This window comes from Pristis pectinata, chromosome 2 (genome assembly GCF_009764475.1).
Source record: "Pristis pectinata isolate sPriPec2 chromosome 2, sPriPec2.1.pri, whole genome shotgun sequence".
NCBI classification, from domain to species: Eukaryota; Metazoa; Chordata; class Chondrichthyes; order Rhinopristiformes; family Pristidae; genus Pristis; species Pristis pectinata.
The window spans coordinates 91765496-91909674 of NC_067406.1; the positions used below are offsets into that span (position 1 = coordinate 91765496).

Genomic DNA, 144179 nt, shown 5'->3' on the forward strand with positions numbered 1-144179 from the left:
CATAAAAAAGTTTCCTATTCCAGGTTCTCAGATCGTCCCAGTATTATATTTTTCCGGTTTATAAGCTAACAATGTTTTCGCAAATATCAGAAAGTATTTTACTTGCATCAAGATAGCAACCATTACATTTCATATTGATAACAGGCAAAGATAAATATTGACAATGATTAAAAAAATAATGCAGTTGCATAATCTGCTAAATTGGACTTGGCCTGCCTTTTAAACTTAAAACACACTAAAATAATTCTGCACCATATTGTCCTTGGAAGGAGTTAGATGTGGCAGTTGAACTTTATCCATGCAGGGCGTGTTCAGTCTGATAATATCCTGGCTGTGATTATTGTGAGTTTTAAAAGCGGAGCTGGAAAGGAGTTCCACACTTGCTGGAGGAATTCACCCTAAGTATAAAGATGACTTTCAATGGTACCTGGAAGGTTGAGAGAAATGAGAACTATGAAAAGTTTATGGAGCAGATGGGTAAGTGTTTATAGAGGTTATAGTCTATCCCTGCAGAAACAAGTACAAGTATCAATGCACTAAATTACAACTATTGTGAGCTGCAGAACATCTTATTTCATTACTAGAAATTTGACAGTGTCTGAAGAATGTTAAATTGCTAATTGCTGGAGTTCAAAACAAACTTAAATTTTAATAAGGCTAAAGGTGATCTTGGCTAAATTAGCATATTCATTATTACCTTACAAAGGAACTTTGTGAGAAACCAATATCCTTTGTATTGTACCTGAAGAAATTGTGATTCATAATATTTAATTCCATAATATAAAGTATTAACATGGTAATAATGAGATCATCTTTTGCATTTTCTATTTTTATTAGAAATAAACAATGTTTTTCTTCATGATTTACAAAATATTTTACACCATTTCTTCTCAATATAAATATTAATAACATGCATTATCATTCTTACAGGTGAGGAAGAAACTGTTCCAAAATGTATTTCAAGAATAATGTGTTTCTCATTCAATTAAATAACAATACAATTCTCACTTTAATTACCAGGGATAAATGTTATGAAAAGAAAACTTGCTCTCCATGATAACCTGAAGATTATAATTCACCAAGATGGAGATAAATTTAATGTTAAGGAGTCCAGTACCTTCCGCACAAAAGATATTGAGTTCACACTGGGAATGTCATTCGAATATTCCTTGGCAGATGGAACAGAACTTCAAGTAAAATGACAAAACAATTTATTTTCCTATATGCAGATTAATAAGATTCACTGTGTAATTAAGATATTATTCTGGGACAGGTGGTGAAAGTAATTTAATTTGGCCTTTTCTTTAAGTTCATCTTTCTTTTATCATAGTGTCTTGCCTTCACTCTGTGCATTCCTACAATGAATTTTTCTAATAAACAACAGACGTTCATTTTGGAACTAATGACAAGAGATGTTCATTTTGAAACTAATGGAAAGTATCTTTTTTGTGGTAGGGTTCATGGAACCTTGAGGGAGACAAACTTATTGGAAAGTTCACCAGAAAAGACAATAGCAAGGAACTCTTGGCATACAGGGAAATTACTGGCAATGAACTTGTTCAGGTAAATCCATTGCTGTTTGTCAGTTTTGCTAGAACAATCGATAAAAGTAAGCTGATATTTGACAGCACAGTGTTTGTATATGATCTCAAGTAATTAGGATTTCTTTTCAAATTCAGGTACAAAGAATTACCATTAACTTTAACATTGTTTTTTCCTATTCTAACTTTTTGTGAGCATTTTGTATAAGTATTTCAACTGTAAATCTATCCTTTATCAGCAGTGCTAAACACCCATTATATGAGAGGCTGAGTGGTGTATAGTCTGTTTAATAACCAGAATTGAAATGATAATCGGAAAAGGGAAACAAAAACACTCTCCACTATGGTGCATGTTTAACACCACCAACCAAAGACAAATTTCTAGCACATGTTTAAAACACATTCTCAGGATGTCCAAAACCACTTCCCTCGCATTAGGCCACTTTTGAAATGATCACTCTTGTTAGCGGAGGGAAGATCCACAATTACACATGGAAAGCTTATCCCAAATAGGAACGAAATAGTGATTAAATAATTTGTTGGTTAATGGTAGAAGACTGGGCAAGAAAATACTGCTCAATACCTTTATGTGTGCTTCAAAAGGCAGATGCCACCTCTGCCTAATCTGGGTGATCGCTGAGGTGCAGCTTTCCTTGGGTCCCGCATGGTAAGCTGGCCCAGAAAGGTGATCCAAGGTGAGCAAGCCAATTGGATACAAATTTGGCATGGTGGTAGGAATTTAAGGGTGGTAGTGGAGGGTTGTTTTTCAGATTGGAGGCCTGTTGTTTGTAATATATATTAACGATTTGGATGAGAATGTAGGTGGCATTAATTAGTAAATTTGCAGATTACACCAACATTGGTGGTGTTATGGACTGTGAAGTAGGTTTGTCTAAGGTTAGAACAGGATATGAATCAACTAGGAAAGTGGAGAAGGGAATGGCAGGTGGAATTTAACTCAGAAAATTGCAAGGTGATGCATTTTTGGAAGTTAAACCAAGGCAGGACATACACAGTGATTGACAGAGCCCTGGGGAGTGTTTAAAACAGAGAAACCCAAGGGTACAACTGCTCTTTTCTCTGAAAGTGGCAACACAAGTAGACAAGGTGGTGAAGAAGGTGTATGGCATGCTTGTCTACATCGTTTGGGGCAATGAGTACAAGAGTTGCGACGTCATGTTACAGCTGTACAAGACGTTGGTGAGGCCACTTCTGAAATATTGTGTGCAGTTCTAGTCACCATTCAGTAGGAAGGATGTGATTAAGCTAGAGAGGGTGCAGAAAAGATTCACAAGGATCTCGCCAGGACTGGAGGGCTTGAGTTTTAAGGAGGATTGGATAGGCTGGGACTGTTTTCCCTGGAGCAAAGCAGGCTGTTGGGTAACCTAATAGAGGATTATAAAATCATAGAACAAAACAGCACAATAGAGGCCCTTCGGCCCACCATGTTGTGCCGACCTTTAAACCTCGCCTAAGACTATCTAACCCCTTCCTACCACATATCCCTCTATTTTAAATTCCTCCATATGATTATCTAACAATCCCTTGAACTTGACCAGTGTACCTGCCTCCACCACTACCCTAGGCAGCGCATTCCATGCACCGACCACTCTCCGGGTGAAAAACCTCTCTCTGATATCTCCCTTGAACTTCCCACCCATTACCTTAAAGCCATGCCCTCTTGTATTAAGCATTGGTGCCCTGGGAAAGAGGCACTAGCTGTCTACTCTATCTATTCCTCTTAATATTTTGTACACCTCTATCATGTCTCCCCTCATCCTCCTTCTCTCCAAAGAGTAAAGCCCTAGCTCCCTTAGTCTCTCCTCATAATCCATACTCTCCAAACCAGGCAGCATCCTGGTAAATCTCCTCTGCACCCTTTCCAATGCTTCCACATCCTTCCTATAATGAGGCGACCAGAACTGGACACAGTACTCTACGTGTGGTCTAACCAGAGTTTTGTAGAGCTGCATCATTACCTCATGGCTCTTAAACTTGATCCCACGACTTATGAAAGCTAACATCCCGTAAGCTTTCTTAACTACCCTATCCACCTGTGAGGCAACTTTCAGGGATCTGTGGATATGAACCCCTAGATCGCTCTGCTCCTCCACGCTACCCAGAATCCTGCCATTAACCTTGTACTCCGCCTTGGAGTTTGTCCTTCCAAAGTGTACCACCTTGCACTTCTCCGGATTGAACTCCATCTGCCACTTCTCAGCCTAGCTCTGCATCCTATCAATATCCCTCTGCAATCTCCTACGGTCCTCCACACTCTCCACAACACCTCCGACCTTTGTGTCATCTGCAAACTTGCCAACCCACCCTTCTACCCCCTCATCCAAGTCATTAATAAATATCACAAAAAGTAGAGGTCCCAGAACCGACCCTTGTGGGACACCACTAGTCACAGCCCTCCAATCTGAATGCACCCCCTCCACCACAACCCTCTGCTTTCTACAGGCAAGCCAATTCTGAATCCACTCGCCCAAGCATCCCTGGATCTCTTGCCCTCTGACCTTCTGAAGAAGCCTACCATGTGGAGTCTTGTCCACATGGTAGAGATAAGATAGATAAGAACCTTAGGGAAGTCTACAATCAGAGGGCATAGGCTTAAGGTAAGAGGGCAAAGTTTTAAAGGGGATCAGAGGGGCAAGTTTTTCACACAGAGGGTGTTGGGTCTATGGAACAAGCTGACAGAGGAAGTGGAAGATGCAGGTACAATTACAATGCTTAAAAGACATTTCAACAGGTTCATGGATAGGAAAGTTTCAGAGGGATATTGACCAAATGTAGGCAAATGGGACTGGCTCAGAAAGACGCCTTGGTCAGCATGGACAAGTTGGGTCAAAGGACCTGTTTCCATGCTGTATAACTCTATGACTCTATGTTTCCATGACTCTACACTAACCTCATAATCCACTAATTTATTGTCCACAGATCAATGTACAATGTACAAAATTAAGTATTACTCTGAGTGTTGATATATGTAGCACGTACCTCCAGATCCCTCTCTAGTGGCATCCAATGAACCCTGTTTCCATGAGATAGATTGCATTTGATGCATTCTGCTGGCATGTAGTGAAGTATCAAGAGTCAGCTTACAGGCAGTGCCAAGATCGGAGCAGGGATCAGGGACAGCAGGTACTTGCAGACAGATCTGGGGTCTGGAGAGTGGGTGGGGTGTCTGGTCATAGCTGGGGTAAAGTTCAAGGTCAGCTTTGGGAACGCAGGGGATCAAGAAAATAGGCAGGACTGCAACGAGAGTTGGTGTGCAGTGGGAGGCAGGGTCAAGGTCAGGAACATCAGGCATCAGGAACGTCTATCGGTCTACATACAAGCCAAAAATGAAACTTAGAAGCTGAAACTTACCTAGACCAATGGAGGAGTTGACTTCTGCATGTCATTGCAGCCCTAGCGTTACTGCCATCAGCCTCAGAGATATTTGCATTTTTTTGGTTATCCATGGGAAGTCCTTGCACGATCCCTTGCAAATAATAAGGACTTAGTGTACTGCACAGAAGTATTACTTAAATTATGTGCCAAGTCTAGAATGCAACTTGAACCCATGATGTTAAGACTTACATGATTAAATCAAGCTGATAATTCAAAACTCAGTACAAACCAAACACTCTAAGCTTTATTAGACATGATAATTTCAGGTGACGAGTTTACATCACCAGAAATTCCACCCAAATTTGTTGTAATCTGGGGAGGGAGAGCAGTGGTGTGAGGCCTGGCCCTGCTAAATTCCTTTGACACCAACCCAAATGGGTTTCAGAAAGTCATAATGACTTGAGTGTCTTCAGTTGACACAAAGTGTGATTCTCATCTAAGCCACATCTCAGTGAAGTTACTGAGGTGGAGCATACTCAATTCCTCTACCTTAGGGACTTCCAAACCTAAATGTTGCAGCATATTTTAAAATATTATTTTCTATAACTTGAAACGCAGCATAATTTTGAATAAATAATAGACACTTTCCTCTATGCTGTCAATGGCATCAAAAAGTTCAGCACAATTTAAATTTATTGTTATGAAAAGCTCTTTGTGTTTAGAATTGATAAGATAACCTCTATTGAATTTCCTACAGACTTACTTATATGAAGGAGTTGAAGCGAAGAGATTCTTCAAGAAGGAATAGAGCCTATGGCATGGTCTCCCAAGAATGCAATGAATCACTGAAAACTCTAGTTGCAGTCTTCCAGTCCTCTCAGCTCTGCATCTGTTCTACACTGAATGAGTGGACTTTGATTGAATGATTAATTTTCATTCCTCATAATTTCACATAGTATCCCATGCAAAAGAAAACAGTTAATATCAAGAAATATAGTCATTTATGTCTGAAATTTGCAATGTGTCTCCATTAATTCACCTCATGAAAAGCTGTAAACATTTAATTGTTTGCTTTTAAATAACTGTGTTTATTTTCTAACTAGAAATAAATGTTTTCTACATTGGTGAAAGGCGATCAACATAAAATAATTTTCATCAATGTTGCTGACAATCCATGGAAAATTTATAAGTACACCAAGTTTAGTATGCCGCATTTCCAACTCACTTTATGGTTTCAATATCAATGCGTTCAAATTCAGAATGAATGGTCCCTATTGTTGAGCATGTTTGTTGACTGATGTTGAGCTATTATTGCTGGGCATCTTCACCCTCTGTCCCAATCTCACTCTGACCTTTCTGACCATGGCTTGTTCTAATAAAGCTCCAGGGAATCTCAAGATACATACCCTCACCCTTAAACACTTATAACTTTCAACACTGAGTCCTACAATTCCCTATATAAACAATTACTGCCACTTGTTCTAGGACAGGTGCTGGCCTGTGTATCTGGGCACTTGTCATACTCGTGGTGCTTAAAACATGTCATTGAGGGGCAGCGTGCAGAGGAGAAATGGAAATAGGGCCAAGGACGGGGAACTCCTAAGGTAACAGAGTGGGAGCAAGAGGAGGTGTTTGTTGAGATACCTGGGCTACTTCCCAATGTGCAGGAATGAAACCAGGTGAAAGCAGGCCCCACTCAGGTAGACAACGGAGGAGAGGCATTTGAAAGTGAGTATTGTCAAAGGCCCCAGAGATGTTCCAAAGCAAGAGGAGGGGTAGGTTTTCATTGTCATGGTCAGCTAAGATGTCATTTGTGACTTTGACGATAGCCTCATCAATCTTGCAACAGTACTGTGGCAAAATTGTTACAAAGACATAGGATGTGACAATGTGTTCGAGAATCTTGGAGGTAGCGTAGCGGTTAGCACGACGCTATTACAGCGCCAGCGATTGGGGTTCGATTCCCGCTGCTGTCTGTAAGGAGTTTGTACATTCTCCCGTGTCTGCGTGGGTTTCCTCTGGGTGCTCCGGTTTCCTCCCACATTGCAAAGATGTACAGGTAGGTTAATTGGGTTTAAAATGGGCGATGCGGACTCATTGAGCCGGAAGGGCCTGTTACCACGCTGCAAATAAAATTTAAAACAAAAACAGAAGGTGATATAAGTTCTCTGAACATAAGAAGCAGAATTCTGGATGAGCTTAATTTTGCAAAGGATACAGGGTAGAAGTCTAGCCATTGGAATAGTCAAATCCAAAGGAAGCAAGTGCAAAGTGAGCAAAAACATGACAAACAAATAAAACATTCTTGTTCTAAGTCCTCGACCAACCTGATTGTAATCTTTCAGGCGACAGTTCAGCCAAGGACATCCCGAATGTACGGTAAGTTCTAACGTTCAAAGAAGGAATACTGTCTTTGCACTTTTTGGCTGCCTCAGGCTGCATTTGCACTTCACTCTTATCTACCAATCCTAAAACATCACATCCTTCCAGCTCTGCATCAGCATTTACTTCAGAGACATAGCAGTGATTTTTCCCTGATACTTTAGGATTTTATACTGTAAAGGCAACTTGGCCTGCCTTTAGGAGACTTTGGGGGCGGGGGCAGGGGACTGGTTGTGCACAGTGTCACAGCAGGTAGTGCTGCTGTCTCACAGCTCCAGTATGGCTTTCCCTGATGTGCTCCAGTTTCCTCCAACATCCCAAAGATATGCTGACTAGTAAGTTAATTGGCTGATGTAAAACAACATAGATGGCAATAGGAGAATCATGCATCTGGTGAGAGAGAATGGCTTACAAGGTAAGTGTAACATTTTTAGCATTTTTATGGTAAGAACTGGTGTTAAATACCTTAAGCTCTTTTCAGTTTGTTCTGTTTATGATAAAAAGCTGCAAAGCAATGTTCTCCATAAAGGAGCAGGGAATCATTAACAGCTGTTTTGGATTTCCTATGAATGCAAATTCCGGACTTTGCTGTCAGATTTCCTCATTGAAATGATGATAGTTGTTAGGCTCACAGTTATTATCATGGCAAATTCCAGACAACCATTGTTGACTGTTTCACATCCCATCATGTCACTCGTTGTGATCTACATTATTTGTCATAACAATCAATGCTAAAGCAATTGATACTCCATACTGATCAAGAAATTGCATCAGCTCTGTACTTTCTTAGGTATCTGAGTAGATTCAGCTTGTCCACGAGGATTCTCTCAAACTTCTACAGCTGCGCTAAAGAAAGTATCCTGACAGGTTGCAGCTCAGCCTGGTATGGCACCTGCTCTGCTCTGAACCATCAGAACCTACAGAGAGTGATAAGCACAGCCCAGTCCATCACAGGCTCATCACTTCCTTCCATCCAGTTCAACTTCACGCTGAATTGCATCAGGAAAGCTAACAGTGACATCAAGGATGCCTGCCACCCTGGCCATTCCCTTTTTCTCTCTTCTACCTTCTAAGAGTAGATACAGGAGCTTGAAAGCCCAGATGACCAAACTCAAGAACAGCTTCTTCCCCACTGCTATCAGGCTTCTGAACCAATCAACTCTTTCATACCCCCTTCCCAATGGTGCTGCCTTAATTCTACCTCTTCAGTTATTGTCACTTTAGCATTTCTTTTTGCAGCACCTCAGTTTGCACTGCTGTGCTTTGCACCATTCTGTTGTTTTTGCATTGATCACTGTATTTATTGCTGCATTTATTATTACCATGGTTACTGTTTACTCTGTGAGCTTCACATGAGCGAAGAATTTCATTGCACCCTGGTGTATATAACAATAAATGAATCTGAATCTGAATTGTTCTTCCTTAAGTATGGAGTGTACAAAGAGAGATTCAGTTACACAAGTCTTACTGTATAGGTTCATCCTGTAGACTATGAAACTACTGTAAATTCTAACTGTGAAAATATCCCAGCAAAAACATTACCTTCTTTGTATTATACAAGAGACAAATCATGATGAGTAAACAGACCTTAATACAAAAATGTAGACTTGGAATTAGAAAATAATAAAAGGGAATTATCATCCAACAAAAAACAAGAGCTCTACAGTGCACATAAACATCACCAGATAAGAAAGGTATTCACAGCCCCTTGTTAAGGCATTGACTGTTCTGAGCCAAGACCTTGGGAATATCATAATGTAACTTTGGTAATTATGTTAACAGTGCACTCCTTTGTGTGTATTTATTTTTGTTTCATCTTTTTTCTTAATCACCTCAAGGACAATAATTATCTGGCATTGTGGCATATTTTTTATCGTCTTCCAACTTGACTAGAAGAACTATTTGTTCCTCACTCTTTTAATCAGAAGATAATAACCATGGTAATTTGGTAAACTGCTGTTGTTTGTTTATATTTTGTAAACAATAAGCAAACTGCACAGAAAAATATCTCTGACCATGTTGTCCTTGCAAATTAACCTATACCATCCAAAGACTCATTTACCTTTCCAGAATGTTTGAATGTGCTGTTGTTACTTAAACCCACACCCCTCCTTTCTGCAATTCTGAAGTCTTCAGCCTGGTTTCCATTCCAGCAGCAGCACTGAAACGGCCTCTATCAAAGTCACAAGTGACATTCTGTATGACTATGGCTGTGATGAACTCTCCTTCCTCATCCATTTGAACCTACCAGCAACTGAGTGCTGATGAAGGGTCTTGGCCCGAAATGTCCACTGTCCATTTCCCTCCATAGATGCTGCCTGACCTGCTGAGTTCCTCCAATATTTTGTGTGATTTCAACACCTGCCCTCTGCTATCCATCTGGATGGGACTACACTTGCACAGTACCATTCTCCTTCATCCAGCCATGGCTTCTCTTTCTGCTCCAGCACCATTACATCTGGAGACTCCCAAAGATTCATCCTGTTCCACTTCGTATTCCTCAATTTCATGCTCGCCCTTGGAGAAATCTGAAAATGCAACATCAGATACACTCTTGACAACTGCCAATTCTACATAACCACTGCCTCTCTCTAAGCCTCAGCTGCATTTGTTTAAGTCTATTAATGGATAAGCAAAAATTTCCTACAACTAAATGTTAGGTAGGTGACAGATATTGTCTTCTTCCACTGCCATAAACTCCATTTTCCAGGCTCCATCTCCATATGTCTGAACATGAACCAGACTGCTTGCTATGGTGTCATATTTGATGCTAAAATAAGCTACGGCCCACATTACTTTCAAGGACACATACTTGTATCTCAATTCTATCTCACAGTTCAGTACTGCCTCAACTCATCTAGTGCTAAAATCCTCATCCACATTTTACTGTTACCTCTAAACTTGACTATTTCTGTGTACTACTCCAGCCTTCCACCTATCTTCCAACTGTCGTAGACTTCTTATCCAAAAGTCAGCTGGCCATATTCTCATTTGCACCACCACGTCAATCGTCACCCCTGTACTCACTGATCTCCAGTGACTCCTGATCCAGCCATGGTTCAGTTTTAAAGTTCTTAATCTGAAGCTCAAATCTTTCCATGACTTTGTCCACTTTCTGTCTCCATAACCTTATGCAACTCTGCAATCATCTAAGTCTGTATTCCTCCAAATTCTGCACACTGCATTTCCTTTGTTTCAATTTTGTCAGCCACATCTTCCTGTTACTGGTCTCAAGGCTCTGGAATCCGCTCCCTAAACCTTCCAGATTTCTACTTTTTTTTAAACACATTTTCAAATCCTTTAACAAATTTTTAGTCATCCATCTTAACATATGTGGCATTTGTCTGTTAATTGCTCTTGGGGAGAACCTTGGGATATTTTGTAACATTATAGACACTATGTAAATACAAGTTGTTACAAAAAATGGAATTGTTGAAATTCTCAGCTGTTTCTTTTTAAATTATACAAAATCAGGTATTTTGATATTTAGGTATGACCATTTTAATCTCAGGATCCTTATGGTGTTTAGAGTGAAACATAGGTCCTTTTCACTATACTGGCATTTCATAAGGAACAATGGACAATTAGTCTAGTTAGATTTCAGACTTTTAATTCGATGGACTGCAAAATGTAGAAGTTCTTTTAAAATCTTGACGTCCACTCCATATTTCAACCCTTTAAGATTGTTAATTATGTTAATCAAATATTTATTCCTTTTCCCATGCATTGCTTTGGAGATGAATTTGTTCAGATCTGGCTTTGCTGTTGTGATTTAGATCTATGGCCCCGTTGATTATCTGTTTGTACATCATCACATAAAATAAATCAAATTGTGTAACAAAGTTTGAACATGTTACACCATTTTTGCTCCAAATGGTGAGGAAACATGGAACTCAAAGAGTTATTTAGAATCATGTCCATTCTTGAACTTTGAAGATTAAAATTTTAGATCTTTCTCCGTGCTTAGACTTCATTCTAAAAGCCCAAATTATAAATATTTAAAGTGATATCAAACAAAGACTGGTGAATTTGTAACTGCTTCTTTGCAACAAATTTCTTGCATATGAACTTGGAAGGTTGTTATTTTTGAAGCAATACATCAGATAGAGTATTTGGCAAAGATAACAGCTTTAAAATTAAAGGATTTATACACATCTCAGCTTGTAGAGGTTACAGTAGGGAAGCATATGTAGTAGAATACAGTACTCTTATCTAAAGTATGGATGGTGGAATCTTTTAGAACAGAGGTGCCCATATGGCCACGCCTGCCATAAATTAGGTTACAGTTAGATTACATAAACATGATAATATCAATACCATAACAGTTCTTTTCAATGTTTCAAATGAATAAATGAAGGGATAGGCAATCTTCTGTAGCATTGCTCATGATGAAGTCAAAATATTACAAAACTGAACACAGAAACATGGTTTAGGGATGGGGAGGACTGGCAGCTCAATATTCTGGGGTACAGATGCTATAGAGGTGGGGGTAAGAGAAGTGGGAGAATTACTTTTTTGATATTACTGGGGGAGCATGGAATTCAGAAATAAGAAGGGGGTGATCACTTTGATGGGATTTTACTATAGCCCTGCCCCCTCCCCCCCCCCCCCACCCCACAATAGTCAGCAGGAATTAGAGGAGAAAATATGTAGGGAGATTGCAGATAGCTGTAAGAGTAATAGGGTTGTAATAGTAGAGCTAAGGGCTTGGATGGGATGGAATTTATTAAGTGGGTCCAAGAAAGTTTTCTCAAGCAATATATAGAGGGCTTAATCCTGATGAAGGATTTCAACCCAAAATGTTAACTATTCATTTCCCCCCACAAGTGCTGCTCGACCTGCTGAGTTCCTCCAGCAGATTGTTTGTTGCTCCAGATTCCAGCATCTGCAGTCCCTTGCGTCTCTATAGATGGTCCTACTTGAGAGGGGACAACACTGGAACTCCTATTGGGAATGACACAGGGCAAGTGATTGAAGTGTCGATAGGGGAGACTTTGGGACCAGTGACCATGATTCTATTAGTTTTAAAATACTTATGGAAAAGGATAGGACTAGTCCACGTTAACATTGGGGCAAGGTTAATATGATTAGACAAGAATTAGCAAAGATTGATTGGGAGAGGCTGTTTGCAGGTAAAGGGATGTCTGGCAAGTGGGAGGCTTTTAAAAACAAGACAGGGAAGGTTCAGGCCCAGCATTTTCCTGTTAGAGTGAAGGGCAAGGCTGACAGGGTTAGGGAACTACGGTTGACAAGGGATATTATGGCTCTGGTCAGGAAAAAGGAGGCATATGTCAGGTATAGGCAGCTGGGATCAAGTGAATCCCTTGAGGGGTATAAGGGATAGAGTAGTACACTTAAGAGGGAAGTCAGGAGAGCAAAAAGAGGACATGAGATAGCTCTGGCAGATAAGGTAAAGGAGAATGCTGAGAGACGCTATAAGTCTACTAAGGGCTAAAGGATAACTACAGAGAGAATAGGGCCCCTTACGGATCAATGTGGTTGTCCACGTGTGGAGCCACAGGAAATGGGCGACGTCTTAAATGAATATTTCATATCTGTATTTACCGTGGAGAAGGTTATAGAAACTAGGGAATTCAGAGAAGAGAATAATGATGTCTTGGAACATATCCATATTACCAAAGAGGAAGTGCTGGTGGTCTTAAAGTGCATAAAGGTGGATAAATCCCCGGGGCCCAACCAAGTGTATCCTAGGACATTATGGGAAGGTAGAGAAAAAATTGCTGGGGCCATGGCAGAGATACTTATATCATCATTACACATGTGTGAGGTACAGGAAGACTGCAGGGTGGTTAAAGTTGTGTCTTTATTTAAGGAGGGCTGCAAAGTCAAGTCAGGGAAATACAGTCTGCTAAGCCTCACATCAGTGGTGGGAAAGTTACTGGAGGGACTTCTGAGAGGCAGGATCTACCTGCATTTGGAAAGGCAAGGATTGATTAGGGACAGTCAGCATGGCTTTGTGCATGGAAAATCATGTTTCATGAATTTGATTGAGTTTTTGAAAAGATAACCAAGAGGATTGATGATGGCAGGGCAGTAGACACTTTCTTCATGGTCTTTAGCAAGGCCTTTGACAAGGTCCTGCACAGTTAATGGTAGGTCCCTGGAGAGTGCTGCAGAACAGAGAGACCTAGGGCTACAAGTACATAGTTCCCTGAAAGTCGCAACACAGGTAGACAGGGTGTGAAGAAGGCATTTGACATGTTTGCCTTCATCAGTCTGGGCATTAAGTACAAGAATTGGATGTCATGTCATACTCATATAAGATGTTGGTGAGACCACACTTCGAATATTGTGTGCAGTTCTGGTTGCCACGCTACAGGAAGGATGTCATTAAGCTGAAAAGGGTGCAGAAAAGATTCGCAAGGATGCTACTGGCAGAGGAAGGTTTGAGTTATAAGGAGAAACTGGTAGGCTGGTGTTTTTTTTCCCTGAAGCAAAGGAAGCTGAGGGGTGACCTTATAGAGGTATACAAAATCATGAGGGGCATGGATAATGCAAATGGTCAAAGTTTTTTTCTCAGGTTAGTTGGAGTCTAAATCTAGGGGGCATAGATTTAAGATGAGCAGGGAAAGATTTAAAGGGACCTAAAAGGCTACTTTTTCACACACAGTGTGGTGGGGATGTGGAACAAGCTGCCAGAGGAAGTGGTAGAGGTGGATACAATTACGTTGTTCAAAAGATATTTAGACAGGTAAATGGATGGGAAGGTTTTGAAGGATATGCACCAAATGCAGGCAAGTGGGATGAGCTCAGGTAGGCAACTTGGTTGGCATGGAGAAGTTGAGCCAAATGGCCGCTTTCTGTGGTGTATAACTCTATGACTCTTTATAACATAATATTTTGCAGCAGAGGGAGTGTTGGTTGATTTCTTTTTCAATCAAGATCCAAAATTGTTCTCGCTAAAACCAACCTGACATCACTCTGGTCTCCCTCCAGTCACTATCCATTTTGGAAGTACAACCATTTTCAAACAGTTCAAGCAGTTTAGCTATTGGCATGTCAAAACCAGATTGACTATCTTCAACAGATGGTTATTGGTATTTTTTTTTCGCATAAAGTGTGCATTGACAGAATGGCATTGGCTTCCAGATGTAAAGAATACTCAACTGTGTGAACCTATTTGTAACTTCATAACTCAACTGACTTAGCTCAGCATAAACTCATCTGCTGCTTAAACCACCATGCCTTTGTTATTTCTAAAATTGCTGTCCACATCTTTTGTGTAGGTCGCTCTCATCGTATCTCTAGAACTCAGGTCTCTGGTCCATGTTTGGGCTAAGACTATGATAGCTTAGAGTGACATGGTGCTGGCAAAAACCAAAATGGACATAAGGCAGCAGGTTATTGGTGAGTGCTGCATGATGGCATTGTTGATGACTGAGAATAAATTGATGGTGTATTATTTAGCTAAATGGATTTGTCCTGCTTTTCGTGGAAAGGATGCACCTGGGCAATTATCCGCATTGATGTGTAGAAATTAGTCTTGAAATCATACTGGAACAGCTTGGTTAGAGGCACAGTTAGTTTAGCAGTACAGGTCTTCTGTATTGCAACTGGGATTTTGCCTGCTCCCATAGCTTCTTCTGTGTCCAGTGTTCTCAGCTATTTTTAGATATCATTTGGATTGAATCAAATTGGTAGAAGAGTGCCCTCTGTGATGGTGGGGGTCTCAGCAGCAAGCCAAGAAGCTTTAGTTGAGGGAATGACAGAACTGTATTTGATCACTAGGGGATTGGTGGTGCAGTGAATTGGGAGACCCTTTGTCACTGAAAAGTTGGCTACCATATAAATTCCAGCTCCCAAAATGAGTGCAGGTAGGGCACATCCATGGCTGTGTTGATCTTGGCTCCCTAAAATGTCTCTCTCATTTCCACCAAGCTATTTTAGAGCTTTGGGTTTGGCCCAGGAGGGTGATTACAGCAAAAAGGAATCAAAAATGTCCCACATCACTCATCACTCCCACCTACTTTTGCCTCAATATACTGCCTCATGTCCCCTTGCCCACAGATGAAGATGGCAATTTTTGGAAGGGATACTCAAGGGATCCAAACCCAGAGGGCATTGTGCAAAAGCATCTCAGCAGTCAGACAAGGCCATTGAGGAATATAAAGGAAGCAGAAAAGAACTTAAATTAGGAATTAGGAGGGCTTAAAGGAGCCATAAAATATCCTTGTCAAGTAGGATCAAGGAAAATCCCAAGGCATTTTATATTTACAGGTTGTTCCTGGGTAACAAACAGGTTCCACTTTTACAGACATCCTTAAGTTTATTTTGTCCATGTTGAAAAATCTCTTGATATGGCAACCATATCTCCACAGTAATATAATGAATGGCATCAAAAATGCACACTGATAAGAAAGGACAATTATTAAAAATGGAGAGAAACTAGTTGTCATTCATAGGAACAAATGTATGTATGCACATGGGACTTTTAAATTTAATAATATTATGGGAGCTCTTTCGAATGTGTGGGTGTCCTTAAGTCAGGCATTTGTAACTTGGGTAGTGAGGAAAAAGGACACTTAAGGATATTCAAGGACAAAGGAAGGAATCTATGCCTGGTGCCAAAAAGGGAGAGGGAAGTATTCACCAGGGGATGGTTGTGGATCTTGGTGAGATCAAGGAGGGGAATGTTGATATTCTAGGCCATGTTGATATTGAGGTGGTGGTGTTGGGTCTCTTGAAAAACATTAAGGTGGACAAGTCCACAGGTCCTGATGGAACCTATCCCAGGATACTGAGGGAGGCAGTCGAGGAAATTGCAGGGGTCTTTAGCCACAGGTGAGGTCCCAGAAGGCTGGAGAATAGCCAATATTCTTCCTTTGTTTAAAGGCAACAGGACAAACCAGGAAATGATTGGCCAGTGAGCCTTAAATCAGTGGTAGGGAAGTTACTAGAGAAGAATGTTAGGGACAGGTTTACTCGCATTTGGAAAGGCATGGATATTTGGGGAAATTAACATGGCTTTGTGTGAGGGAGATCCAGTTGACAAATTTGAGGTTTTTTTTTGAGGAAGTATCAAAGATGATTGATGAGGGTAGGCAGTGGATAGTGTCTACGTGGATTTCAGTAAAATATTTGACAAGGTCCCTTATGGCAGGCTGGTCCAGAAGATTAAATTACATGGGATACAGTGAGTTGGTAAGTTGGAGACAAAATTGGCTTGTTCTTAGACAGAGGGTAGTGTGTTTCTCTGACTGGAGATCTGTGACCAATGGTGTTCTGCAAGGATCAGTGCTGGGACTTCTGTTTGTAATATATAATGCAATAGTGGATATGACTGGAATGGTACAAATAATTACAATTTTATATAGTGAAATGAAGAAATTCAACATTGCAGTATTTTGTCAAAACACCCAGGGCATCGTCAAATTATAATTATTTTAACTTGCAGTCCCTATCCCTTCTTATGATGCATCCAATGTGACTTAGAATATAGAACAGCACAGCACAGCACAGGAACGGGCTCTTTGGCCCACCATGTCTGCATCAACAATGATGCCAATCCACTAATCCTCTCTGTCTGCACATTGTCTACATCCCTCTATTCCTTGACTTTGTGTGTCTGTCTAAATACCTCACCAATCTCCTTTGGCTCCAGGCATGAATTTCTTCCTTTATCCTAGAGTGATCTTACTCACTCCCTAGCTACCCTGTTTTAGTGTGTGTGTAAAATGCCTTTAAGATTTTCTTTAAGCCTACTTGCCAAGGACACTTCATGGCCCCTTTGGCCCTTCTAATACCCTGCTTGAGTTCTTTCCTGCTTTACATTCTTCTGATTTCGGCTTCCTAAACCTTGCAGACACTTGTTTGACTAAATTTACATCTTGTCATCCAAGATTCCTGAAACTTGACATCCTTGTCCTTCCTCCTTACTGGGACATGCTGGTCCTGAATTCTGATCAGCTGGTCTTTAAACAACTCTCACATGACAAATGTGGACTTGCCCAATAACAGCTGCTCCCAATCTCCATAGCTCCTGTATCATAATGATGCAAGTTGTCTTCTTCTACCCTCCCCATTTGAGCACCACCCCACTCACAGTCCAGACTTATAACTATCAGAAAACTTGAGTTATAATCACTACTCCCTAAATATTCTTCCACTGAAACACCAATCACCTGGCCAGGCTCATTTCAAGGTCTAGTAAGACCCCTAATCTAGTTGAACTATCTATATACTGTTCCAAGAAACCTTCTTGGATGCACACAACAATTTCTGCCCAGTCTAAGCCTCTTGCACTGCTGCTATGATAAAATGCAATTCTGCTTAAAAAGCCTTTGTGCTTCATCTTTCATTTCTGAAATTTCCTTCACCTTTCCGCTAATATCCACCACCACCCTCAACTCCCACATTCTTTGAGGAGAACACCCAGAGGTGCCTTCAGTTGCTTGTCTGTGAAACTGCCAACCTTTTGCTAAGTTCTTCTACATGCACATTCACTTTGTGCTTTGGTGTCAAGAAACTTCCGAATTAAAGGTAGGAATGGTAGCGGTTAGCGCGACGCTATTACAGCGCCAGCGATCAGGGCTCAATTCCCGTCGCTGTCTGTACGTTCCCCGTGTCTGCGTGGGTTTCCTCCCACATTGCAAAGATGTACAGGTAGGTTAATTTGGGTTTAAAATGGGTGGCGCGGACTCGTTGGGCCAGAAGGGCCTGTTTCCACGCTGTAAATAAAATTTAAAATATTTAATTTTAAAAGAATGTTTATGAATATCAGCCTGTTTGTGATATGAACACATCCTTATGTTGAGCCTTGACTGTGCATCACCACATGAAGTAAATATGCCTTGTGGATGAAGTTCACAGGATTTTATACCCATGACCTATTAAAATTATGTTTAATCAGAAACAATTGTGTACAAACAAGTATTTATTCATTCCACAACATATCCAAATAATAAAAATCAGTTTTACAAATATTCCCACTTTGTACATAGAAAAATAAATAGACACATTGTACAGGCCACAGTTTGGCCATATGTCCATTTTGGTCTTTTTTATTTAACTGTTCCATAGGCTGGATTAATCAAATGTTTGGAGTAGAGTTATTTTAACACTGTTTTTAAAACAGCAATACAAGTAATTAAGGTATATTTAGGATTGCATTGCTTTATCACAAATATCCTAAAATACTTAAGGCTTTCTTTTGATATATTTGTGCAAGATGAAACTGTTAAAATACATGTGCACAAAAGACATTTTTGAAACTAAGTTAACAGTTCAGTGCACAGCAATATTCAAGGTTGTTGAGAGATATTCAAATATCTTCACTTTTTTTTATTGGAGTCAAAATGGGTTTAGCCCAACAGATAAGTACACTTATAAAACAAACAATAAAAGGCACAGGAAAAGAGCATCTATTTTGATAATAAAAGTACATTTGAAGCACTTATTACATATGAGAATAATGTTATCAAATAATTAGTTTTTCCAGATTTAAAATATGCATTTTTCAAAACCACTAAGGAATTCAAACACCATAAATGTGTGCATAGTGACAGAAAAATGGAAGTGTACAGTTAATATAGTATTATTTAGATATTGTAAAGATAATACTTATGAGAAAGTTATTCTGGAAAATATGTACATGCAGATGTAATTAATATTTTAGCAATATCAGTAACAGTACCTTAAAACTCAGCCCACAGAAACTTTCCTCAATACATAACAATTCTTTTCTAAAAAACTTTACAGAATTTTGGCATTCATAGTTGGAGATCTCCATGTGACAAAAGGCCTCTCTACATCCAGTGGTACCTACACAATCAAATCTTAAGTCCTTTACTAGGTAACTTTCAAAACTGGAAACCCTAGTTAATTTGCACAGGAAATAGTTTTTAAAAATATCTAAATTGCCCATTCTTACAGAGGGACAACATTTGTTCAACTTGTTAATAAAATCTATAATTGCTCAATTCATAATTACAAATAAAGCTCATGACAGGGTAAAGAAATATTTTAACCAATTGCCTAGAGCTTAGAAGTAAAAAAAAAACTTGTTTTTAAGCTGGAGGTTCAAAAGCAGTGGTTAGGTTCAGTCCATTGGATTCTCTATTTGTTGGCTTGTAATGATTTACTCTTTTACATATAATAAACCATCTGTTTTGCTATTCTTGGGTTGTTGATAATGACATGGTTATTCAGACAACAGATGTGAAGTGTAACATTATTTGCAATCACTTCCTCATACAAATTGGAAACACTATTCTTAACAGCTGATTGTTTTCATTATAAAGCAAGTTGAAATCATTGAATTAGATCAGAACTACTTCTTCCAATTTGAAAACCATAAAAACTATTTTAGCATTCTCATCCTAGTTTTCAAATAGTCTTCATCTCAGACTTCCTTTAGCTTTAGAATTTCGAAATATCTGCTCCAACTTTGGTTTCCTGATTGTTCCCAAATCTTTAGCTACCACATTCAAATATACACATTCTAGCTGCTTTCCTCCTTTAAGACAATCCTTAAAGCCCACATCTTTGGACAAACTTTATTATCAGTTCTACCATCTCCTGGGGCTTGCTGCCAAATTTTGTTTGGTAATGTTCCTGTGAAGCAACTTGGGACATTTTAATATGTTAAAGTTACTCTGTAGATAAAACTTGCAAAATATTTTCATTTCTGCATAACTGTTTTCAAACATACACATTTAGGCATTAAAAATCATTTAATCCAAAATGTAATTTTGTCCAATTTTTACTTTCATTTTCTTGCTTTAATATTGCTGAATTCTGGTTTAAATAAAGCTAGGTGAACATTATTTGCTTTACTTTGCTCTGAAATTAGCAATCAAATTAATATTTTTTGGGCAAAGGACTTATAATCATTTCTAGAATGTATTTTATGTGAAATGTCAAAATCGTAGTTTATACCAAGGTATATTAATAAAAAAGGTTATGAAATGAAAATGTGCAAAATACAAATTTTTGATTGACATTTTGAAAATCTTTGCACCCCATTACACAAAGCACTTGAACCAGTACAACTGGGAAGCACTGAAAGTTTTTGACTATGTTCCATTATACAAATACATACCCTCCCCTGGTAATGAACAGTTCTGCTTTTTACAGGCATCCACAAGTAGATTTTATCCACAAGTCAGAAAATGCTCAATATGGTAATCATACCACCACATCAAAAAGCACATAGGACTGGTAAGAGAGAACAATTACCAAAAGTGGCGAGAGAAGGGAAACTATATGCATGTTGGACTTTTGAATTTAATATTATGGGGAGCTCACTCACATGTAGGGGTGTTAATAAATTGGGTATTCATTACCCTGGGACAGCCTGTAATAGCTTCCCTCTTCAGGACAATATCTGTAATTATTATTCTAATAACAATCTTGATTGAAGTCCTCTTTTGTACATCTTGTCCTTCAGTTATGAAACCCTTAAAGACAACTTGCAAGTGAATAAATTTAGGTTCCACGATAACTTTAGTGATTGCTTATCCCACTTATTGCTTTCTGGAATGTGATTAGATGCCTTTAACTTCATGTATGTTGAATGGCACTTGAGGGGGAAAATCTAGCCATAGCCTGGAAAAGTAAAATCAAGAATGAAAAAAATTCCTTTCCATATTGTTTAAACATGATAATACAAATATCACTTATTTAAATGAACCCTATTTACTTCATTTATTTACCAAACTCAGTTACTGCATACTACTTCAAGATTCTCAGGTTTTAAATTTCTTGCAGAATTTAATATAAAAAACTAGTTTTTTTAAGTTCAAGCAAATAGTTTCATAATAGATTTGAAGTTATAAATGTTTCTGACAGCAAGAATAGTAGATTCCATACAATAGAGATTGACAGCATTGTCACTGACAACAGTAATGGTTTCCGTGCCTAAGGTGCAGAACCCATAATTAACTCTGTTCTACAGTACTGAATCTACTGTTCCTAATTAACAGAAGCATAACTTTTGTTATGTTTGAATATTGAAATATTCAATATTTCTTCAATATTCAATATTGGATATTGAAGAAATGCTGCAATGCCATATTTTAACAATTAAGTGAAATAAGCTGCATGTACACTTGCAGCATCACATTTGAAAACTTAGAAAATTACTAAAATACTTAACAGCAACTTGCACATGCTGGCAACTGATTCAATCTGAAACAGGTTGTGAGCAACATCATCCCTCTATTTGATTTGGAGCTGAATTTCTGACCCCTCACCTTTTCAATACATACAGTCAACCTCTCCCTCTATCACCAGTGTCTGTCTCTAGCTTAAAACATACTGCTGAAACCTTCATCAATACCCTTATCACCTTCAGACTTGGCCATTGGAAAACAATCTTCCAGCTTCTTATTTGCCATCCTCCATAAATGAGTTCTTTTAAATTCTCATTAACTAATTCACAGTAGCTTCCTGTTCAACCTTTTTCCTTATACTTGCTAACATAGAATCCTATTCAACTTCCATTCCAGCTAGTACCATCGCAGAAGCAGCAAACTATGAACTTCCAGGCTAATAACATTGCCATAACAGGCACCAGAATGGTACCAATTTCTTATCTTTGACAACATCCGCTAATTTGTAAAGTCTTATGATTGACAGTTGTTCCAAATTGAAAGTTAGCCTAAAAAGGACATGTATTTTATTGCCAGACTTCCTTACTACCTCTGTAATGGCTGATACATTGAGGAATACAATGTTTAGTGAATCACAGGCATAAATATCTGCTCTACTACATTTTTAATGGAAGACTCCACAACAACATTGAAACAGAGCCCATACATACTCAAGGTCACAAGACAGACTTGGATAACATTGGTCCTTTATCCAGTCGTCTTGTGATCAGGAACTGATCTAATTTCTCACAATACCAATCTCAATGGCCAGATTTCTATGAATACATAATCAAATGCAAAGTCTTGAACTTATTTTACAATAGTGGACAGTATAAATGTCAGAATGCTGCCACAGGAATCCTCATGAAGTCCAGCAGCAGAGTTGAATCTTGCAGGAGATCTTCCAGCAATTACATTGGTAAAACTGGCCTGCTGTAGGATCCAAGACACCACTGATTTTAATCGGGATTTTAGGGCTGATGGGACAAGAGGAAGTGGGAAGACAAATTTCTTGAAATTTTTGGTTTTGCTTAAAGCATTTTATTATTTGCACATATTAAAATATTTTGGCTGAACGTATTTGTTTTAATTCCCTCCCAACTTTGACAAATCAGTACAGATGGGGCAGGGTTTTATCAGCTGAAGACTTAGGGAAATTTCAGGAAAGGAGACTCATTTAGTGCTGCTGCTCAGGACATGTCTAGATGCTTCAGGCTTGCAAGACATGTCCACCACATCCAAACATAAGGCAGCTATTTGTAGCAACTGTGGGTAATAGGCCTGGACCAAAGAGCTGGCCCACTGTTTTCCTATTGGTGCAGCCAGTTTTTTTATTAAGCCACAAGTCCAGACCTCAAACAGTTTTCTTGGCAAAACTATGGATCACGTGTTGAAAAATAAGCATTGCACGTCTCAACCATGTCCTTCTCTACCCCAAATTTCATTCATCAGCAGTGCCTTTTAACTATAGTAGAATGAACAGCAAATTACACAATACTAATTACTGTAAAATATCTGGATATATTTCACAGTACCAATGAGTGGGTGATTTTTCTAGAATTGAATCATGAGTATTCACCTGTATAAAAGAGCAGTTCAGAGAAAAGTAGAATGACATCCATCCAAATCATTTCAGTAAAATTGAAATAAAAATGTACATTTTATAAATTGCATATTTCTAAATTTCTAAAGGAAGATAATGAATTGTGATCCCTTGAGTCTATTCTGTCATTCAATTTAATAATGGCAGATTCATAACAAATTTTATGTGCCTTTGTCCTATACATCTTACTACTGTTGGTTAACATAGATCTATCAAATTGATGTTTAAAATTACAAACCAACCAGGCATCAACCACCTTCATGCAGGAGAGAAGCAAATTTCTACCAGTGAATGTGCAGAATTGTTTCCCATCATCACTCATGAAAAACCTGGCTCCAATTTTCAAGACTTGGCTCCCTAATCATTTTCTCTCAAAGCAGTGGTGACGTTTTTCTCTTTAAATCTTAAACTTCAACCAAATCCCTCCTTATTCTTTCAAATTCCAAGATGAATCAACTTTGAATAATATTTCCTCCAAATTAACTCCTTGGAGTCCAGAGACCATTCTGGCAAATCAACATTTCACTACCTCTGGGACTAACTGGTCACAGCACACCAAGCTCCATCAGGACTTTTCACTCCTCTAGCATAAATATTTGTTCCATCATCCTCCTGTTGGATGTCAGAGGCATGGCTCAGCTATCCATGACATTTAAATATTAAGGTACCTCCAAATTTCTTTAGACCTTTAGTGTTTTTTTTCCAGCTTTTCACCATTTAGGAAGAGCTCGTTTTTTAATTCAAAGTGCCTGCACTAAGAACTCCCTCCATGCTTCTGTCCCTGTATTTCTTTAAGATGATCCTCAAACCTTTTGTGACTTTGAATGGAATTGTTGCATTCAAGGTGCCAATGACTTCCCATAACAAAATCTTGACTTCTATACACAAACCTTTAAAAATCCTTTAAGACATGGACTTCCTTGCACCTTGATTGCCATATTTGAAATATGTTCCTTGAAGATAGTTTATTTACAATTAATGGATTTTGCAAAATTTATACCTCCTTGCAGTACTTCTAAGTAAATAATAGACAATCATTCAGATGGGAGGCACATTTTCACATGTCAACAATCAAGTTATGACAGGAAATAAAACATAGCACTGAGTGTTAACTGAAAGAATGTGTGCATTGACATGTCCTGCATAACTTTCAGCTGTTTATCTAGTTCCAATTCTCAAACTCAACTCACCTTGAAAAGAATCACCACTCTGCTGAGATTCATTAGCTTTTATATCTGCAAAGTAGAGTTTAGGTCTCTCGTGGTATTTTAGTCTGTAAGTATCGGTCATACAACCATCCACAGAAAAGTAAGTTGTTGGAGCAACATGCTTAGCTAATCCTACTGAAGCAGTATTAGTTTCAAGCTTTGCAGAATTGTCAGGTAAATTTGTAGCTCTATTATATGAGAACTCATGATCAGAGCTTCCTGCAGGTCTCAAAGCTTGCTCTTGATCAACATTTCGAGGCACCTCATTCAGAGACACAGTTGAATCATCTGTAAACCTGGATTTTACATTTGCAGTCACTTCAGTCAAAACGGGATTTTCTTTTTGCTCTTTTAATACATTTACCTGTCTGACATTTAAGGCATTGCTGTCTAAATTAGATTGGATTCTCCGATTATACCTCTTTGGAGGCAGAGGTGGTGGTGAGGACCTTATGTTATGTACAGTTTCCAGGACATTCTCTTTAGTTTCAAAACTATGATGTGAACTTAGTCCTCCGGACTGCATACCCCGATTGAATAGAGAATTTTCAGATACATTTTCCATTGGATGCAAATGTACTGGTGATCCAAGAGGTAATGCTGCTCTCTTTATTTCAATTTGCTGAGGACTGGAAGGCAGCACATGAGCTGTGGAATCCTGTGAGCCTTGCAAATTATTACAAGAACTTTCCCCATAAGAAACTAATGAAGCTTTCTTGAAGTCTTCAAATGGAAATACACAAGGATCCGGCAGCACAGATACAGACTGAATGTTGGAGTTCACTGAAAATTTGAGAGCCGTTTTGTCTGCGAAGGATTGTTTCAGTTGTGTCTGTGGATGATGTTCATTATCCTTACAGAGCTTGTAGTCCTGCAAGTTCATTCCAGGTGATTCCTGGCATCCAGGATTTTGCTTGGGGAAGAGAGCAGCTTTTCTGGCTCTTTCAAATGAAGGCGATGTTTGGCTTTTATCCAACTGTGATCTGAAAACAAGGTTACAAAGCAAACTGAATTTCTACCCAAGTATGTTCCTACTACGAAATGAACAGATCATTGAAAGTGTAAACAGATATTTAACACAAATTTACTGCTACACCAGTTACCTCTGCATATTAGGTCTATGAAAAGTCTTGTCCCTTGGCTTGTACTCATTTTCTTGAGGATCAGCTAAGACTGAAAGGGAACAAAGGTCATTTTGTCAGTCCACATCATTGCAAGTGGAAATAGCTTACTGTTCCTATGGTACAACAAGATATGAACTTTAATTCTTTCTGAAACACATTCTATAAACAAGTCAATAACGTTCCCTTTGAACTGATAAGAATTTGAGGGAATACAATTATAGCACATCACTTCAGAGACATGTTTATTAATATTATATACCCAAATTGGTATGAATGGATAATAAGTAATTTGTACAAAACAGAAATGACACTCCTCAGAAATTAAAGCAATTAATGACACACTCCAGATGGAAATAAAAATTTAAGTCAGTGGACTACTCTTCAAACTCTTTAACCTATGCTGAAACTAGGCTTGCTTAGGTGTTGTCTTTATCTAAAAATTTTCCTAGTCTCACTATAGACTAATGTTACTTTCCAACTTTGATCCAATTACTTTTTAAGGCCTTCATTTTTAAATTATATGCATTTTTGGATGGTTTAATAAATTTAGTAACCATTAGTACATGCCAAAGCACTTTCTATTTGCATGAAAATTCAAAAATTACAAGTCAGTGAGAGTTCAAGGCCAATGTATTCCTGTAAGGAGGAAAAAGGTAAGGCAGGCAAGTCCAGAGATATCACGGCCTTGATAAATAACAAGGAAGCTTATGGCATATGTATTGTTAGGTTGGGGTTGGGGGGGGGGGGGGGGGGGGGGGGGGGGGGGGGAGGAGGTGGTGGGGATAAATGGAACAGGATGGGATAGAAGGGACAAACTTAAAGAAATTGGAAGGGCAAAGAGGCGCCATGAAATATCATTACTGGCAGACAAGATTAAGGAAAATCCCAAGGTATTTTATGTTTATAACACGAGGATAACCAGGTAAAGAGCAAGACCTGTCTGGGATCAGAGGCAATCTGTGTGTGGAGGCATGGAGTAAGAAAATGTGGACGAGATCTTAAATGCATTCAATTGAGGAAGACACTGTAGTTGCACATTCCAGGGATGATGGGGATGGGGTATTCTGGAGCACATTAACAAAGGATTATTAGATGTCTTAGTGGGCATAAAGGTGGATAAAGGCCTGGTTCCTAATGAGATTGCTGGGGCCCTGATAGAGATTTTTAAATCTTCACTAGTCACAGGTGAGCTGCCAGATCCCTAGAGGATAGCAAACATCATACCTTTGTATAAGGAAGGCAGCAGGGATAAATCAGGTAACTACAGGCCAATCAGTCAAACTTCAAATGGTAGAGAACTTGGAAAGGCAGGGATAGTCTGCATGGATTTGTTGGTGGGAGATCCTGTCCAATTTGAGAGAGTATTTGAAGTAACAAAATATATTGATGAGGACAGTGTGATTGATGTAGTCTACATGGATTTTTAATAAGCCCTTTGACATTGTCCTACATGGAAGGCTGATCCAAAAGGTTAGAGCCCAAGGGATCCAAGGCAAGTTGGCAAATTAGATCCAAAGTTAGCTTGGCAATAGGAGACAGAAGGTGATTATGGAGGGATGCTTTTGTGACTGGAAGCCCATGACCAACAGCTTACTATAGGGATTGGTGCTGCGACTCTTACTGTTTCCAAATATACTAATGACTTGGATGTGAATGTAGGAGGCCTGATTATTAAGCATGCAAATGACAAATATTTATGATATTCTTAATTGTGATAATTTTAGGCTACAGAACAATATTGATCACCTGGGAAACTGGGCAGTGCAATGAGCAATGGCAGATGGAATTTAATCCTGATAAATGTAAGGGAGCATTTTGGGAGATCTATTAATCGCAGAACATACACCATGAATACCAGTACCCGGAGTTTAGAGGAACAGAGGGGCCATGGTATACAAGTCCACTGATCCTGAAAAGGAGGCAGCAAAGGTAGATAAGGTGAAAGATTTCATTCATTCATTGCGGCATAGAATACAAATGGCACGGAGGTCAAGGTACAGTTTTATAGAACTTTGATTAGCCGCAGTTGGAATACTGTGCAGAGTTCTGGTTGGCACACTAAATAAAAGACATTATTGTGCCAGGACGGTGCCTGGGAAGGAACACTTCAGTTTTCCTATCCAATTTTCTTTGGAGCTAAGAATGCATAGGAAGGGTAGATAGTAGGAAACTTTCTCCCCATAGCAGAGGTGTCTAATAACCAGGTGTAGGCTTAGGGTAAGGGGTAGGACATTTGAGGGGATCAGTGGAATAATATTTTTCACCCAATGGTTGGTGGGGGGCGGGGGGGGGGGAAGAAAGGGGGTTGGAATTGGAATATGGAGCACACTGCCCGAGTCTGTGTGGAGGCAGGTACACTCATAACATTTAAATATCTGGGCAAGCACTTGAATCATCAAGGCTATGGGTAAGGTATTGAAAAAAAATGGGATTAGTATAGATGCAAACTTGATAGACATGGATGTGGTGGGCCACAGAGCCTGCTTCTGTGCTGTATGACTGACATGAAACATTAACTGATTTTCTTTCCAGTCAAAGATCCTTCTGTAATTCCAGCACGCTTTTATTACCCATTTCTATAACTGCCTCATGAAAATACTTTATTAATCCTTCTAGGCATCCAGTGTTTATAACACACAACAATCTACCTATATAAAATCCATAGTCTTCTCTTAAACTGGCAAGCTTCAAAGGATTTTACAAAATACAAATTTTTACTCTAATTTGAGAAAAATGTTCTGGAAGGGTGCTAGGCACAACGTTGAATATTTCACCCACCCTTGTTGACTGGAATAGTGGTGGTGGATGTTGTTACAGACCAGGTGAATGTCCCTTTAAGATAGAGTTAGTGGTGTGTGTGTGTGTATGGCATGCTTACATCAACAGAAGATAAAGGACGTAATGACGTTGTTGAAGTAGTGTGAGAGGGAGAGCAAGCTGCTAGTTTCTCTATCGATGGATGAGAAACAATAACTGTGTCTGTCACTGCAATCCATGTATGGAAATTGGGAGTAATCCGGTGGAGTTCACTTTGTTGTTGACCTGTAGAAGGAAGCAGGTATTTGTGTGGATGGCCACGATTTGGATGACTTTCGGGGTGAGGAAGTCACTACCGAGTAAACACTGAGGTGTCATTTGGGTTCCATCATGGAACATTTGGATTTCATAATTACTATGTTCTCTACATCTAAATCTTATCTTCAGACAACGGTGGTTGTTGAAGAAGCCTTTGCTCATGTTTCACCTTATGGCTTGCTGAACTGAACTTTAAGAACCATTCCTGGACTTGGAGTTTGGGACTTTGCCACACACACGAAAAGTTTAGTTTTTGGGGTTAATGTTCAAGGTTTAACATTTTTACTTCTAACATACTAACATTTTCACTTTTATTTTTCTTATCATAAGTAGTGATTAATAAAATAGTTTTTAAACACCGAATCATGACTCAGTGTTTCATAACAATGTGGAGTAATGCAAATTGGAAGTGGACAGATCAATTGAAGCTTTAAACAAACTATGCAGTATAGAATATATAGAAAGTAGAGACTATACTTTTTTATTCATAGTCTGCTGTGTTTAAGATGGCTGCTGATCTCCTTAAGATGGCCGTTGGGCCTCCTTCTCCAGCTCGAGTGCGGGAAACATATAGCCCATTAAAGAAATAGTTAGTCCATTCCTAGGGAGACACTTTTGATTTAGTGTAGCTCATTAAACAGATGGTTAGCCCATTCTTAGGAAGACACTGTTGATCTATTGTGTAGCTAATGGTCGTTATGGCTAGTGCAACTAATGATTTTGTAGCAGTTCTGTAGCTGATAGTTTTTTTTAATAACTGATAAGTCAGGTGCCAGCAAGTCTCAGAACTCATAGGTTATAAGGGCATAATGTTTTATAACTGTTAGCCTTGTAGTTAATAAGCCTAGTATTGTTTTATAACTGATAGTTCTGTAGCCTAGTACCAGTACTCCTAATGCCCATAGATAATTGGGACACTCTGTGATTGAGTCAGGCAATGACTGTGGCGAAAGACAAATGGTTGTGAGCCAGGAGACAACTGTGAAAGGATGCAAATGGTGAAGGATGAAACTGAAGATAAGAGAGAACATGATGGATTGTTACAATGTAATTGAGCTATGGGAAAAAAAGGTATAAAAAAAGGCCCGCGAGCTTTGCTCAGGGGCAGTCAGAGAGAGTAGTAGTCAGAGGGTAACTGGTGACTGACTGTCTGGCTGTCACAACTTTTGTTTGCAAATAAAAGTTTAACTTCTTGAGGAGGCCCCTGCTTCTCCTGGTCATCTATTTATTGCGGGTAACCACAGCAAATCTGGCACTGCGAGCAGGGTCGGAAAGAGACCCATAAGAAAAGAACGACAAATCAAGGACACTTCCTAGTCCCTAGGGGACCCCCATGAGACCAGAGTAAAGGGTGACGACCCAGAAAAAAGATAAGCGTTTTCGCTGTTAATTCGGCCCAAAACTCTGTTGGGTGTGGGAAGTCTCTGGACGCAGAAGTGTCTCTAGAAAACCAGTTGAAAAGATGTCGAAGGGTCTCTCCGATCCAAAGAATCTCGCATAAACTGAAATTAAAGGAGACTCAGGGGACTGATCAAGAAAACTGCGCAGTGGGGTGAGTAGAAATAAGACGATAGAAATTGATTAAAGTAAAAATTCCATGTGATGTTGGTAAGTCCCTGTGGCTACCGCCTCGTAGGAGACGAGGGTCTGAATGGGCAGGGCCCCTGTGGATACTGCCTTGCAAGGAGCAAGGGTCTATATGGACAGGGCAGAAAAAGTCCTTGACGAGGTGTAATGGAAAGTTCTGCAGATACCGCCCTAGGAAGGGGTCTGCACAGGCAGAACAAAAGAGGCAAGAATCTTTTGATAAATTGGACAAGATTAAATAATACAAAAGCCAGCAAACTGGGCAGTAGAAGTTATAGAATTAGCTGTAGTCATCATAGTAGTGGTATAGGGAACAATAGCGCTAACAAGTGAGTTGTGAGATACTGAGAAACACCCTGTAAAACAACATGATGAGAAAAGGAACTGCAGTTGAAATATTAAGTAAAAATTTCCAGTACCTAAAAGTGATATCACAAAAATCTCAGAAAAATGGGAAAAGAGAACCAAAGATTTAGTTACGAAATGGCCAAAGGAGGGAAATTTTGACTTAAGTCTGTGTGAGGAAATGGAGGGGTTAATCAAAAACTACAAACCAAAAGACAAATCTGAAAAAAGAAACCAGAAGAGGGAGCAGAAGGCAGATACTAAAACTCTTTAGGACAGAAGGAGAAAGAGTAAGGAAAACATATCAGGCACCAGTAGTAACTCGACAGGGCGCCAAAGAGTTAGAAGAACAACTCCCTATAGAAGAGGAGGAAGGGTCGACTCTATAATCCAGATTTAAGAGGAGCAGAAAACCCCCCTCCCTATCCAGATGAAGGGAACCTGAAACAATGCCTGGTAGTGAGAGGACTGCTGGAGATAGAAGGGGGAAGAAAAATCTAGGGAGAGAACAAAAAGAGAAGTGAGGGAGAAAAGCAACCTTGGAAAGGCTGACGTGGCAGAAAATACAAATAGAGAGAATCAGAGAGTGGCGAGGAATCAGAGGATGAAATAGAAAGCCAGGGATCAGGAAGAGACAGAATGGGATTACACCCCCTACTGGTAAAAGGAGGACAGCCACAGTACATTCCTTGGGGTCCCAGGACCTGGAAGGGTTAAAAAATGCATTATCTAGCATATATGAAGGAGCGGGAAAATGGATTAGAGCCTTTGAGGACAAGACCACAGGACATTTACTGGCAATAGGTGAAGGTAGTGGGAACCTCAAAACTAAGAACTGATGATTTCAGCTGGCTTAACGAATGTGGCGGACAACCCAAAGGTTGATGGAAGCAGTTTTGACTGAGTGAGGCAGAGGGTATGGAGGGCCCTCAGAGACTGCTATCCACCTAAAGTGGACCCCAAAAGCTTTAAAAGGGGATCCACTGGGAGAGACTGAAAACCTGGCAGTGTACCTAGAAAACCAGTTGAAAAAGTGGAGACTGGAAACAGAGCAAGAGGTGGAGGGCAACCAGTTGATGACCACGTTGTTTCGGACTGCTATTGTAGATGCAATGCCCCCCCAAGTCAAGTCCAGACTCGAGGAGGTGGTAGGGCTGATGTCGATGTCCCACCAAGAATTTAGGGACCACGTAGTCCACGCAGTCGAGAAATACCAAGAAAACAAACAAAAGCTGAGTGAACAGCAGGAAGAGGTGCAAAGAAAGCTGACACAGATGCAGCTTGAGGAGCTCAAAAAAGAAAGAAAAAGAGAAAGGCAAAAAGATGTTGCCAGCAACAACTGATCTGATTGTGCCAACTGAAATGAACAAAGCACCAGCTTTTGGAGGAACCTGTTATACTGCCAAACAAGGGCCCGAAAGCCCTATGCCAGTAATAAACGTCTTTGGGGGAGTATTTCCTCAAATGCCATATCAGGGACAAAATAAATTTAGACAACAGCCCAGACAGGACTGGAACTTCCAAAGGAACGGGGCAGAGAGGTAATGGGTAAAAAGAGCCAGTGAAAAAAAACAGGTGGAAAGAGGGACAGGAGGATTATGCTGGGGATGTAATCAGTCAGGGTACATCAGGAGAGACTGTCCTTACAAACCCTGGCCTGCCACATTTCAGCAGGAATCGATGAGTAGAGAGCAGCAGTTTAATCAAGGACCAGCCCCAGCAGGTCCAACCGGACCTGTGTACCCCTATGGAAGGTGCTAGGGGTGCCCAGAGAACCTGGGTGGGAAGGGACAGTACCCAATGATAACATGGGAGGCAGAAGAGCCCACTGTTCAGATCATTCAAGAAGGGCAAATAACACCAATGACACCAATACTGGAGCCACATACACTTGTGTACAGCCACAATACACCTCCCACCTTCCCATGTCAGAAAAGTTTGTTAAAACTGTAGGGTTCTTGGGAAAAGCAGTTAACACGATTTACAGCTCAAGTTTAAAGATGGGAAATAATGAAATATAGTTTTACCGATGTTAGTGTTCAAAGGAACCCTGATCAATTTGTTAGGCAGAGATGCACTGCTAAAACTGGGATTGAAATTAGAATGCACCCTGAAGGAGTTAAGCATGGGAAAAATAAGCACTCAGCTAGTGGTGCAGGCAGCTGAAAGAGTGAATGTGTATTGGATAGGGAACATAGAAGATCAAGTCTGGAAAACTTGGAGAAAATGGAAAGGGGGCACTCTGGCAATATTACCCAAGGCCAAGCTGCCTGAGTTACATTGTACAGTGATTTTTGATGAGACTCAGTGTAAAGAAATAGAGAGACAATGGCGCAATGAAGTAAATACCCAGCAGCACTTGAGAGGTGAGGGAATAATAGGGAAACAGGGACCTGCCTTGCAAGTAAAACAAAATGCATTTCTGGAGAAATGGTACAGGGTGCACGCTGTTAGTTAATGAGGGATACCAGTCCAAAGATTTGGGGCCCATGGTGAAGCAAGCAGGAACAATTATTGATTGGCAGATAGTGACACCAAGGGTTTGGAAGTCTGGGGATGATAATTACATCAGAGTAGTAGTAGATATAGAAATGGTAGGAAACCCTAAGGAGGTCGAGGTAACCCCTCAATGACATATGACATTGCTGGTAGAAGAAGAGGGCTAGCAGAGGATAAAAGGCTGGAGGCACTACCAGCCATTTTATGGTCACAACATGATACAGATGTAGGAAGAGTAAAATCAGCAAGCCCAGTAGAAATAAAACTAAAACAGGGAGCGATTCCACCTAGAAGGCCACAATATCCCTTGAAACCAGAAGCAGAAGAGGGAGTAGCGCTAACAATACAGGGATTACTTGAGGTAGGAGTGCTTGAGAGCATGAGTAGCCCCTGTAATACCCCACTGTTACCTGTCCTGAAAGCAGATAAGTCCAAGTGGAGACTGGTACATGATCTGCGAGCAGTGAATGAGGTAGTGAAAGATTGGCCAGCTGTAGTCCCAAACCCACATATGCTATTGACTAATGTGCCATCGGAGGCAGCTTGTTTTTCGGTGCTTGATTTGTGTTCGGCTTTTTTCAGCATTCCTTTGGTGAAGCAATGCCAGTATTGGTTTGCCATCACTTAGAGGTAACCAGTATACTTACACTAGCATGCTGCAGGGATTTAAGAATTCACCCCATATTTTTAACCAGGCACTGAAGGCAGACCTAGAGGGTATAATATTGGAAAGTACACTGATACAGTATGTAGATGATTTATTGGTTTGCTCCGAAAGAGAGGAACAGTGCGAACGGGATACTCTGGCCTTGTTAGAAAGGTTGGCATGTGGAGGTCATAAAGTATCCAGAAAGAAGCTGCAGTTTTGTAAACAGCAGGTAGAATATTTGGGTAGATTAATATCTAAGGGAGCAAAGTCAATAGCACCAGATCAAATTGCAGCAATAACTAAGGCTCCTAAACCTCAGACGGTAGGACAGATGATGACATTTTTGGGTATGGCAGGATACAGTTCAGACTGGATTGGAGAATATGCTGCAATTGTGACACCATTGAGGAAAATTATGAGGGAAGCTGGACATACAGACTTGAAGGGTGTTCTGCAATGGAATGAGAAGGCAGAAATAGCCTTTAACACTCAAGCAGGAATTGCAGTCAGCCCCAGCACTAGCTTTGCCTGATTATGAAAAGGTCTTTCATCTGTGTGTCTAACAGACAGGAAGGTTATGCTGCAGCAGTGCTGACACAGGAGACGGGCATAGGGAGAACAAAACAGCCAATAGCATATTATAGTGCGAGACTGGATGAGGTGGCACAGGGATATCCACCTTGCTATCAGGGACTGGCAGCATTGCACTATGCTTATGAGAAAGCATCATCTGTGACCATGGGTTATTCTGTAATACTGTATACCCTTCATAAGGCAGCAGAATTATTGGAAAAGGGAAAGTTTGTACTGACACCAACTAGGATAGTTGCATTTTGGATGTTATTGACATTTCCGAACATAACCATACAAAGGTGTACCACAAGTAACATAGCTGATTATGTTCCACTGCGTTATGAAGGAGAGCCCCATGAGTGTGTGAGGGATACGATGATATTTGCCAAATTAAGAGTGGATTTACAGTCAGAACCATTGGATGATGAGGATAAAAAGATTTGACGGCTCTTGCTACAGGGACCACGATGGGAATCATGCAGGGTTTTCAGTGGTGCAACAGGATCAGTCTCAGCTTAAAACAATTAGGCTGGAAGCTTGTCTGCAACCCTGTTCAGTTCAATTAGCAGAGATTAAGGCTCTGACAGCAGCATGTGAGATGGAGGGTAAATTGATATCTATATGGATTCCAGCATATGCTCATGGAGTATATCATTTGTTTGGAGCAGTATGGAAACAGAGGTTTCAAGAAAAGCAATGGAGACCCTATGCAGCATTGTCAGCAAATTTTAGATTTAATAACAGTGATGATGAAACCTAGAGGAATGGCTATTATAAAGTGTCAGGCGCATAAAAAGGGAAATGATGTGGTGACAAAGGGAAATCAGGCTGCGGATGAAGCAGCCAGGAAAGCCTCTGGATGTTGTTTGGCTGTTATTGCACCTCAGGTGAGTCTGAGTCCAGAACCCAAAATGGAGGACATAATTGAAATACAAGGTAAGACAACTCTAGCAGAACAAACAATGTGGAGACAAAGAGGAGCTAAGCGGAACCAGGAAGGCTTATGGACCACGGATGACGGTTTGTTGACAGCACCCACCCCTTTGTTGACTACCCTCATTTCAAAGGCACATGGGTTGGACCATTGCGCAAGGGGGAAAGTGATGAGAAAGAAAAAAGGTGTCTGTGTACTGTTTGGGGAACATTGTTGTACTTTTATACCAAATAACACCAGCCCAGAGGGATCCTTTGCTAAGGCAATGAATGAATTGAAAAATTTGAGGAAAGAGGTTAAACAGAATGCAGGGTTTGGACATCAGTTTTTTTGATTGGCTGAAAGTTAGGTGGTTGGGGAGCCTGGTTAACCAAAATTGCAATGGTTGTGGGTATGGCATTGTCTACACTTATTTTGTGCTGCTTCCTTCCACTCTTTAGGTCCTTTCTAGTGCGTGCCACAGCGAAACAGTTTCCGATACTTATGGCAATGGCTGAGTCGAACCCCCCAGAGAAGGAAATTGCAACAACATACTTCTATGGTCTGACTTGGGGAGATGTGCCAAATGATGATGATAACACTGCAGACTACAATTATGTTTATGTTGGGAATAGTCTGAGGGCCTCGGTCTTTTTTCCCCCATCTGTTATGGAGGGATGGGTTTTTGGCGCTCTAGCCCAGGAAATAGAGTGAATCCATGGGGCTCGTGCACAAAAAGTACATTATACCTGTTTTTGGGATGATTGGCTTTAGCACCTAAATGCCATGCCCTTTTGACTTCTCTATGTGAGACTGTTAGGTCTCAAAAGGGGGAATATATAGAAAGTAGAGGCTATACTTTTTTAAAATTCATAGTCTGCTCTGTGTTTCAGATGGCCGCTGATCTCAAGATGGCCGTTGGCCCTCCTTCTCCAGCTCCAGAAATTCTTAGTGCGGGAAACATATAGCTCATTAAAGAAATAGTTAGTCCATTCCTAGGGAGACACTTTTGATTTAGTGTAGCTCATTAAACAGATGGTTAGCCCATTCCTAGGAAGACACTGTTGATCTATTGTGTAGCTAATGGTCGTTATAGCTATTGCGACTAATGATTTTGTAGCAGTTCTGTAGCTGATAGTTTTTTTTATATAACTGATGTCAGGTGCCAGCAAGTCTCAGAACTCATAGGTTATAAGGGCATATAGTAATGTTTTATAACTAGCCTTGTAGTTAATAAGCCTAGTATTATTTTATAACTGATAGTTCTGTAGCCTAGTACCAGTACTCCCAATGCCCATAGATAATTGGGACACACTGTGATTGAGACAGGAAATGACTGTGCAGAAGACAAATGGTTGTGAGCCAGGAGACAACTGTGAAAGGAGGCAAATGGTGAAGGATGAAACTGAAGATAAGAGAGAACATGATGGATTGTTACAATGTAACTGAGCTATGAAAAAAAGGTATAAAAAAGGCCCGCGAGCTTTGCTCGGGGGCAGTCAGAGAGAGCAGTAGTCAGAGGGTAACTGGTGACTGACTGTCTGGCTGTCACAACTTTTGTTTGCAAAAAGAAGTTTAACTTCTTGAGGAATCCCCTGCTTCTCCTGGTCATCTATTTATTGTGGGTAACCACGACAGCAGCAAATTGTTCCAATACTAACCCACATTTGTCAATCTGATATTTTGAATTTAGCATCAATTTTTCCAGAAGTTCTGTACAATAACCAAATCTTAATACAAAGATGCCTCATGATACAGTTCTGATCAAGAATTAGAATTCCAAACTGTTTTTCATCTTTTGAACAATTGTCTAATAAATATAATTTTCCTAGATCACACTTTTGTGTGATATTTGCAGATTAGACATTTTTTTAAAAACTACTATACCCTCTTTTCTGACACCTTACAAAATTGAAACTACAGAAAAAATTTTAGGTCTTAATCCTTATCAGAAGAGCTTGATAGCAATAATTTACAATTTAATTATGAAAATACATCTGGAATCATTAGACAAAATTAAGAATGAATGGGAAAGTGAACTCCAAACATCTATACCTATAGAGACTTGGAAGAAAATTCTTCATTTAGTTAATACATCTTCGATGTGTGCCAGACACTCGTCGATACAGTTTAAGGCAGTTCACAGGACCCATATGTCAAAAGATAAGCTAGCTCATTTTTATAACCATATAAATCCTATATGTGATAGATGTAAATCGAATGTGGCTTCTTTGACACACGTTTTGGTCCTGTCCTCTTCTGGAAAAATGTCGGAAAGACATTTTTAACATTATTTCAAATGTATTGAAGATTGATTTACAACTTCACCCTATCACTGCAATTTTTGGATTACCAAGGATAGAGTCTGGCCATTTATCTGCTTCCGCTAACCGTATGATTGCTTTTGTTACATTAATCGCCAAACGATCCATTTTGCTTAAATGGAAGGATCCAATACCCCCTACTTTTCAATGGTTTTCTCAAACTATATCATGTTCAAACTTAGAAAAAATTAGGAGTGGTACTGTCGATCCTTTGCTTAAATTTGAAGATATTTGGAGTCCATTTATTCAATATTTTCACATGTAGATCCCCTTTCAATAAACTTTCCAACTTGGAGGAACGGACTTGATGACATAATATTGCTGTTTCTACTGAGAAATTTTAGCCCAGTTTTTAAAAATTTTTTAAAGTTTATATTGTTTACAATTTTTCTTATTGATTTGGGGATTTTTTCTTTTCTTTGATTATATATATATATATATATATATATATATATATATATATATATATATAAATATTTTTCTTTCCTTTCTTTTATATTATATTCATTTACTAAGATCGTTGGAGCTACAGATTTTTTTTATTTTATTGTTCTATGATTATCTATGCTATGATTGTTATCCTGATCTTTGTATTACATGTATAAATATTGATGCTATATCAATCTGTATTAATTTGTAAACTAATAAAAAGATTGAAAAAGAAATTAGAATTCCTCCCGAATTATTACATGCTTTATACAGTGACTTGGACTCTAGATATGGTCCAACAATTTTGCACATGAAGCATGATTTATTTTGTTTAAAATGCCACAAGTCAGGTTAAATCAATGTTCAAGTGCAATAATCAGCAGGATAGGAAGCAGCAAGAATTTTAGATTTAGTAGAGATCTAAGAGGACTGAGGATAGAAAGGCCATCCAGAAGATCACTGCAAAAGAAAAGTTAAATGGATGGTCGAGTACAAAAAGAATGGAATGCAAAAGACAGAAATTAAGCCATTAACTGCATAAATTTAACAAAATTACAGTAAAACACTGACAAGCCACCATCCAAAAATCCCCATGGCTTGGCATCTGGCTCACCAGATAATATTTGCATTTTCCACTCACCCAGGTCTCAGTTACCATTGTTCCATTCACCAGGACTCATATTCCCATGCTCTTTCACTTTCCCTGTTCACATGCTCCCTGACCACTTGCAACTATACAACCACAATCTGATCCTAGATGAAGAAATTTGGCAGCAAGGCCTCAGGTGTGTACTCCTGGCACCCCAGATTGGAACAACTAGTCAACCTCTTAATGGAGGCAGATTGGGCAGTGCTCCTCTTCTGTTAAAACCCAGTGGCTGTTTTACAGTCTGGGTCAGTAAAACACAACTAAAAAAAAATCAAACAATAAAACTTCTGATGAAGGGTTGAAGACCCAGAACAGTTACTTTCCTTCTACAGACACTGCCCAACCTGAGGATTTTCCAGCACTGTTGTTCTTAATTTCACATTTCCAGCATCTACAGTTTTGATTTTCATTTATAAAATTGGCTGCTTTAGCATGGATCTAATTGTAGGTCACGCTTTAAAGCTGTCTACACCTTGGACAAGATGCAGATCATGGATGAGGGACTCAATTACGTAGAAGGACCACAAACTGGAATTATCATCCTTGGTGCAGAGAAGACAAATGAAAGATTTATTCAAGGAACAAAATTATGAGATAAACCAGCAGGATGGTGGTGACCCAATGACACAGATGAAAGTTAATAATCCAAAGAGTGAATAGTTTTATGTGGTGAATTACGATCCAAATTTGCCAGTTGAGTGGTGGTGGAAGTTGATTCAACTGGATTTGTCATAAAATTCTGTATGTCTGCCATAAAATTGTGTGTTTATCTTGAACACACAATTCAACACATATTGAACACAATTCATTCTCTTTTCAGAAACTTCAATTTTGGGGGAAAAGCTTTTTTTGATAAATTACCAATGCATTCTGAAACTTCTCTGGCCCATGACAGATCAGATTTTGCAAACAGTACACCGCATGGGAAAACTTGCAGCCTAGAATCACACAGTAGGTCCTTTTGGTCCACCTCAACCATGCCAATTCTGATGGCTATCTATGCTAATGCCATTTGTCCGCATTAGGCCCATCTCTCTCAATGATTTCCCTACCAAAACACTTGTCCAAATGCCTTTAAACATTCTAATTATATCTGTCTCCACCACCACCTCTGGCAGCTTGTCCAGATGTTCACTACCCTCTGGGGAAAAAAAATTGTCCCTCAGATCTCCTTTAAATGTTTTCCTTCACAACTAAAACCTGTGTCATTTAAGTTCTAGACTCCTCTGCCCTGGGAAAAAGATTCTGACATACTATCTTATTTACACCTCAATTTTTTTTTAAAATGGAACTTCAAGTCACCCCTCAGTCTCCTACATTCCAGTGAGAATAACCTCAAGCCTATCCAATCTCCTTGTAACTATAGCCCTCCATTCCAGGCAATATCCTGGTGAATCTCTTCTGCACTCTCACTATTGCTACCAAATCCTTCCTGTAGTGTGACAACCAGAACTGTATACAGTACTCCAGGTGTGGTCTAACCAATGTTTTGTACAGCTGCAACATGTCTTACCAACTTTTATACTCAATGCCTCTGGCTATGAAAGTATACCAAATGCCATTTTCACTACCCTATCACCCATGTTGCCACTTTCAGGAAGCTATGGACTTGCACCACAAGAACTCTCTGTACATCAACATTCCCCAGGTCCCTGCCATTTGTTTTATGTCCTTGCAGAATCTGACCTTCCAATGCACATTACCTTACATGCCTGGATTAAATTTCATCTGCCACCACTCTGCCCAACATTCCAGTTGATCTATAACCCTGCTGCATTCCTAGACAATCTTTTTTGTTATCTACAGCTCCAATTTTCCTGATGTCTAAAAACAATCATACCACTTAAGTTCTCATTCAAGTCATTTATAAACATTACAAAGGTCCCAGCACCAATCCTTGTGATACACCACATTACTGTTTCAGAGAAACACCCATCCACCACCTCCCCTGCACAAAACTGTGCCGACTCCCGCCTTTCCAAGTGAACATAAATCCTGTCCTTTAGATTTTCTAATAACTTCCCTACTACTGATGCAAGGCTCACTGGCCTGTAATTTCCAGGCTTATCCCTACTGCTCTATTTGAACAAAGGATTAACAGTCATCACAAGGTCTGAAACACTTGCACAGCAAAGCCTGAAACTTCACTATTTTTGCAGTCCATGTATATCAAAGTAGGTAAGTATTGTAAACCTTATCACAATCCCTAGGTGCTTTCAGTTTTACCAGTTGGACAAACTTACCAGAGGGTGGGACAGTGTTAGCAGGTAGGAAGGGAGTAGACTCGGGAGTCAACATTGATTCCAGACCCCATGAAGCCACATGTTGTTAGTTCAAATATGGGCAAGCAAACTTCCTCCAGAAGACCATCTACCTTCCTTCAGCTGATTAGTGTTCCTGCAGTTTGGAAGTATTTGGGAATATTGAAGGCAGTACAGAATTTACATTGGTGGACACTTAAATATCAGTGTCTCCAAGCTGCCTGGGTCGTGAAGGATATAGTTGCCAAACTGGCCTTGCGACAGGAATTGAGTGAATGAAGAAATGAATCTGCTTGACCAGGTCTTCACCAGTCTACCTCTGGAAGATGCATCTATCCACAATAGCATTGGTAGAACCACAGAATAAGTACTGGAGACAAAATCCCATCCTCACACTGAAGACTCCCTCCATTGTGTTGAGTGGCCTATAATCTTGCATAGTAGGATAGACATAGAATACATCAGGAGAGCTCAAACCTGGGCATCTATGCAGCATGTGGACCAAAAGCAACAACAATAATATCCACCATCCTAATCTGTATGCTCAGGGCCTGGCATAAACCATGTACCAATGTTACACTCAATGCAAGGGATGTACTCTGCTTCAAATCAGGAGTGCAGAGGGTCATGCCCAGGAGTAGAAATAGCATGTGTAAAAATGAGAAGCCAACCTGATATAGATGGCAGCACAGCATTACATGCACACTGAATAGCAAAAAAAATAGCAGCGTACAGAACAAAGCGATCCCACCAACAACAGCTCGGATCAAATCTCTGGAGCACTGCCAAATCTACTTTTGAATTATGCAAACAATTAAACAGCTAACAGACCGAAAACAACTTTAAGAGTATACCCATTTTAATGACAGTAGGTGCCCCAAGCACGAGTCCTAAAGGCTGAAGCATACTCTACCAGGAGCGCTGAGTGGGTAATCCATTTTGCTTCTTCCCAAGATCCCCATGACAGTCTTTAACCAATACAATTCATTCTATATGATATTAAGGAATGCAGAGAGGACCAGATTGAGCAAGTCTATGGGACCAGACAACATCCTGGCTATCGAAGGCTGATAATTCAGAACTACAACTCTAACCAAGCTATTCCAGTATAGTGAAAACACTGGCTTCTGACAATGTGGAAAACTGGCCAGACATGTAATTTACAAAAAGGAAGAGAAATCCAAATCTGGCTAATTAGCAATCATTCTTGTCAATTATCAGTGATGGAAGATGACATTGACAGTGCTGTTCAATAATTTGTGCACCAGTTCCAGGCATTTAAGTGGAGATTTTCCAGGACGATTGTACAATGTGCGATTCCATTCACAACTCCCCAGCAAACGAAGCAGTCCATGCAGCAAAACCTAAACAATATGCAGTCATGGGCTTTTGTCTGGCAAGTTACATTTGCATCAAAGTCAGACATTGACCATCTCCAACAAAGTCTAATAACTTACTCTTGATATTACTATCACCAGGAACCCACAATCAACAACCTTGAGGGATGTAATGGTGACCATTTACTCAAAACTCAAATGGACCAGGAACAAGAGTAGGCCAAAGGCTGGATATCCTGAAGTCAGTGACTCACCCAACATTCCAAAGAATTTCCACCATCTAAAAAGGCAGTCAAGAGCACAATTGAATACTTTCCACTGGTCTGGAAAGATGTAGCTCCAAAAACTCAGGAAGCTTGAAACCACTCAGGTCACAGCAGCCTGGTTAAATGTCACCACATCCACCACCCTAAACATGCACTCCCTCCACCAATGGTGCACTATTTCTGCAGTATGGACTATCTAAAAATGCACCGCTATTAGTTGCCTAGGCTACTCTGGCAACAGCTCTCAAACCCACAATCTTTAACAACAAAGACAAGAGAAGCAATTGCATGGGAACACCACCATCTGAATATACTCCACATTTTACACTTTTGAAATAAATCAAGGTTCTTTTGTCACCACTATTTATATCCTGTAATGCACTGTCCAACAACAGTGGTGGCATCTTCAGCTGAAGGACTACAGCTTCATTTGGCTCACCACCTTCACAAGGTGAATTAGGGATGGGGAATAAATGTTGGCTTTGCCAGTGTACCTGCATCTGAAAGGTGAATAAAAATTTAACAAATCTATAGTATGAATGACTCCAATTCTAGGAAGGACTGCAAAGAAAGTTGATTGTTGTGAAAATTCAAAATATGTAAAATTATACACTTCTTACAAAACATAAGAACATGGTACTGTTAGACTACTATTTGCCAGAAGATACAATATCAGTTATCCAAAGATACTCAAATCTAGTTTTTCAAAATTCTTTACATTAAGGCCTTCATTCACAAATGAACTTGCTTTTATTAAAACTTGGTCAAATAGTAACCTATTTCAGAAACACTATCATTCAACAAGCAGAAAGCACAAATAGCAAGTAACTGCAAACAAGGTGACACTGTAGGGGGGAAAAAAAAATACATTCTGGAATACAGCAATTGTTTAATAGAGCCTTCCATAATAGGATCCATTTTCATGGCAGTGTTTAGTATACAAGGACAGCTGCAACAAGACTCATCTCACAATGTACCAAAGGATGACCTCAACAGTACAGTATTTGATTCTATGCTGTCCCAAAAAACTACAATGACTGCAGTCAAAAAGTATGAGAAGTACATAAGTTATATGTAACAGAAGGCACTATATGAAAGTTGCTTATTAAAAGACCTCCCCCCCCGTCCAAAGATGAGCAAAAAGGATCTGTGCACAGATTAATAATCTAAAAAAAAGTGCCACTAAGGTTGACTTATTTACTTGAAATGTGTATTACATATGAATTTTGACTCGTGCCAAGATTTAGAGCCTTTAGAAACCCACGTCTATGCTGCTGCTGTCTCAAGTTGTTGTTGGTGAACAGCATCATTTCTAGGTTAGAGCTAATAAATGTGACTGTGATAAAGCAGAGTTGAGATTAGCAAGGAAGAAACTAATTTTACAGATTGATTAAAAAGGTTTAATTATACAAAAATAGATAATTTAATTTGCAATTAATATTTTGAGCAGCCAAGAATAAAATTTTGGGTCTGAAAAATTGGCCGAACCTTGGGAGAAGTATTATTTGAGATGTTGGTGGAACAAGAACTAATGCTCATCAGTGGGAATAGAAATTACACAGGACAGAAATTTGGATAAGCTAAATAATGAAAGGTGAAAAAGCAACAATGCAGCGAAATCTAGAGGCGGCAAAAGATTTGAAGAGTCAATGCAGTGCAGGGTAAAAATTGGTCGAGGACTGAATTTCAAAGATGCAACTGCTGGTAATAGGCAAAATTGTAAAAATCAAGACATTTGATCAACAACTGAAATGTCATATTCTGGTTATTTGCAAGGCTGTCCATTAATCAGTGTTTATGCACTTGATTAAGGTGTTTTTAAAATGTTAAAAAAGTTAAAAAGTTAACTGCAGATAGTGGACTTCAAGAATGTTTGCCACTGCCGTGTGTCATTAACCAATTGATTAGTGTTAGTTTGATTCATTTACTGGCCTGGGATGAGGAAAGGAAAACTCCCACTATGTAACCCATCAAATCAAGATCGTTCACAAATTGGGTCCAGCCAAAAGGCAGCTACAAGGGGCTGTCCTCAGTCAGTAGAGCCCATGCTGAAAAGGTGAAAATAGACATTGCACAATAACTTCAGCATTATCATAGTTCCAACATGGAAAGGTCGCTCACCAGCAATATCTTGGAACAAAAGCAGCAGTATAGACATGTGGTGTTCAAAGCTCTGAATCTCAGCAGGAGTCAAAATTCATGTGTATAATATGCATTTTAAACAACTAAGTCAATTTTAGCATATCCATGTTAAACTTCTTGGATGAAGTGCCTCTTATGAAGTTGATTTCTTGAAAGAAAACTGTTAAATCTCAGCCTAAATAACAGCAGTGAGAACATTTAATTCCTTCACTTTGATGCAAACTTGTACAAAAGAGCATCAAATAAAATTATGTCTACAGTTCAATATGACTAAAATTACTAGCTTGTTATCAATTTGTATAAAGGCTGGGTAACTGCAATATCAATAAACTGAGCTTTTAAGACAGAAGCAGTTTATCTTGAAGGCTATACATTCATGTAAATGCTATTTAAATAGCAAGTCTAAATTACATGTCCTTTTGTTTTCTCCAACTGCGATCTTTAATCTGCTTTATTAATAGTTTATCCCAATGGCAATCCTGGCCCCTCCCAGTCAGATATTCCTATCCACCCCTTTCCCTTCTCTACAACTTAAGTTAATATCTTTTCCCCTTCTGTTCTGATAAAGGGTCTTTAACCTGAAACATTGTTTCTCTCTTCTACCCCCCCCCCCCCCCCCCCCACCCCACCACCACAGATGCTGTCTGAACTGGTAATTGTTTCCAGCATTTCATTCTACTGCAGATTTCCAATATCTGCAATTTAATGATTTAATAGTGACAATGTTTGCTCTCAAAACTTCAGACTTAAAACTGAATAGGTAAAGACATTTGTTAAAGGAATTCAAGGCAGTGTCATCAAGCCTGTAATAAGCATTAAGAGCAGGATCTGGGTGAAGAGGGAGAAATATCCAAAGGTCAGTAAACAAGCTTTTCTTGGAAAGGTTAGATCTAGGATTGAGCAAGTCACTGGAATGACTTAAGACAAAAGTTCGGATTTTAAATTCATTGTGCTAGAGGGCAGAACATCAACATGGATCAGGAAAGGAGAGAGGGGGACAAAGCAGGTTCTCTATATGGCAAGATATGGATGAGCAAGATTATGGATAAATTGAAGTCATGCTGCATGAAAGAAAGCAGCCTTCCACAGAATGACAGAGCAACAGAGTGATATTCAAGCAAGAAGTTAAAAAGGAAAATGTTCAGAAAATGCTATGCTGCAAAGCTAGAAAGTGTTTTCATGATGCAAAGACTGAATGTCCACTTGGAGTCAAATAGGATGTCAAAGTTTCACACATTTACCTTGAGCAAAAAAAGGGAGTGAATGAAATCAGCAAAGGAACATTTATGGCAGATCTCAAAAAAATGAGGTTTTGACTCAACCATTTTTGTTTATTACTAGCAATACCTAGCCATGCAAGAATAATTCCAACATTTGTTTTATTATTGTAACAAGCTACTATATGACTAAAGTGAACCCAAAAATAGTTAAGCTTCTTACATGAAAGGCCCATTCCTTAAAAAACCTAAAAAATACGTCATAATTTTTGTGATTTTTGAAAAAAAAATTTCATGAACTTGGATATGTAGTCATAGAGCACAGAAACAGGCCACTGGGCCCTAGAGTCCATGCCAGCCATTAAGCAACCACCTACACTATTTCCAGCCTAATGCATTTTATTCTCCCCACATTCCATCAGCTTTCCCCAGATTTTACCATTCACTTGCATACTAGGACAAGTTACAGTAGCCAATTAACCTATTAACTTTCACACCTCAGATGTGAAAGGAAAGCAGACCATCTGTGGAGAAACCCATGCAATCACAGGCAGAACATGCAAACTTTACAGAGCAGAGGTTAGAATCAAGTCCTGGTTACTGGAGCTGTGAGACAGCAGCTCTACTAGCTGCACCATCCAACTTTTGATCCTATTATCCATTATATTTTTACAATTATTACCATTCTTATTCCAATTACTACTGAAGTATACACAGACCAGTAAGGATTTAAATTAGCCCCTTCAGAATGTAAATAAAGCAAATTGCCACCTCAGGCAATAATTAAAGATGCTCAATAATAAATTTCTGAATATTTCCTAGATTACTACTTTACTACAGACCATCCCCAGGTTACAAACACATTACTTATGGATACCTATACAAATGAGCTCCTTTGGTATTAAATTCAAAAGTTTAATACCTTTGTTCCTAAAGTAGAACTACTTTCCTCTCTCTCCACTCTAATTGTTCTTTCTTATTAGTCTTATGCTTTTGATGCCATTCACTACAATACAGTGGAGGTGTGATTACCAAATTGACTTATTTTTGTGCATTTTCCAGTTTATGGACAAAAATCAACTTATGGACATCAGTACAAATTGAACCCATTTGTTACCCAGGGTCGGCCTGTGTATAATGTTCCTGCTGATGTCATAGATTGGAATGAGGTTAATGAAGACATGCAAAGAATGAATATATGCCAAGTTCATTTGGAAATAAAATATTTGTTGTGGAGATTTGGGAACTAAAATCCACTAATCAGGTAAAAAGTAAAATATAATGTAAACATAGCACTCTGGGCATTAACTTTGAATTTGAAAATAATTGATTAGGTTTAACTTAAGGGAATTCACCAAGATCAAATTCCAAGCAGATCTATGCTTCTGATAATAATTTAACCAATTCAGTACAGTTATGCAAACTAAGTATCAGTAAAAAATCCTTCTTCACTAAAGCTTGTGTGTTACTCAGTTTTTGGAAGATATTCAGAAAAATCTTGACAAAAATCTACAGATCCTGGAGTATAAAGCTAGTTCTTACCATAATTAATTAATTTATTATGAAGCATTAATATATATATATATTCATTCAACAGGTGGAGGCAGCAAAGTCCAGCAAATACTGATTAGAGAAAAAAATTCATATCACTTTGGCATGCCCTTCTTGCCGAAGGCCAAGATGACTTCACAAAGAATTCCACGCTTATAAATAGATGTGTTATTTTTCTCTTATGCTGACATAGATAACCAACCATGGCTAAAAGCAGCAAACAGTTTTTATGGGGAAGCATAGTCTGCTGTTTGGATAACCCCTAAAATAGGCAGATGTCACGTCTTGGTGTGATTAATTGACTAATGCAGTGTCTGCAGCATACAACAGCACATTAATCTACTTTGTGCGCTCTAGGAATATGCAAACTCAGTTTACCATTAAATTTGTCATATCCAACAACTAGTTAATCTAACCAATATTTTTGGTAGATCAGAACTTCATTAATAATGTTGTTTTAAAGGACAATTTCAAATGGGAAATCATTTAGCAGCATATTCAAAAAGATGCAATTATGTACAAATTAACCATTAGTTCCATGTTTTTGTGCAATAGTCCATTTAGGACTTGGTATTTTGCTTCTCCCAAGCCACTACACGACTTTAAACTGCTATTTTCACTCACTTTTCCCTGCTTTCACATTTCCTGCTTGCTCAGGGTGCCTCCAATTTCCAGTTACTTCCAATATCACCTCCTTCAGCTTTAGTGCTCAAAAGAAATGCCCGTCACTAACAAATACATTTTTAAAATTCCATCTCTTATACCTTTGGTGCAACCTCCCTCTCAAGTCTACCTCTCATGCCCTTCTTCCCAGTAAAAGCTGTACTCTCTGGATGCAGTCGATGGTCTTATCCACTCATCACAACACAAAAACAAACTTAATTCACTCAAATTCAAGGAGGAAAAATAATCCAACTCATTACCAGATCTGTGTGGACCACATCAAATGACTTTAAATCTGTTTTCTGCCATTTGGAAAGGACAGAGCTAATCAGTTACAGTCACCAATATCAAACATTTTTATTGGGTAAGTAAATGGCATATATTGTACATTGATTTTTTTTAATCATTCAGACAAGAGTAAAAACTATAAGTTTGCAGGTGATAGAAAAATTGGAAAATTTTCAATTAAAAAACTGATTCAAAACATCTTCGCGACAAGGTGGGTGAAGTGGAATCAACACGACGAGGAAATGCACAATAAGTTATTAATAGATGGATCTTAGATTGCATGCCCACAGTAATGCAAAATTATCTCTGCTGCCCCGAAGATAGCAGTATACATACTGTAGATAAGGCAATAAGGCAGCAACAAAGGTAATTTTGCATTATTGTCTAAGATGTGGAAGTGATGTTATTGCTGCAATTATACAAGACATTGGGATACCTTGTGACCTCCTGGTCAATTTGAGTGCAGTTTCCAGTCACAATATAATTTTGTGACCTGTCAGGTTTAATTGATCTGGAGGCCAGAGTGAACAAGGCCTCAGACATGCAGTTCTGGAACATGCCAACCTACCCTGACAGTGCTGTTCACTATCAATTCTCTTTCAAGCTGCTGACTGAAAAGGAACACAACCAAGATCATTAGCTAATGAACTGTGCATAGTTCTGATCACCATACTGCACAAAAGATGCGATAGCACCACAATACAGAAAATATTACAAAGTTTAGAGAATTTCAGCTGTGGGGAAAAATTGGTCAGGCTCAGTTTGCTTTCTCCAACATAGGAGGAGATAGAGGGGAGACTTAACTGGATGTGTCTAAAAATATGAAGGGCCCATTTCACTTAGCAGAATGCTCACTAACAAGGGGGGCATTCATTTAAAAAGTGTATTTTGCCTACTACTTACTGCTTGAAAGCATGTTTGAAGCAAAATCTTCAGAGCTTAGAGATAAAATGAACTGGTGTACCATGTTCCATATATTGAGGCTATGAACAGAGCTGGGAAGTAGGAATAATTTGGATACTCCTTTTTGGAATCCCCATGATAATGGTCTCCCTTCTGTGCTGCAAGTCTTTGATAATGAATTAATAAATTCAGAAAAGTACTACAGAAGTCTACGAGTAGTCATCTGAATGAAAGATGGTTAAACATTTGTTACTACTAGTTTTCCTATCAGCAAGCCATTGTTTTTTTTGCCTCCAAGGATGTGTATTGGGTCCACTTATTTTCCAATGGGCACACAGCAGAAATCAATACTTAATGAAGGTGCCAATGAAATGAGAGATCAGGCAGTGATGGAACAATTACAGCTCTATGGGTTAAGATGGAGTACATATTATGAATGATTAAATGTACAAAGTTAATTCAGTTGGAGGGACTAAGATCTAAAGACACAATGAAGCCAGTCCTTATACCTAAGCTTTCAGGTGAAAAGTGTCACATAGGATTCTAGATTCAGCATATATGGTCACTCAATACAAGATCAAGCAGAAGATGGAAAACTGCAATTTTTTTATACCTCATTATTAATAAGGCATTTGAGCAAAGCTGTAGAACCAACAGATCTATCAGGATGATACCAGAAATAAGGATACAGTTTGGCAAAGGTTGATAAACACTGCTGGTGCTAGACAGAAAAGGATAAAGGGGAAGATGATCAAAGTGTTCAGTATTATAGAAAATTATTTCCACTGTTTAGTAAACTTAGTTAGGAACTATAAATGTAAATTACTCAAGATTGGGTACAGCTTAAAAACATGTGCGCTCAAACTGCAATAATTCTAATATTGCAAATAATTAGAGCAAAACAAACACACAGGGCATATGTGGTAGTACTAATAAAAAGGTTGCTGTCAGCTCTGTTGTATACCAAGATCCAAGAATTTCAGAGAAAAAAGTTCTTTTGGAAAGTTGGAGGAAAATTAAAAACCATCAAGAATTTAGGCTTAGAGCAAATCCATCTCCAACAGTTGATAAATGAAAATAAAACTACGTTCAATATAGTGGAGGGAGCCTTGAAAAATGATAATATGCATTTTTTTTATTATTAATTCTATGCATCAGAACCAAATTGAACAAAAATAGCAAACTTATAAAAATTTCTCACCAATGCTGCATATAATTTTGGGAACTTGACTGAAATTTTACCTGCCAATTTACCAAATTGCTTTTAGCCCCATTTCATTAGGGGATTTTTAAACACTACCACCCAGTAAACATTTCACAAAAGTTGATTACTGCAAGTTCCACAATATTACCATTGTAACGAGTATAATTGATAATTAACCTTACCTTCATTACCTGGAAACCTACTGATGGGCTGATTAAGACATCTATCAGTTTTGATTAAGGCAACTTGATTCCTAAAATATACAAAATAGGACATTTAGATGTAAACTGTATAATCAGCAATCTTATAATTTAGTTATCACCACATGCAACAATTTTAATTAATCTGATGCTTTGACTTTAATCCATATCACAGGCTTATAATGTACTCAATGCACATAAAATTACTTTAATATGCTAATGACATTTATATCTTAAGTAGGAAAATCTTTCAAAACTATAGTACTTTAATTATTATGACAGTTTTTCTTTGGATTTGTAGTTAAATGTATCTCAAAGTTTGAAGTATCCTAGAAAAAGCAAACCCAAAGACCAACATTTGTTTGAGGATATTTTTCCTAAGTCATGAACACTTGCAATCAGTGTGGAGGAGGTCCAAAAATCAAGATAACATTTAAATTCTTACAGCACTTAATGGAGCTACTGTTAAGTGAACTAGAGCACATACCCATGGCAGATCCAAATTTGGAAAAGGGCAATAGTAAAAGAACTAACAAAAGCAAAAATAAAATCAAAACATCAAAAACAGAAGAAACAAGAGGAAAAAAAAGTAGAAATAGTAGGGTTGGAAAAAAAATCAATACAGATGTACAGAGTAGGATTTAGAAGACAAAAGATATTGGTGAAACAGCAATATACTGGTACTGCTTCCAATTTAGTGTACCACATTTTCTATTCACAATGCCATCTCCTCTAAACTGGAGAAACCAAAATAGATCATGTGAATAGTTTTGAGGAATACATCTGCTCAGTCCACAATTAGGATCCTGAGCTTCCAGTTGCCCGTCATATTCTCTCTAGTACTTGTTTCTCCCCCTTTCCAACAAACTCCAGGAAAAGAACTTCATTTTTTGAATAGGCCTGCTACAGCTCTGAAGAATTAATATTACATTTCAGACTTTCCAGCTGGTATCAGAAGCAGCAGGAAGCTAATGTTAACTGATTTTTTTTCCCCCACAAATGTTGTTTGACCTACTGAGTATTTCTAGCATTCTTTGCTTTAGTAAGATCTTTAACTTCTGCAGTTTTTTTTATCTTCTAGTTCAAGTACTTTTAACTTTGTTTTCATTCATTTCCTTTACATCTCCTCCAGAGAGATTAGCCATAGTTAACAACCCTTCACACCTCCCCCCCCAGTTGCCTCTAACCTATCAAAGACATTTCCTTTGTTCTCTCCACTCCTTTCCCCTTCTCTGCACACTTAAAACACAATTAAACTTTAATTCAGTTCCAATAAAAGATCAATTGACTTGAAGCATTATCCATTTTCTCCACAGATGTTGTTTGAACTGGTCAGTCCAGCATTTTGTTTAATTTCCAACTTCAACCAATTGCTGCTTTGCATTTCCAATATTTTGTAGTTGGAAAAGAGCACTCTGCTGGTAATCCTTTAACATATTTTCTGGTCACTGCCTTATTACTACTGCTTCCTTTATAAAATTTACCACTCGCATTGATCTTTCCCTGTCCAAGCACTGTTTTCTTGTGATATCTTCTCTGTAGTGCATCCTTATCAAGTTAATTATCAAGATATCATAATAGAGAATAATGATGTGATTACTTCCCTACCCTTTCCTCCCTCTAACAGCAGAATGTTGATAATCTTCAATCAGGCTAAGAAATTCTTATTAATTAGTGCATCAGGAAGGCAAAAGTTTCAACAGCAAGCAAATTCGATGTGGCACTTAGAAGCAAAGTTGACTGAAGACAAGCCCGAGTCTGGACTGACCAATTTGGCCTAGAAGTATCAGAGTCATTAACAGACAGCACAGAAAAAGGCCACACTATGAATCTAATTCTATTTTATTCTCCCCACTCTTCAACTAACTCCAGATTCTAGATTCTATTGCTCACCTACACACAAGGGGCAATTTACAGCAGCCAACCTACCAACCTGCAAGTCTTTGGGATGTGGGAGGAAACTGGAGCACCCAGAGGAAACCTACATGATCACAGGGAGAATGTGCAAACTCCACATAGACAGCACACAAGGTTAGGAATGAATCCATGTCTCTGGCACTGAAGCAGAGGTTCTCCTAGCTAAGCCACTATGCTGCCCTCTAATAACATGAAGATAATATGAACACAGGTTAAAAAGGCAGGTCAGATATCAAATTTAGAGCACCTCAACAGACATAGGTATAGCCAGAACTGGAGGTGGGGGAAGATTGCATTTCTTAAAGACAGTGAATAGGAAGTGTAAAAAAAAAGCTAGTCTCTTGGTCCAAAGGAGCAGAAGGATATCAATGTCAGAGAGGTCAAAATGGATATAGCTTTACTGCCACAATCACTGAATCTATTGTATGCTAAATCTGGACGATGAACAGAGAAGAGGAGAGCATAGAGGAGCAAGAGAAAGGAAGTTCTGGGAGCCAAGGCATAGAAGCTAATAGAGGAGGATAAAAAGGTCAATTAAGAGTGGAAAGATAGCAGGACGATGTGCAAATCAGGAGTGACTGTCTTCTCATGAAGCTCGATTATTATTAACATGAAAATAGCAAATAAATCCTGAAAAATTAATATCAATACAAATATGAAAATATTAAAATTAAAACTTGTGGTTCAAAAAAGTAACTGAGTTGTCATGTGACACAAGCCTCTTCAGCAAGCAACAAAAATTGACAAGTTTTGCAGTATAAATGTGGGTACAAGAATACCCAAGAGGTAAAACATCGTCACACTATGTAACAAAATGTGATGTTAGGAAACTGAGCTGTACAGACAGAAAAATGTACGCAGATACAAGTTTTTGTTAATCTGCCAAGATCAATCTCATTCAGCTGGCAGATATACCCACAACAGTTCTATTGCAGAGTGGAGATGACAGTGTAGCCTTCAGTTCAGCAAAGGCTGAAAACTCATGCTGCACTGGTGGAGTCATTAGAGTCCAACAGGACAGTACAGACTTCCCATCTCTCAGGAAAGGAAATCCACCTAATGGATCTCAATAAGCTGCTGCAAATTTATTGGACCAACAAAACAAGTAGAAGATAGCAACTGCAGGGAAAAGTTAAGTGATTTAATTTAGTTCAAATATTTTTGTTTAATTTTTCCCCCACAATTTTCAGGACATGCACTTTACTATTAAGACTAACATTTCTCTTGAAAAGGTAGAAGTTGAGTCACCTTCTTGAATCACTACAGTTCTTATGGTAGAGATGCTCTCACAATACTTGAGTAGTGAGCTCTAGTGTTCAGTTACAGCAATAATGGAGGTGCCGTTAAATACAAATCAGGATGGCGTACAACTTGGAGGTGCACCAGCAGGTGGCACTGTTCCAGTGCTTCTCCTGCAGCCTTTTACCTTGTCAGTGGCTGCCGGCTTGGGAGGTGCTCTCCAAGTAGCATAGGCAAGTCACAGCAACACATTTTGTAGATGGAACACACTACAGCCATGGTGTGTAAGGAATGAACTTTTGGAGTGGCAGGTGGGGTGTAAATCAACCAAGCTGTTGTCCTGACTGGCATCAATGACACTGGAAAAAGTTGAGTCCAAATTATTCATCGTGCTCCTGACTTGTGCTGTGTAGATGGAGGAGATGCTCTGGATTGCCACTCCCCACAGAATACCTAGCTACTGCAGGCACACTATTTTTGTGGGTAGATCAGTTGAGTATCTGCATAATGGTGATCACAAAATGTTGAAGATGGGGAGCTCAGAACAATAATGCCGTTGAATGAAAATGGTAGGTGGCAAGACTTGTTTGAAATTGGAGTGCTTGGAACATGTGGGGCTTTTGGGGACAGTGATCACAACTATTAAAGTTTTAAGATAGTTATGAATAAGGACAAGTCTGGACCTTTCAGGAAAGTACCAGATGGTTGGGGGGGGGGGGGGGGCGTGGAGGAGAGAAGGAGGGCAAATTAAGACATTATTAAACAGGAACTAGAGGGAGTTAATTGGGAGCAGCTGATCAGGCAAGCTCACATCTGACATGGGAGCTGTTTAAAGATCAGCTGAATAGAGTTCAGGAACAGCATGTTCCAGTAAGGAGGAAAGATAAGGATGACAAGGTAAGGGATCCTTGGATGATGAGAGGTTGAGTTCAGTCAAAAAGAAAAGTATATGCAAGGTTCAAGAAGCTAAAGTCAGACAGGACCCTTGAGGAATACAAAGATAGCAGGAAAGAGCTCAAGGGATTAGAAGGGGCAAAAGAGGCCATGAAATGTCTTTAGCAAGTAGGATTAAAGACAATACCAAGGCATTTTAAATTTAGATTAAAAACAAGAGGATAACTAGAGAAGGTAGGACCATACAAGGATAAAGGAGGAAATTTTTGCTTGGAGTTAGAGGATGTGGGTGAGGTACTAAATGAGTATTGTGTGTCAGTATTTACCAAGCAGAAGGACATGGAGGATAGTGAGAGCAGTATGGGGCATGCTAATATGCCAATATGCCAGGGTATTGAGATCAAGGTGGTGGCTGCTGGGTCTTTGGAATGACAAAGTCCCCAAGGCATGACAGAGTATATCCCAGATTATTGAAAGAGGCAAGGGAGGAGATTGCTGGGACCTTGACAAAGATCTTCGTATCCTCACTACCAACAGGCATGGAAGTCCACAGCTTCCCAAAAGTGGCATTGCACGTGGTTAGGGTAGTAAAGGTGTATGGTATGCTTGTCTTCATTGGTTGAGGCATTGAATACAAGAGTAAGGAAGTCACTTTGCAACTATACAAAACTTTGGTGGGCTGCACTTGGACAATTGTGTGCAATTCAGTTTGCCCCATTACAGGAAGGACATGGAGGCTTTGGAAAAGGTATGGACGCCATGAGATTTATTGGTGTCTAAAGTCATCTCCAAGAGCTACTTCCTTCCACCTGCATACAGCTATACTGCCACTTCTAGTGGTTTTGTCCTGCTGTCTGTACCCAGGGATCGTACTGGAATTTGGCACATCTTAAAAGGTTCGATCCTTCAAGTACAACTGTCAGGCTATTGCTTGACTAAACTGTGGGGCAATATCTCAATTTAGACACTAGTATGCAGATAAATGAGAACCTGAAAAGTCAATTGGTCTGTATCTGAACCTGCTGTATAGGTTAATTCCAGGTGGTCACTAAAACATTCAATTTGTGTGATAACTGACTGCTGGTGATCCTGATAATGGGGCCACACTGTCCAAGGCTGTTCTGCCAATGCAGCTGGCCAATTGTGCTTGGGAGAAGCCCTGTCTCTTGCTGATCAGCTGAGAACCAGCTTCCAGTGGAAGTCTGACTCCAAGACCACACTGTAAGGTCCAGGGCAAAAGTAATTGGCAACTCCAAGGCAGTGGAAGATCTGTGTCAGTGTTTTACAGCTGAAATTGATCATAAATTACAAATAAATGGCATGAAATGTGAAAAATGTGAATGAACTATAAATTTTACTACTTCAATTGCAATATACTTTATACTTAATGGCAGATTAATCTGTAAAGAATAATTACCTGTGGGAAAGTGCATCTTGGTTATTCTTCAAGTTCTTTCCACTGAAAACCTCCACACTTTGAGTGTCATGGTTAGTGGAGCCGTTACTGAACCAACTGCTGCTTTCGTGACCAGATTCCACTTTCTGCCAGTAACCAGAGCTATGGATTTTTAAGCTTTCATCTGTGTTTTGTTCATTTTCTAGATCTGCTTTCCCATCAACTTCCAATGAAGAACTTCCACTTCCTTGTTTGAGTTCATCTTCATATATTGTCATTAACCCTTTGTGCTTTTGTTTCTCATGCAATAAATCATTAGGGTTCTGTCCTTTGCTCTGTAGCACCTGCTGAGCAGTGTTTGATTTGTGCTTTGGACTGTTGTGTCTCCTGCTTCCTTCCTCAAAAATACTGTCCACATTCAGTGTTTCCCGTGAGGGTTTCCAAACTTTACCCTTATTTCTACTTCTACCATTGCCTTTGTCCCTCGAATCTTGACTGCTATCAGTATCATATCCAGTGGAGCTGTTTTTTTTATGTTGTATTGAATCAGATGCATATTTGTCTGGTGTTGCCTTAATGTGCATAGTCCTACCCTCACTTAAATATCCTTTTCCTTGACTACCATGTGCATGCTGATCCCAGAAATGTCTTGTGCCATTGCCAAGATGCGATGTCCCAGATTTTGAAGGTCTGTCCTCTGAAGAAAATAGTCACAATGTTAGCAAAGAATATATCATCTTAATTAGTGCAAATAACAAACCAGCAACATTCATAATATTTCAGATGAATACCATTTACATGACACTGCTCTTTAAACAAGAATGAGAGATTCCTTATTACAGGCAAATTTTGTAAGTTCTATCAAGAAAACAAAGGCAAGTAAAATCAAATTCTAGTATGTTTTATAAGCACAAAGAACAAGAGGGCAACTAACAAATCTATTCAAACCAAACGTGTCAGTTTTCATAAAAGAGGGAGATGAAGAGGTTACAACTGAGAAAGTGTGAAATATTAGATACAATAAACATTGAGAAAAGCATTAAGGGGTTTAGCAACTTAAGCCAGATAAGTTACTAGGCCAGGGGGAAAAAAATTATACCGAGACTCTGGTCAGCTATTTTCCAATTCTCTAATGACAGGAGTGGTAACAGAAGATTGGAGGACTTTAACATTGTACTGCTTAAAAAGGGGAGAAAAAGGTAAGTTGTATAATTACAGGCTAGTTAATTTAAATCTGATGGGAGGCAAACTATTGGAATCAATTCTGTGGGAAAGTATAAAGCTTCTTTTGTAAAGGCACAGAAGAATCAAGGATAGGCAACGTGGATTTGTTCAGAGGAGAACTGGTCTAACCCACAATTGAATTATTTGAAGATGTAACAAGGTCAATGAAGGTTATGCATTTGATGCAATCTATATGGATCTTAGGAAGGCTTTTAAGGTGGTCCCACATGGGAGGCTGGTGAAAAAGAAATGGGATCCAAGGGATAACTGCAAAATGGAGCCCAAATTAGCAGTGGTAGGAAACAAAGGTTGAGGAATATTTTATTGACAAGAAAGTAGTTATCCTCAGGGTTCCATTGGGCTTAATGTTCATTTTCTTTTTCTGCAGAGCATACTAAATTGGTTTATTATTGTTAAATGTACTGAGGTACAGTGAAAAACTGTTTTGCATGCCATCCATACAGATCATTTCATCACGTCAGTACATCGAAGTAGTGCAAGAAGAAAAGCGATAACAGAATGCAGAATAAAAATGTTACAGATAGAGAAAGTGCAGTGCAGGCAATAAGGTACAAGGCCATGATGAGGTTAGATTGGGAGGTGAAGAGTCATCTTATTGTACAAGAGGTCCGTTCAATATTCTTATAATAAGTATAGAATCTATCCTTGACCCTAGTGGTACACTTTCAGGCCTTTGTTTCTTCTGCCTGATTTTGGGGGGGGGGGGGGGGGGGGGGGTGTGTGGAGAGAGGAAGAGAGAATGTCTGGTGTGGGAGAGATCTTTGATTAAATGTCTTTAGACCTAAATGCAAGTATAGCAAAGAGGAAAGTTTTAGGCTGCTGGAAATGAATGGTTCGGTTAGTTGAGCAGAAAAGTGGCAAATGGAATTCAATCTAGAGAAACACGAGACAATAAAGAGTTGCAGCATGCAGGGAATAAATAATAGGGGGATGCCGAGAAGTACGGAGGAACAGAGGGACCTTGTGTGTACCACAGATACCAATACAGATCAAAAAGATCATTTAGAAAGGCATATAGGATGCTTTCTTTATTAGCTGTAATACAAAATACAAAGGCAGGAAAGTTGTGCTAGAACTGTCTACAGCACTAATAAGACTTGAGTTCGAGTACTGAAGAGAGTTTTGGTCACCACACTGCAGAATTAATGTGAAGACCTGTTAACGGTGCAGAGGACATTTGAGTTTTGTTTTGAAAGGTAAAAGGGAAGGTTGGATAGGCTGCGTGTTTCCTTTGGAAAAGACTGATGGGAGAATTAATTGAGATACAAAATTGAGTCTAAAGAAATCCATCCTATTTATCTCCCTTTGCAGAGTGAAAAAAATAGGGGCAACAGATTTAAAATATCTGGCAGGGAGATCAGTGGGGAGATGAGGAAACTTTTTTCCATTTAAGTGGTAGTAGGGGTCTTGAACTCACTACCTGCGGGTGTGGGCAAGGCAAAAATCACCACCATATTTTATGTATGCTGATATGTACTCTGAAGACCCAGAACTGCAGGGCTATAAATCAAGTGCTGGAAAATGGAATGTCTCATGCTAGACAGATCCCACTCAAGTTGGGCATTGTATAATTTAAGTTAGAGAATTAAGATAGAATATTTAACAGTACAGCACTGGACAGGCCACTCAGCCCACAATGTTGTGCCAATCTTGATGCTGATTTATACTAAATGTCCTCCTCCTGTTTATCATCCATATCCTTCCTTTCATATCTGTGTCCATCTAAAAGCCTGTTGAACTCCACCAAACTGCCTGCTTTCACTTCTACTCCTGGTAACCCACTCCAGGCACCTACCACTCTGCATAAAAAAAACTTGTCCCTCATGTCACCTTTAAACTTTCCCCCCTCTAACCTTAAAAGCATCCTCTGGTGTCTGACATTTGTATCCTGGGGAAAAGAATCTGACCATCTACCCTATCTATGCCTCTCAATTTTGAAAACCTCCATCAGATCTCCCCTCAGCCTCCAATGCTCTAGAGAGAACCCAAGTTTGTCCAAACTGTCCTTATAGCTCATACCCTTTAATCTAGGCAACATCCTGGTAATTCTCTTCTGCACCTTTGGGGTGACCAGAACTGCACAAAATACTCCAAGTGTGGTCTGACTGAAGTTTTACATAGCTGAAGCATGATTGCCTTACTCTTATAGTCAAGATCTTTACCAATGAACGCAAGCATTCCATACACCTCCTTTATCACCTGCATTGCCACTTTCAGTGAACTATGGACCTGGACTCCAAGATCCCTCTGTACCTCAATGCTATTAAGGGGCCTATCATTAACTGTATACTTTATCCTTTCATTTGACCTCACTTGCACAGATTAAACTCTATCTGCCACTTCTCTGCCCATGTTTGTAACTGATCCATGTCCTGCTGTATCCTTTGGTGGACCTTTATACTGTCTACAACTCCACCAATCTTGATGGCTTTCACAAACTTGCTAATCCGTCCATCTACACTTTCATCCAAATCACCACAAACAGAGGTCGCAACACCAATTCTTGCAAAACACCACTGGTCACAGACCTCCGGCCAGAACAACAACCTTCCATCCCAGCTCTTCTACAGGCAAGCCAGTTGTGAATCCAAACTTTCAACTCACCTTGGATCCCATGCATCTTTATCTTCTGAACCAACCTACCATAAGGGACCTTGTCAAATGCCTTAGTAAAGTCCATGTAGATGACGTCCACTGCCTTACCCTCATCAGGCACTTTTGTCACCTCAAAAACTCAATTATTTGTAAGACATGACCTGCCCTGCACAAAGCCATGCTGACTGTCCCTAAGGCAGCCATGCCTTTCCAAGTGTGCATGAATCTGATCCCTCAGTATCCTCTCAATAGCTTCCCTACCACTGACATGAGGGTCACTGGCCTACAATTACCTGTATTATCCCCATTTTCCTTCTTGAACAAAGAAGGATTTGCTACTCTCTAGTCCTCACCAATTGCTAGTGAGGACACAAAGATCCTTGTCAAAGCCACAGCAATCTCCTCACCTGCTTTTCAATATTCTGGGATATATACCATCAGGCCTTATCCACCTTAATGTTTTCAGAAGACCCAGCACTACCACCTCCTCTATCCCAAAACATCCCAGCACATTAGCATGCCCTACTGTTTTCATTATCCTCCCAATTTCTTCTCCTTAGTAAATGCCGATGTAAAGTACTCATTTAGTACCTCAGCCACTTGTAAGCACAAATTTCCTCCTCCATCTTCAAGTGGACCTATCCTCTCCTTAGTTATCCTCTTTTTCTTCATACAAGTATCACATACCTTGGGATTATCCTTGGCCCTGCTCACTAAAGACAGCTTATAGCCTCTTTTGGCCTTAATTTCTTGCTTGAGCACTTTCCTGCTATCTTTATATTCCACAACGTCCCAATCTGATTTTAGCTTCCTAAACCTTACACGTTTCCCTTTTCTTAGAGTTTACGATCCCTCAGGTCATCCCAGGTTCCCTTACCTTACCATCCTTGTCCTTGCTCCTTACCAGAACATGGCAATCCTGAATTCTGATCAGCTGGTCTCAAACAACTATGTCAGATATGGACTTGTCCAACAGCAGCTGCTCCTAATCAATGCCCCTTAGCAACTATCTTATCCTGCCATAATTTGCCCTCCCCCAATTTAGTACCTTCCCAGATCCAATTATATCCTTACTCATAACCATCTTAAAACACGAGTCATGATCACTATTCCCAAAATGTTCATCCACTCTCGGGTCTGTCACCTGGCCCAGCTCATTTCCTACAATTAGGTCCAGTATGTTCTCTCATCTAGTTGGACTCTCAACATAGGAGTCCACAAGAACCCCCCTTGGATGCACTGAAATCCCACCCTATCTAAGCTTCTTGTATAAAAAGGAAGTCCCCCACTATGACAGCCCTGTTGTTTCTGCACATTTCCATAATCTGTCTACATATCTGTTCCTCCACCTCGCAGTGGCTGTTGCGAGGCCTGTACTGTAACTGTGCCTATTCTAGTTCTGAGCTTCACCCAAATTGCTTCTGTGATAAGTCACCTTTTATTTATTGAGTTGTACAACTACAAGGTGAAACCAAATCTTCAGATACCCCTATTTTACTACAAATCACAATAGTTTTTATTACTTTGAAATTCAGCAGTAATTTGTAATTTTATTATCTTTTTCACTGAAAACAGCCGTCCTCCTGTATTAACCTACATTGACGAGTATTGATATTTTATCATAATTCATTTAGTATATGGTCAATTGCTCAAATGTTAACCAGTATCAGTACATTTAGCTTCAAGCTCTTCAATATTAAAAAGTTGAGACAAGACTGCAGATGCTGGAATCTGGAGCAAAAACAAGCTGCTGTAGGAACTCGGGGGGGGGGGGGGGGGGGGGGGGGTAGGAGAGACGGTCAGACAACATTTGAGGCAAAGGTATACACAATGGTTCAGGTCAAAACAGTTCATCAGGACTGAAAGTATGAAGGGCAGAGAGCCAGTATTGAGGGGCAAGGGGAAGGGCAAGGCAGGAGTTTAATTTAAAAAAAGAGTATGTTTCTGTACTTAGATCTTTCAATAAACTCACTAAACTGTATTCCAAAATAAAATTTAATATCCTTTGATTTACTGTTTAGTGTTTTCTGTTTAAGTGATCTGCTGTGACAACTGTTATACACAAGTATGTACTTTCTTCACTCCAATTAATGCAAATCAATCATTCATTGCCTTTTTATGTCTTCCCAAGTTGGTGGCTTAAGAATGCTTCACCAAATTGCAGTCAAATACATACACCTAATTTGGATTGGCAGTTTCAATAATGGCAAAGGGAATAGATCAGTTAGACTAACTTCAAATAATATAGCAGTAGGAAAATATTAACTCATCTGTTGAAAGTAGATTTTCAAAAAACAAAGCTTGATTACAAGCAGAATTAGAATTTTGGATCAAGTTTAACAAAACAAAAACTGAGGCACTAACCTCTTTGTTTGCCATAGTCAGTTCTTGTTGGCTTATCATTTTCTTTTTTTTGGGTATGTGGTGGGTTCCTTCCATTCTGTGGTTTTTGGGCATGCTCCTTTGAACGGTCCCGTGGCCAAAATGATGTGTCATCAGCAAACACTTTAACTGATTTTTTTTTGGGGGGGGGGGGGGGGGGGGGGGTGGAAAAGAGAGAAAAAAAAACTTGTTCAATACAGTGAGCTCCAAAAACCTTCACACAAGAGATCATAGAACTATTCATTCCTGCATCACAAAATATTCATGAGTTAAAAGGGAATTAAAAGCAAAAAGTATGAAAGTTTTTGCTCATGAATTGTGGTCAATAAGTCTATAATGTTCTAAACTATTTCCCAACAAGCAACATACTCTAATGTTTTCATTATTTGGACATTTTGATTTTGGCATTATTTTTGGACTGGAGAAGGAATCATACCAATTCAGTTAATCATATCCAAAGGAAATAACTGTGTGCCACTAACAATCACTGAAAATAATTCACATTTGCAATTACTTTAGCTCCACAGGATGCTGTAAACACTTTTTTGAACTATTAAGGTTATTGACTAATTCAATAATTTTTAGATTAAGTGGAGGCTTTGAAGAAGGTGTAGAAGTTCAATAGGATGTTGCCTGGATTAGAGAGCAATACCCATGAGGAGAGGTTGGCAAACATGGATTGTTTTCTCTGCAGTGTCAGAGGCTGAGGGGCAATCTGATAGAAGTACAGGAAATTACGAGAGGTATAGATAGGGTAGGCAGCCAGAGGTTTTTTTCCCCCTTAGCATGTAAATGTCTAATGTTAGAGGGCATAGTTTTAAGGTGACAGAGGGAAAGTTTAAGGAGATTTGCAAAGCAATTTTGTGTATTGAAACACAAAGTGGTAGTTGCCTGGAATGTGCTGCCAGGGGAGATGTTAGAAGCAGATATGATAGCAACACTTGAGGCATTTAGACAAGTACACATACAGGCAGGGACTAAAAAGGGATATTGGTCATGTGCAGGCAGATGGGATTAGTTTAAATTGGCATCATAGTTGGCACCGATATCATGGGTCAAAGGGCCTCTTCCATGAAGGTGTAAAATGAAGGTAACATAAACTGCAAATCAGGGATAAACATTGGTCAGATCTTCACTCACTACAGTACACTTCAGTTGTTTTTCACATTCCAGTTATAGCTCAGTAATGCAAAATTCAAGTATTTTGAATTCTTAGCTACTACAGTAAATAGCTCAGCTGCATTCAAGATCAAGAATAGTAAAATTCTATCTTTAAGGTGCTGAAATTTAGGAGCTATACAAATCAAGATAAAACACTTACTCAGACCTCGACCTCTACTATCTTGAATGTAACCTCTCTGGAAACCACCTTTAGCATTAGATGGCTGTTTCAGAGGCAGTTTTGGGCCCCTAACTTTTGATGAACGTCCTTCAGCTCCATTTTCCTTCTCGTAGTCAGGTACTCTGGTAGCAGAAATTTGCATTTCTTTTTCTGTTATATAAAGTATCCAAAGATGTAGGATTCAAAAGGGAAAACAATAAGTTAAAAATAACACTATTGATTCAGTTCAATAAATGTTTCCAAATGTTTAAATTCAAATAACCATACACATGAATGATGTGAATATTATGCCTTTAAGAAGGGCAGCAAAGGAAAACATGGGAACTATGGAGCATCAAGTCTAACATCTGTGGTAGGTAATTTACTGGAGAGGATTTGGAAGGATAACATGTACATGCATCTGGAAAGACAGGGATAGCCAGCATAGCTGTGTGGGAGATCATGCCTTATGAACTTGATTGAGTTCTTTGATGACGTGACCAAGAAAGTTGAGGGCAGGGCAAGACAGGAAACGTGGTTTATATGGACTTCAGTAAGGCCTTTAATAACATTCCATATGGTAAGGCTGCTCTGGAAAGCTGGATCACATGGAATCCAGGGAGAGCTGCCTAATTGGATACACGATTGGCTTGATGGTAGAAAGCAGAGGGCAATGGTGGAAGGTTGTTCCTTGAACTGGAGACCCGTGACTAGTGGTATGCCTCAGGGGTCTGTGCTAGGCCCATTTGTTGTTTGTCATTTATATCAATGATTTGGAAAACCATGTACAGGCATGGCTAGTAAGTTTGCAGATGACACTAAAATAGGTGGTATAATTGACAATGAAGATGGTTATCAAAAATTACAGGGGGATCTTGATCAGCTAAGTGGGCAGAGGAATGGCAAATAGAGTCTAATTCAGACAAGGCGAGGTGTTGCATTTTGGAAAATCAAATCCAGGTAGGATTCCAGTGCACAGCAGGGCTATGGGGAGTATTGCAGAAGAGAGGTATCTTGGAGTACAAGTACATGGTTCACTGAAAGAAGTCACAGGTAGACAGGGTGGTGAAGGCCATTTTTGGCATACTGGCCTTCATCAGTCAGGGCATTGAGTATAGAGGTTGGGAGGTCATGGTACGGTTGTACAGGGCACTGGTGAGGCCACACTTCTGTTCAGTTTTGGTCACTGTGCTATAGGAAAAATGTTATTAAGCTGGAAGCAGTGCAGAAAAGATTTACAAGTATGTTGCCAAGGCTTGAAGAACTGACTTACAGGGAGAGGATGGACAGGCTAGGACTATTTCTTGGAGCACAGGAGACTAAGAAGTGATCTTAGAGGTGTATAAAATCATGAGGAACATAGATAGGGTGAATGCACTCAGTCTTTTTCCCAGGGTTGGGGAATCAAGAACTAAAGGGCATAGGTTTAATATAAGAGAGGAAAGATGAGAATATCTTTGTTCCTTGGGAACATCTTAATAGGAACTTGAGAGGCAACCTTTTCTTTTACATAAAAGGTGGTATGCATGTGGAATGAGCTGCTAGAGGAAGTGGTCGAGGCAGGTACAATAATAAAAGACAGGTGGACAATTACATGGATTGGAAAGGTTTAGAATGTTATGGGCCAAACACTGGCAAATGGGACTAGCTTGGATGGAGCATCTTGGTCAGCATGGACCAGTTGGGCTGAAGGGCCTGTTTCCATGCTGTATAACTGAAAAATAAACAAATGATTTTGGGAAACCAGTGAGCAGCAGACACAGGCTCAAGTCAAAATGGTAAATTGGAGCTTTAAAAAAAAATGGATTAGAGTTCTGATTTTCATTTCAGAAAGACCAATTGTCCAAAATAGGTGTAGGGATTGAATCTCAGCAGTTGATCTCTTTCAAAACAGAAAGAATGTACTGTCTACATCAATAAAATAAATTTAAAGGATCTCATTCAGAGATTGTTCCCTTTAAACAGACAAGCTAATGAACATCAACCACAATGGATTCTGTTAAGTGAACTTCCTCCCTATTGTAAACAATATTGAATTCTGAGTTTTGCTTATTCTTCAATAAAATGACAGAAATCCAGTGCAACAACACAAGTGATCAGAGAGACATAAAATAATTAACATTTCCAGGCAACATCAAGTTAAGAATCATGACAGAAGTGGAAGAAAATGATTACTGCAAGTTGTCCACTACCCCTCGTAATAAAACAGAATGCTGGAAATATGCAGCTGGTACAGCAGAAACTGGAGAAAGGTATCAAAATCATCATTTAGGGTTCTTCTCAATAAAACTTCTAAAAATCCAAAATGCATGAAGTGTCAATGACCTGAAACATTATGCAGCTTTATGGAGTGTTTAATCCTCCTTAACTAATAACTCTGTAGGTTACACTGCACCTGCTGAGCACGTCCAGCATTTTGTTTCCCCTTTGATTGTTTAACCTCTGCATGTTCCGTTTAAATTAAAGTTGCATAGAACCTTGAACCCCAAACATTCTGGACTACAAGCTTCGATTCAATATTTGGCTGTTTCACTTAATTACCTTTGGCAAGTTGCAATGCCTACAGCAAGGTAGCAGCAAAAACAAAGCATAATACAGAAGTCTAGAAGTCTAGTCAAAGCATACATGTTGATCTATGTGGAACCCCAATTAGAAATGCTCAATATTTTGAGCCATAATGTAACAAGAAACAGCCCCTGGATGACTTGTTATGAAGCCTCAAGTAACATTCCATAGAAAGATCAGTTTTTACTGAATACCAGAGCTGATTAGAAAGATACAAATTCTGTTTTCTCAATTCTGATTCTGAAGTAAACTAATACGTTTTACTTCATCAGGCTCCTCAATGTGAGCCAGTCAAATTTGCATCCATTGATTTTTTTTTAATTGAAATACATGCTCAAGGATAAAGACAATTATAATTTGCTCAAGTAATTTTCCACAAAGAGGTTTGGCCAGTTAATTTTTTTTTAATATTGATGATTAAGGGAGTGATGTTAGTTCAGTCTGCTAGGACAGGCTCCCAATGTTCAAATAGTACATGTACTGTTTTATGTCCCATTAAACTGATGCTGGAAGAAACTGGAGCTCTTTCATTTAGTAATTTGAAACTTGAGTCACATTTGAAGTACATTTCAACAAAACTTCCAACCATACGTAATGTCATCGAACCAGTTGTTACTAGGATTTTTGCAGACTATGTAAAATATCTTTATGAAAAAAAGATTATCCTTCTCTTCAACGTAGACAGAATTATTTCTTCTGCCTGGGTTTTTAAAATTGGGGAACAGGTGCTGTGGTGAGAAGCGACGTTGCATTGGTGCAGCATGGCCAAGTTAAAACAGGCAGGCAGTACAATTATAATTAAGAGCTGTATGTTTATTATTACAATGAATTCCAGAGTTAGGGGAGTTTGCACAGAAAACAAATTCAGAAGTGGGCACATGGAAAGAGGTCAGGTAACTTCTCATCAGCTTGAGTTCTATTTAATGTTGTTTGAGATTTACATTGAGATCAACAAGCAGTTAATTTATTTTGGTGCTGTTAGTCGATACTGAATATTAGCTAAGAAATTTGCAAAGTCACTTCAGAAAAATTGTTTTGAATCTTTTACACCAGTCCTTGTAAGCAGAAGGGGTTTGGTTTAAATGAAGGTTATATTTTTAAGTTTATATTTTATTGGGAATAAAGCACTTCATTGAAAGTACATAGAAAGATCAGCCAACACTAGGTGCTTGTTTTTTTTTAACTGAATCATCAAGCCCTTAACTCAGAAGCAAGAATGCAGAGTCTGGCTGAAAAAAAATGGTAGCACTTAAGCAGTAATTTTCAACTTGTGGTAGAGTTTTCTTTGCAACTGTGACAGCAGAGAAATTTGAGACTTTTTTTAAAAAATGGTGAAAACAGTTATGGGTGACAAATTCTGATGAATTATATATACTCAGATATGTTATAATGATTGATATCTACCTCAAACAACTTTGAACAGTAAAACTCACCCAAATCCTCTACATCCAATTTACAATGAACAGGATGAAACACTTGTCTAGGTGCATCCTCTGTACTGACTGGCATACCATAGGGATTAGCATAAAACAGCAGCAAAGGTTGGAAGTGACCTCGATTACACTTGGAAACCACATCTTTCCACTTTGATCCGACCTATCAAACATTTTGTTTAAAGTTCAAGAGTCACATAATTAGATGCTTTACAAAATATACAAAGGCAACATTCAAAAACTATTTAAGTGGACTTCATAAGTAAAAAGACTAACACAGAATTGCATTCTTTTTCTTCTTTTCAAATTTTTGACATGCATCTTACCATTTGATATTTTTGTACCCCACTTTGATATCATAAAACTTTGTTAGATAGCATTTAAAAAACTGGATTAAACATCAGGTCCAAAAGAAAATGCTTAACACATTTAGGAGATCAAACTATTTCCTATGCTATTCTACACCATACTTCATATTTAGACTAGTTAGTGTGCTTCAACTTTGATGAAAGATTTCAAATATTATTCCAATTTGGAAAAATACTTAATCAGCCAGTTGCTATTCATTTCAAAACACTGATGACCTGTGGTCAGCACCAATCATTAACACAGTAACACTGTGTTGGGCATGGATCACTTTGCTATGGCAGGAAGGGAGAAAAATGTGGCCTCCTCTACATTGGAGAGACCAAATACTAACTAGGTGACCTTTTCACAGAACACCTACACTCTGTCCGTAACGACAATCTGCATCTCCCTGTTGCCAGTCACTTCAACTCCCCCCTCACACTATCACTGATAGGTCAGACTCCTCCACTGCCAGGAGAATTCCAAGTGCAAACTGGAGGAACAGCACCTCATTTTCCGCCTTGGAAACTTGCAGCCTACCGACATGAACATTGAATTCTCCCACTTTAATTCTCCCCTCCACCCAACCATGCTTCTCTTCTTCCTTTTCCTAGCCTCTTTTCTTCCCCCTTTTTCCCCCCCCCCCCTTTCTTTAGACTCATTCCCCAGTGGATCTGCTCTCCCCCACACCTGCCTATCACCACTTTGTGATGATCCCACCTCCCATTTTTTTGTCCACCTATCACTGCTCTGCTTTTCCCTCCTATGTATTGGGCTTCCCCTTTTCCCATCTTCAGTCCTGAAGAAAGGTTCTGATTTGAAACATTGACTGCCTGCTTTTCTGTACAGATGCGGATGCTGCCTGGCCTGCTGAGTTCCTTCAGCATCAGTGTTTTGCATTCAGGGAGAAAAAGTAAACTCAGTACGAGTATGCAAGAGCCAAATGCTTGTTTCAAAATAACATACTCACTGACCACACTATACAACAATGAATGGTTCTGATGAAAAAATATCCAGCCAAGATGATAACAGTTTCTCTCCATAGATGTTACTTGACCAGCTGAGCATCTCCAGTATTTGTTTTTTTTTATATATAGATACGTATGTGTGTTATGTAGATAGATAGATAGCAGAAGTTTTAATTTGTTGACAACTTAAAACTTTTAAATATTTAGGGTTTTAAAAAGCATAGCTTTCACAATCAAAACATTGATTTTGATGCAAAACAACAGTTTTTGATTAACTAGTTAGAATTATATTTCCTTTTGAATAATGCCAATGGATGTTATAACAAGACAGTAGATATTAAATAGCCTGCTACACCCTTTCAAATGTTGTTTGCTCAGAAATTAGCCATCAACCTTAAAAAAACCAGGAAATGACATGTAATGAATAAGCCCTGCTGAATGTCCTCCTTATTAGTGGAGGAAGTTGCAGGGCAGGTTTATAGTATGTCAAATCAGGTCCTCTGTAGCTTAATACCATACAACAGTCCAAGAGTCAACATAACCAAATATTCTATTCACTGCTAAACACCCAAAAGGCAGTCCAATCTAATGTGGCATGCAGCTTACTTTGGCAAGTTACAAGCCCATGTCATACTGCATGTTTTGATGACTCTCTTTCATAAAAAGGGCACTGTACTTTGAATTCTTCAGCTGCTGTTTATTCTTAACAATGATACAAGACCATAAGATCTCAGAAGTTAGAACACGTAATAAAGGCATAACTGAGCAAACAGTGTAAAAGCCAGTAGCTGCACAAAAGCCTGTTCTACAAGGTGAATGGTGGGAAATAATTTGGGATTTCAAACATTCACGGGGTTCTATGAACTTGCACATCTTTTAACTAACTGTCTTATTATTTTTTTTAACAACTTACATCTGTATAGCATCATTAATACAGCTGAAAATCCTAAGGCACTTCACAGGAATCTATTCAAAAACTTCCATACCAACCCACACAAAGACATGTTAGGGCACCTGACTAAAAGCTTGGTCAAAAAGGCAGTTTATAAACAATGTTTTCATAGAGGCAAGAGATTTTAAGGTAGAGTTAGTTAGGCAGAAAAATTCCACAGCTTAGGAGTCTATTCAGCTGAGGTGGGGTAGAGCTTCTAAATTTAGGATTGATGAGAAGGCCATAACTGGAGGAGTACACATAACCACAGTGTATGGGTAAATGCTCTACTTTTCAAATTAGGATACGGCCAGAGCTTTGGATGGCCAAGTTTACAGAGGAAAGAACAAGGCTTGACAGGAGTGCTCTGGAATAATCAACTGAAAAAAATCTTTGAGTCTATCTATCCTAAGCAGATTCTTTTACAACTTAAATGCACTTGTGGCAGACTCTGTTTGTAAGAGCCATAGGAGTGCCATACGGAGTATTGCCATCTTCCAACAATAAACTAAGGGCAGTCCTTTTTTTCTTATATATACTTTTATCTTATTTGTGTCAACTAAAACCAAATATTTTTAATCAGTAAAGCTTTTTATACATAAAAACAGACTTAGGGCAAACATTGCTTGTCCATCAATTGTTTATTCCATCATCTCACTCTCCGTTTTCCTTTTTTTTTAGGAGAGAGCATCATTTCAAATTTTATCCTTTCCGCATATTCTAAAAACTTTCTCCCGCACTCAAGTGCCTCTTTTTTGTTTTATAAATCTATGACCAAAACAGAACAGTATAGATTTCACGTGCCATCATATTTACAAATAACTGATTTAAAGCTCACCTCTTTAACATTAGCATCATCAAAGAAAATCCACTTCGAAGTTTTGGTATGAAAGGCAAATGTGCAGTAGTGTCTGTTGGAGTAGCATACCATCCCAACAAGGACCAATTCACTTCTTTTAGCTCCTTCATCAATTGCTCTGAAAAAAAGCTTAAAGACCATGGAATGTTACTAACGAGGCTATGTCACTTCACATTTCTCAAAATTCTAATTACAAATCAAATTGAAAAGTTCTCGTACTTCAATTTTAAAATTGGAGACAGAAGTTTCCGCAGGCTTTTTAAATAGTGAAGCTACTTCCTTTACCTTAACACAAAGTTGCATATTTCTGGGGGTAAACTAAATTTACCCCAAGAGATCTGCAAGTTTTCTTTCGAGAGATTGTAGATAACTGCTTAAATAGCTTACTTTCTTCCAAAGTAAGAGCTTCTAAAGGCAGTCCTATATACACATTGATCCACAGAAAACACAAGTAAAGAGCTTGTTTTAATTGGAATTGAATGAGAACTGGTGTTTAGCATTCAAGTACTCCTGGCATGAAACTTTTTTCCGATTTTAGTTTACAAGTCTGGTTATGACAAAGTAAATGCGAGGAACATGCACAATAATGAATGAGGAAAAGGTTCCCAAAAAAAGTTAACATACAGGCAACCCTGCATTACAGCAGTTTCAGGAATGGAAAGTTGCCCTTGCAGAACTCAAAATTACTACCAAAAAACCTGAGACAAAATTTGCAGTCATGGAATTTGTGTGCCAGTTTTGTTCTTCAACTTGCACTTCTTGACATACATGGATGTGGTTTTATGTTATAGATTGTTTTCTGGGAATGCAAACATTCCCCTCCCCTGCAACATTGGGGGGTAGGGGGGAAAAAAAAAAAATCACCTGCATTTAGTGATATTACAGAAATTGTGGGTAGCCATCTACTTAAGACTGGAGCTTGGGAAGCAGAAGTGAAGGGCACTCCTAAGCCAGATGGACAATGGTGTTTGAAGTTGTTTGATATCTAGAACTAGAAAGCCAAAATGCGGATGTCTGTGTGATTTCTTACACAGTTTATTTGGCAAAGGCAATGAAATGACTTTTTTTTAAAACAATGCTCTGCAAAAGTCAGACTGCTGCAAAATGGAAATAAGTAATCAAGAGAAAATGTTAGCAGAAGCTGGTCATGGCACACTTTAATGCCAGCCTCCCAGAAAACCTCAAACCACTACAATTCGCCTACTGCGAAAACTGGTATACAGCCAACACCATCTCCCTGGCCCTACACACAACTGGAGCATCCGGACAAAGGAAAGACACCTACATTAGACTATTGTTTATTGACTACAGCTTCACCTTCAATACTATAATTCCAAGCAAACTCATCACCAAACTGAGACCTGGGAGTCAACACCTCCCTTTGCAACTGGATCTGTGACTTCCTGACCAAAAGACTGCAATCAGGAAGGATAGCCGCAACACCTCCAGCATGATTATACTCAATGCTGGTGCCCAACAAGGCTGCTTCCCAAGCCGCCTACTCTACTTCCTATACACATGACTGTGTGGCCAGGTTCTGCTCTAACTCCATCTTCAAGTTTGGAAATGATACCACTGTAGTGAGCTGCATCTCAAATAACGATGAGTCAGGAAGGAGACAAAGTTAGTGACATGGTCTCATGACAACAGCAGCCTTTCCCTCAATGTCAGCAAAACAAGAGCTGGTCATTGACTTCAGGAAGGGTGGGGGGTGGCAGTGCACATGCTCCTGTCCACATCAACAATGCAGAGGTTGAGAGGGTTGAGAGCTTCAGGTTGCAAGGTATGAACATCACCAATAGCCTGTCTTGGTCCAACATGTAGATGCCACGGCCAAGAAAGCTCATCAGCACCTCTACTTCCTCAGGAGGCTAAAGAAATGTTCCCTTTGACACTCAATTTTTAAATGGATGCATCCAGATAGTATGCTTTCTGTGGTGCATCACGGCTTGGTATAGCAAGTGCTTTGCCTGGGACCAGAAGAAACTGCAGAGAGTTGTGGACACAGCTCAGCACATCATGGAAACCAGCCTCCCCTCCATGGACTGTCTATTCTTCTCACTGCCTTGGTAAAGCAGCCAGCATAATCAAAGACCACACCCACTCCAGACATTCTTCTCCCCTCTCCCAGAAGATAGCTGAAAGCATGTACCACAAGACTCAAGGACAACTTCTCTCCTGCTGTTTTAAGACTTTTGAATGGTTTCCTAGAACACCAAGATGGACTCTTGACCTCAATCTACCTCATTATGACCTTGTACCTTATTGTCTAGCTGCGCTTTCGCTCTAGCCGTGACACTTTATTCTGCATTGTTTTACCTTGTACTACCTCAATGCACTGTGTAACAAATTGATACAAGAGACAATAATAAACCAATTCCAAGAAATAATAAACCATTTCCAAGGAATGACAAGGCTGACTCAGCAGCAGAGATTCACAATAGCTTCATCATACTTCAGTATTTTTTTAAACAGCTTTGCAAGGGTATTTAAGCTCTCAATTTCAGCCAGTTACATAATTTGAATGGATCTTCCCATTAATGTCAAAGATTTATTCAACAGCCCATCCTGAAACTGACAATAATAAAACCAATTAATTTGTCATTACACAATTACTTTAAGATCTTACATCTGTAAAAGCAATTGTACAGATACTCACTGAACAAATATTTTTAACTATGAACAACTTAAAAGAACAATTTCTTCTGACTCACTCCAGGGAGATAGAGCTGTAGTGCCAAATATCGAATTACATCCAATGTGAGATCAGAATTCTCAGAATCCCAGACCAAACCGATGGTGACTATCTCGGGGCAATTCATTAGCACGCGTCTAATCTTCATCTTCTGTCCACAGTTACTCTGAAAGCAAAAACAATATTAGAATAAGAAAAACAAACTTATCAATACAAACAATATATAACATTGACAAAACTCAAAATAGTTTAACCAAGATTGAATACCCACACCAATGAAAAATTACTGAAACACGAAGAATTTTTCAACAAAGGAGAAAGAACAGCCCTTGGGATATGAACAGATGTGTTGAACTTTACCAGAATATAGAAGTTAAATAACTGACTCTCAAAATGTTGCTATGTTTCAGATGCTTCATGCCACATCTAATGAAATAGAGATATTAATACACCTTATATTACACTTCTATGATATTTACTAAATGTCATTATCTATCAGCATCACCTTCCTATTACATCTTGCACTTGCTCCTTAGGTACAAAATTATGCAAGTGCAGTCTAGCGATATGCATTAAGAATAAGGGGGAGTATTATATATTCAGTTTATTAGAATTTCACTAATCACATTTGAATAGCTAAATAATTCTGATCATCTTTAAGGAATCATCACCTGACTTAACAGATGGGAGGGATGACTCTTCCACCAAGTGTATTTTTTAGGATAGAGGACCACGTGCTGCCATCACAACCTTGGGTTCCATAGAGCCAATAAACTTTGCAGGAACCAAATTCAATTGGTGATATCATCTCAGGTGCTAATATGCCCCTTCAATCTTTCTATCTTCTCTTCATTGGACTCAAGTTCTATCAGAGTACATGTACAGTATCAATGCCATCATTGATAGCATTTTTTTTGTTTTCATCATTGCCAGCCAACCTAGCTAATGACAAAGTCAACAGGGGGATAAAAGGACGACTGTGTCACTGCACACAACTCCAAGCACTAGCCTAAATCTTGACATTTCACTGAATTGAGTGGGTAGAGTACCGACAAAATGCATCTCAGCCAGGTAAGGAAGGTTGTGTCACCTGCACAAAGGCAGACTCATACAATTTTTGCTCCGAAGTACTAAGATGAGGACCATAACAGGATAGCCTACGAGACGAGTTAAAGCAAATCCAAATGGACACAGTTACGTTATCGAACCTGTCCGAAAGCATGAAGACAAAAAGAACTAAGGCATCCTCCTCCAACTTTTACAGGCTTGGTGATAGCCTGGAAACAAGTGCCTAACGAGAAAGGTCAGCATCCCCACATCAGGTGGCACACTCACCCATAGTACAATGAGAGTCAGACAGCCAAATAGGATGAAGACAATCATAACATGCACTGAAGTTTGCCCAAAAATCAACACACATGAAATATAGCCTTTGTCATAAGAAATATCACATCATGGTTGCATAGCTGCTGGATATTCAGGGAGCAATAGTCCTTGAAATGGACCTAACCTCCATGCAAGTACAGGGAGCTAGAAGTGAAATCCATCATTCCCTAAACAAGCTTGAAATCGTTGCAAATCCACATGCCTGTGAGGACTGATGATCTCTACTCAAGGAGTCCTGAAGTCCACTATCCTTGAGCAAAGAGTGCGAGTAACACCTCTATACTGTTAACTGATACACTAATCAGGCACTGCTGTCATAGCCTCTGAATCTTTTCACAGTTCGGGGTGACATTGATCTTAGACTCTACAGATGGAGCAATTTAGCCAGTGTGAAATTACAAGTGTGCCACCACTGACTTTGAAAATGCTGTTTCCTGGGTATGTTGTTCCAATGAGAGATGATACTAGGAATATTTTCTTTTGGTTTTAGGGTCTGAGATCTGTGGAATGAACCACTAAAGAACCCATGGCAAGAAGGTAATGACTGGAAAAATTACTCTGCTCACCAGAAGTGGATTTTCTATTTTACTCATTTGTTTCATTGCATTTCATTGCACCCTGGTGTATCTGACCAAATCTGACCAACCAAATCTAATCTTGCCCTGCTAGTCTCCAAAATACAAATGATTCCCAACAAAGGTCACAGTAGTGGATTACCCCTTGAATTAGTACAGATGTCATGGGGACATTTTAAAGCCAATTCCCTGCAAGCACTTCGCAATTACCAAATCATACAAATTGAACAGATATTCAAAAACAGAGTACAAGGATTGTTTTCATCTGTATGCATTAGCAGATCATGTATACTGTGGGCCAGATAGAATCGTGAATGCTGTGTAAAGCACACACTTTGGTCAGTTACGGATTCTACATGCCAAAAGGAGGAAATTCAACAGCAAAAAAGTTTCATGCAATAGAAATTTTCAGCCTATTGTTTTTCTACACCACTAGTACTCCATATCACAGGAGAGAAACTTGAAGCCAGGCATGGCTAAATACACAATATGACAGCAATGCTAAATGCTCATTAGTTAACCAGTTCGGTTTTTGTTATGACAATCCAACAACTTCAACGTAATTTTTACATGCTCTTTTACCAAGCAAAGCTTTAAAGTGGCATCGTGATATCCAAATTCACATGAGGGGGTTCATTAGTCCTGAGCATTAATCCCTAAAGTATAGTGGTTTTATAGGATGGCTTTAGGTGGGTGCCAGCAACATCAAAACAAAAAACACCAACATATCACCAGCAATGGATCATGCATGCAAGATATACAGTCCAGTTTAGGTGGGAAGGCATGTAATGAATGGAGGATATTAGGAATGTTTGCAATGGGATATAGGAAGATTGAACTGGGCAAAAAAACTTTGCAAATGGAATCCATTGTGGGAAAGTGCCAGGTTATACACATTGGTAAGAAGAATCCAAAAATGTAGATTTTTATCTAAATGGAGTAAAATTGAAGATAAGCAGGATCTAGGTGTTCTTGTGCACGAATTGAAGTTAGCAGGCAGATGCACCAAGTGGTTCAGGCAGCTATTGGCCCTTATTGCAAGAGGGCTGAAGTACTGTTACAATTGAAAATTGTTCCAGTGAGGCATTACCTGAAGTACATTAGAGTTTTGGTCCCCTCATTTAAAGAATATACTGCCACTGCAGGCAGTCCAAAAGAGATTCACTTGGCTATTTCCTGGGATAAAAGGGCCAGCAGCTAAAGAAATTAGATCTACATTCTTGGAGTTTAGTAGAGGTGTGATTTTATTGAAACACAAGATCCTTAGGGGACACAACTGGGATGATGTCCACTTATGGGGAGTGGGGGACACAGTTACAAAATTAGTCATTTAAAACTGAGGTGGGTAGGGAAACTTTCTTGCAGAGAATGGCAAATGGCATTCACTACTCCAGAGGGTTGTAGACACTAGATCACTGGTGGTGGTGGTGGTGGGATTTTAAAGAGGAAGTAGATAATTTTTTGAAAGATCTAGGGAATTAAGAATATATTAAATAAAACGTGTCTTGTACACAAGCAAGCAACCAGCACAGAGGAGGAGATGAGGGCTGGTGTCAGATCAACCATGATCACGTGAAATAAAAGGTCATGCCCAAGTGACCTCCTGTTCCTACTTTTCCTTTTAAACATGACATTGCATCCAGAAACAGGCACATGCATTTCAGTTCCCCCTGCTCCTGTTTTCTTGTGTTTCTATCCCAGTATCATAGTCAAGTCCAAGTGATAGGATATTGACCGAAGTCCCATGAGATCAGTAGCCCTAGCATGCACAGAAAAGCTGACGAGCACAAGAAAGATTTGCAAAAGCTTCACTTGATACATAATTTTGAGATTTTATGCAGGAAATTCTCACCAGAACAGGATTAATGGACTAAACAAACAATACAAGCTAAAACTTTAGCTCGGGCAACTTTTTTTTTAAAAAAAGTCTATTTTGAAGACATCACCTAAAAGCAACCTTCCTTTTTTACTACCTTAATGGTTTCCCATAGGCAACAGCAAGAATATATTAAATAAAACATGTCTTGTACACAAGCACAGATAGAATCAGACTTCATGGTGCCAGCAATAAACCAGTCAGAATAAACCCAGTGGTGATGGGCTTACATTTCTGTGTTAGAGATTGGCAATGTACCTGCAACATGTAGCACTGGAATGCTGATCACAGTAACAGTTATGAAAATACTGATAAGTACTTAAAGGCATTGTCCTGTGGTAAGGCAAGTTGGAAACAAAATTTCAACCCAGGCCAAATTTCACAACAGGAAGTTTGGAAATTGACAATTTCACATGGATCCTGCAGATAAAGATGAGGGAAGGGTGTGCGTATTTTTGTTTTCACAAATCATGACATTTAGTTGCACAAAAGTTCAAAGTGGAGGAGCAAGTGTTAAGTCCAAATTGTTCTTACCGGACAGTTCCTAAAGTCGCCAACAGTACTTGCTGCTTGAAGTAGCTCTGCAAACAATTCTGGCTTAGGGCGTTCATTTCTCTCCATCATCCTGTCTACCTGGTTACTAAATTTAAATTACAGTTACCAGTTCATTCAGTTTTTGTTTGCACATGTACTTTTTCCTAACATTCATGAAATATTACTCACCAGAGTGCTGTTATTGACACATAATGTACTAGCTCGGTGAAAGGTAAAGGATCCGATGTAGCTCCACAGCTGTGGCACACGCTCTAAGGTGATAAAGGCTGTGTTAATTGAAAATACTTGCAAAAATGACAATTCTTTTAACTGATAGGAAAAGGGGTAGGGATAGTGTGGGGAAGTTCCCTACCCAAAACAATAATGCCACTACAAGACTAGAATCTTTATTTTTAGTGAATTAACAGGGTTCTCCATTCTTTACACCATTAAGTACTATAGCTATGGTATTTCAGATAAACAGTGCTAGAAATACTCAGCAGGGCAGGCAACATTAAGCATTTGCTGAGTATTTCCATCTTTCGTGTTTCTATTTCAGATTTTCAACAATTGTGGCTTTATTTTGAAATTAGTTATTGCATTGCCTAAGCAAATGTATATAAAGCTCTTTATTGCAAAATCAAAAGGTTAATATTTCCTTTCCTAGGGAGATTCTTGTTTTGCACAGCAATGCAAAAGATGGGAGATGGTTAAAGATGTGCATGGAATGGGCTGCCGGAAATGGTGGTGGAGGCTGATACGATAGGGCCTTTCAAGAGACTGTTAGATCGGTATATGGAGCTGAGTAAAATAGAGGGCTATGGGTAAGCCGAGTAATTTCTAGGGTAAGGGCATGTTCGGCACAGCTTTGTGGGCCGAAGGGCCTGAATTGTGCTGTAATTGTTCTATATAAAATGCATTATATATTCAACATGGTTTTAATGTTACAAGATTCCATTGCAAAATACATCAACTTGAGTCAACCTGGTCCTGTGAAAAATCGTTTAATATTTAGTTGGATACCTGTTTTTTGATAAAATGTGATAGGAGATATCAAGATTTGTGACAGTAATTCTAGAATGTCAAATCTTCGAAACATGCTTGTTCAGAAGATTTCAAATACAACCCTAGTTTATTAAAAAATGGCTATTTCAGAAACTATCCATGCATCTACTTCCCTATACTCTAACGTTAATACTGCAACTGGTAAAATTTAAGTTCAAAATAAGCCTACATGTTACGACCTCTATTGCTGCCCTTTTAATAACAAGTCAGATGCTTGAATTTGTCACCTCTTATCATCTATTTTCCCCAAATGCCTCTCCTAATGTACATGTCCAACTACAGTCTCCTGTTGAGAGAAATGCTCTGCACTCAATGCCAGGAATTGTCAGTCTTCGTAAACTCAGAAGCTGTTCAGCAAGCATTCTCTTACTACATTTGGATATTGAACTCTGCATGTAGCAGGAGCATGTTGCATTTTCCCAGATCTATGCTGACAAATCTGTCCACTGAAATTGTGTCAGTTCCTGGTGCAAGAACAGCAAGTCCATTCATTTGAATGGAGAGTACAGAGTTTAAATATTTGGCTAAAAAAATGCTTTAAAACTTCTAAATTATGGATTAGGATCTTAAAAAATTGTTTCTTTAAAAGAATTCAAAACCTGACCAGAGGCATAGAAGCATTCATAGCCTTTAATAGTTTTGACATTTGGCCAAGTCTGAGGGCAGTTTAGCCAGCTCTCAAAAGGTTTCTTCTGGTACTTCATGGGTGGGCTTGTTTGGCTTGGCTTAAAGCTGCAAGTTGACAACGGCAGATCTGTTAAAGACACATCCGTACTTTCTATGTAGGTCAGCTTACCACTGGTACAAATTCTGGCCTCAAATGCATTTTTTGATTTTTTTTTGCAAGTCAGCTATGATTTTGATCCATTATTCTAATAGATAACAATGGTTCATAAAACATAAAAATTGTTCCACATAATAATTTGTTATATAGAAACAACAAATCATTGTTTTTGAAGCACATTTAGTATCTCAGGACATTTCAAAACTGATGAATTTTAAAAATGTAGTTCACTGCTACCACATTGGCAAACACAGCAGGCAATCAGGGCACAAAAGAATGATGAACATCCTTTAAGAAGTCTTTTTCAGTATGACAGATGAAGGAAAAGCTTCCTCATTTACATAAACATTGATACATTTCAATTGTTCAATGATTGATGGAATTTAATATCCATTAGGTACCTTGTCCAGAGGGAAACAGAATTTAAAAAATCTTTCCTTAAGGACTACAGAATTTAACTAAATGCAGGATCCTATTATTTTGCATCACTAGAGTTTCATTACTCACCTGTTCATACAGCGTCATGGCAAACTTCTGGTGGGTAATGCAACATTTAGCAGTACATGTGTCCATGTCAGTGTCAGAGACTATGTGCGAGTGAATTCTTTCCAAAATATTCTCCTGGAAAGAAATTAAAGTAAAATCTTTGGGTGCTTCCATCAGAATTAGTGGTTTAATTAGAAGTCTAACTAAGTTAGAGTAAATTTAATGTCTATTACTCACAGCAAAAATAAAATCTACTCTAAGTACTTAAAGATATAAAATTACATCTTTCAGCAAGATCAAATAATTTTGGGCAGCAATTAAAATTAATAGAACAATGAGTTTAAAAACAAACTTTAAATTTGAATTTAACTTCACATTCAATGTCAATTTTACACAAATAGTACAAGCTAGGTTTTTGTTTTAATCAGAAGCTAATAGTTTAGATACAATATAATCTTGCCTTATATGGCTTTGAGTCTTGAAACAAATATTTCATACACGTGTTGAAGCATTAGAAAAACTTGTCAGGAACTAAGATGACTGCAGATTTGTATTAAATACAAATCTTTAGCATCTTTCGAAGTGATTCACAAGCAGTTATACTGATTGAAAATTGATGCATTTTAATTGTGGTAAAATGAAAATCTGTTTTATCTCCTTATTGACTTATACAACATTTCATCTAAATGCAATGATTTAACACCGTCCCTGGAATTCAATTTCTTGCTCTCATTCTTTTCTTGCATAATAAAATAACAATGCCAACAGGATTTAGTAAACAATCTTATGGAGCAAGTATGTGCTTATCTGCAATGGTTTGCTTTCAAAAATCTAAGAAAACTGGAAATCTGGCCCAAAACCAATGTTATTGCAAAATTAAATAGGAAATAAAACTTGAATGTCACACTAGCTGAGCCAAATAGAATCAAAGGTTTCAAATTCCAAGTTCAAGAAGTTTTGCTATATTGCTGAGGATCAATACGAGATCCAATTGAGGATAGTTGCTTCTGAGTGCTTTAAAGAGGCATATTTAAATTTGAAATTAGGCAAGGACATGGGTGAGAACCAGAAAGGGCTACAGGTCACAATCAACCAAGGCAGCAGTATTTGTTAACCAGTTTTCAATTTTAAATACCAGGGAGGGCAAGAACTCCTTGCAGGAATAGTGCTGCAGGAGATTTAACTGAACAAAAAAAGGAATTGTATAGGAACTTGTACGTTTTTGCAAATCACAATCAACGTTTCCAAAAAATGCAAAAGTCAGCAATACAACTAACCATGCACAGAATATTCAGCACAAGGACAACAGCGTGGCAAAAAAAAAAGGTGGTTAGGGCCCTTCATCCACAGGAATGAATGTATAGACCATCCCTATTCGTCCCAAGTAGCTTGCTGGTTAAATAGGGAAATTAAAACTCTGGGTCTGGAGTCACATATAGATCAAACCATCTAAGGGCAGATTTCCTTCCATAGAGGACAGTCTAAAAATATTTTGTTTAATAATCTAGCAGCTTTTACAACTTTCAGAATAGGCAAAATGGAAAAGGAGGCAGGGTAGAACTGATAAAGACGACGACAAAGGCAGTAGAGAAAATTAAGTAGACCAAAAGAGCTGATGATTGATAGGAAGCAGGGTGGAGTACATACTTGTCTGAATGTCACCAATTGCATGCCCTGGTCCAACCAGTTAGATACTCTGGCTAAGAAAGCACACCAGTACCTCTACTTCCTCAGAAGGATGAGGAAATTTCACACTTCCCCTTTGACCCTCACCAATTTATATAGATGCACCGTAGAAAACATCCTATCCAGATGCATCGCAGCTTGGTATAGCAACTGTTCTGCCCAAGAATGCAAGAAACTGCAGCAAGTTATGAACACAGCCCAGACTATCACACAAACCAGTCTCCCCTCCACTGACTGTCTACACTTCCCACTGACTCATGAAAGCAGGCAACATAATCAAAGACCCCACCCACCCTCTTCTCCCCTTTCCATCAGGCAGAAGATACAAAAGCTTGAAAACACACCACCAGGCTTAAGGACAGATTCTGTCCTACTGTTATGAAGACTTTTGAATGGACCTCTTGTATGATAAAGATGAACTTGATCTCTCAATTTACCTCGTCATGGCCCTTGCAACTTATTTGTCTACCTGCACTGCACTCTAACACTCTGCATATTGCTCTTCCTTTTGCACAACCTCAATGTACTTCTGTTTGGAATGTACTTATGGATAGAATGCGAAACAAAAGCTTTTCACTACATGTGACAATAATAAACCAATTAGTTTATTATAGTCACATGTAGTTTGGGTGGAACAAGAAAACAGCAAATGGCAGAGAAGGTGTCTGGTAGGTTCTCTTTCTTTGTTATTTCCTTTGTATAGAACAGTGGGAATGGCAGTCAGGGCAGAAGCATGCTCCTCCCATAGGATGTGGGGAGTCAGGGAAACCTCCAGTGCCCCTGATGATTACACCTGCAGGAAGTGTCCAGCTGCAGCTCCTTATAGACTGTTAGGAAGCTAGAGCTGCAGATGGATGAACTCTGGATCATTTGGGAAGTTGAGATTATAGATAGGAGTTACTAGGACACAGTTACATCTGGGTGTGGGATGTAGGCAGTTGGATGACTGTTAGGAGTGAAAAGGAATAGGCAGTCAAGTACAGGATACTCCGGTGACAGTTTCCCTTGATAACAAGCACATCATTTTGGATGTTGCGGGGGTGGGGGGCCAGTGGAGAGCCACAGCAGCCAGGTCTCTGGCATGGAATCTGACCGACTCAGAAAGGTGGGGGGGGGGGGGCGAAGAGAAAGGAGGAGTGCGATAGCGATTGGGGATTCGTTGGTTGGGGGAACAGACAGGAGATCCTGTGGACAAGAACGAAACTCTTGGATGGTATGTTGCCTCCCAGGCGCCAGGGTCAATGTCATCTCAGATCAAGTGCACAGCATTCTTAAAGGGGAGGGTGAGCAGCCAGAAGTCACAGTACACATTGGCACCAATGACACAGACAAGACAAGGGATGAGGTCCTGAAGAGTGAGTGCTGGGAGTTAGAAAGGAAGCCAAATAGCAGGATCTCAACAGTAGTAACTCTGGATTGCTGCCTGTGCCATGGCCAGAGAGGGAAAGAATAGGCAGACTAATGAGTGGCTGAAGAGTTGGTGCAGGGGTTCAGATTTGTGGATCATTGGGATTGCTTCTGGGGTCACATGACCTGTACAAAAGGGACAGGTTACACCTGAACTCGAGGGACCAAGTTCCTTGCAGGCAGGTTTGCTAGGGCTGTTGGGAAAGGTTTAAACTAGGTTGACAGGGGGATGGGAACTGGAGTGTTAGATTAGAAGATGGATCAGTTGGTGTAGAAGTAGCTGCAATGTGTAGAGAACGAGGAAGGATATGCAGGGGATAGGACATAGATGCAGTCAGTTAGATGGGTTGAAATGTGTTTACTTTGTAAGAAGTGTTAAGAAAAAGGTTGATGAACTTTGAGCATGGATCAGTACACGAAATTACAACGTTGTGGCCATCAGAGACTTGGCTGTCACAAGGGCAGGAGTGGCTGCTTGAGGTTCCGGGGTTTAGATGTTTCAAAAAGGTTAGGGAGGGAGGTAGAAGGGTGGGGGAGTGACATTGCTAATCAGGGATAGTATCACAGCTATAGGAAGGGAGGACATCATAGAGGAATCATCTATTGAGTCACTGTGGGTGGCAGTCAGAAACAGGAAGGGAGCAATCACTCTATTAGGAGTATTCTATAGGCCCCCAAATAGCCACCAGGACACTGAGCAGATAAGCAGGCAGATTTTGGAAAGGTGTGAAAATAGCAGGATTGTCATCATGGGCAGCTTCAACTTCCCCAACATTGATTGGCACCTCCTTAGTGCAAAAGCCTTAGATGGGGCAGAATTTGTTTAGGCATGTACAGCAAGGATTCTTGCCACAGTATGTAGACAGGCAGACTAGAGGAGAGGCCATGGTGGATCTGGTACTAGGTAATGAACCTGGTCAGGTGACAGATCTGTGGGCAAGGATTTCAGGGATGGTGACCACAATTCCCTGACCTTTAGCAAAGCCATGGACAAAGATAGGAGCAGACATCATGGGAAAGTATTTAATTGGTGGGAGGGCAAATTACAATGGCATTAGGCAGGAATTTAGGAGTGTAAATTGGGAACAGTTATTCTCTAATAAATGCACCACAGGAATGTGGAGGTTGTTTTGGGACCATTTACATGGGATTCTAGATAGGTTTGTTCTGCTGAGACAAGGATGGTAGGGTGAAGGAACCATGGTTGAAAAGAAAGGTGGAAGGTTTAGTCAAGAGGAAGGAGGAAGCAAAAATCAGATAGGGCTCATGAGTTATAAGGTAGCCAGGGAGGAGCTTAAGGGACTCCAGAGAGTTAGAAGGGGACACAAGGGTGGCCTTGGCAAGTAGGGTTAAGGAAAACCAAGTCATTCTACACGTGAGGAACAAGAGGATGACTAGGGTGAGGGTAGGAATGCTCAGGGATAATGGGGGGGGGGGGGGGGGGCGGGGGGGGGGGGAGAGAAGAAAGAAGGTGGGAGTGTCTGGAGGCAAAGGAGGTCCTTAATGAATATTTTGCTTGTGTGTTCACCAGGGAGACTGACTTGGATGAATGAGGGGTTAGTGTAGAAGAGGCAAAATGTGTTGGAGCTACTAAAAAGTATTAGCATAGACCAAGTCCCTGGGGTCAGATAGGATATACCCAAGTTACTATGGGAAGCGATAGAAGAGTTTGCTAGTGTGTTAACAATGATCTTTGAGTTCTCCCTGGCCACAGGAGTGGTACCAGAGGATGGCAACCGTTGTTCCACTGCTCAAGAAAGGTAAAAAGGATAATCCTGGGAATTATAGCCAGTGAGTCCAACATCAATGGTGGACAAACTATTGGGGAGGATTCTTAAGGATAAGATGAACATTTGGAGAAGCATTGCCTTATTAGGGATAGTCAACATGGCTTTGTGAAGGGCAGGTCATGCCTGATGAGCCTAATAGAGCTTTTTGAGGAAGTGACAAGACAAATTGATGAAGGTAGTGTGGTGGATGTGGTATATATAGATTTTAGCAAGCAGTTTGACAAGGTTCCCCATGGTACGCTCATCCAGAAAGTCATGAGGTATGGGATCTATGGAAAATTGACTGGATTCAGAATTGGCTTGCCCACAGAAGGCAGAGGATGGTTGCAGATGGGGAGTATTCAACCTGGAGGTCAGTGACTAGTGGTGTTCTGCAGGGATCTGATCTGGGACCCCTGCTCTGTGATTTTTTATAGATGAATTGGATGAAGAAGTGGAAGGGTGGGTGGTAGGTTTGCAGATGACAAAGGTTGGTTTGTATTAGATAATGCAGTAGGTTGCCATGGGATGCAGAGCTGGGCAGAGAAGTGGCAGATGGAGTTCAACCCAGAAAAGTGTGAACTGATATACTTGAAAGTAGAGTACATAGTTAATGGCAGGATTCTTAGTGTGGAGGAACAGAGATCTTGGGGTCCAAGATCCCTCAAAGTTGCCATGCAAGTTGATAGGGGGGTTAAGGTGGCGTATGGTGTGCTGCCCTTCGTTAGCCAGTGGATGGAGTCCAAGAGCTGAGAAGTTATGTTGCAGCTCTACAAAGACTCTGGTTAGACCACACTTGGAATAGTGTTCAGTTCTGGTTGCCACATTATAGGAAGGATGTGGAAGCTTTGGAGAGGGTGCAGAAGAGATTTACAAGGATGCTGCCTGGATTGAGAACATGTCTTTCAGGAGAGGTTATGAGAGTTAGGGCTTTTCTCTTTGGAGCGATGGAGAATGAGAGGCAACTTGATAGAGGTATACAAGATCATGAGAGGCACAGACAGTGGACAGAACATCTTTTCCCCAGGGGCAGTAATGGCCAATATTAGAGGTCTGAAGTTTAAAGTGCATGGAGGAAAGTTCAGGGGAGATATCACCAGGTAGGTTTTTCTCTTATTATACACAGAGTGGTGGGTTCCTGGAGTACACTGCCAGGGGTGGTGGTAGGGGCTGATACAATAGGGTCATTTAAGAGACACTTTTTAAGACACTCTTGGATAGGCACATGGACGAAAGAAAAATAGAGGGTTACAGGATGTGAAGTAGAGAGGGAGATAGACTGAATGTGGATAAGGTTTATATAGGTCAACATAATAGTGGACTGAAGGGCCCATACTGTGCTGTTATATTTTTTGTTCTAGCACTGCTGGGAGTTGTCTTTTGGACCCAAATAGTAAGGGTAATGCAAGGCATGACAAACAGCAAGAAATCAGAATCATTTAAGTTGTAAAGTAATAAGCAGGGAAAACCAAGTTAGCATTAGTGTGAAAAATGGAGTGTATAACATTTGATTTTTCTAGATCAGTATGTTGAACTAATGAAGTAGAGGCTATTCTGGATCTAGTACAGAACAATCACAAGTTAATTGATGATCTGGTAATTAAGGAGAGAACAGTGTCTATATGATAAAAATTTTTATAAAAACTGAGTGAGGTAGTTCAATCTGAGGAAAGGGCAAGCAAAATACAAGAAAGATAAAAACGTGTACAGATATGCAAGAATGAAGCAATTAAAGTTAATCATGTCCCTAACAAACAGAAACAGGAGAAATTATACTGGAGAATTAGGAAATGGTAGAGAAATTAAATAAAGACATAGAAAAACTGAGCTCAAAGAAATACTACTGTAGTAGTGGCACAGCTAAGAGAGCTGTTGCCTCACAGCTTCAGCAACCCAGGTTCAATAGGACAATCAGTGCCATCTGTGTGGAGTTTGCATGTTCTCTGTAACCATGAGGGCTTTTTCCAGATGCTATGGTTTCCTTCCACATCCCAAAAACATGGAGTTGATGGGTTAATTGGCCACTGCAAACTGCCTCTAATGTGTGGTTAAATCTGGTAGTGGGAGGAGTGATGGGAACATGAGAATAAAATGGATTGGAGTAGGATTAGTGCAAAAATGAGTGCTTGATAGTCAGTGCAGACTCAGTGGGCTGAAGGGCCTGTTTCTGAGCTGTATGATTCATCAGTTATTTGGTCTTGCCCTATCAGAAACACTCCCTTTGTTCTACCCCATCTTCTCTGCTACTAAAAATTCTCTTTTTCAGGTCTAATGAAGGGTCCCAGACCTGAAATGTTAACTTTTTCTTCCCAAAGCTGCATGACCTGCTCAATGTTTCCAGCATATTTTTTTTAATAAGAATCAGATTTTCAGCATCTGCAATTTTGATTTTTAGGACTGCAAATATATAGTGGCATGCAAAAGTTTGGACACCCCTGGTCAAAATTTCTGTTACTGTGAATAGCAAAGTGAGTAAAAGATGACCTGATTTCCAAAAGGCATAAAGTTAAAGATGACATTTCTTTAATATTTTATTACTTTATTTCCATCTTTTACAGTTTCAAAATAACAAAAAAGGAAAAGGCCCGAAGCAAAAGTTTGGGCACCCTGCATGGTCAGTACTTAGTAACACCCCCCTTGGCAAGTATCACAGCTTGTAAACATTTTTTGTTGCCAGCTAAGAGTCTTTCAATTCTTGTTTGAGGGATTTTCGCCCATTCTTCCTTGCAAAAGGCTTCAGTTCTGAGAGATTCTTGGTCCATCTTACATGCACTGTTCTTTTGAGGTCTATCCACAGATTCGATGATGTTTAGGGTGGGGGACTGTGAGGGCCATGGCAAAACCTTCAGCTTGTGCCTCGAGGTAGCCCACTGTGGATTTTGAGGTGCATTTAGGATAGTTTTTCATCTTCAGCTTTTTTTTAATATAACAAATGGTGTGATGTTTGCTTCCAGAATTTGCTGGTATTTAATTGAATTCATTCTTTCCTCTACCAGTGAAAAGTTCCCCATGCCACTGACTGCAACACAAGCCCAAAGCATGATTGATCCACCCCTGTGCTTAACAGTCAGAGAGGTGTTCTTTTCATGAAATTCTGCACCTTTTTCTCATTGCGGCCAAAAGGTTCTATTTTAACTTCATAAGTCCACAGGACTTGTTTCCAAAATGCATCAGGCTTGTTTAGATGTTCCTTTGCAAATTTCTGACACTGAATTTTGTGGTGAGGATGCAGGAAAGGTTTTCTTCTGATGACTCCTCCATGAAGGTCATACTTGTGCAGGTGTCGCTGCACAATAGAACAGTGCCACACCACTCCAGAGTCTGCTAAATCTTCCTGAAGGTCTTTTGCAGTCAAACGGGGGTTTTGATTTGCCCTTCTAGCAATCCTACAAGCAGTTCTCTCGGGAAGTTTTCTTGGTCTTCCAGACCTCAACTTGACCGCCACCATTCCTGTTAACTACCATTTCTTAATTACATTACAAACTGAGGAAACGGCTACCTGAAAATGCTTTGCTATCTTCTTATAGCCTTCTCTTGCTTTGTGGAGCATCATTTATTTTAATTTTCAGAGTGCCGGGCAGCTGCTCAGAGGAGCCTATAGCTGCTGATTGTTGGGACAAGGTTTGAGGAGTCAGGGTACTTATAAAGCTTTGAAATTTGCATCACCTGGCCTCTCCTAATGATGACTGAACAAGCCATAGCCCTAACAAGCTAATGAAGGTCTAAGACCTTGGTAAAAGTTATGAGAGCTCAAATCTCTTGGGGTGCCCAAACTTTTGCATGGTGCTCCTTTCCTTTTCCCCCCACTCTAAAATTGTACAAAACAAAAATACACTAATCTTGCTTAAAATGTTGAAAAGAATGTTTCATCTTTAACTTTTGGATATCAGTTCATCTTCTGCTCACTTAACTATTCACAGTAACAGAAATTTTGACCAGGGGTACCCAAACTTTGACATGCCACTGTAGGTGGTAAAAATGGTTGTTCAGGGATTAGCTGATTTCAGTGATGTGAGACAGTTGATTGATTATAATTGAAGTGTAAAGCACTAATGGAGAAACACTGAAGATAGTTTAGATGTAAACTAGGTAAATTTAAAGAGCATTGGAAAGCATTTAAACATACTAAATCCAAGATAACAATGGAGATAAGAGGGGAAATCTTGTTTCCACTTGTCCAAGAACTAAGGAGATGTAGAACACCAAACTGAAAAGGTAACAGACAATAAGGAAATTGCATAAATACTCAACAATGAGGAACTTACAACACTAAGGACAAGAAGTGGGATTCCAGGACCGGCCACGACATCTTTCAAAAGTCAGCACAGGCAATCTGGTTAAATGGCTTCAAGTTTAAGGCTACTGAACAAAATGCAGCAAAATCACCAGGATACTTACAAAGCATTCTGCTGCATCATCCATTAAACCTAGTTGAAAACGATGCTCATCTTTAAAGCTCTCAGCTAGAGCACTACGTAAAGCATCAGAAGGAAGAGCTTTCTCCCTGCTGTTTCGAAATTCTGCAAATATATCCTGCAAAAATAAAACAAACAGTGGGTAGTGAAATAAATGTTAAGTTCTACCTCAAGAATTAGATATAGCACTTGCTGTTTCTTTTAAGTTTCACATGCAGAAACTAAACTTCAAGATACCATGCAGATCCATCCTCAAAAACTTCCTCCACACTATTGCAATGAACCAACCACTTTCCAAGTATTTACTGGGGCTCCACAGGGAAAAGTAATGAAGAACAACAAAAGGAGAGCACAGGGGCAGGCAGCCTTATGGAAAACAATTATTTTCAAAATAAAAAGACACCAATAAGGTACTAACATTGCAACCAGATGAGATTTTAAGTTTGATTTTAAATAGTTTGAGCATTGGGACTCTACTACATTTTAAAATGAAAAACTATGCATTGTGTTGACTGTAATGTGGATACAGGAGGCAAAGACTAGGCATGTCTGTATACTTGAACCAAAGGAACAACTAGTTCAGAAGAATAATAATAAAAAAAAAAACAGATCAGTAATCTTGCAAGAGTGGGTTTAGTTCCTTGAACCCCATCCGCACAAAAAGGCGATGGCAGGCATCAGCTCAAAAAAGACAGTGAACTAGTATTTTTTTTCCCCATTAAATTTCAAAGATGTTTTCAGGAAAATGTTTCTTTTAAGAGCAGCTTTAGCAATGGAGATGTTGGAATCCAAATGGATGCCAGAGGTGATGATTCAATCAAAAACAGATGGAGCTGGAGTGAAATCTGAGCCAAAAGATATCACAGGTAGGGTGGAAAAAACAACAATCAAGCAGACACACAGATAGCTAGACAATAAGAATACTTAAAAGTTCAGAATAACAAAGTTCATCAATTCTCTTAAAAGTCTTATGATTAAATCTCTAATATGACTTGAGTAATAAAAGTAAACTTCTAAAATACATACTGGTGTGAACAGAAAATTAGCTTGCTAAGAGAAAACAAAGGGCACACAAATAGGTATTTTACTTGTTGGCAAGATCCACAAGTGGTGTGCATTGGGATCAGCAGTGGACCCTTAGCTTTTTACAAGTGATATGAATGACTCTGATCAAGGCACTTAAGGTATGCATGGTTGCAAATTTAACAATGACAAAAAATAGGTAGGAAAGTAAGATGCAGAGGGATTTGGGTATCAATGCAGGATTTGTGAAAAACTATTAAGGTATGACAAGCAATTAGAAAAGTTAATGTCATTTATTGCTAGGCAATTTAAATTTAAAAGTAGGAGTTTATGCTTCAGTTGTAGAGGGTATTGGTGAGATAACATCAAGAATATTGTGCACATGTTTGGTCTTAGTTAAGGGAGGATGTTAGTGGATTGAAAGGATTTCACAAAAGGATTACTAAATTGATAGTTGGAATGGGAAGGCTGTTTTATAAGGAGGCAATGGACAGATTAGGCCTTTATCTGCTGGAGTTTAGAAGAGCAAGATTTGATTGAAACAGGAGATTCCACAAGGTCTTAACATGGAGAAAGAACACTGTTTAAGTATGAGACCATTTTCTTTTCTTAAAGGATTCCACATCTTTGGAACTCTCTTCCTCTAAGGCTGCTGAAAGCAGAGTCTGAATATGATTAAAGCAGAGATAGGCAGAGTCTGTACAGGGTTACAATCAGATTCAGCAATAATCTTATTGAATGGTGAAGCAAGCTTGAAGGACTGCATAGCTGACTCCTGCTTCTAATTCATTTGTAAAACAAGTATACATCTATAGTCAAGTTAGGCCAAAACATCTGTAGATAAAACAATTAATTTCAATAATCTCACGAGGCCATTCAAACCTACCTCAATCAGATGAGTCAACTACTCCATCAACTCCACTTTCCCTTACCAATTTTAATAGATGCACCATAGAAAGCATCCTATCTGGATGTATCACAGCTTGGTATGGCAACTGCTCTGTCCAAGACCACAAGAAATTGCAGAGTTGTGAACACAGCCCAGCACATAAGGAAACCAGCCTCCCCTCCATGGACTGTTTACACATCTTGCTGCCTCAGAAAAGCAGCCAACATAATCAAAGACCCTTCCCACCCAGGGAATTCTCTCTTCTCCCCACTGCCATTGGGCAGAAGGTAGAAAGGCCTGAAAGCACGTACCACCAGGCTCAAGGACAGCTTCTATCCCGCTGTTATAAGACTATTGAATGGACCTCTTGTATGATAGGATGGATTCTTGACCTCAATATATTGCATCATGGTCTTGCACCTTATTGCCTGCCTGCATGTTTTCTGTAACTGTAACACTATATTCTTCATTCTGTTACTGCTTTTCCTTGAACTTACTCAATGTACTGATGAAATGATCTGTATGGATGGCATGCAGAACAAATGTTTTTCACTGTACCTTGGTACATGTGACAATAAACCATTTACCAATTAAATTCCATTGTGTAAAATATGTATTGATACTAATCTTGAATAAAATTTTTTTCAAAATCTATATTTAAGGATTTGTGTGCTGCTGACAAGGCCAGCATTCTTTGTCCAACCATAATCGCCCTTGAACCAAAGGACTCATTAGGCCATTTCAAAGTTAGTCATATTGATGCATCTGGAGTTCTATAAATATCAGACCAGGTTGGAGTGTAGATCTCCTCCTGAAAGATAATAGTGAAATAAATGGGTCTTTACAACAATTCAGTCAGCATTATTACTCATGTTCTTTAATCTCAGATAAATAATGGAATTTTAAAATCCCACAGATGCCTGCTGGGGAGATCAGTGTATGGAGAAGAGGGATTTCTATTCTTTTCTCTGGATTACCAGTCTTGCAATTTAACCACTATATCCCAAAACAATTTAACAGTGGAGCATACAGAGTCTTAGAGTGCCAAGAACCACATTCCTGAAAGTGAAAAAATTCTCCTCAATCCCAAGTGTTCATCCCCTCTTCTTGAGAATAATGTCTCTCAGCATCTATGTCACGTCTTCCAAGAATATTGTTGTGCAATATTGAAAACTGACGCTACCTTTAGAGCACAAAATATGCAAGCATTTCCAAAACACACATGTCCAGGTAGTTGTCTCAAACTTCGTCGGAATATATCCAGGTGCCATAGAATCTGTAGGGAAAGAGAAAGACCTCAGTTGAAAGCATGACCAAAAGAAAAGTGACTTCCAAAAATGCTTTTTATCTATAAACCACCTAAAATATTTAAGGATTGTATTTCCATTAACAAAATACATAATTGCTCAAATGTCCATTCAACAATTTTTTTTCAACCCCACCCCTTCTAGCATGTCAGCTGGTAAATTGGGCAGGGAGGTGACAGATGGAATTTAATCCCAACAAGTGCAAGGTGATGCATTTTGAGATGTCTAATGAAGGTAGGGCATACTTTGAATGGTAGGGCCCCAAGGGGATAAGGAGGAAAAGAGTTTGATACACAAATCCAAAAAGATCCTTGAGCGTGGCAGCACAGGTAGATATAGTGTGGTGAAGGCAGCATATGGAACACTCGGTTTCATTAGCTACAGCATGGAATACAAGAGCAAGATGGTCTTTGTATAATTTCAAAGCTTTGGTCAGGCAAGAGCTGGAATATTGCGTGTAGTTCTGGTCAGTGCACCATAGAAAAGACATGTTTACTCTGGAGAGACTGCAAAGGAGATTCACCAGAAGGTTGCCTGGGATGGCATGTTTCAGTTATTAGGAGAGATTGGATAGGTTGGGTTTGTTTTCCTTGGAGCAGAGAATGCTGAGGGGGGAACCTACACAAAATTATGAGAGTGTTACTAAGACATTTTCCCCATGGCAGAATTGTCCAAGACCAGAAGACATGGGTTTAAGGTGAGGAGTACGACAGTCAGAAGGGATCTAGAGGATGTTTTTTTCTCCCCCCACCCAAACAGTGGTTGCTCTTGAACACACTGCCCAAGTTGTGGTTGAGGCCAGTATCCTCACAACATTCACAGACCTTGTGCAGGTAAATGAGATGTGTAGGTAGGTACTTGATGATTGGCATGGACATGGTAGATCAAAAGACCCATTCCCATGCTGTATGACTGTGCCCTCCTGGAAGTTAGTAATAAATCTTCTAGTTTCCAAAACTGCTGTTTACATAAAGTCATGTCTATAACTCAGTCTTATGCTTCCCAAAGGCAATTACCACGTCATTTTCTTTACAAAATACAGCATGGGAATTCCAAGACTATGAAAACCGTAACATTAATACATTGATCTCTTCAAGCAAATGCATTTTAAAGATTCCTGACAAAAGGACAATTTTTATACATTAAGTGTAACCTCTGGAAAAATGTTCTTTTCTGACAAGGTTACAGATTCTCTTTATTCTGTGCCACATTAAATCATAATAATCAGAACAGTGATAGCTATTTGGCTTCAGTATTCCAGTATTTTTTTTTGAGGGCAAAGGTTATTGAAAATGAATGCTGACCTATAAATTCTCTTGATAAATTATAAGTTTGGGACATCTTTCACAGCAAACCAGGCTATTCTGTCTCATTAAAATGGAAAAGAGGCTGTTGGGTGTGCAGAATCATGTCACATCAAGAACAATTGTTTTCAAGGAAAAAAATATAAAGAGTGATGAGGTGGTAGTGGGGGCAGAAGGGAGAATAAATGTACAGATGGATATGTCTGATTGTACACCAAGTTCTTACATCAACAGAATTGACTTTTGCTAGATATTTAAGTTAACTGAGTTAAGGGAGCTCAACTAAGAAATTAATCAACATAATGGACATTATAAAACATTAGCTAGTCATTAAAGAAAAATGTTCAAGGAATAACATAGGTAATAATTTACCAATAACTGAAAATAGATTTGTAATTCCATAAAAGAATGACAAAGCACATTTTACTATGATCAGACATTGAGAATAATCCAAACAACAAAAAAAATGCTGGAAATACTCAGGTCAAATAATATCAGTGACAAGAGGGAGAGGAAAAAAAAGTCTTGGATCAAAAACTCTTCAGGACTATAAAAGTGAGAAAATGTTTTTAAGTTGCAGAGGAGGGGGAAGGGTAGATAGAACAGAGGGAGTGTATGTGATAGACCAAGTTAACAATTAGCTTTGTTTTTTCTTCTGCCTTTTAAACTAAGAAACAGTCACATCTCTGGTGAGAGGATAAAAGGGTGGATACCTGAATTTGTTAAAATTTAATATTAATTCCCAAGGGCTGGATAATGAGATACTTTTAAGCTTGTTACATCTGGGCAGATTGGCACATGGAGGAGGCTCAGAGGCGAGAGTAGGAATGGGATGGTGAATTGAAGTGACAGGCAATTGGAACCTCAGGGTCACTTTGTTCTTCTTCAATCTTTTTATCAGTTTTCAAATGAATGCAGATTAATATAACAATGTTTGTATGTGTAATACAAAGAGATCAGGAGAACAATTATGGCATAGATAATCATAAAGAACAATAAAATATAAAAAGTCTGTAGATCCCACGATCTCTTCGTAAATGAATATAATATAAAAGAAAGAAAAGATTATATAAATGAGAAAAAACCCCCAAATCAGTAAGAAAAATTATAAACAATATATCAAACCAAACTAAACAAAAATTTAAAAAACAAACAAAAAAGACTGGACTAAAATTTCTCAGTAGAAACAGAGCAATATGTCATCAAACTCCGTTCCTCTAAGTTTGAAAGTTATTGAAATTGGATTTGTATCATGTGAAAATATTGAATAAATGGACTGCAAGCATCTTCGAATTTAAGCAAAGGATCAACAGTACCACTCCTAATTTTTTCCCCAAGTTTAAACATGATATAATTTGAGAAAACCATTGAAGAGTAGTAGGGGGTAATGGATCCTTCCATTTAAGCAAAATGGATTGTTTGGCCATTAATGTAACAAAGGCAATCAAACGGTTAGCGGAAGCAGATAAATGGCCAGACTCTATCCTTGGTAATCCAAAAATTGCAGTGATAGGGTGAGGTTGTAAATCAATATTCAACACATTTGAAATAATGTTAAAAATGTCTTTCTAATATTTTTCCAAAAGAGGACAGGACCAAAACATGTGTCAAAGAAGCCACATTCGATTTACATCTGTCACATATAGGATTTATATGGTGATAAAAACGAGCTAGCTTATCTTTTGACATATGGGTCCTGTGAACTACCTTAAACTGTATCGACGAGTATCTGGCATACATTGAAGATGTATTAACTAAAATGAAGAATTTTCTTCCAAGTCTCTGTAGGTAAAGATGTCTGGAGTTCACTTTCCCATTCATTCTTAATTTTGTCCAGTAATTCTGGACATATTTTCATAATTAAATCATAGATTATTGCTATCAAGCCCTTCTGATAAGAATTAAGACCTAAAATTTTTTTCCATAATTTCAGTTTTGTAAGGTGTCAGAAAAGAGGGTATAGTAGCTTTTAAAAGAATTTCTAATCTGCAAATATCAAAAAGAGTGTGATCTAGGCAAACTGTATTTGTTAGACAATTGTTCAAAAGATGAAAAACCAGTTATCAATGAATAAATCACAAAAACATACTATTCCCTTCCTTTTCCATATGGAAAAAGCTGAGTCAACTCCGGATGGATGAAAGGAAAAATTAGATTGAATGGGACTTGACAGGTTAAATTTATTCAATCCAAAAAATTTACAAAATTGAAACCATATTCGTATTGTATGTCTAACAGTTGGGTTAATCATATGTTTACTTAATTTGGTAAGTGCAAAAGGGAGTGAAGCTCCTAAAATAGAAACTAATGAAAATTCAAGTACTGATTGGTGCTCAAGGTGTACCCATTTGGGGCACTGAATTACATCTGAATCTTCTATCCAAAAAATTAAATATCTGATATTAATTGCCCAATAATATAATCTAAAGTTAGGCAGGGCCATACCACCATCCTTTTAGTTTTAGTAAATATTTCTTAATCTTAGGTTTTTATTCTGCCAAACATGAAAGAATTTTAGAAGCAATAGTGTCAAAAAAAGATTTCGGGACGAAAGTTGGAATCGCTTGAAATAAATAAACATTTTAGTAAAATATTCATCTTAACCACATTAATTTGGCCGACCAATGATAAAGATTATTACATGAGGAGACCATTTAGTAAATAATTGTTTAACATGGTCAATTAAAGGCAATAGATTAGCTTTAAATAAATCCTTGTGTTTCTTGGTAATTTTAACACCTAAATACATAAAATAGTCAGTTACTAATCTAAAAAGGTAGTTGCCTATAAATTGGAGTTTGCATATTTAGATGGAAAAAGTTCACTCTTAAGATTTAATCTATAGCCAGAAAAAACATTAAATTGATCTAGTAGTGATAGTACTGTGGGGATAGATTCCTCCGGATTAGAAACGAAGTAACAGGTCATCTGCGTAAAGAAATCTTATGAACCTTCTGTCCGCGAGTAATGCCACATATTTGAGGAGTCTCGGAATGTAATAGCCAAGGGTTCTAAAGCAATATCAAATAAAGGGCTTAAAGGGCAACCTTGTCTAGTACCTTGAAAGAGCCTAAACAAAGGAGATCTTTGATTATTAGTAAGTATTGAAGCCATAGGTGTATAATAAATGTTAATTGCAGATATAAATTTAGGGCTAAAATTAAATTTTTGAAGTGTAATGAATAGATATTCCCGTTCGACTCTGTCAAATGCCTTTTCAGCATCTAGTGAAACAACACATTCTGGAATTTGGGATGAGGGGGTATATATAATATTCATTAATCTCCTAATATTAAAGCATAAATAATGATTCTGAATAAATCCTGTCTGGTCTTCAGAGATAATTTATGGAAGAACCTTTTCCAATCTAAAGGCCAATATTTTGGAATCTACATTTACCAAAGAAATAGGTCTATAAGATGCAGTGGGATCTTTATCCCTTAAGAATTAAAGAAATAGTTGCTTCATAGAAAGATTGTGGTAGTTTACCTACTGATAGAGCATCTTTAAAAATTTTGGCTAACCAGGGAACAAGAATATCAGAAAAGGATTTTAAAAATTCAGCTGTATATCCATGAGGGTCGGGTGCTTTACTCGAGTTCATTGAAAATATTACTTTCTTTATTTCTTCCTCCAAGATGGGAGCACCTAATGTAGAACGTTCATTTAAAGATAATTGGGGAATCTTCAAATCTCTTAAAAATTCATGGATTAATGTAGGATCCTCAGGGGATTCTGATTGGTATAAAGAAGAATAAAATTCTTGAAAGGATTTGTTAATTTAAACCTGATCTATCGTGTAGATACCATCTGGTTTAAATTTATCAATCTGATGTTTAGATATAGTAGCTTTCAATTGGTTGGCCAATAGTTTACCTGACTTGTCACTATGCATATAAAATTGACTTTTGTTTTTTTAGTAGATTTTCACTGGAAGATGTTAATAATAAACTATGTTGTAATTGGAGCTCTGTTCTCTTTTTATAAAGCTCCAGATTAGGAGTATCAGAATATTTTCTTTTATAATCGATTTCTTTAATCTTGTCAGCTAATATACATATTTCATTATTAGTTCGTTTTTTCAATCCAGCAGAATGAAATAATTTGGCCACTGATATATGCTTTAAAAGTATCCCATATTATCCCACTGGAGATTTCTTCAGTAAAATTAGTTAAAAAGAAAAATGAAATCTGTTCTTTAATAAATTGGACAAAATTTAAATCTTGTAATAGAAAAGGGTTAAAATCGCCATTGTCTGACATTGAAGGATACATCTGGTAATTTAATTGATAAACTCAAAGGTGCATGATCAGAAATGGCAACTGCATCGTATTTACAGTCTGTAGTAAGTGGAGCTAGTCTAGCATCAATAAAAAAATTAATCTTGGAGTAATTATGGTAGACATGAGAAAAGAATGAGAATTCTTTATCATATGAGTGTAGAAATCTCCAAACAAACATCGAAAATTCCAGATTCAACTAAGGAGGAGTTAATAAAGCAGCAGATTTGTTTGGAAGTGCAGGATTTGACACAGATCTATCCATCGAAGGGTTTAGACAGCAGTTAAAGTCTCCACCCATAATCACAATGTATTCCTTTAACTTAGGAAAATATGCAGACAGATGTTTAAAATATTCAGGGTAATCTACATTGGGTGCAAAAATATTAACCATAACAATTTTTTTTAAGTAGACCAGTAATAAAAATCCACCATTTGGGTCTGATATTGTCTCGTGACAGACAAAATTGAGGGGTCTATAAAAAAAGAGACTCCTTTCACTTTTGCTTATGAATTTGAATGGAACTGTTGACCCCTCCAAAAATCAAAAAAATGTTGATTATCTTTCTTCCTGATGCGAGTCTCCTGAATGAAAATGATCTGAGCATTTAATCTATGAAAAGCTTTAAAAATCTTCTTGCGCTTAACCTGATCGTTTAAGCCATTAACATTCCATGAAATAGTCTTATGGTAAGGGTTAATCTTGGTATATGTGAGTCTTACTGCAGGAAGTGTTTAGAGAAAACAGATATGATGACAATTTAGAAAAAATTTGTAGTTTAGCCTGGAAGAGAAAACCTAAAAACAGCCCCATCCCCCTCCCCCAACAGCCCAAAAACTGGCCAATAGGCAGCCAGAAAGCTACCCTCTAATTGAACTAACCCCAGTTCTATTGGTGGCAGTAGTCCAAATTGAAAAATGTATAAACCACCCATGTTTAGTCTAAAGGTGAACAACATAATCCAAACAAAGATTATCGAACTAACAACCATAGTTGTGAGATTGAAACAGCCAAAGGGCATTAACAGTCAACATTTAAAAAATACAGTTTAATAATTATTTTGTATAGAAAGCAAATCATTGTTAAATTCTTATTAAAAGACAACATTAAAAGTATTAAAAGGAAGAAAAAAGAAAGGTTTAAATCTAAAAATGAATTGGATAATAAAGCAAGTAAGTAGTAAATCAAAGGAAAAACATTGTGTCTCTTTTGCATTTCTTAGCTTCTAAAATTAAAAGCTAGTTCATAAGAAATTCTTTGGCCTCTTGGATGGATTTAAACCATTTATCAGGTAGTGTAATTCTCAACCTTGCTGGGAATAATAATAATGCAGGATGATAATTGCTTTGATAGAGACAAGCCATAATTGGTTTGTAGGTCAGCCTCTCTTTCATAACTTCTGAGGTGTAAGCTTCAACTATTCGAAACTTCCATTGTTTAAACTGAATCATTCCACGTCAACGAGCAGTACGAATCAAAAGTTCCTTGATGTTGACATAATGAAATCTCAGTATTACTGGCAGAGGCTTTTGATCTAGAGCAGGTTTAGATCTTAATGCTCTGTGAGCCCTATCCAGAATGGGCTGAACAGGGAACATTTCGGAACCAAACACATCAACCAAAACTTTAGAAAAGAATTCTGTAGGGTTACCAGTCTGTGTTCTCTGGAAAATTGATGATTCTTAAATTTTTCCTCCTGCTGCGTCCTTCCAGGTCGATGATCCTCTGTTGTTGCTTTTCCAGGTTTTGCTTAGTTGTAATTAAGGCTTTTTCAAGTGAATGGAGTTTGGCATCTCTTTACCAGCTTGGTCGAGTTCAGCAATTAGTTGCATTTGTTTGACATTCCCCTGGATAAGTATATTTTGTTTGTCTTCAAAAGTCCTTTAAAATGGACTTCAATTCAGCAAAGCTCCGGTCAAACTTTCTAACCAGATTAGAAATAGCTTCCAAAGTAGGTTGGTCTCCAATACCTTTACCATTAGCTGACACTTTAGATCTGGTGCTCATTTTAACAGTTAAAGATAAAGATTAAACTTGTGCCAGTATTGTAAAAGACTTAAAGAGTGGTAGATAGGAGATTGAAAAGTGCCTGCACCAAAGCCAAGTTATGACTTAGTCCACTGAGCACCACCAACAGACTCTCAGGGTCACTTTGTGGAACATATGTTCTGCAAAGCACTTTAGTGTGTTCTGCTTTCATCTTACCACAGTCTGGATTTCTTTTATGTATGGAAATATAACTTACGAGTACTAGTAGGCCACTTGAACTCTCCAAGTTCTTCTACAACTTGGGTGTAAGATCACACCCAATACAACCTCAACAAGCACCTTTCTTTTACCTGGGTATGTTGCAGCCCTCAGGACTTAATGCAGTACAACTTTCAGAATAAGCCACTTTGCTGGTGCCTATCAAGCAGATTATTGGATATTATTCTTATTAATACCCCTAATTTTCTTTAATTCATTTTTTTTTGTGTAGTTACACAGTAGACAAACTCCAAAAGCCCACTGTCCTGCCATTAGGAAATCCCAATTTTATGGGTGAGCCAGATGCCAAATGTTCACTATTCTCTCCCCAAATCGCAGGGGCCCAGTTCCTGCAGTCCCTCCCAACTCACTGAAGTTCCAGTTTCCATGATCCCTTCCACTCAACAAGGCCAGTTCATGTGCTCCCACTCAACTCACTGGGGTTCCATTCCCCATGCTCCTTCTACAAGGTTCACTGGGAAATTTATCATACTTTGTACGATACCAAAAAAGTGAACTAAAAAAATGGAAGATCTGCTAATCTGGCACCAAAACCCAAGCATGCCATATTACTTAAAGGTAATAAATTTTCCAGTGAATCAAGTTTAAAGGCAGCAACAGGAGCTCAGACCCCAGCGAGTGGGGAGAGTAGCAAACATTATCTGGTGCACCACCTGACGAAAAAGATTGTGATTTCCAAATGGTTGGCTAGGGGATTAATTTTATTGTACTCCTGAATTCAACAAATTTAGGTAACCACCCTTCTTTGCCTCTTCTCAGAAGTGATTATATATTTGTTTCTTTTTTCCTTCTCGTTAACTGCCAGTTTGACAACTTTATCAAAGGCTTTCCTGCGTTCTCTCCACCCCATCCTTTCCTTACAACTTAAACTTGATTTCTTAATTATGCAGTTCTGATTAAGGATCCTCAACCTGAAATGTTGATTTGCTTTTGCTTCTCACATTGTGGACTACTTCCAGCATTTTGTTTCTGATTTGGGTTTCCAGCATCTGTCATTTTTTTTGGCTCAACTGGGAACGATGCAGAGCTCAATAACAGGGCAGATTTTAAATTAACACTATTTAAAATAATTTCATTCAAGAGGGCTTCTGAAATGCTATGATAAGGACAGGTCTAAACCCTGCTGAAATGGTTCATTAAACCCCAAATGAAAATATAGCATCTTGAGAACTTGACCTGTGGGCACTCAAGGTTTTCCTACCATACATGCTTACAAGACAGTGACCATTAATTATGATAATCAAGCATCAAGAGGATTGATATTTTAGCTGCATTGTAACACTTACAGTTCAATACTGGACTGATTACACTTCCTTTTCCACACAGATCAACTGAACTTTCCCACCACTAAATTACCATTCCCAATTCCCCTCACCCATGATACCAAAAACCATAAATTTAAATAGCTCAAGGCTGCATCTTTGCTTTGATGGCTTCTTAGCCATCCACAAAATACAATAATCTTACCATCATCAAGCTACACTAGTCCAGTGACTTGATTAACAGCCCGCATATTCAAAGTTCCTTGTACCTTTATTCAGCTTCCTGGTCTCTGAAAGCTAAACTCTGATCCCAAAACATTTCTTGGCCTCCCTCTATTTCTTCAGCTACTAAGTACCATTCTCTGTTTCTTTCCAGCAATTAATTTTTTTTGCTAGACTTCAAAACATTGTAGTTTTCTTCAAATATAAATTAATCTTTAACAATCCAACCCCCCCCCCCCCCACCCTTCCCGATCTACATTTATATGGGAACCTGGTGGTTATAAAGGTATAACTTGTTACTGTATATTTTCTGTTGCTCCCAAACTTTTACTCTCCTTCACATTTCCTTGCGATTGAATATCGCCAATGATTTTATTCTCCCACTGCCGATAACCTTGAACCAAAAGATGGGCTTGGTCATAAAAGGTAGTGGTGGAGCGGTGCTCCTCTGACTGGAGGTCTGTGATCATTGTGATGACCTCCTGTTTGTGATTGATAAATGAATTGAAAATGTAGATGGGCCAATTAGCAAGTTTGCAGGCAACACAAAAATGGATGGAGTTGTGGATAATGAGGAAGGTTGTAAAGGATTCAGCAGGATATAGTCCAGTTAGAAATGCAGGTCAAGAAATGGCAGATGGACTTAAATCTGGACAAGTGGGAAGTTTTGCACTTTGGCAGGTCAAATGCAAGGAGAAAGCACAAAGTGCCTGGACCCTTAGGAGCACTGAAAGAGGGATTTCAGGGTGCAAGTCCATAGCTCCCTGAAAATGGCAACACATGCAGATAAGATGGTAAAGAAGGCATACAGCATAGTAGCCTTTAATTGGTCAGGACATTGAGTATAAAAGTTGGGAAGTCACATTGCAGCTGTATAAAACTTTGGTTAGGCCACATTTAGAGTACTGTAGCAGTTAGCGTAATACTATTATAGCATCAGTGACCCGGGTTCAATTCTGGCCACTGTCTGTGTGGAATCTCTATGGGTTTCCTCCCACATTCCAAAAACATATGGGTTAGGAAATTGTGGACATGCTATGTTGGCATCAGAAGTGTGGCAACACTTGCAGGCTGCCCCCAAAACAATATGCAAGAGGTCAGTTTTGATGCACGTGACTAATAAAGACATCTTATCGTGTGCAGTTCTGGTTGCTACATTACAGGAAGGATGTGAAGGCTTTGGAGTGGGTGCAGAAGAGGTTCACCAGGATGCTGCCTGGGTTAGAGTATTAGCCACAATGAGAGATTGGACAAACTTGGTTTTCTCTGGAGTCTCTCTCTCTGCCACCCCCCCACCCCAAAATGAGTCATAGGTACCTGGAATGCACTACCAAGGGAAGTGGAAGCAGAAGGATATAGGCCATGTGCAAGCAGATAGGATTAGTTTGGATTGGCACCATGCTTGGCACAGATAACACGAGCTGATGGGCCTGTTCCTGTGCTGCACTATTGTACTATTCTATGTACTGTCTCACTCAAGCAATTTGTCCCAATGCCATGAATTGCATTTATGTACAATTTCCCAAGACAGATCCATGGGATGTATAGGATGCTTCTCCAAATCACAAGCTTGCGATGTTGCTGAGTGTATAATTTTCAAAATTTAAAATTAATTATACAGCCCAGGAATGAAACCAGATCAAGATGGAAACCCCCACTGTCACTGTGTGCATTACTAGTTTTATGGGCCACAGATAAAAAGGTGATTAACTATCTCAGTATTACAGCTGTAGTAATTCTACAAAGCATCCTCTCACAATATCACACAATTTTATTACAACTAATAAGCTGTTTTTAAAAAATGTTGCAATTCTCACCACATTTATGTGAATGAAAGATAAAATCTGCCTGATCATTGAATTCAGCAGCATTTCCAATTTGAACAATTGGAAAGGACACGTGCCAGAAACCTGAACAGAGTAGAAAATGAGGGAAATACTCAGCAAGCATCATTTGCGAGGAGCAAAAATCATAATTTTAGTGCTTCAATTTGACAAAAAAGTCTAAATATACAGAAACTATGAGTGAATTTAAAAACAGACAATATACCAGGTTCCTCTTGTAGATCAGGAGGTATCGTCCTGCATCTCAAATAATTTGCTGTCAGAAGGGATTAAACAGCATAATGGTTATATGACAGAAAACTTCCACACAGCAGCTAGAAATTTAAATTCAATGAAATCAACCTAGAATTAAAATAGTTGACAATATATAGGGTTAATAATAAAACTAGTTAATAACCTAGGCAAGGAAAATCAACAGTATTGCCCTGCATGGATTAAATACCATTCCAAAAATGGAGTAATGTGGTTTACTTATATAAATACAGATTACTGGTTACTTGTGGGGGGGGGGGGGGGGGGGGGGGTTGCATTCCTAGAAGAGTTCATATCACAATTTTCCATAACATGAAGCCACAGCATGTGTGCAGGCATCAAGTAGTAAGTAAGTAAGAGTTGAAAGAAAATGTGTGAATATTTACTTTCTTCACCACCCCCCCCCCCCCCCAACATAGATTCTATAAGAGCAAGTTTTATTCTGCATTTCAAATATCTGGGTGGTGATTTGAGAATCCTGCAAGGGGTCACCTATATAAAGATCTTCAAATAGCCAAAAACACCATTTAAGATACCTTTATTAGTCACATGTACATCAAAACAGTGAAATGTATCTTTTGCGTAGAGAGTGTTCTGGGGGGCAGCCTGCAAATGTCGCCACACTTCCAGTGCCAACATAGCATGCCCACAACTTCCGAACCCGTACGTCTTTGAAACCTGGGAGAAAACTGGAACGCCCAGAAGAAACCGGCAAAGGGAAAATGTACAAATTCCTTACAGATAGCGGCCGGGATTGAACCTGGGTCGCTGGTGCTGTAATAGCATTACACTAACTGCTAACGCTACTGTGCCTACCCTAGTAATATCAAAACCATTATAAAACTCTACAGCAATTAAAAATTCGTCGACCACGAAACACGTGCAATATTGCAAATCCCTAATCAGCATCTGGATACATACCAAAATTGAGAGAGGTGCTTCACAGACAAACTGAATCATTTCTTTTGGCCAAGGAAGCTCCAAGTCAATGACCCTCAGAGTCCTCACCATGCAAAATATTTTCATGGCTTCAGGTCAAAAATGGCCAAAGGAACCTCCAGCTGATTACCACCCAGCAGCCTCCTTCCACTGATCTGTCAACACTCCTCTTATGCCGAGCACCATTTGGAACATAGAACTAGGGAAAAATACATTTTGGGTGGGATTATCATTAACACCTACATAGAATCACTGATGGTCATAGCTACTGCACTGGAACTGGAAACATTGTTGAAAATCTACAGTCACCTTCTTTAGCTTCATTATCCCCAATCCACCTCCATGAACATGTGTATTATTTGCTGTAAAGCATACACTAGAATCCATCTCAATACATTCCTTCCATCTAACTCCATTAGGTTTAGATGACCATCGCCATCTTCTCAATAGTATCTCAAAGCTTAGTTAGCCTTTTCTTTTTCCAAGGTTGCCTCTCTACCCATTTTTGACTTCAACAGTACTTTCATCTACTGATTCATTTTCATTTATATACCAGAGATCATACAAATTCTGAAAGAAAAATCAGAAATCTAGGCAACACAACTTAGGGAACATCAAACGGATGTTTTGATAGGGAACACTGATGCCCACAATTCACAGCACCGTATACGCAAATCACCTCTTACTGACCTCTTCAAGAAAATCGGAATAGTAGAATAATGGAGTGCAGAGTCAGTACTGTATTTTCAAGCACAATATGTACCTACAAATAAATTTGTTTAGTACCTATTATCATAGTAACATCAAAAGCAAAAAATCCCAAGTTGATTGACGTAGTTTAACAGCCTCAACATACAATAAACAATGTTTCCTGTTCTCTCCAAGCAACAACATGGATTTGAATGTATAACATGAAGACTATTTCCAATGCAATTATTGAAGCACAGAATCAAAATCGTATTAAGACTGTAACAATGATTTAAAAAAAAGATTCCTTTAGATGCTTAAGTAGCAAATGCTGAAGAGCAAAGTAGTCTTGAAATCAGGTGATCCCACAAGCTGCCTGTCAATACTCGATGTCCAGTGTTACTCATGGAATGTTGGAAGCAACTGGCTTTTGTGAAGGGAAGGATGGCAATTTATTTCTAACATGGATCTTGTGCAGCATGGAAGGGAACTTGAAGATATTCTTTTATGGTTGCTACTCTTGATTAACTAGTAAAAGTTGTGAATTTTTAAGGTGCCAGAGAAGCTTTGTGAAGTTACTATGATACATTTTGGAGACCGAGTGTACCACAATGTATACATGTTGCAAGGCATGAATGTTCAAATCAGTGGTTGGTACTGCCTAGCAACTGGCTTTAACAGTCTTGGAATGTCTCACCCTCTATTGTTATTAATGCTGCACTCATCCAGGCAACTGGAGAGTATTCCACCACTTCGCCAATTTATGTGGAAAGGATTTAGACCCAGCTTCTGATCTGCTCTAGTAGCCACAATATGTATGTGGCTAGTTTGCTCATTTTTGGACAGTGGCACAAAGATACTGCCAGTAGAGTATACAGCATTATCATTGCTGAAAAAAGTCAAAGTTGTGTTTATTGTCATATGCACAAATATATAGCATAATAAGCAGCATTCACAAGAAAAACAAATGAAACTTTTTAAACAAGGAAAAAAAGCAAGAACAAAAAAACACAAAGTGTATTTTAGTGCAAAGTGATCAGAGTGGTAATAGTGCTGCTAAACTGCAGTGGTGATTAGGGTTTTGCTGGTTGGTTCAAGTAGCTGTTCCTAAACCTGGTGGTGTGGGACTTCAGGCTTCTAAACCTCCTGCTCGACTGTAGCTGCAAAAAGATGACATGGCCTGGCTGGTGGAGATCTTTGATGATGGAGGTTGCCTTCTTGAGGCAGCATCTCCTGCAGATACAACTGATGGTGTGGAGGGATGTGCCTGTGATGTATTGGGCAGAATCCACTACTGTTTCTTACATTCCTGTTCATTTGAATTGCTGTACCAGACCATGATACGATCAGTCAGGATACTTTCAACAGTACGTCTGTAGAAGTTTGTTAGCGTGTTCGGTGACAAGCCAAACCTCCTAAGGAAAGCGTCCCAGTGTCTTTTACTTTCTTATGATTGCATGTGCTGGGCCTAGGACAGGTCATACAATATGTTAACACTCAGAATTTAATGCTGCTGACTCTCTCCACCACTGTTTTGCTGACATTGAGCAAGAGGATGTTCCATCACCAGTCTGCCAGATGTCCTATCTTGCTCCAATAAACTGACTCATCGCCACCTGTAATTTGTCCAACAGTAGTGTCGTCAGCAAATTTGAAGATGGCATTGGAGCTGTGCTTAGCCACACAGTCATGCATAGAGAGTAGAGCAGGGGGCTAAGCATGCAGCTTTGAGGTGCACCTGTATTGTTGATCAGCAAGGAGATGTTACCAATCCTCACTGATTGTGGTCTGCCAATGAAGTTGTCAAATGGAAGCAGTTGGCACCCCATACACCACTTTAAATATTTAGTTCTCCCATTGCCAGCATGAAATCTGCTCGTAGCCCTAATGCAGTCAGAATCATCTACAAGCTGCATTGTAACAACTCCAAGGGTGCTACAATATAACCTCCCACAAGTTCTACTATTTTAAAAAAAAACGATCAGAAGGCACAAGGGTGCACCATCATATACAATCATGACTTGGGACTATCAGCCATTCTTTTATTAACCATGGGTCTAAATCCTCAGACTCCCTACCCAACTAGACTTCACACTTGAACTGCTGTGGTTGATCACCATCTTCTCCAGAGGGATTGAGAATCTTTCAGGGAACCCACGATGCAAATACAAAAAAAGCACGTATGTGCTGCAGCCTACACAACTGAGGATGTACAGATTAATTAGTGCATCAGAGCTCAGGTGGTACTTTATTTGCACCATGAAAATATTGAAATATTGCTATTAAGCTGAATTCTCTTTCCAAACATCCATCATTTAGTCAGTGAGTTTTAGGTAAAACTGCACAATCATGACCATTGTAAAGATTTGTTCCCACAGAAAATAAGCCATGGTACTAATCACAAAAAGTCACTTTCACTGCAGGCTTTTCAGGTTAATAGGATGTTAGCAGCCCTAAGCACTCCTTCAGCTATAGCTATCTGCTCTAACTTACTTTTGTCCTACAGGAATGGAAAGTCACCTTCCAAAATGTCAAGGCTTTAAGATTCAAGAAGTTACAGAATGTTAAGTATTTGCATTAATTTATCAGTTTAGATTGATAATCTAGAGCTACACAGATACTACAAGAGCATTCAGAAAAGAAGTTTGCTGCAAATCACTGACAGAATCCACCCTAGAATCTTTTTACTTTACAAATGGGGTTACATAGAACAGTACAGCACAGGAACAGGCCCTTTGGCCCATGCTGTGCCAAACTAATTAAATTAGTAATTAAAAGCCTAACTAAACTAGTAATTAAAAGCCTAACTAAACTAGTCCCTTCTGTCTACAGAATGTCCACATCCCACTATTCTCTACATATTCATGTCTATTTAAGAGCTTCTTAAACACCTCTATCGTATTTGCCCCCACTAACCCCCCTGGGCAGTGCATTCCAGGCACCCACCACTCTGCAAAATCTTACCCCCTCTCAACTTAACTGCATGTCCTCTAGTATTAGACATTTCAACCGTGGGGCAAGGATACCAGCTGTCTACTCTATGCCCCTCAATTTTATAAACTATCAGGACTCCTCTTATCTTCTGCTGCTCCAGAGAAAACCCACATCCAGGCTCTCCTCAGAACATGCCCATCCAGGCAGTATCCTGGTAAACCTCTTCTGCACCCTCTCCAAAGCCTCTACATCCTTCCTATAATGTGGCAACCAGAATTGAATGCAATACTCCAGATGTGATCTAACCAGAGTTTTATAAAGCTGCAATACAACTTCCTGACTCTTGAACTCAGTGCCTTGACTAATAAAGGCAAGCACACCCTATGCCTTCTTTACAACCCTATCAACTCATGCAGCCACTTTCAGGAAGCTATGGACTTGGACCATAAGATTCCTCTGTACATCACTGTTAAGCATTCTGCCATTAACTATGTATGACCCTTTACATTTGATTGCCCAAAATGCAACACCTCACACTTGGCAGGATTAAACCTCATCTACCATTTCTCCACCCATATCTGTAACTGACCTATATTCCACTATATCCTTTGGCAATCTTCTAAACTATCAACACTACCAAGCTTTGGTAGTATCTGTGACCTTACTAACACACTCATTCATGTTTTCATACATCACAAACAGCAGAGATCCCAGTACAGATTCCTGTGGAACACCACTAGTCATGGACCTCCAGCTAGAGCAAGTCCCATCCCACTACCTTCAGTCTTCCTCGGGCAAGCCAATTCCGAATCCAGTTAAGTCACTGTGGATCCCATGCACATCAATGAGCTTATCATGCGGGACCTCAAACACCTTACTAAAATCCATACAGACAGCACCCAGAGCTCTACCCTCAATCACCTTCGTCACCTCCTCAAAAAAAAGCTCAGTCAAGTTAGTAAGATGCGACTTACCCTGGACAAAGCCATACTGACTGTCCCTAATTAAGCCGTGGCTCTCCAAATGTTTGCAAATCCTATCCTTATGAATCCTCTCCAATAGCTTCCATACTACCGACACGAAACTCACTGGTCTAATTACCAGGATTATCCCCATTTCCCTTCTTGAACATTAGTAACTCTCTATAGCTAGAGAGACCATGAAGATAGTGGTCAAGGCCCCAGAAATCTTGACCTAGTAGAAGACATTCCTTTGGTTTGTTAATTGTGTCTGTAGATTGAGGGTTTTATAGAGGCACTGATGGTGGGACTTCTCCAGTGCTTTGAGGAGCATGCTGCAAGTTACTCATGCTTTCAACACACGTGGGCAGAATCACTGCTGCTCAGTAAAAGCTAGGTACAGCATTGCTGACTTGGATTCCCAACACCAGCCATGTTCTGAAAAAGAATGTGTTTTCTAGGTTGAACTAGGTGCAAAGTATAGTGAGCTAGGCATAGATCTGAATAATTTACATTTTAAGAAGTGAATTACAGGGTTTCTTTTGTCTCACTGAATTTGTGGAAACTGTGACAAGAAAAAGTGACTTTTCCAGATTACCACAGGGTGCAGTTGTTTAAAATAGAAAATCTGTATAAACCTGCGGTCAAACCGAAAATCAGACCTTTCTCCATGACCTATTACAACAAGAGAATAAATCATATCACAATAAATTGTGTTCAAATAAAGCACATTGTCCCACTTGAACAATTTCTCAATATAGAATGCAACTTCATTTAAAATAAACTCAAATGATTCTTTGATGCAATTACAGTAAATTTATCACTCAAAAATAAATTCAGTGCAAACTCATTTAATACAGTGTAAACAGCAGGTGTGTAGATCTACAAGTTTTGTCTCAATTATCTGGAATTTACCAGTTTTCCAACTTGAAGTATTTACTAAAAAAAATCCAGCAAATACAAAGTTTGTGAAACTATCTGCTAATCAGAATCAGGTTTATTATCACTGACATATGCAGTGAAATTTGATTTGTGGCCACAGTACAGTACAAGACAGAAAAATTACTATAAGTTACAAAATAGTGCAAAAGAGGAATAATGAGGTAGTGCTCATAGACCATTCAGAAATCTGATGGCGGAGGGGAAGAAGCTGTTCCTGAAACATTGAGTGTGGGTCTTCAGGCTTCTGTACCACCACCTCGATAGTAGTAACATGCAGAGGGCATGTCCCAGGTGGTGAGGGTCCTCAATGACGAATGCTGCCTTCTTTGAGGCACTGCCTCTTGAAGATGTCCTTGATGGCAGGGAGGGTTGTGCCCATGACGGAGCAGGCTGAGTCTACAACCCTCTTGCAGCCTTTTGCGATCCTGTGCATTGGAGCCTCCATACCAGGCAGTGATGTAACCAGTCAGAATGCTCTCCATCATACATCTGTAGAAATTTGCAAGTGTGTTTGATGACATACCAAATCTCCTCAAACTCCTAATGAAGTAAAGCCACTGGTGTGACTTCATGATTGCATCAATGTGTTGGGCCCAAGAAAGATCCTCTGAGATGTTGATGCCCAGAAACTTGAAGCTGCTCACCTTGTCCACTGCTGATCCCTCAGTGAGCACTGGCATGTGTTATCCTGATTTCCCCTTCCTGAAGTCCATAATCAATTCCTTGGTCTTGCTTATGTTGAGTGTGAGGCTGGTGTTGTGACACCACTCAATCAGCTGATCTATCTCACTCCTGTACACCACCTCATCGCATCTGAGGTTCAGCCAACAGTGGCGTCATCGGTGAATTTATAGATGGCATTTGAGCTATGCCTAGCCACATAGTCATGCGTGTAGAGAGAGTAGAGCAGTGGGCTAAGCATGCATCCTTGAGGTCCACCTGTGTTGACTGTCAGCAAGGAGGAAATGTTACTATTGATCAGCACTGACTTTGGTTTCCTGATAAGGAAATCAAGGATCCAGTTGCAGAGGGAGGTACAGTGGCTCAGGTTTTGAAGCTCGTTGATTAGTACTGAGGGGGATGATGGTTTTGAACACTGAGTTGTAAACTATGAACAGCAGCCTTACGTTTTGCTGTTTTGGTAAATAGAAACAGTAGATTTGTCTAAGCTATGTCACAGATGACATAACCTCTCAGTGAACTGAAATACTTTCTAGTACAAAGTTTTGCACAAATATCTTGCCATGCAAAGAAACTAAAATTTAAAGGAAGTCTTCATTAACACTAACTTCAGTTTCATTTTAAAAGCACCAAAATGATGTAGCATTAAGTAAGGCCATTATATAGTCACAAATCATGTTTTACAGAAATTCTGCTAAAGGCCCCACTATTGGATTGCAGGCTCAAATGTAAAGAGTCATAGAGCAATACAGCATGGAAACAGGTTCTTCAGCTCACCAAGTCCAAGCCATTCATCAACCACCCATTTACACTCATCCTACATTAATCCTATTTTTATTCCCCCAATATTCTCATCAAATCATCCACTCCCCCACCCAATTCTACGACTCACAAACATGCTGGCCACAATTTAGAGTGGCCAATTAACCTACCAACCAGCAAGTGGGAGGAAACTGGAGCAGTTACAGAGAACATGCAGACTGCGCCCAAGGTTAGGATTGAACCTAGGTCTCTGGTGCTAATGAGGCAGCAGCTCTATTAGCTGCACTACTGTGTCACCCCAAGCATGCCAAGAATTCCCATGAATCCATAATTTAGAGTTTCTTCAAATTGAAACTAATTATAAAACAAAATCTCATCACATAAAATAAACATCCCAACATAAATTTAGTAAACCACGTTTCATTCCCCACTGTTCATCATACCACTTTATCTTAGCATTTTATTACATTAAAATCTTCCCTTTGCAATATTAAAGATACCCTTTCCAAGGACTTTGCACCCAAATATACAACAAGAAACAATTTGGTTGATTTTAAAGGAATGCAAATGAAAAATAAAGTATCAATGTTAAACTGATGCAAAAACTTGATTACATCCAATACAGCTACAGGAATCACTTCCCCACTTTGGACAAATTACATGGAGATTCACAACTGTAATGCCAGAACAAAACTCAAACTATCAGGAAAGATTGAACAGATTGGGTGACCTTTAGTTCAGGCTGATATTTATAAGATTATGAAGTTGAGCCCAAGCACATAAGAACAGAGATATATTAAACTTCAAAAAGATCTTAAAATATAAAGTGCTATTATGCTATACTGCAGAGTGATGAGGCAATTAGTGCTGTTGTCTCTCAGCTCCAGCGATCAGCGTTTGATCCTGATTTCAAGCCCTGTTTATGCAGTTTGCTCTAGTTTCCTCCTACATCCAAAAGTTAAGTTGCTAAGTTAATAGGCTGCTGTTAATTATCCCCAATGTAGATTAATGGCAAAACAGAAATCAAAAGGGGAAAAAAGTTGGAGATATAATGAAGATGAGGGGAAATAGGACTGTTTTCCTGGGAAGCAGCTTGGGCCCCTGCAGAGTCACTGTAGATAAAAATATGATATGACACACAAGACAGAGTGGGTTTGGATATTTAATTCCTCAATAGAAATAATCTTATCCATTTAAGTGAATAGATTTGCAAAGAGTTATTTACCTCCCATTTCAGTGTAAATTGAATAATTAAGCAATTACATTTGCAATATGCACACCAGAGACTAAAATTCTCCTACTTCAGATAAACCAAATGCAGATCAAGTGACTGCTTTGCAGAACACCTCCATTCAGTCCACAAGTGCACCCTCAGGCTTTCAGTTAGTTGCCCTTTAATGGTCCATCCCACTCTGATCCAATTGTCTATGGCCTCCTACACTATTCCAACAAAATTCAAAGTAAACTTGAGGATCATCACCTCACCTGGGTACACTGTGGCCTTCAGAACAAGATTGAATTCAACAATCTCAGCAACAAACAAGAAATGAGAGTGATTTGAACTGGCCAGTCCTGCTGTAAATTCACAGGCTAAACATATCCTCACTTATCCATTAACACCACAGCTCCATTAAAATCTGGGATTGCTTGGGAAACCTTGGCCTCACCCAAGAGTTATTTCCTTTCTCCTATCCACCCCATCAACTCAGCAGTTTAAAACTAACTTGTTTTCTCACTTTCCCAGTCCAGACAAAGGGTCTTCAACTCCCCTTCAACTCTTCAAAGGGTCATTAACTCCCCTCCCCAAAACAGTACAGTACTTGATGAGCATTTTCAGCAGTTTGTTTTTATTTCAGATTTCCTACAGATACAATTTGTTGATTTTTAATTTAAATTCAATTATTTCAGTTGCTGCTATTAAGGATTGAACAGCATCTGAAACTTCAAACAAAAGCATTCACTTTGAAGTGTATTTTTTTTAAACCAATAAAGGAGGCTTGTTAGTTTACTTACATGCCCCCCTTGGACTGAATTCGGTAGGAATGGGAATTCTCATTCAGCTATGCCACATCTGCCCTCCAAAGTTATTTCAGGAGTACAGTTAATCTTCAAGACTAATGAGAAACTATTCAGCCAATGGTGATTACATTCCAGAACCAAACCGCAGGTAGTGGTACTGCAGTATGCATGGACAACAACTTGCATTTGTGCACATTCAGAAGCCAAATTACAAGCTGTTGTCAAAGTTTTCACTGAAGCAGATAAAAGGATTAGTCTTACACTCAGCATCCACAAGACAGACCAACCTGCTCCCACTGCATGCTGATAATACAGACTCATGGCAAGACCCTGGTAAATCTGTACTGTTTTCCATATTTTAGCAGCCATCTCTTAACTGAAGTCAAATATTGATGAAGTTCACTGTTACTTTGAAAAATTGAGTAAAGGATATCTGAAGACTAAGACTTCAGAAATGGCACAAAATTTATGATCTATGAGCAGCAGTAATCCCCATCCTATATGTTTCTAAGACCTGGACTACTTATGACAGGCATCTCAAATTACTGGAAAAATACCACTGCTGCAACATCCTCCAATTCACTGGAAAGATAAGCAAACCAATATTGGTGCCTTCTCCCAGGTCAGCAATGTTGAAACCCTAGTTACACTGTTGGCATGCTATGCTCGGCACCACTATCCTGAGATGGACACTCTTTACTAGGCTGCCCCAAGATTACACTGCAGACGGAAATATTCAAATGATATGCTCAAGGCCTCTGTGAAGAAATGCAACATCCCTACCAACACCAGCAAGTCCTTAGCCTAAAAAACGCTAAGTGGTGAAGGTGCATTCAGGACGGCAGAGAACCTCAACCACAAAGGTCCCGAGTTAGCAGAAGCAGCAGACCACTTCACCCACGAACCTTCATTTGCCCCATCTGTGGGGAAGTCCACAGTTCCATGAGAACCTACAACACCAAACTGGGAACAAGTCAACCTCAATCCTAGGGGATTGCCTAGGAAGCAGCAGTTCTTCATTCACTGAATAAGTTTACCTTAAACTACAAATAAAAGCGGAAATCCAAAGTTTTAGAAGTATTGTTCAAATTTTGGAATTCACAATTGACATGTACCAACTAGCCATCAAATAAAACAAAGACAAATAAAGGTACTCGTTAAGTATCACTTCCGATCTATTTTTGTAAAATACATACTACAATTTTAAAATTACAGAAAAATCAGAAGTCTTGAATAAGATTTGTTCAAGTACAGCATTTGTTTTTTGCAATGTTACTTGGATCTTTACCCAAACCCGTTTTATGTCTGAATGTTTTCGCAAAAAAAAAATCAGTTTACAAACCGTGCCCATCTGTCACATTCATTCCTCCCCCGCCCCATACCCAAAATACTATCCACACAAGTCATCTTTGAACCGAAGCTTGACTAGTTTTGCTAACTGCTTAAAAGAAAGTTGTTACTTTGTATCAAACCCACAATAACGCGACAACTCAACATCTGATCAACAATAACAAAAATAATCGCCAAAACATTTTTAAAAAGTTGGCATGGCCAACTTTTAACCAGAACATATTTTTTCATTTTCCACATCGTTTCAAAGGGTGAGTAAACAGTACAACATGCCACTAGTGTCGTTACATTCTTTGCGTCGGGAACAGGAATAGCAAAGCAAACAAAACTAAGAATTTTAGGTGCAGTATCGAAACAAGTTAAACTTCCCTTAACTTTATTACACAGATTCGCACGCGAGTCTGTGAGGAGAACCAGGTGATTTGGAGTTAGCCGGTGCGGCCACAGCCCGACAGTGCAGCTGTGTGCGTGTTTTCCCTCACGCCCTCTCTTCTCCCTTACCTGCACCGCACTGTTGAGGAAGCAGCTGTTCTCGCCCGGCCCGTTCAGCAACCCTTTCGTCGGCGCGATGGACAGCATGCTGCCCGGCTGGTAGCCACTCCGCAGGTTGCCCCCGGGCTTGAGGAACATCCTCACCCAGGCCATCGTCCCGCGCCGGGCGCGCGGCGCCGGGCCCACAACGCGCGCCTGCTCTCACCGCCGCCCCGAGACGCAACAATCGGGGGCGGGGGCGCGGGCCGCGCGTGGCCAGGTGACTCGCGCAGCGCTGGCGGCCGCAGGTAGAGCAATCCCTCGGGCGCCGCCACCCCGACTCTCCTATCCTCCACAGTCCGTCATGTCCTTCCGCACCCGGAGCGGGACTGGTGGCAGTGGTGGTGGTTCACCGCTCGGTGCCGAGCCCGGTTACTGAAATCCGTCGGCCCGCCAGTGCGAAGGCCCCCAACAGGTGGCTCGGACCCAGCGGCCACGACCAACCGATTCGCCTCGAGAACACCAACAGACACAGGTTCCACGGCTGCCTGCGTCACAATAAACAGAACCACCACCTGACTCCCGCTTGCGTCCGGTCACGTGACCCACGAGGGCAGGAATGGCTGTGTGCTATCTCCTGGTTTAGGTAGGATCTGGGTCTTATTCTGATTCCCTCACTTCCGTTCCCAGTCCGAGGAAAGGCAGTTGAGATCAGCAGCACTTGGCTCTGGCATGTTTTCTTTCTCCACTTTGATGTGCTTTGGGGGGGGGGGGGGGGGATAATGCTAGTTAGAACCTTATGTTGGTCATGTAAGAACTAAAGAGGCAAACTTCAGTGATCGCAATTCAAAAAGTAAGTCAAAGATTAAGGGTGGAATTTGGAAATCTCTGTCATCAGACCAGTCACTCCTTTTTCCTGCTAAATAATTTGTTTGGATTGTTATCTTCAGTAATTTATGTGTGATTACAAATTGAAAGATGTTTATGTGGTCAGGAATTTTACTGATGTAAACAAACTAAATTCTGTTTGGCATTATGCAAGTGCAATCTTGGCAAAAAGTTAATATAAATTTGAACACATTCGTTTGTCAACTTTAATAACCACTGCATTAATAAAATCCATCACCGAACTTTGGTTCTTCAGTGTAGAGGAGAGCACATTGTGAGCAGAATCAGAATTATTATCACTGACATATGACTTATTTGTTGTTTTGCAGTAGCAGTACAGTGCACAGACATAAAAATTACTATGAATTACTAAATAAATAAATAGTACAAAAAAGGAGTAACAAGCACTGAATAAAATATATTAACTTGGAAGAAGTACAAGTGAACCACCACTTTGCCTGAGAACAGTCCTGAGAACAGGGTCCTCCCTGCATGGTGGGAAGGGAAGGTGTTGCATCTCCTGTGGCTGCAGGGAAAGGTGAAGGGAGAAATGAGTGGGTCTTGGTGTTATTGGAAGAATAAACTAGGGAATCACAGAAGGAAATATCCCTTTGGGAATGCTGATTGGGAGGGATGAAGGTGACAGAAACAATATAGCATCAGTCTGTAGATGTATTTGACAGTTGCATCTGTTCCAATTCTCATACTTATGTTCTCACCACTATTCCCCAATGGCCCCACCCAAATCAAAGAAATAGTTCCCCTTGTCTCACTGTCAACTGCACCAGCCTTCACATTCAACAAATCATTTTCCACAGTTTCTGCCACCTTCAATCCAATGCCTCTAGCATGCGCATCTTTACCTCGCCTCCCCAATCAGCATTACAAAGACACTGTTGGCTTTTTGATCCCTCCATTCTTCTACCTCCACCAGAACTCACTCCCTTCTCACATTACCTTTCCTTGCAACCACGAGAAATGCAACACCTGCCTTGTCAACTATGGTGGAGAGGGACCGTGGTTAAGGAAAAAGGAAGACACGTTGGAAGTGCTAGTGTGGAAACTGATGGTCATATGGATGGATATGATGGAGTTGGAGAAACTTGGAATTTTTTGAATGCATGAGACAAAGTGATTTTTGTTCTCACCAAGGCTTTTGCTATTAATGCTGGATATTTTCCTTTGACATATATACAGTGCTTCTTTGTAGCAAAAGTGAAGCAGGAAAACACAAGCTTTTTTCTGATCTGCATCAATGATTTTTTGCAAACTGCCAAAATCTGCAATATTTTGCAATAACATATCTTGCACCTCATTGTCAATACTTCGCTTAGGCACCAAAAGACTTCTGCCCAGAGATAAGCAGTTTTTGAATCATTGTTTTGTGTTCCTTTTCCTGTTAATTGCTGTAAACAGTAAAACACTAGAAAATAATCAAGAATATTGAAATAAAAATAAATATGAAAAAATTGAAAAATAAATAGCTTACATTTATTTTCCAATGTTCTGCTTAGGCTTCCCATTAAATGAATGAGGACAGGAATCCACTACCAGGACTGACTGATTTTAGTGTCAGAGCAGTAGATTTCTTGAGAATGTGCTGGAGTATCCCAGCAAGTAAGGGCTCTGCCATTACAAAACGCGTGGAGTCCTGCAACAGAGTGGAATTACAGATGCCTTCCCTTTGGAGTCACCAGGGCTGTCTTCACCCAGCTTATCTCCAGCATCACATTTTGTTATAACTGACAGAAGATTAATTTCAACAAGGAAACAATCTCTGATTATGTTTGGTTGACATATGTTCACAACCAAGCATAACCCCACTCTCTTTATCATCATCGCATTCAAGTGTTCTCCTTTCCCTGTGTCCATGGAAAGGACATTCTGTCATTTCTGAGTTAAAATATAACAAATGAAACTTTTTAAAAAATCCTTGCTTGGTTGATGTTACTTGTTTGTGGGTAGGTTGTCTTCTTGGAATGATCCACTATCCTTAACAGTAAACAGAAGTAGAAGAGCAGCCATAGTGGCACAGGCAAACAATGGGAAAAGTGAAAATAATAGAATACTTTAAGAAGTTCTGAAGAAGGGTCTCGGTCTGAAACTTCGACTGTTTATTTCCCTCCATAGATGCTGCCTGACCTGCTGAGTTCCACCAGCACTTTTTGTGTATTGCTTCAGATTTCCAGCATCTGCAGAACTTTCTGTGTCCTAAGAAGTAGGTTGCTGTCTTTGAAGGACCTTTGAAAATGGTATTTCTGTTGCCAATTCCAATCACTCCTATGGCCGATTCATAGGATCACTGTTGACAGCAAATGCTGAAAAATTGACAAAAAATTGAAATTCTCGTATTTATTCATTTGTTTTTTTGAGGCAAAGGACCTGAGCAAGATGCTATTTATCTCAGGGTACTTTGAGGGCACCTAAAATTGCATATTCTAGTATGGATCTAGATTCTAAGGCAGTACTAATAGGTTACAGATGGGGCTGCTTCGAAGTTACTGAGAGCCTGAGAGTTACAGAAGTTGGAGTGGGAAGCTACGAACATAAGAATAGAAATAAAAACAGAAAATGCAGGTCATGCAAAGAGAAACAGTTTATATTTTAGGTCAAAGACCATTCGTCAAAAGTCTAGAACAACAAAATTAAGATGAGGGCTTGGCAACTGAATGGCTGAAATTGGGCAGAAGGAGCAGTGTCTGGAAAAGCTCCTTGATGCTGCAGCTAACTGGAGCGGGATACAGATGAAGTGTAATATAATTGAAAGATGGAAGAGACCTAAGGGACTGGAAGTTCACTTGTTTCCCCTATTGCAGAAGTGGGAGTAAGCAATGTTTGTTATGAAGTGTCTGACACCGTTTAAGGTTGAATGAAATGCCACAATTCAGAAGAGTTTGATTCAGCTTAAGACAGTGGCCACAGAGAGTAGTATTTGTGGCTAGGTTGTAAAGCCAAGAGTTTAAGATGATTGTAGCTCATCAAGTGGTGCTGACTTGCCAAATAGACTGGCTTGATGTACATCCCGTAATGAGCTCTGCATTGTTCATTGAAAGATGCAATTTGATGTTAAAGTTCTGCATACTGTAGGACAAAGAGAAAGAATTAAGAAGTGCGCCAATTCTGCACTTCTAGCAAAGAGGTGGCATGTAATACATGATTGTATTCTACATATTAACTGTGATTTTATGTTACATATTCGTAGTTGTGTGTGAAAAGGAATAAAGAACTCTCAACTTTTTTTTCATTTTTAGCATTTGGTGTTTTCATTATTGCCAAACCTTACTTTGCTACCCTTTTGAATTTAGGCAAATTTAGAAAGGCATCTTGCTTATCACCAAGAAAGCATATTTCTATTATAATTCAAGCATCCTAATCTCTCTCCTTGTTTAATTAAGGCTATTGATTAAAGGAGTGAAATTATTGAAATAGTTCATGGTTACCAGTCAGGCAGTTTTACTTAAACACCAAATCCGCATGGAATCGGAATGTCCCCCTTGGTTTTGTTAGTTGCTAATTCAGGGAAAGAAATTTAGGGAATCAGCAGGCATACTCAGCTGTTGCTGCTTGTTGCATGTTTACCCAATTGCACATACTTCTACGGGGCACAAGTAAATCAGGCTGCTGGCTGAGACTGGCGTTGCTTTACACCTGACAGATTAGCTCAGCTGGTTGCCTGACTAGTCCACACAGCTGATTATAGTATATCTATGGGAAGCCAGTAGTGTGAGCCCAGACAAAGAATTTGGAACTTTAATTATTCTGGAACAAAAGAAAAGCTTTTGTATAATGTGAAATGTATTTTTATGCCTTTTGATAGTGAAGACTTCTGTATTAAGTATTAACTTTTCTTCTATTTACAGAGGTAAACTAAAAACACTGTCTAATGTTAGACCAGAGGTGCAGTTCAAGTACAGCTTTAGGGTGTGCTGACAATTTTGTTGCTGTGGTGCAGGATAGTCATTTTCACAATCTAATTGGAGGTTGCATTTATATGTAACAAATCTTTCAATCGACTGATACTTGAGGATTCCTTTAGCTCAGGCTTGTTGCAGATTCCAATTTAATGAGGATGATGAATTGCCCTTTATCCACTAAGAGGGTGCTTCTCAAAGCTGCATTTACCTGACAACTTTTTATTAATTTCAAGAGAGTACAGGTATCAGCATCTGTCTTCTCATAATAGTAAAAAAAAATCACAGATCTTTAAGTGCTTATGGAGTGCATTATGGTTTCACTGTCCTCATCACATCCTGAAATTCATGCTTAATTCCATATGTCAATACATGCATGCTTCATCTATCCCATAGCACCGACTTCATCTAAAGCTGTCCTGATCTACAGTTCCAAGTTATCCTTTGCCAAATTCAATGTTTCAATTAAAAAAATTTTCTTCCGTTTAGACATTGAAGATCACAAATTTTAACAGTTCTTGAATTCTAACACTCCTTTGGATTTTTCTCCCTTTTCACTTTCTTCTGACTCCATCATTTGCTGCGTTTTCACCATCCCTTCTGATCTTTTCCTCCTTAATTCTGAATGCTCAGACCTCAGCAAAGGTCTCTGCTTCATCCCCTTACATTGCATCTTAATGAATCACAGGCCTAACCTGATATTGAGCTCTTCCAAACCTGCCTTAGACTTTGTGCCCAATTCTCTGGCCAGGAGTCTTCAACTTGGACTTTGGACTATTTCCAGAACTTCTGATCCACTTAGACCCTTCTTTTCCGCCAGTTATCCTCTCTAGACCTTTTCATCCATGATAACTGCCAACATGCCATTGATCATCCCAATTTTTCCACTGACTTACTCAATCTAACCTACAACCCATTGTGAATGCAGCATTTTACTTATTAAGGATAAACTTCAATGTTATCATCAAACTTTCTAACAAGGGCATTGCTGTTGTGGTTTAGCAAACTGAACCTCTGTTTTGCAGAGGATTAACATAAACTCTCAGACATCTCCACTTACCTCCCTCTGGACCATCAGCCCTTTGTCTCCCAAACAGACACCTTATTTTCTTGGAAATTCTTCCTCCACAGCCTCCAGCCTGAAAAATCTGTGCTTATACTTTGACTCCAGCATTCACAAGCAGGTCTGTCTGAGTAGACTCATTGCTGCAATCTGCTCTTATGCCACTGGACTTATTTTTGTTTATCTTGACTCTATTTTTTCTCCTGTCCTGTTACTTCTCACTTGCCTCTATGACACCACTGAACCTCCCTGTCACATGGACAGTTTTCACTTTCCTGGACCCAGCAAGCTCATCTACACCTTGGACATCCAAGCCCCCCCCCCCCCCCCCCCCCCCCCCCCCCCCCCCCCCCCCCCCCCCCCCCCCCCCCCCCCCCCCCCAATTCCACACCTCTATTCCACACCAGGTTGAGCTGAGGGCTCTTCATTTTTTCCTTGAACGGCCAAGCCCGTCCTCCATTACAAGCTCATTTGTCTGACTGAACTCCACTCACTTTCTCCACCTCAAAGGTATAGCTATGGGAGGCTGAATTAACTCAGGCTGCCTCTCTGTGGAATACGTAGAACATACTCAAGTCACCTTCCTCAACTCATTGATGACGCTAGTACTGCTGTTTCTTGCACTTGTATAGAACTCAAAAATTTCAGTACTTTTGCTGCAAATTTCCACTGTGCTTTTACTTACAGCTGGTCCATATCTGACTCTTCCTTTCCCTTTGTTGACTCCCCTAAGGTATAGGCGATCAAACAATATCCATTACAAACCAATAGACTCCTGCATCTATCTTAAGTACACCTGCTCCCACTCTCCCTCCTGCAAAGACTTCATCCCTTACCCCAGTTTCTTCTTCTCCATCAGGTTTGTTCTGATGACAAAACTTTCCACGCTGGTACCTCTGAGGTTTACTTCTTTACCTCGGCCTCCCCTCTGCTGTAGTTGACATAAATCCTGCCTAACTTGCTGCGTATTTCCAGCTGTTTTTATTTTACAAGCCCATCTTCTTATTAATCTGGAATTGTACTGAAGTCAGTAGTAAGTTCGGAATGACATCTTTGGAGGAGGTAGTTTATTTATTCTGGTCAAAAGTTATATTGCCACAAATGTCTTGATACAGATACAAATCACTTTACATCAAATCAAAAGTGGCAATGTAGCTGTAACTTAAATTGATTTTGGCAGAAAGTCAAGCATATTATGTTTCTAATTTTCTCATTTAATAAATATTGAAGGATTACTTTATTAGCAGAATTAGTTTTAATAATCTAAACACTGCAACAAATTATGTTTGCTTCTTACTAACTTATTGTTTTTTAATGTGATCTCATAACTTATAAACTACATTATGAATGAAGGGCCCTGATCCAGTTTATTGCAATTTACTGAGAGTGTGTGTGTGTGTGTGTGTGTGTGTGTGTGTGTTTATGACAGCGTGTGTATGAGCATTCATGCTTAAATGAATGTGTGTGATAGAGTATCCACATGTGTGTATGGTGATCTGAGTACGAGTATACAAGCAAAGTGTGAGGGCATATACACGTGTATATGAGTAATGTTCCCCTCCAATGTCTTTATTAACAGCACATACTCTTTAACATTTTTATTTAAAATAAGTCAGGTTCCCCATGCTATTAGAGATGAATCATGTCTGGCCTATCAGGTAGATGACTTTAATGACATACAGAAGCCAATTGTATCCCTACTTAGTTTTTGAGGATAACGCAACTCCACCTTGACTTCTACACCAGCCTGAAATAAAATAAATAGATCTATTTGATGACACAAAAACTTGCATTATAAAATATTAAATATTTTTCTAACTATGCCTTTACTTCATCTGTCCCCCACATACTATGTCCATTCATATTCCATGGCAATGATATGATCAACGTGTACTGCTAACACAAACACATTCCTTTAATGCTCTTCACATCCAAACATAAAATATGTGCGAGTATGTTTGCTGGCTTCCTGAAATTATGAGGGGAGAGGAGAAAGAAAACATACTTGCCTCTGCTCTATCCAGGTGGTTGCTAGAATAAACTGCCAGCTTTTTGGGGCATCCCACAGATAGGTGTGCTAAGATGACAAGAAACACTTACTTCTGGACTCATCTGCGTGAGGCGTTAACCTCTTTAAGCCTCAGGCAATATTTGGTTGAATAGTCCCCTGTTTGAAGATGGAAAGAGTGAACTAAGACCCTACAGCTGGGAGCAGCATTTCAGGCAGGAGGTCATGTGATTGAGAGATATAGCATGGATACAGACCCTTCGGCCCACTGAGTCCATTCAGCAACTATTTTTACACTAATCCTATCCTAGCACATTTCGTTCTCTCCATTTTCCCATCAACTCCAACCACACCCTCCCCCCGACCCCCCAGGTTCTACCAATCATCTACACGTTAGAGGTAACTTACAATAGCCATTTAGCCCACCACCCTGCACATTTTTGGGGAACCAGGACACCCAGAAAAAACCCATGTGGTTACAGGGAGAACATTTAAACTCCATACAGACAGGCACTGGAGCTCAGCATTGAACCTGGGTGGCTGGTTTGTGAGACAGCCAATCTACTAGCTGTGCCACTGTACCACCTTCTGATTAGTGCTGGGGCTGTACCTCTAAAGAGCTGCTGGCAGTGGAGGGTCTGCGGCCTTAAGAATTTCCTGCCTTTTATATAGGGAGGCCATGGAAGCTCTCCAGGACGAAGTTCTCCTCATAGGAAGTTGTCTGTGAGGTCTCTATAAGGACATAATTGCAATTGTTGAATGCCTATATACTGTCTGCTCTGCCTGGTCATGTGGGCTAAAGGAAAAGTGGATGAGACTGGGTGACCTTGCAAGTACTCGAATGATACTGAGGTGAAGAAGCTGAAATGGCCATGATATTAACCTTGGTGGCCAATGTAATAAAGGTTCATGTGCTAAGCTCTATTTGAGGTCGAAGGAGGTCACAGATCTCAGTGAGGACAAAGAGGACAGTTGAGTATAGGTCTATTTCAGATGAAGTGAGTAATAGATCAGTGAGATTGGAAACCTCATTACAGATGAAGTTTGCTTGTTGCATAACTGTGTTGCCATTTGAGGGAGTTTACAGAAGAAGAGTGGTACTGCCAAAAAGTAATGAGTCAACTTTCCTGACACCCACATATATGCACAAAATTGCTCAAGTCTGAGTTAAGCCAATGTTCAACAGTACTAAACAATTGTTAGAGTTACGTGAAAGAACTTCTAAATAAGGTGGCTGGGTTAACTCACTAAGTGGACTTCTGTCACTTCTTCTACAGGTCTACACATCAGTTCCCCATCTCTGGCCCAGTTTAAAGCAGTAGCATTGAAAACAACTGAACTGGTAACCCACCAGCTGTGTGTAGAACCTGAAAGATGAATACAGAGGAAAAATATTTTGTTTTCTTCAAAATTTATGAAGTGATCATTCAGAATTATGCTACAATAATATGAGACAAAAACTGAACATATCTGTTGATGGTTCCTATAGGATCCAATCAGTTATAAGAAAATTGTTTTGGTTAATTTCTGCACTTTCTTTCGTATGGGTAACCTATTTTAAAAGAATTTTCCTCTCTAATTATTGCTCCCAGTTGCTCAGTAATCTGTAAAAGCACATTATGTGAAACAAGGTCAAAAAGTTCCACCTTTATATTCTTCCATTATACAAAACTTACCACTCTAAAATTCCTGTAGTCAAATTAGACAATAGACAATAGGAGCAGAAGTAGACCATTTGGCCCTTCGAGTCTGCACCGCCATTTTGAGATCATGGCTGATCCTCAACAATCAATATCCTGTTCCTGCCTTGTCCCCATATCCCTTGATTTCCCTATCTATAAGAAACCTATCTAGCTCCTTCTTGAAAGTGCCCAGAGAATTGGCCTCCCACTGCCCTCTGAGGCAGTGCATTCCACAAATTCACAACCCTCTGGGAGAAGAAGTTTTTCCTCACCTCTGTCCTAAATGGCCTAGCCCTTAGTCTTAAATCATGCCCCCTGGTCCTGGACTTCCCCAACATCTGGAACATATTTCCTGTCCCTACCTTGTCCAATCCCTTAATAATCCTGTTTGTTTCAACCAGATCCCCTCTCAATCTTCTCAATTCCAGCGTGTACAATCCCAGTCTCTCCAACCTCTCAGCATAAGACAGACCCGACATCCCTGGAATTAACCTCGTAAACCTACGCTGCACTCCCTCTATAGCCAGGATATCCTTCCTTAACCCTGGAGACCAAAACTGTACACAATACTCCAGGAGTGGTCTCACCAGGGCCCTGTACAAATGCAAAAGAATCTCTTTGCTTTTGTACTCAATTCCCCTTGTAATACAGGCCAACATTCCATTAGCCTTCATCACTGCCTGCTTCACTTGCTCATTCACTTTCAGTGACTGATGAACAAGGACTCCTAGATCCCTTTGTATTTCCCCCTTACCTAACTCCACACCATTCAGATAATAATCCGCCTTCCTGTTCCTGCTCCCAAAGTGGATAACCTCACACTTATCCACATTAAACTTCATCTGCCAAGTATCTGCCCACTTACCCAACCTATCCAAATCACCTTGAATTCTCCTAACTTCCTCTACACATGTCGCACTGCCACCCAACTTTGTATCATCAGCAAACTTGCTAATGTTACTCACAATGCCTTCATCTAAATCATCAATGTGGATCGTAAACAGCTGCGGTCCCAGCACCGAGCCCTGTGGCACCCCACTAGTCACGGCCTGCCATTCTGAGAAACATCCATTCACCCCTACCCTTTGTTTCCTATCCACCAACCAGTTTTCTATCCATGTTAATACCCACCACCCAGTTCCATGAGCCCTAATTTTACCCACCAATCTCCTGTGCGGCACTTTATCAAATGCCTTCTGAAAGTCGAGGTATACAACATCCACTGAATCTCCCTCGTCTATTTTCCTGGTTACATCCTCAAAAAACTCCAGTAGATTAGTCAAGCATGATTTGCCCTTGGTAAATCCATGTTGACTCGACCCAATCCTATCATTGCTATCCAAATATGCGGCTATTTCATCCTTAATAATGGACTCTAGCATCTTCCCCACCACAGATGTTAGGCTAACTGGACGATAGTTCCCCGTTTTCTCCCTCCCTCCTTTCTTAAAAAGTGGGATAACATTAGCCATTCTCCAATCCTCAGGAACTGACCCCGAATCTAAGGAACATCGGAAAATGATCACCAATGCATCCACAATTTCTAGATCCACCTCCTTTAGTACCCTGGGATGCAGACCATCTGGACCTGGGGATTTGTCAGTCTTCAGCCCCATTAGTCTACCCATCACCATTTCTTTCCTAATGTCAATCCACTTCAGTTCCTCTGTCACCCTCTGCCTTTTGTCCATCCTTACCTCTGGGAGATTTCTTACGTCTTCCCCCATGAAGACAGATCCAAAGGACTTATTAAATTTGACTGCCATCTCCTTGTTTCCCGTAATAATGTCACCCGATTTGGTCTTCAAGGGCCCAACATTGTTCCTAACTAACTTCTTTCCCTTCACATACCTAAAAAAGCTTTTGCTATCCTCCTTAATATTCCTGGCTAGCTTGCCTTCGTACCTCATTTTTTCTTCCCAAATTACCTTTTTAGTTAAATTCTGCTGCACCTTAAAAACTTCCCAATCTTCTATCTTCCCACTCAGCTTGGCTCTGCCATACTTCTTCCTTTTTAACACAATGCTATCTGTGACTTCCTTTGTCAGCCACGGTGGCCCCTTTCCCCTCTTTGAGTCTTTCCTTCTCTGGGGAATAAACTGATCCTGCACCTTGTGCATTATTCCCAAGAATACCTGCCATTGCTGTTCCACTGACAATTCTGCTAGGATGCCCGCCCAGTCAACTTTAGCCAGCTCCTCCCTCATGGCTCCATAGTCTCCTTTGTTCAACTACAAAATTGACCCTTCTGATTTGCCCTTTTCTCTCTCCAATTGCAGATAAAAACTTATCATGTTATGGTCACTACCTCCCAATGGCTCCTTTACTTCGAGTTCTCTTATCAAATCCTGCTCATTGCACAGCACTAAATCCAGAATAGCCCTCTCCCTGGTCGGCTCTCGTACCAGCTGCTCCAAGAATACATCCCGGAGGCACTCTATAAACTCCCTTTCCTGGGGTCCAGTACCAGCCTGATTTTCCCAGTCCACTTGCATATTGAAATCCCCCATAACTACTGTGACATTACCCTTGCCACATGCCAACATTAACTCACTATTCAGCTTGCACCCAATACCCATGCCACCGTTCGGAGGCCTGTAGATAACACCCATTAGGGTCTTTTTGCCCTTACAGTTCCTCAGTTCTATCCACACTGACTCTACTTCTCCTGATTCAATGTCCCCCCTTGCAAGGGACTGAATCTCATTCCTCACCAACAGGGCCACCCCACCCCCTCTGCCCACCTTCCTGTCCTTACGATAGCATGTATACCCTTGAAAATTCATTTCCCAGGTTGGCTAAATTAGCCCAAATTAGCTATGGATATGTATAGTTATATCTGTATTTTGAAGGTACCGCTTGAAAGCCTTTCGCCCATCTAAAAGGCACAAATCAGGCGCATGATGCAATACACTCCATTTGCTTGGATGAGTGCAGTGCCAAAGATACTCAAGAAGCTTAACACCATCCAGGATATAGCAGCTCATTTGTCAGGCATTTTGCAGGGGTGTAGGTAAGCAGTCTTACTTATGGGGAAGATATGGAGTAAGAAGCTCAAATGGATTCAAATAAAATGACAAAATTATAAACAGTTCATTTCAGCTTTAGACCAGGGGGAGGATAAGGTCAATGTGGTGAAGATGAATTCTGTGGTCATGATCACAAGTTGTTTATTGACCCAGTGAGTCTATGGTCAACTTTAGTTATATAAATACAAGTCATTTCTCTTTTCAGAGATGCTTACATTCTGGCAGCTGTGGAAGTTAAGTTCAGTTAATAACCTAGAATTTAAAAAACATTGAAGTACTGATGAAAATGAAACCACCGATTGTTGTAAAGAAACATCTAGTTCACTAATGACCTTTGCTGAGGAAATCTGCCATCCTTACAGGGTCCTCATATGCCTCCAGATCTGCAGCAATTCAGTTGACTATTAACTGCTTCATGGAATGCACATTTGTGAGATAACCACTGTGCTAAAGTAGGAAAAGGATAAAACTGCAGAGGGTGGTGAATTTGTGGAACTCCTTGCCACGTACAGCAGTGGAGGCCAGATCAGTGGGGGCGTTCAAGGAGGAGATAGATAGATATCTAAATAGTCAGGATATCAAGGGATATGGGGATAAGGCCAGTAATTGGGATTAGAATAGTTTTTTTTCTTTTTTTTTCTTCTTCTTCTCCCATTCCCCATTTCTCATTTCTATTTCCCTTTCCTTGGAGCAGACTCAATGGGCCGAATGGCCTGCTTCTGCTCCCTTGTCTTGTGATCTTGCGATCTTGTGTGCATGGTACACCGACAATAAGCCATGTGCACAGCAAAATTGCACCTAGTCCAGTCTTGCAAAGTCCTTATCACTAACATAGGGGATTGGTATAGCAGAGCCATCCCACAGACTCGTTAGGAAGCAACTCAACACTTTTGCACTCCAGAATTGTACCTTTCAGAAAACACTCCAAATTTTTCCATCACAATTATTGAGTTTTGTCCCACTGGCAAGATGGATTTGCTGGAGATGATAGTGTGCTGTACAGGCAGCAAGATGTTCTCAACTCTCAATATTGACTTCCAGACCTCATAGTTTTGTAGCATAAAGACAAACCTAGAAAATGCTTTATCCCCCTGTTGCCACACTGTCTCTCAGATGATGCAGCTGAAGATGTTCTGATGAAATCCTGCTGTGGTGCCCTGAGGTATTGCATGATTGACCACCAGTAACCAAATGCAAACTTGTGCAAGATATGACTCTTCCTTGATTCATTATTTGGTTAAAAGCTCCATGATGTCAAGGCGGTTACTGTCAACTCAGCTCTGAAATTCAGCTCTTTTTTTCCTATTTGGATAAAGCTTTGATGTCTCTGGAGCTGAATGATCTTGGCGAAATCCAAACTGAGGATTGGGGAATGGGTTATTTGAGTATTGGTGCTGCTTGATAACACTATTTATGATACTTTCCATCACTTTGCTGATAATTGGAAAAACAATGATTGGATTGCCCTGCTTTCTTGTGAACAGGGCATAATTGGGCAATTTTCTGCACTGTTGTGCAGATGTCACTGTGAACCAGCTTGGCTTATGACACAGCCAGTCTGCAGCACAAGTCTTCAGTCCTACAGCTGGGATGCTGTCTGGTTCCCTGGCCTTTTCTCATTTCTGCACTCTCAGCCATTTCTTAATATCATGTGGGTTGAATTAAATTGGTGAAAGACTGATCCATTGGTTATGGGACTTCTTAATATATGGCATACAATTTTTGCTGTATAGCATGCTTGTGGCCCTATGTTATGGTTTCAATGGGTTGGTGCCATGATCTACCAGATGCTGTTTCCAACATGTAATTTTGCGCTCTTCATTGAATCAGGATTCATGCTCCAGCTTCAATGTGATGTAGAATGAAGTATATACAACACCATAAGGTTACAGATGATGATGGTGTACATTTCCACTGGTCCTAATAGTCCACACTGTCTTGTGGATGCCCAGTTTTGAGCTGCCAGATCTGTTCTGAGTCTATTTCTTTTAGCAACTTTTATGCCATAGACTTGCCAGGCAATGATGATCTCCAATAAGAGAGGCTTGAATCAACCCCTTTTGATATTTAATGACATTACCATTACTGAGTTCCCCATCATCAATATCCTCAACATCACCATTGACCAGGTGCTCAACTGGACCAGCCATTGTGGCTCGATATTGCCTATCACAGGAAGGGTGTCCTTTGGCTGTTGAACTACTTCCTGACACACCAAAGTATTTCCACAATCTGTGAGGCTCAAAACCATCCAGAATGAAGCAATATGAATTATTGGCACTCCATTTAAAATCCTAACAGTTCTTTGCTTCCACTGCCATAGCAGCATCTAATCTAGTTATTCACCTAGGTATCACTTCCTAAAACCTTGACTTCTATCATCAAAGACAAGATCAGCAGGCACATGGGAACCACCATCACTCACAGCCTTTTCTCCAAGTCATCATCTTGTTGCTACTTCTAAATCTTAGAACAACAGCATTTTGGGATCGCCTTTACAAATATTGCAGCATTCAAGAATGTAGCTCACTACTAGCTTTTAAGGCAATTAGGAATGTTCAATAAATACAGTACCTGCCAGCAACACCCATTTATTGGTAGATGAGTAAATAAAAATCATTCCTGTGCCTGTGAGATTTTTTTTCGAAATTGAAGAACTAAAGCAATAAAGCATGCTGTGTTTTGAGGAATTTGTGCAGCCTGTGCACTGTAGTAGTACTGTTCCCCTAATTGTGCTAATATAGTGCTGGGAGAAATGCAGAACTAAAATGGAAATAAACTTTAATGAATTACATGATCTAATAAATCCTATTGCTATAATATGTCTTCGAACATTTTACTCAGAAACTGCATAAGTTAACCTTTTCCACACTTGGAAAATAAAGAGCAAAGTAGTTCACTCATGTTCACTTCTTAGTGACTGGCTTTGTTTGGGTAGACTAACCCCTCTAGGCAAGGATTTTTGCATGACAAAAAACAAACTATTAGAAAAAATACATCTTGAGTGTTGTCACTCAAGTAAGGAAAATTAAGAGACCACGGCATGTGAAGCAAGGAAAACAGAACACCACAGGTCATTGAGAACATGGCTAATTAAATAGTGGTGTATTCATCTCATGCCACTCCTAATTAGATTTCTAAATCAGACATTTTCCAGCATGTATCCTCTTGCCCATTTCATTTGTGTTTAAATAGTGTATTTTGCAGTCATAGAAATTCCTCTTTCTCCACCTTCTGGCAAAATTCAAAAGGATGTCAGAGAACCTATTGCTTCATTTGCGGAAAAGAAGAAGAAAAGCCAAGTATAATTTTCATAACAACACTACCGCATGTAAGGCCTGTCGGCCTCAGAATTGTAGTGCACCCTGAGAGGCATGCAAATGTACCATCTGGAACTGAGAGCAAGTGGAAATGATCAATGGGGAGTGGAGGTTGGCAGTTGAAGGTCCACTTGGGGCCTTGTAGAGGATTAGGTCATGCTGCGCATGAAAACTTTGGCTCATGAAGGTTTGGAGCCTGTTAAGGTGGGGTTTGGCATTTTGTTGGAGCTGGTAGATAGATATTGGAACCTCCATTGGGAATGTCAGCCAATTAAGAATTGAATGGTAGGAACCTGGGGATATGAAAATTGGGAGCAAGGCAGGACTTGGAGACTCACAGAATGAGAGTGTCACAGGTCGGGGTCTGAAACAACTGAGGCAAGGGGTACTTGGAGCATTAGGGCCAAGGGTTGCCAGGGCCAGGGTTAACTGGGGTGGGGGAAGGGGGTCAGACAATTGAAAGATTGGGGTGAGATTGGGGCAAGAAGGGGTTTGGCTAGAGGTTTGAAAGATAAATAATGGAATTTACCTTAATAGGGCCTCAGTCTATTGCAGTATTGCAGTGCAAATTCTTTCAAAATGTCATGCATAAAATGAATTAGCTAGACATTGAGAACCTGTAATTTACTTGTAATTCTAAAGCATGACATGTAAATTTATGAGGCTACTTGTTCATCAATCAACATATTTTATAATAATGATCAGGAATATCCAATTAATAACAGTTTATTTCATTTCATGTGCAAAGGAAGTTAATTATTTCTAAAACATTTAGATAGCTTTCCTGTCATTCATTTTTCATTGCTGCACTACACCCCATCCTGTTTAACATAGTGGTGTTTACATTTTAAAAAAGGCTGGAAGGTAATTGAAAGCCAGTTGAACATACAATATGTTTGAGGTAATGACTGCTTCATATCAATAACTCTTTTAACTTCACAACCTAAGAAAAGATTTTGATTGTAAAATAATGCATGAAAACTACTGACCTTGATTCTAACTGGACAACAAATACCAGTGTTGATGATAAAACCCTAAGAAAGAAAGAAAATATTTTAAAAGTAAAACAATTTAGTAATTGACAGATTTAATTTATAAACAACATACTAATTTCACTGATTGTCACTGATTCCTGAAATGGTCAAGTTGGATGAGGAATTGAAAAGCAAAAAACTCCAGACACTATAAATCTGAACTCTGCTGCCTGCCAATAATTTCATTATGTTGTACTGAAAGCACAAGGAGCTAAAGTCAAATGAAATGGGCAGTATTTTAAACATTTTGGTATTTCAATATTTTATATACCAATGTTTTATAACATTTTTAAAGTTGCATTGACACTTCTGTTTAGATTTCACTTCTCCCTAATATTTTTAAATCATTCCACAATTGTTTTTCATTGCCAGTGTAGAAGAGGATCTAGGTGTGCCAGTTCATAGATTACAAGAAACTAGAAAGTTGGTGTAGTATGCTATTAGAAAGACTAAAGATATGTTGCCCTTTAACGTAGGGAGATGAGATATGCTGCTATTGAACTTTGCCGGAAGTGCCATGCAAAGCTTTGATCTCTGTACCTAACAAAGGATAAATCTTGTGAAAGTGGGGCAGGGGCAGGGTACGTTCACTGGATTGATTCATATATTGAAAGGGTCGAATAGGAATCGCCCATACACACATTTAGAATAATAACATGTGATTTCATTGACAGTTATGATTCTGAGTGTGATTGAGGCTCAGGTCTCAGAGTCTGAAACTATATCAAGATGAGGAATGAGCCTTTTCAAATTGTGATGAGAAATTTATTTAATCAGAGTGCTGTAAGTTGTTAGAATTCCCTATCTGAGATGGCAGTGAGTGCTTAAACGTTGAGTCTGTTCAAAGCTAAGGTAGATTTTTTTGCACCAAGGGAATCAACTGGGGAAAATGCAGGATCAGCCATGGTATTGTGTAACAGAGTAGGATCAAGGTACTAAAAAAATAAACTGATGTAAGAATTCAGCAGATCAAGCAGCATCAGTGGAGGCAGGGATGGTTGATGTTTCAGATCAAGACCCTACCTCAGGACTGAGAGTGTGGAGGGAAGATAGCCAGTATATAGAAGTGAGAGGAAGGGTTGAGACTGAGGTTGGTAGGTGATAGACCTACCAGCCCCTGTCTCATTCCCTTCCTCTCACTTCTATACACAGGGGTCTCTGGTTTGCAGAAGACCTGATCTGTGAAAATCCAACTTTATGTAAATTCTCTCATAAATTTTTGAAGAGTTTTTCAAGGTAGGAAAATTAGTTACAGAAATCCAATCTAGTGCAGAGCAGATGAATACCATGAAGTAGAAGTGTATGGTGGGAAGCATCATCCACCATATACACACAGTCACGTTGTTACAGTGCAGGTACTAGTCACATTGACTTGTAACTTTTAGTATAATAATCAGTCTTAATTGCATTGCATTAATAACTGGAAAGTGACAAAATGGTAGCAAGAGTGCTGTGGAGCTCCATGTAAGCAAAAAGTGATCGACTTAGAGCAGAAAATGAAAATAATTGTGAAGAAGACCAAAGACTTTCTTCCATCTCACATGAGTGTGGTTTCTCTACCTCAACAGTGAATACGACTTTCAAGGACAGAAAATGTACAAGGGAACTTTTGAAAGGTTTGGCACATTTTAAATCAACTGTGATAAGAAAGTCACGATCAGGTGCTATTGTGAGATGAAAAGTTACTTACTTTGTGGATGGAAGGTTAAATTCAATGGTGTATACCGCTAGGCCTAATGGTGATTCAAGCTAAAGCTAGATGTCTTTTCAAAGGCTTGAAAGGGAAACGTGATTCTGATGCTAAATTTGTGGCTATTCATGGTGGGTTTAATAGATTTAAGGCTCATGCTGATTTTCATAATGTGAAAATGTCTGGCAAGGCTGTCAGTGCTGATAGGAAAGCAGCGGAATCGTTTCCTGATGTGTTGAAAAGTATCATTGAAAAAGGTGGTTATACGGCACACCAAATCTGTATTGTCAATAAGCCAGGTCTTTTCTAGAACAAAATGCCAGACAGGACATATCTTCCCAAAGAGGAAAAGAAAATGCCAAGTTTTAAGGCTACGAAAGATTGATGTATGCTTTTGCTTGGGCCTAATGTAGCTGGAGAGTATAGACTAAAATCACTGCTTCTGTGTTATTGGAAAAAAACCCAAGCATTCCAAGGCATCAGTAAGGCAACCTTTCCAGTTTATTTCCATGCAAATGGAAATGCTTGGATTACAGTACAATTTTCAAGGGTTGGTTCATGAATTGTGTTATTCCCATGGTGGAAAAATACTGCAAAGACAAGGGAAGATTTTGCTTGTGGTTGATAATGCTACTGGCCATCCCACACATTTAGATACTTTTCATGCAAATATCAAAGTAGTATTTTTTCCACCAAACACAATTTCACTAATCTAACTTATGGACCAGGGGTCCTTGCAAATTTTAAAGCCTACTATTTTTGCAGGACCTTTGCTCAAGCATTGGATGCCACAGAGAGAGAGAGAGAGAGAGAGACCGGTAAGACTTTACGTGATATTTGGAAATCTTACAACATTTACCCAGGCATCCAAAATATCGATAATGCCTGAGCAGAGATTTCCAAAACCTGTTTGAATGGGTATGGGAAAAGCTGTGCTCCCAACTGGAACACTGCTTTAAAGGTTTCCAGAAAGATGAAACTTATGAAGCGATGGCAGATAAAATTATAAAGCTTGCCAAACAGCTCGAGCTGGAGGTCAATGTTGCCAACATTCAACAGCTAATCAAGTCTCATGGAGCGTAACTTTAAAATTAAGATATGATAGAGTTAGAAGCAGTGAAAGTGGCAGAGAAGATCATAGCTGAGGCTCAAGATGAACCAGTTGAAGAGTCATGATGCTTCAACACCAAGGAGATGGCAATTGCATTCATGAGATTGTATTGGTAATGGCACAGTTGAAGAAAATAAATTTCTTGCCCTGACAATTCTTGAAAGTGAATAGAGGAATTGTCAGTTATAGAGAGATACAAGAAAGAGGCCACTATCCGGTCGTCACTTGATAAGTTTGTAAGGAAGATTGAACGACCTGCGCCTTCCACATCTCCACAACCTTCCACCTCCTAAGCTCCCTCTTTATTTCATGGGTTATCTACTGTACCCCTTTATTTAGCACAATTACAATTTGATTGCTTACAATCTCAGCCCATATTTGGAAGTGAATGCTTTGTTAGCCTAATGAATAATATTAAAATTAGAGAATTATTGGAATTGTATGCAGAGCAATACAATATGGGTAACTATATAAAATGATGACAGTGCAATGTAGTATTGAGAAAAAATGATGTACATCAGGAAGAGGAGGTTCTACTATTTTGGGCAATGGGTTTTTATCTTGGTTTGGGGGAAATTATTTGTTTCTGACTTACAGAAAAATCAGTTTATGGACAGTTCTCAGGAATGGAAACCTTAGATAACCCAGGGACTGCCTGTACTGGTTATCTTCCCTCTACGCTCTCAGTCTCCACCTGGAGTGTTGACCATCCATTTGCCTTCACAGATCCTGCTTGAATTGTTGAGCTCTTCCAGCAGTTTATTCTTCACTCCAGATTCCAGCATCTGGAGTCTCTTGTGTCTCCAGGATCAAGGAACTATTTGGCTTGCACTTATGTGTGGCCTGTTCCTTCTATTTCTTATTATACTCTGCTTGCAACCCAGTTCATTAAGGTCCTTTCAGAAAATCAAATTGCTTCCTATCTTGAATCTGTTGAAACATTCATGATGCAGCCACAAAGATAGCCTCTCCAGAATCCAGGGAATTTGGATAGATTACAAATAACACATCCGTTATCGCAGCATCTATATACATTAAGACACCTGGATGTAGGCTATCAGATCCAGAGTTTTAAGTGTCATTGATTTGCCTAATAAATTTTCCCTAATGTTTGAGATTGTTTTATGTTTATCCTGCCCTATAATCCTTTTTGATTCTCAGTTATTATTGTGATGTTTTCAGTGTTTTCTACTATTAAAACTGATACAAGATAATTAGAGTCTTTACTATTTCTATGTTACCCATTATTAATTCCCAAGATGTGATTGTCTTCTTATGGAGCGCTCATCACACAGATATCAAGCAAGCTAAATTGGTGGTGGGGTGTCTTTTTCTGCTTCTTTTATCCATTTTTTTGCACACAAGAGAATTGGTTGTCAAGTAACTTGACAGTTTTGTTTCATGCTATTTGCTCTGAACCTATCAATGCTTCTGCAAAGGCCCTTATTTCATTCTGCAGATGCATAAAGAGCATAAAATGTTGTACAGCTATTGCCAAATTGTTTTGATATCCCACAAAACAGACAGTCTATAAAAATATGATTAAATATGAAACAGATCTATAAACACAAAATGTTTGTTGGTGCTATAGTTACAACCTCATGATTTATATTTAGAGAGAAAATTCCATTAAACCTCAAAGACGGAAATGTGTAGTTGATGAATATGAATAGCAATCATTAAGCTTAGTAAGAATTTTATGTTAATATCAGAAAAACTCAAACAAAATATGATTTGTGTGTATGTATTTCAAAATCTCAGTATTAAACTGAGTATTGAAGGTTATTAAGCAAACAAGTGGAGGATATTCTAGAATGTACAATGCAAGAAAAGTGCTACACCCTCAACTTTAAGTCTGGGTCAAAACCTCAGAGCAATGGACTGCCAGTACTGAAGTGAACTGACTGCCAAAATACACAGTTGGATTTTAGTTATATCGTGTTTCTTCCAGAATTCCAACATTAAAAAAAATTCTCTTGTCTGCTTCTTGGTTGGTTTCCGTTTGACTTTTTGGAAAAAAATTCTGAGATAATTAGTTGCTTTTAAAATTGTATCCAATGGTTGTAAAAGAATTGCAAGATTGTTAGTAAATAAGAAAGAAACATACATGTAAAATATTTACAGGACTGAACTTCCCCAGACTTTTGTCATTTATATTCCAACTTTTTAAAGATTTCATTTCATGGTTTTCTTTTGAGCTGAAATAAGGTCACTGATCAAGATAAGTGGTAATGATACTTCCTTTTGTCTTCTGCCAATGTTGATGTTCAGCAATATCGTGTTATAGACTTGTGCACTGTGGTGTGGAGGTAAGGAATGTGCCTTAGGTCCCTAAATTGTCCTCGGATTTGAGACCGACTCCAAGGGTGTTCTATAATTTGCTGAGTTGAGGAGCTAGATGCAGCTTATTTCTGGCTCCTCAGTTTTAAACCAGCCACAGTTGGCACATCTATAGTAGCCTAATTCATAGAACATAGAACAGTACAGCACTGGACAGGCCATTAGGCCTGTGATATGTGCCAATCTTGATGCTGATTTATACTAAATGTCCTCCTCCTGTTTATCATCCATATCCCTCCATTATGTGGAGAAGTCCTTCAACCAACCACTACCCCCCACCCTCCCACCTTGACATGAGCTGACACTACACAGTGTTTGGTCCCATTGGGGGATGGGTAGTTGCCTAACTCCAAATGGCACAGATGCCCATCATTGACACTCAAAGAAGATCATTATGTTATTACTCAGGGAAATTTATTGAGGTTTGTAATAGATTTAAATCCTGGCATTTAATCTGCACTGCAACCTGACCAGAGTTTTAGCAATTTAGTGTTCAATCAAAGTCTTCTATCATACAAATTATAATTCACAAAAATTGGAAGTATTAAAGTTAGAATTAAATCAATTCATAAAAATTTTTCCCATTAATGATATACTTTTCTTAAAATGCATTTCTCCATTACTGCCATAGGAGATCATTTAGTATTCTATTAAAAAATATAAGTACCCAAACAACTTCAAGGTTATAGTTTTGTTCCAGGATGCAAAAATAGTTGGTTAAAAGACTTCTCCACATAATATAATCAACCATAATTGTATTTGCATGAATTTAAAATATATTTTAATTAAGCCTGTGATCTTTAAGTTACAATCACATCAGACAGTCTTGAAAGCCAAACCATTGCCAATGATGAACAGGCTTCTGTAAATCAAAGGGGTGGTTATCAAATAAACTCTCAGTTTGCTTCCTTGTATTCACTGTCTGGAATTCATGGCTGCCTTTTAAAAATATATTTATTGGTGTCATATGATGGACATTTTGAGGCTTTATTAACATAGATGCCATGCCTCTTTTGGTATTGCAGCTCTTTTCTCTCATTTTTGTGATGAAGTGTAAATTTGTTTATAGTTCATTATATAGCAAACATCATGGGAGCTAGTTACCAGTTACTTATCCACAAATCTCAAGGATGATGTTAACTCCAGGCAGAAATTGTGCATGCAGCCACTGAAGTGGACAATAAACTTTGAAACCCTATGTAGTATGATGTTCTAGAAATTTGAAACCCCTGTCCTTATGTGCAGGGTGCCACTTAATAAAATGCTCGAATAAAATGCTCAATTAAAACCCATGAGCATGAATCAGTATGGCTAAGTCTCAATGAATAAATTAACTTCCACCAGTCTGGTATATCTGTGGGTGGGGTGGATCACTTGATTTTATCAAAAATCAAAAACGAACAGATTCTGGAAATCTAAAGTAAAAACGGAAAATGCTGGAGATATTCAGCAGATCAAGAAGCACCCATGGACAGAGAAGCAGGTATAGTTTAAAGACAATGACATTATATCAGACCTGTCTGAAGCTTTGAGTGCCCAAAGCTAGAACATTGTAAAGAAGATTGAATATGATTCAGCCTATTTCCCTTTGAAATAAAACAAGTTCCTTACAACACTATACTGTTAGCAACCCTGATTCCTGCCTTCCAACCCCCTGGGCAAGTGCCATTCTCCTTTCTTCCCAACTGCAAGACTTCAGATTAACACCAGCTACAAACTGTCAATCTTTTCATCTTCCCAAATGGACGATTCTGACTATCCCGACCATAGCCTTTTGCCATCAGCTTTGATGCCAGTAGTTCATCAGGCATGAATTGGGATCAAAAAGTAATGTAGCCTTGAAATTCAGTTCAGCAGTACCTAGAAGAAGACAGAGACAGGGAAAGAGAGGGAGGCAAGGGGGGACAGGGATACCAGCATTCACATATGAGACAGAATGCCCCACATTGAAATAGGAAATTGATTGCCCTGTGCAATATCAGAAAGGAGATGCCCATTTTCTGTTGTAATTTTTCCAGATCTCAACATCACACTAAAAAAGAACCAAGCCCATGGTCAGCCCCGAGCTGAATGACAGATACAAGGCCCCTAGGATTTTGCAGTCGGCTACAAATACTGTGAACTTGCCATTGGCCTCTGAGTTAATTGAAACTTTCCAAGTAGGTAAAACTTTCAAGAACCACTGGAATCCTTTTCCCATGAGCCGCAACAAATCCCTGCCTACAGCAAGTCTCATCACAGCCTCACCATAATCTTTCTAATACAACATTAGCAACAGTTAGTGGGGAACACTGGCTATCAGAGGTGAATGATCGGGGAAGGAGCAAGTTCTACAATCAGGAGGGAAGTTGCAGGAGGTAGATATTTCTACTATTGTTCGTGGTATCCTTCCACTGAAGTTACAGCAATAAACAGGGAGCATCCAAGAGAAATTCCAGCTGACTAAACTTTGAAAGTGTTTCCTTGAAACTGTCTACTGGGGACCTAATGATTAAAAAAATTAAGAAACAGATATTCAGGAAGTTAGGTTTCTCTTTATTAGAATTCTTTTCTCTTTTGCATTCACCATAATTTGCTGAAAATACAACAAAAATTCTCTATCTGTTTCAGTTGTTAGAAGAATAATATTTTAACACCTGGAACGTAGGTTGTGTATTTATAATGAGTTTTTACAACTAAGAAATCATATGAAATCAACCTGCTAACAGTCTTCCTGTTTAGATTTCCATCCGGTTCTCACAAGTCCAGAGTAATTCAACTGAGGGAAATAATGGATCACACAATAAGTTTCTACAGTTTATTTGGATAAATAAATCATTCCAAAAATGTCACATTCATGACCTCTTCCTTGTAGGCCTGGAAATTGGGCTATTCATTGTTTTTTACATTTCCTTAGAGTATTATGTCTTTAAATTTATCTGGTAATTAAGTGTAGGTTTAATTAAACTGACTCAAGCAGCTTTTTACATATATATTGTATTGGAAAGGAGTAAATCTCACATTTGCCAGAAAACTTAATATACAACTATGCTTTTTTTAACTTTACGTATATACAGCTAAAATAAAGACACCTTCATATTGGTTATGTCATAATTATCATCTTTGTAACTCCATCACTCTTAAAGTGCTGAGTATAAGAAAGCAAATCCCCTTCTCTGTTCTGGATGGCATAAACAGGATACAGCTGGAAACCACTGAAGACAAATGACTCAGATTTAACTGTAGTGGTTGTTCAAAGTTAATAGAATTTGTGGAAATAACATTGGGTTACTGGTAGGCAAATTGTAGATTTCCTAAAAACTAATGTAGGTGGCTGGAGCCCTGCATGTGCTAATTAAGTCTGAATCTAACTACCTCAAATATTCAAAGATCCTGGTTTCAGCACTCTTTGAGGAAGAGTCCTCACAGGAAACAGGTTGGGAGGAGATGTGGTCAAGTTAGCTACAGGATAACTCAAAACATTTGACCATTTCACAGTAAAATAGTGGGGCACAATGGATGAGTATCAGAAGTAGAAGAACGTCATTTCATTCATTTGGGCAACAGCTGGACCTTTTCATTGTTGTGCAATACCTTCCTGCACAAGCCATCAGTTCTCACTAATTTTTTTTTTCACCTAATCCTGTTGCTTCCAGTCCCTGCATAAAGGGTGCGTAAAGGGGTCTGACCTCCAACAGTAACTAACATTAAAATCTAAGGAAGTGAACATAAGTATAACTGGAAGAGTGAAGTTGGTACTGTTATTATATAAGCAGGGAGAGGTTAGATACCGTACAGCAAGTGGCTCACCTCCTGACTTTCTGTTACCATCTAAAGAGTCCCATTCAACAAATGATGTAATATCTCCTATTGGATTACTGGAGCTTTAACAACACCGTCCTGCCACTGTAGTTATTAACCAGCACTGCCGGCACAGACCTATTAGGGCTGTAGTATTTACGATCTGTTCGATGTACTGCAGCAACTCACCAAGGTTACATTGATAAAACCCAGTCCTCTGAGACCCATACCACTGAAAGAAGAAAAATGCCATGGTGTCATAGAGTCAGAGTCGTACAACACAGAAAGGCACCATTTAGCCCATCACATCCATGCTGACCTTTTTGCCCATCTACACTATTCCCATCTGCCTGCATTTGATTCGTATCCTTCTGTGCCTTGCATGGTTCATGGGAACCCCTTTGCCAGGAAACTCCAAACTCTCTCACCATCCTGAGAAAAAGATACACTAGCCCTCCTTTACTTGCGAGGTCAGTTACTGGAATCTGCTAGCTAATGTAAGTGGGGAGTTGTGCATAAAGATGCCACTCATTAGCTGGAGATGTAGATACAAGGAGCCAAAAACAAATCTGACAGTGTTATTTTATTGGAAAATTGGAATTATATCTTTAAGTTTTTCAATTCCAGAAACAGCACACTTGTACATAATGAGATCTGATAAAGTTTGCATAGAGGATAGTCACTCTCAATAGAGAAATATGAGATTGCATCACATAAGTCCTCGTCTATAACTGCTTCCCCCAATCCCCACATAATTGAAGCTATGGTACCACATCACCTAACCTAGATTTTCCTTTTGCTTTCCCAATGCAGCCAAGAATAACCACTCCTTCATGGGATAAATAGGTTGGTGCCCCTCTAACACTAACTTCCATGTGAAATTTGCTCTGGAATTTTCCAATGCAGGTAATCATACTCCACCTCCTTAACCATTTAAGGATAATCATCTACTGACACCTATAAGGAAATAACGATGTCAGTCACAAATGTTGCTTCTTTAATTGCCTAGCTGGAGTAGAGCAGTAAATTGGCTTCTTCATCTCTTGAGATTTTGTGGCTAAACATTGGAAGACAGGACTTCAGCAGGATATTAGGCACTGGAGACAATCCCACCCTGAAGATTATTTTGAAGTATGAATGGTGTTGTAGGGGAATAATTACTGGAATAACATTTTATATTGTTGGCTAATGGAAAATCCAGTGCAGGAAGGTTTGGATTTTATTCTGTTATTGGGCCAGAAAAGAGGGAGCTTTTTCTTACATCTAGGTCACTTAGTTTGCTGGTATTCCTGAAAGTATGCGTAAGTGTAAAATTATATCCCGATTTTCAAGTATGAGATCCCAATACTAACTGCATAAATGATGAAAAACAGATTTTTTATATATATATATATATATATATACACACACACATATATGGTGGAATAGTGCTACTACTATGTTGATTCTAAAGAGTTTGATGTTGTAGACAAGGGAAATTGCTTGAGAATGCCCTGCTTTGCCAAAGGACATTTGCCTGTCTTGCTTCAAATTTACTGGCATGTGAAGTATGAGCTACGAAATAAAATATGTTAATCAAACGTTGCACAATAGCATTTATGCCACATATAGAGATGTGATGCAGTGGAAATCCCCGGAATCTTCAACGAAAACAAAATGCTTGTTTCTTTCTTGACTTACTTTCTAAGGAAGTAAGTCAAGATGAATATAGTTTCACAGGTAGATGTACGTGATTTTTTAATATACATCAATAAGTTTTCATACTTCATTCGTAAGCCCAATAAAGCTTGACAAATAATAGGGGCCTGGAAAATATAAGAGCTGAGGTTGATTCTAGTCACAAACATGGTGTTCCAGCAACATTACAGGATTGTGATCAGAATTAGGAATCCCTGTTCACTTCTACTTTTGTTAATTTAGAGACACTGAGGTAAGTTACAGAACAGTTACTGCATGCTTACTTCAAATAAGAAATCTTTTAAACCAGAGATCAAAGACAGAATTTTTATGGTCATTTTGATTTAATGCCATACCAACTAAAGTACTTAAGTACAAAGCCACTGAGAAGGATACATTTGTAATCTTATGTACAAAGTTCAAATACAAAAGCAAAATACTAAGAATGCTGGAAATGTGAAGTAAAGGCAGACATCCTAGAGAAACCCAGCAGGCCAGGCAACACATGATCAGAGAAAATTAAAGTTTAAATCAATGGCCTTTCATCAGCTCAGGGAAAAGTTTGAAATGACATAAGATTTGAAATGTAGGGAAAGAGGAAATAGAGGAGAGATCGAAAGGAAATGTCAGTAATATGTTGACAGGCAAGAGAGATTAAAGAAACAAAGGGCAAGAGAGAGAGTACAAAAATGTGGTGGGTAATAGTACAAATTAGGGAACAGAAGATTAGTCTAAAGATATTGTAAATACTTACCAATTATCAGTTATTAGCTGAAAGGTAAGTGCTGGAAATCTGAAATAATGATGGAAATGCTAAATATCTGAAATTATTGCACACAGCATTGAATTTAAAAGGGTTTTATGTGCTTAGTCAGAAAATGAGTAGAATGAGAAAATGAGTCTAGCTTATGTTGAACTTTGTTGGAACAATGTAAGAGGCAGGGGACAGGTCAAAGCAAGACAGAGAATTAAACTGCCAAGCAATTGAATGCTTGGGGTCATGCTTAAGATCTGAATGGAGATGTTGCCCATGTATGTTTAATCTTCCCTTAGTAGAAGAGACCATATTATCTATATTATGTACTGAATTGATGGAGG

General features: G+C 39.3%; 2 protein-coding genes across 3 annotated transcripts; one reads left to right on the plus strand and one right to left on the minus strand.

Moving 5' to 3' along the window:
* Nucleotides 1-393: 393 nt before the first annotated feature.
* On the plus strand, nt 394-5746 carry fabp2 (fatty acid binding protein 2, intestinal). Its single transcript, XM_052044890.1, has 4 exons — nt 394-477; nt 1021-1193; nt 1456-1563; nt 5635-5746. The coding sequence occupies exons 1-4, from the start codon at nt 411-413 to the stop codon at nt 5683-5685; spliced, it is 399 nt and encodes a 132-aa protein (XP_051900850.1). The 5' UTR covers nt 394-410; the 3' UTR covers nt 5686-5746.
* A 12391-nt stretch (nt 5747-18137) lies between these two features.
* LOC127567316 (inactive ubiquitin carboxyl-terminal hydrolase 53-like) lies at nt 18138-116133 on the minus strand. 2 transcript variants are annotated; one of them, XM_052010058.1, is made up of 16 exons: nt 115579-116133; nt 92247-92339; nt 89135-89269; nt 79896-80009; nt 77729-77811; nt 77540-77645; nt 73188-73334; nt 70453-70602; nt 67368-67530; nt 63370-63540; nt 62031-62177; nt 55848-56523; nt 50363-50433; nt 25285-25354; nt 24164-25164; nt 18138-20825 (listed from the first exon to the last, which is right to left on the minus strand). In XM_052010058.1, the coding sequence occupies exons 1-16, from the start codon at nt 115720-115722 to the stop codon at nt 20815-20817; spliced, it is 3282 nt and encodes a 1093-aa protein (XP_051866018.1). In that variant the 5' UTR covers nt 115723-116133; the 3' UTR covers nt 18138-20814. The 2 variants fall into 2 exon arrangements, with proteins under 2 accessions (XP_051866018.1, XP_051866019.1); XM_052010059.1 differs by lacking the exons at nt 89135-89269; nt 92247-92339; nt 115579-116133 and having other exon boundaries at nt 18153-20825; nt 77540-77634; nt 79896-79918.
* Between the last annotated feature and the right edge of the window lie 28046 nt (nt 116134-144179).

What these genes read in the sequence shown, in the direction of transcription:
- LOC127567316 (XM_052010058.1), bottom strand. Translation starts at nt 115,722, where the DNA reads ATGGCCTGGGTGAGGATGTTCCTCAAGCCCGGGGGCAACCTGCGGAGT. An exon ending in TCCTCAACAGTGCGGTGCAG is followed by an intron (nt 92,340 to 115,578) that starts GTAAGGGAGAAG and finishes CTTTCCCTACAG; the next exon opens with ATTCTATGGCACCTGGATAT. An exon ending in TACAGCTCTATCTCCCTGGA is followed by an intron (nt 70,603 to 73,187) that starts GTGAGTCAGAAG and finishes ATGGTCTTTAAG; the next exon opens with CTTTTTTTCAGAGCAATTGA.
- fabp2 (XM_052044890.1), top strand. Translation starts at nt 411, where the DNA reads ATGACTTTCAATGGTACCTGGAAGGTTGAGAGAAATGAGAACTATGAA. An exon ending in CAGATGGAACAGAACTTCAA is followed by an intron (nt 1,194 to 1,455) that starts GTAAAATGACAA and finishes TTTTTGTGGTAG; the next exon opens with GGTTCATGGAACCTTGAGGG. An exon ending in CTGGCAATGAACTTGTTCAG is followed by an intron (nt 1,564 to 5,634) that starts GTAAATCCATTG and finishes AATTTCCTACAG; the next exon opens with ACTTACTTATATGAAGGAGT.